The 142875-nt window shown below is 45.6% G+C and overlaps 3 protein-coding genes and 1 long non-coding RNA gene across 10 annotated transcripts; 3 read left to right on the forward strand and 1 right to left on the reverse strand.

The window, feature by feature from the left end:
- The first annotated feature begins 4618 nt into the window (after positions 1 to 4618).
- LOC128402564 (uncharacterized) lies at positions 4619 to 5943 on the forward strand. Its single transcript, XR_008327742.1, has 2 exons — positions 4619 to 5440; positions 5715 to 5943. It is a non-coding gene; the product is annotated as an uncharacterized LOC128402564 (long non-coding RNA).
- A 20898-nt stretch (positions 5944 to 26841) lies between these two features.
- On the forward strand, positions 26842 to 65716 carry DBNL (drebrin like). Of its 3 annotated transcripts, XM_053366767.1 has the most exons (14): positions 26846 to 27047; positions 32650 to 32705; positions 36566 to 36678; positions 38787 to 38861; positions 43024 to 43170; positions 47896 to 47973; positions 50973 to 51124; positions 54332 to 54386; positions 54827 to 54901; positions 57119 to 57224; positions 58786 to 58935; positions 60238 to 60359; positions 61751 to 61856; positions 63943 to 65716. In XM_053366767.1, the coding sequence occupies exons 1-14, from the start codon at positions 26965 to 26967 to the stop codon at positions 64080 to 64082; spliced, it is 1458 nt and encodes a 485-aa protein (XP_053222742.1). In that variant the 5' UTR covers positions 26846 to 26964; the 3' UTR covers positions 64083 to 65716. The 3 variants fall into 3 exon arrangements, with proteins under 3 accessions (XP_053222744.1, XP_053222742.1, XP_053222743.1); XM_053366769.1 differs by lacking the exon at positions 58786 to 58935 and having other exon boundaries at positions 26842 to 27047; XM_053366768.1 differs by lacking the exon at positions 54827 to 54901 and having other exon boundaries at positions 26847 to 27047.
- Positions 65717 to 77249: 11533 nt separating this feature from the next.
- LOC128402556 (matrix metalloproteinase-17-like) lies at positions 77250 to 103174 on the forward strand. Of its 3 annotated transcripts, XM_053366763.1 has the most exons (12): positions 77251 to 77514; positions 77907 to 78053; positions 79817 to 80271; positions 82590 to 82722; positions 85747 to 85924; positions 86905 to 87188; positions 88873 to 89049; positions 93179 to 93269; positions 95228 to 95310; positions 97887 to 98039; positions 99466 to 99723; positions 101296 to 103174. In XM_053366763.1, the coding sequence occupies exons 3-12, from the start codon at positions 80080 to 80082 to the stop codon at positions 101592 to 101594; spliced, it is 1848 nt and encodes a 615-aa protein (XP_053222738.1). In that variant the 5' UTR covers positions 77251 to 77514; positions 77907 to 78053; positions 79817 to 80079; the 3' UTR covers positions 101595 to 103174. The 3 variants fall into 3 exon arrangements, with proteins under 3 accessions (XP_053222739.1, XP_053222738.1, XP_053222737.1); XM_053366764.1 differs by lacking the exon at positions 77907 to 78053 and having other exon boundaries at positions 77250 to 77514; positions 95228 to 95289; XM_053366762.1 differs by lacking the exon at positions 77907 to 78053.
- A 1098-nt stretch (positions 103175 to 104272) lies between these two features.
- Positions 104273 to 120479, reverse strand: CAPG (capping actin protein, gelsolin like). Of its 3 annotated transcripts, none has more exons than XM_053366779.1 (10): positions 120283 to 120479; positions 116821 to 116854; positions 115201 to 115373; positions 113998 to 114152; positions 111859 to 112026; positions 109264 to 109413; positions 108339 to 108431; positions 106868 to 107000; positions 106483 to 106571; positions 104273 to 104444 (listed from the first exon to the last, which is right to left on the reverse strand). In XM_053366779.1, the coding sequence occupies exons 2-10, from the start codon at positions 116841 to 116843 to the stop codon at positions 104379 to 104381; spliced, it is 1050 nt and encodes a 349-aa protein (XP_053222754.1). In that variant the 5' UTR covers positions 116844 to 116854; positions 120283 to 120479; the 3' UTR covers positions 104273 to 104378. The 3 variants fall into 3 exon arrangements, with proteins under 3 accessions (XP_053222754.1, XP_053222752.1, XP_053222753.1); XM_053366777.1 differs by having other exon boundaries at positions 120104 to 120479; XM_053366778.1 differs by having other exon boundaries at positions 116821 to 116857; positions 120104 to 120479.
- Between the last annotated feature and the right edge of the window lie 22396 nt (positions 120480 to 142875).

Genomic DNA, 142875 nt, shown 5'->3' on the forward strand with positions numbered 1-142875 from the left:
TTTGCAAACTTTACATAGGCATCGGATCAGCCACTGTGAGAATAGGTTCCTAGACCACATGGTTGACTGATCCAGCAGGCCATAGCTGTCAACTTTCAGAATTGAAAATAAGGGATCAGCAGCCTCGAAAATAAGGGATCAGCAGCCTCACCTGTCCCGGGGACAGTCTACAGGATATCTAACAATCCGGGATAGCAGTGGGAAACGGCACTGGAATAAGGGAATTTCCCGCAAAAAAAGGTATCTTACTTTTTTGTTTGCTTATTTTTTGTGTGGTAGCTCAGTTGGTAGAGCATGAGTTGTGGGTTCGAGCCCCATGTTGGGCAAAAGGTTTCCTGCATTGCAGGGGGTTAGACTAAATGACCCTTCCAACTCTCAGTTCTTTGATTCTATGATCTGCCCCACACCTCTCGGTATCAAAGCTCTCTACAGAGCTTGCAGTTTAGAACAATAACATGTTGAGATTTGATTAAAAAAAATTGTGATGCTTTACCTTGTGAACTTTATCTGGAAAATGCCTTCTAAATATTTTTTACAAAATTAAAAAGTGGATGCGCAAATATTCTACAAATATTTTTAATAATTAAATTTATTCATTTAATTTGTGCACTTTGAATCTAGAAACGGTTTCAAGTTCAAACATAAAACTTTTGCATCAGTGGTATTTGTCCTTGACTGATAAACATGCATACACTCAAGCTGTTAGTTAGCTATAAGAGTTCAGTGATATTTACTCCTTAGTAATTTTACATGGAGCCAATTAAGATCAGACTTGTTTCACATTTGGTGGAGCTTTCTTGTTTTAAAAGTATTGATTAGTAATAATCCATACTGAATACAAAATGGCGGAGGATTATATCCAATTCTATGTCCAATCAGAGTAGACCCATTAAAGTGAATGGCCATGACTACCAAGTTCATTCATTTCAATGGGTCTATTCTGAGTAGAATTTAGTTGGATACAGTGCTATGTATACAGAGGAGTCGTATATATGTTTGTCTATGATTGCTGCTATAGATGAGAGTTCAGGAAGTGATTTTTTTAAATGTAGTTGCCGAGCGGTGGAATAGCCAGAGACAAAGCTTTGGCAATGTATCTATTTTACAGCTGCAATGATTTTCTGGGCCAGGCCCTGGACATAATCACTAGCTCTTAAAAAGCAGTAGAAGAGGATGCAGCAGTCTGGGAAACAACGGCAGTGGAAAAGCCAATCAACTCATAGGAAGGAAATGGATCAGTGGAGGAATTTTGGAAAAGTTTACGATGATTTATATCAGGTGTGGGGAACCTTTGGGCCTCCTGATGTTGCCAAATACAACTCCCATGAGCCTCAGCAAAGCATAGCCAATGACCAGGGGGATGGGAGTTGTAGTTCAGCCACATCGGCCAAAGTTTTCCCATCCCTGATACATATAATGCTGTTGCTATGTATAGTACTGTACAAAATACAAGAGGGCAAGGTCCCTGTCATGAGATAATAGCAATCTATCAATCAACACGGGAGAAACAGGAAAATGAGAAGAAATGGAAGCAGGGGTGAAGGTGTATGGTCCGGGTTAGGGAGTCTACAGCCCTCCATCCATTGTTGGACTACATCTCCCATCATCCTTGACCATTGACTCTGCTGGTTGGGGCTGATGGGAGCTGGAGTCCCAACAGTGGCTGGAGGGTCACAGCAGCAGCACCCCTTGCACACACCGAGGAAGAGCACAATAGCCTTAGGCTTCTTTACGGCAGGGTATGGGAACTTGGGGATTGTGCCAAAGGGTTCACAAAATAATGATCATGCTCATTATTATTTTTTATCACACTGGAAGGGCAGTGTTGTTCTTGGGCCGTATTATGTTTTGATGATTTATAGGCTTAGTAGTTGATGCTGTAGCTTTTCTGCATTAATAATAAAGTACAAAGAGTCAGACTTTTGTGGGGAATGCTCTTTGCCCCCCATTTTTTGCAGGAACAGAAATGTATTTGCTTTTCAACACTTTTGAAATATTATTTTCATTTTTCAATATATGCTGTCATGAATGCCGCAGCTGAGATTCCTGCATAGGAGGGAGTTGGACTAGATGACCCTCATGGGTCCCTTCCAACCCTACAATTCTATGGTTTCTTTTTTGCAAATATACATTTTCAGGCATCATAGGCTACATGCATTTTCAAACATGCACCACTACCCCCTGCTGGCCAAATTATCCTCTTCTGACAGGCCTTACACAAACACACACACACACACGCAAACACCCGCACACGCGCGCGCACACACACATGCAAAGTTCATAATGTATACATATTTTTAATATATCCCTTGCCTTTCTACTGTTTAGGTGTCCAGGGTGACTTCCAAACTTATTTGAAAATAACTGGTATCAATCTTAGTGGGGCAGGCAAGTGAACCTTCGTACTGCCCTAGAACAAAGGAACAAATTCCCTTAAGTCCATGCCAAACGGATCAGACCCACTGAGACTTTCTTCTGGTGCATAGTGCTTGTGCCACCTCAGTGTTAGTAGCAGGGCAAAGGCGTAAGACGTCCTTTCTGGAAGCACCCACCCTACGGACCAGCTTTGGAGCAGAGCACATGCAAACATCTGAGTTGGATTAGTTGGGCAGTGATTAGAGGCCCAGCTTGGCTGCTGCCACCCATGTCTTCCTTCAGACAACTGTCTCGATGTCAGGTATTGCACTTATATTCCACCTTTCTTCACAAGGAGCTTGAAATGGCATACATGTTTCTCCCGTCCTCATTTAATCCATACAGCAACCTTGTGAGGTAGGTTCGGTTGAGAGGCAGAGACTGACCCAAGGTCATGGCTGAGTCGGGATTTGAACCCTGGTCTCCCAGGTCCTGGTCCAGGGGTCGGCAAGGTTTACCGGCCATGGGCCAGATCCCTCCCATGGAGATCGTCTGTGGGCCTGACTGGCGCAGTGCGACGCTGGAGAGCCAGTGTGGTGTAGTGGTTAAGAGTGGTGAACCGGGTTTGATTCCCTGCTCCTCCACATGCAGCTGCTGGGTGACCTTGGGCTAGTCACACTTCTCTGAAGTGTCTTAGCCTAACTCACCTCACAGAGTGTTCGTTGTGGGGGAGGAAGCGAAAAGGAGATTGTTAGCTGCTTTGAGACCCCTTAGGGTAGTGATAAAGCAGGATATCAAATCCTTTAAAAATCGCATCTGTGCATGTCTGCAGCACCGGAAATTGCTTCTGCGCATGCCCAGATGCTGAAAATCGCTCCTGTGCAGAAGCAGTTTTTGGCGACTGGACATGCGCAGACGCGATTTCTGGTATCTGGACTCACCGAGTGGGCAGCTCGGTTCGGGGGTGGCTCGTGGGCCGGTAAAACGGTCTTCGTGGGCTGCATCTGGCCGATGGGCCACACATTGCCGACCTCTGTCCTAGTCTGACACTCCATCCATTACACTACACTGGCTACAATTGCCCTCTTCCTTCCCCAATGCTAGTGACAGCTCTATCTCTGTTCTGTTTGTGCATATTACCAGGAAGCTTGGTTTTGCTTCGTTTAACTCTTTCCATGGGCTTCATTTGGATCTTCTGGTACAGTGGTACCTCGGGTTACAGACGCTTCAGGTTACAGACTCCGCTAACCCAGAAATAGTACCTTGGGTTAAGAACTTTGCTTCAGGATGAGAACAGAAATCATGCAGCGGTGGCGTGGTGGCAGCGGGAGGCCCCATTAGCTAAAGTGGTACCTCAGGTTAAGAACAGTTTCAGGTTAAGAACGGACCTCCAGAACGAATTAAGTTCTTAACCAGAGGTACCACTGTACTCTGTTGCACCTGCTGTATTAAATCCCAGTACTGAAAAATCCCAGTTCTTGCTTAGATGCCTTCCCAGATCACAATTGCACCGCAGCAGCCTTTCCCCTACCAGTTTCTCCCGAGTTCACCCAGACGCTACTTAATCAACTTACAGATGTAAACTGGTTTAAAAACTGGATTCTCTTGGGGAATCCTGTGGATTTCATGAAGGAGGGAGCCTGAGGTTCTTAGGAATTTAATGGGACATAAGTTACTTGCTGCTAAGTTGTTCTTTTGATTTCAATGGAACCTAAAGAAAGAAAGAAGAAAGATTCACAGGAACTGTATTTTGTTAAGAGTGCTAGAAGCTGTGGCTTTGGGAGTGGTAAACTACAGTTCCCAGGTTTAGAATCATAGAATCATAGAGTTGGAAGAGACCACAAGGGCCATCGAGTCCAACCCCCTGCCAAGCAGGAAACACCATCAGAGCACTCCTGACATATGGTTGTCAAGCCTCTGCTTAAAGACCTCCAAAGAAGGAGACTCCACCACACTCCTTGGCAGCAAATTCCACTGTCGAACAGCTCTTACTGTCAGGAAGTTCTTCCTAATGTTTAGGTGGAATCTTCTTTCCTGCAGTTTGGATCCATTGCTCTGTGTCCGCTTCTCTGGAGCAGCAGAAAACAACCCTTCTCCCTCCTCTATGTGACATCCTTTTATATATTTGAACATGGCTATCATATCACCCCTTAACCTCCTCTTCTCCAGGCTAAACATGCCCAGCTCCCTTAGCCGTTCCTCATAAGGCATCATTTCCAGACCTTTGACCATTTTGGTTGCCCTCCTCTGGACAATTATTAGGAGGGTACTTTAAATGTATGATGTGTACACAGTCTATATCTCTGGATTTGGCCCTAAGATTATCTCAGCTTGAAGCGCAGCACAATTTTTAATCAGGAAAGGCTAGCCACACTCATTTTTGCAACAAAGTAAGTAATCCTTGTACATTGGCCTGTAGTTTTTGAAGCTTAAAAATAGGAAGTTCAAGGAGAAGTGAATTTGAATCAGCTTCAACAGCCTGGAGTAACCTTCCACCCCATTGTAACCATTTTGGTCACTGACCTTAGGTTTGAAATAACTACTTTCCCTGCCCTCCCTTCCTCCATCATTCTTCTTTTCCCCTTCTTCTTCTCTTTGTGCTTAACACTGTTTCCATAATGGACAGGTTCTGCAAATAGTGCCCCCTTCCTCTGCAGATGCAAATATAAGTTTTGGGCTGGGGGGGGATAACAAATGTAGCACTGACTGCGTCTTTAACTTGATAAGCACTCTGGGGAGGGGGTGGGGAGGGAGAATCAATTTCTGTTCCTAAGGTTATTTTGTGGTGGGTGGGTGTGAGAGGGGCGCTCTCACAGAGCAACTGAGCGACAGCTTGAAACCGCACTATTCCTTGATCTCAGGGAAAAGAACAAGACAGGAGTCCCAAATCCCAGCTGTGCAGAGCAAGGATCAGAGCGCTAATAATATGACTGTAATGATACATGAGGGAGTCTTTTCCTGGTCTCAGAGAGTTCAGCATTCCTTCAGAGAAAGCAGCTCCTGAATCCCAAACATCATGTACACCTCTGGCTGGCTGCAGCGCCTGCTTTGTTACATGGACTGTTTTCTTATTTGGGGTGCATGGGTGAGTATGGCGGGGGAGAGACGTGTTTTAGGCACTGTTTATCTGAACCCCTCCCATATCCAGAGGCTAGAGTCAGGTAGAAAAAGCATTTGGTGTTGGGGCGACTGTCAAGAGCGAATCTTGATTGACAAATTGGGGCCCCAACGGAGCTCATTAAACCCAACCTCAGTTCTCTCCTGGGAAGCCTGAATACTAGACCCTGTTTTTCTGCTATTAGAATATTTTGACTCCTCCGTTGATCAATTGAATGTGCCTTTTCTTTTTTTTCCTCCAGTATTAATTCAGTTTGGAGTCGCAGATGATTTTCCTGCTAATGAAGAAACACTGCATGCGGTCATCAGGAAAGGTGAGGCCGCCTTTGCTAGAGGACCTCAGGCAGAATACAGCGTGATTATTCATGAAGACCTCTGTGCCTGCAAATACCCTTCTTGCCTTCTCTCCAGCGGGCCTCTTTCACCCCATCTCTTGTCAATTGCATTTTATTTTTTAACATGAACAAAAACTTAGAAAAATAAATGAAGAAATGAAGAACAATGCAACCCGGTTTCATTTCAAAATAATTTTGGGTGACATTCATTCTTGCTGCTAGCAGCAAGCATAGCAGGGGGTTGGACTAGTTGACCCTATGATTCTGTGAAATGGGCTACCACCAGACAGCATTTAGTTCACACAAGAAAGCAAAGGCAACTTACACTAAACTAAAATCCACAGGACGATAATACCTTTATTAGTCTAATCAAGATGTTGTGAGATCAAGAGCCAGGAAGAAGCACATACCGTAGTTAATGCAGTGTATAGTTTGGAACTCACTGCCACATGAGGCACTGATGCTCACCAATTTAGATGGGTTTAGGATTAGGCAAGTTAATGGAGAATAAGGTTCTCAATGGCTACTAGCCACAGCTGGAGAAATCCCAGTTTCTGGAAACCATACAGTGGGGAGGGGACAGTGCTCTTGTGCTTGGGTTCCTGTTTGCGGGTTCCCCACAGGCATCTCTTTGGCCACCAAGAGGATGGGATCCTGCACTTGGTGGGCCATTGGCCTGATCCATCGGACTCTTGTGTTTTCATACAGCAAATGGCTATGGGGTCTTGCCCAAACACCAGTTCACAATACTTAGCAAAGCTTGAACACAAGGCCGTAGCTGAATGGTCTGGAGTAAGGGATTGTGGGAAAGGGTCCACATTAGCCCTTATGGAAGAGGAAAATCTCAATGCACACACTTTCTCTCTCTCTCTCTCTCTCTCTCTCTCTCTCTCTCTCTCTCTCTCACACACACACACACACACACACACACACAGACAGTTCAAGCCCAGGTCTCCAGTGACGATAGCTCAATGGCTTCCGGCTCCTTGTTTTCCTTATATTCCTCACATATTGCAAGCACAGTGAAGATCATTAAGTGTGCAGGAATATCTAGACTGACTAATCCTGTATGTGAGTGGGAAAGCAATTAATACAGTGGTATCTTGGGTTAAGAATTCATTCTGGAGGTCTGTTCTTAACCTGAAACTGTTCTTAACCTGAAGCACCACTTTAGCTAATGGGGCCTCCCGCTGCCGCCGCGCAATTTCTGTTCTCATCCTGATGCAAAGTTCTTAACCCGAGGTACTATTTCTGGGTTAGCGGAGTCTGTCACCTGAAGCGTCTGTAACCCGAGGTACCATTGTACTTACAGTATCTGGAACAATGGCAAAAAGAGAACTCGAAACAAAAGCCGGTTCACTATTTTGTGACCTTTTAGTTGGCCTAATAAAAAGCCCTGTCCTATTTATGTTTTGCAATCATTTGGTGTTAGCTTAAGCCTTAACATATAAGAGTGGCAAGGAAGTGGTTTTTTTAAAGGTTTTCTTTCTGTGGTCCTCAGGACACAACCGAAGGCTCTTTTAAAACATAAATCAATCTGTATAGGTATATCCGAGTCTCTGTAGGTACAGACAGATTGATTTATGTTTTAAAAGAGCCTTCGGTTGTGTCCTGAGGACTTGGATTCGGAGGTATCTAAAATTAACTCAACATGTACAGCTGTGTTTCTCAAACTTTAGGTCACCATGCCCTAATGGGGAGGTCAGTGGCAAATCACATACTTTCCATGTAGAAGGCCTCAAGGTCAATCCCCAGCATCTCCTGCTAAAAGATCCCAAGCAGCAGGCTGGGAATATCTGCCAGATAGTGTGTGAGGTTGTTTTTAGGCAACTTCTTAGGATAAATTAGCTGGGTGGGTGCCTAGGAGTCTTGATTCAAAACACACAAGGCCTTAATAAAAATAACTAATCCCCACACACCTTTTCTCTAAGCCTCCCCTTGATGCCAGTAATAATAAGCTTATATATTCTCCCTACAGAGGAAAGTATGCCTGGCACCATCATTAAACAGCTTCCGGCGAATGCCGAAGACTCACCTGTTTACTCTGATTTTTGACACTCGAGGTGTATGCTTTTAGGGCCCACCTTATTTTTGTGATCGTAATTTGATTTAAACTGTTTTTTAATATTGTGTTTTACTGTTGTAACCCAACCTGGGACCTTAGGGTGAAGGGTGGGTGAATAATAATAATAATAAATCTGAATTAGTATAAGGAAGCTCCTTATAGGCTTCTGTTGTAGTAAAACATTTTGTGCCCCATCTACACATTGTGGTTTGCACCTTCTCTCAATCTGCCTTGTACCACCCTATATTGCTTCACCTCCAGTCTAAGGGGCTCACGGCAGTCAGGGACTTGGCAGTCTCAGTCTGGCAGGAGGGAACTGGTTGCTTCTAAGACACAAAAGTGGCTTAAAAAGAAAGTTTTGCTCCCTGTGCCCCACACATACCTGTATTCTGTCTTGTGGTTGCTTTGAGTGCAGTGTGAAAAACCTGCTTACCCAAAAGCAACGCAGAAACCTGCTTACCCAATGCAAAAGTGGGATAAGTGCACTTACAGCAGGCATCAATCCCGCTTTTACACCACTTTCAACTCTCTAAAAGCAATTGCTGCCTTTGTTTCCAACGTCACACTAATACTGTGTACAGTGCTCTGGCTTTTTGAGGCCCACTAATGTAACCTCCAAGTGTGATCAGAAGTCCTGCAGCTGGTCCGTGGAGGCTGCTTCCCTTTGGGGCAGGAGGCAGGGAGGATGACAGTAGGTGGCGCCAGAGCCAACGACGGGGCTAGTTCTAGTTTTGTACCCATCACCCTGCTGAGCTCCACAAGGGCAAAACTGAGACCAAAGGGGAGGAAGAGGACAGGCGGTAAGCAAGAAGGCAGGCAGGTAAGGGGTGGCTGAGGGTGGAATGAGTTTGGTGGGGCAGTGCCCTCTACATCCAAATGGACCAGCCTCTACTGCAGCTTGCGCACTCACTGACACACACACACACACACACACACACACACACACATGGAAGCATCAAGGAGGGATGTCTGAGGTTGCATGGTGCTCACCAGCACCACATTTGGGGACCCCAGAAGTAGACAATACTAGGCTAGATGGACAAAGAGCCTGATCTGGTATAAGCTGTTGTTTCCAACAACGTGAGAGCACCCATTTTTAAACCCTTTTTCTGTTCTCACATTTGTCATCCACCACCAGCTTGCTTCAACTTTCAGACGCGACGTCCCAGGTGTCCTCTGACAATCCGTTGGGCAGAGAACTACCATGAACCTTGAGAGCTTGTGGACACTCCTTCATTTTTAAAAGCAGAGGTTGGATGGCCATCTGCCACACATTCCTGTATTGTTGGGGGGCTGGACTAGATGACCCTCAGGATCCCACTCTGCAATTCTACGATGCCTCAAGATATGCTGTGGTCCAGTGGTGGAGCATCTGCTTTGCAAGTAGGAGGTCGCAGGTTCAATCCCCTGCAATTCCAGGCAGGTCTGGGAGAAACTACGTCTGAAACCCCGGACAGCCACTGCCAGTCACTGTAGATAACACTGAGTTATAGCAACCAAAGGGATGCGGGTGGCGCTGTGGGTTAAACCACAGAGCCTAGGACTTGCCAATCAGAAGGTCGGTGGTTCGAATCCCCGCGATGGGGTGAGCTCCCGTTGCTCGGTCCCTGCTCCTGCCAACCTAGCAGTTCGAAAGCACATCAAAGTGCAAGTAGATAAATAGGCACCGCTCCGACGGGAAGGTAAACAGCGTTTCCGTGTGCTGCTCTGGTTCGCCAGAAGCGGCTTAGTCATGCTGGCCACATGACCCAGAAGCTGTACGCCGGCTCCCTCGGCCAATAAAGCGAGATGAGCGCTGCAACCCCAGAGTCGGTCACGACTGGACCTAATGGTCAGGGGTCCCTTTACCTATATCAACCAATGGTCTGACTTTAGTATAAGGCAGCTTCCTATGTCCTATAAGTCCTGGCTGGAGTGGTGATGTTAAGGGGGAGGTCTAGGGGGCCTGAGCCCTAGGTCTTTTGCCCTAGATCTCCTTCCCCATCTCTCTTTTAAAAAACCACAACATTATCGCATATATATATATTCGCTTACAGGAATCCACTTGTACAATAATGCATGAACATTTTATTCAAGTTTTATTTAAATTTGTGTCATGGGCCGATGCTCTGAGCCGGTTAAGTACCTACCTAGCAATGTCCCTGCCTGGGGGGGATTGTTGGAGCTGTATTTGACTAGAAGAACATGATAGGAATCAAATCCCAATTCTCTTTTAGGCAGTGCTTTTTTTCCCCTAGAAAAAGACATGTCAGTGCTCTCCATGAAGCGGTTACAGGAAGTGCCACACTTCTTAACAACGAAAAGGAAAGAGGTGCTGGTACTGTGTACCTTTGAGAATCCCCTGGGGGGGGGAGGCACTGTTTTTAGGCATTATTAACTCTAAGTCCCTCCAGATTTCCTTTTTATAGCATATCCATGAAGATTTGTGTTCATGGAACTGCAGAGGATTCCTGTAGGATCCCATTTCCAATGCTCCCCCCCCCTCCGCACAAGGCAGCCAGTGCCTAGTTTGCAACTTCCTGCCGAAATGCTGGAACTTTTCGGGCCACAAGCTTACTCCTGTCCTGCTTCTGTTGTGCTGTAGCCCCTCCAGACGACAACAACTTTGTAGTAATGGAGAAGCATTGCTGACTGAACCCACCACTAACGCACGGTTATTGTGTCGAGAACTGTGACGTTAACATATGAGAGTGCTGGAGGGGAAATAGTTAAACAGGTTACCCAATCAGGACCCAGGGGGTGGAGTCAGAGGGACTATAAAACCAGCTCTGGGAGGGGCAAAGGGAGGAGTTCTTTGGGAGTTGAGTGGTTGGTTGGAGTGGGAGTGAATTGGGATAGAGTTTGTGGGTAGGTTGAGTTAGTGTAGCAAAATAAACTGAGTCAGGAATAGTTAGGGGCTAGGAAGACAAGTGAATTCATCATGCAAAAGGCTGGGCTGGATGAATCCCTAGCTGGAATTAAGATTGCCAGTAGAAATATCAACAACCTCAGATATGCAGATGATACAACCTTGATGGCAGAAAGTGAGGAGGAATTAAAGAACCTTTTATTGAGGGTGAAAGAGGAGAGCGCAAAATATGGTTTCAAGCTCAACATCAAAAAAATGAAGATCATGGCCACTGGGCCCATCACCTCCTGGCAAATAGAAGGGGAAGAAATGGAGGCAGTGAGAGATTTTACCTTCTTGGGCTCCATGATCACTGCAGATGGTGACAGCAGCCACGAAATTAAAAGATTCCTGCTTCTTGGGAGAAAAGCAATGACAAACCTAGACAGCATCTTAAAAAGCAGAGACATCACCTTGCCGACAAAGGTCCGTATCGTTAAAGCCATGGTTTTCGCAGTAGTGATGTATGGAAGTGAGAGCTGGACCATAAAGAAGGCTGATCACCGAAGAATTGATCCTTTGAATTATGGTGCTGGGGGAGACTCTTGAGAGTCCCATGGATTCAGTCAAACCTATCCATTCTTAAGGAAATCAGCCCTGGGTGCTCACTGGAAGGACAGATCCTGAAGCTGAGGCTCCAATACTTTGGCCACCTCATGAGAAGAGAAGACTCCCTGGAAAAGACCCTGATGTTGGGAAAGATGGAGGGCACAAGGAGAAGGGGACGAAAGAGGACGAGATGGTTGGATAGTGTTCTCGAAGCTACCAGCATGAGTTTGACCAAACTGCGGGAGGCAGTGGAAGACAGGAGTGCCTGGCGTGCTCTGGTCCATGGGGTCACGAAGAGTCGGACACGACTAAATGACTAAACAACAACAAGGAAGACAAGTAAATATCTGAGAGGTGGTTTAGTGAGTGAGAGCAGGTAGCGGAAGTTATAGGTCTGGATAGGCACCCCATGATTGTAATTGACCGATACCGTTTATGAAACCACACGCTTGTTAAACTGCACTAAATAAACAAAAAGTTATGTTCCAATTTAACCCTGACTGGACTCAGTATTGTACCAGGTAGGGCCTGGGTGGTGGCAGCAAAAATTAAAGTGGTGGCACAGGGATCAATAGACGGTGAAACGTCCAGGGACCCTGTGTGATCGCCACAACAACATGCTGCAGAATACACATTCTGTCTCTGTGGACGGCATTAATTTTCGGATAACTTGTTATTTTAGGACATGGTGGTGTAAGATACAGTACTTTTCAAGAGTCGGCTTGCACATATAAAGCCTGGTGTAGGAGGGACTAAGAGAGAGCCATGAACCAGGAAGTCTGCCCTAGCTTGAATCTCTGTGAACACGCTGTACTTTAAGTAAGCCCTTAAGCAAGCTGTTCCTACTAAGCCTCAGGTCCCTGCACAGACACACACACACACAATTATAGAACCACTTGTTTACTAGATGACATGAAATATAGGTAGCACTTCACTCACCGATGGCATTACAAAAGTGCACTTGATTTAAACTTTCTAAATAGCGTCCAGGCGGAATTTGCAGAAACCATTAAAATGTCTGGGGAAACCAGGGCATATGGCAACCCATGTCGGAAGTGTTTATTTTTTTGCCAATCTCCTAAAAAATAGCTCCAAAACTTAAAAAAAATAAAATTGGCTCAACAGCTTTTGTGCACGGATGTTCACTTTTTGAAATACGGCAACCCTTGGTTGTAAAGAATGTCTGGGTTCGACTGCAGCAAAAAAACCAATGCGTACAAAATGCTTGTCCATGCATCAGAGTTCTGTTCTTTATGCATTTCTGTGCATAGCACCACCTTGTGGCCACCCAGTCACATCGCTTTGTGGTGTCACACCACTTTATGGTATGTGTGTGTGCTTGGGAGGGGATTTTGTGTCTCCCCCTGTCCTTTACTCAGATCCCCGGCTCTCTTTCCCTCCACGGTTTTGTAAACCTTGCAGATGGCCATCATCTCTTATTATTCAATCCTTGGAAAGCGCTGCTCAGGATGTTGGATTTCTTTTTGATAGGTATATACGCCCAGAGCTTTGCCTTCTCTGCAAAAGCAAACTCTGAGGGCTCTTAACCGTTCTTGTTTAGGAATAGTGTTTGAATAAATATCGCCACTTAGCAGCTGTTTGTGTCTGTGGTTCAACTGTCCCCCAGCTGTGTGAGAAGGCAAAGCATTAGGAATGTTAATCCTTTCAAAACATCTTGTCAGCAAGAAGAATGTGCCTTTTCATGTAAGCATTGCAGCAAATTTGTCTGGTATTTATGAGGGGCTAGAGACTTTCCCAAACAAAAACCTTGGCCTTTCAGAAACTTTAGGCCAGACGGGAACCTAATTCTCACACCTCCAGCATCACAAGCGAGTGGGCAGTGTGTAAATCAGCTCCTTCTGTGGCAACTATTCTTTCTGTATGGTTGCAGGACGGAACCTACGATTAGTTTTCTAAGAATTCTTGGGCGAAAAATATGAGCAGAAGTCTTTTTCTCAACGCTATACCATTTGAATGCAGCTTTTAAGATTCTGAGAAACTGTTTTAAAATTATTACCGGGTGGAATTCCTCTGCGGAGTTCTGAATTTGCCCTCTCCCTTGTGTGAAAAATGAAAAGAAAAGTGTGTGTGTGTGCAAAGCACCTGCTAAACTAGGGTAGGAATCTGAGATATCAGAGATTTGGGCTGGATCGTATGTACACTTAGGACATTTCAGTCACATCCTTGGAAATTTAGGTTGTGCAATTACAGTGGTACCTCGGGTTACAGACGCTTCGGGTTACAGATGCTTCAGGTTACAGACTCTGCTAACCCAGAAATAGTACCTCGGGTTAAGAACTTTGCTTCAGGATGAGAACAGAAATCGTGCAGCGGCAGCGGGAGGCCCCATTAGCTAAAGTGGTACTTCAGGTTAAGAACAGTTTCAGGTTAAGAATGGACCTCCAGAACAAATTAAGTTCTTAACCCGAGGTGCCACTGTATAGTTGTTTAGGTGCTGCTGTACAACAAACTGACCTCCCCTTCTTCGACAACAGGGAAATGTACTGGAAAGTGTGGGATAATGCTTCCTTTGATGCAACAGTCATGTCTCTTCCCCCTAAACAAATCAGAATGGATGCTCATTAAATAGCCAACATTGTCTAATCTTCCTGCAAACAAATAAGGATGAATGCTCAATAAGCAGGTCATTTGGAGACCCTTAGATCTCAGAATTACTGCCACGGGGTTCTGTGAGCGCACTGTACCCTTTACAGTACTAGGCTACAATTTCCACCACCTTTAACAAACTACAGCTCCCTTGATTCTTTGGAAGCCATCTGCTTTAAATGTTGGTGTGTACTCAGGCCTGGTCTTTGGCTGGTTACACACCTCCATTTACTGGTGTAAACACTGGTTTCGGGGTGGCCTGCATGCAATTAGCCACAGTCCATACCTATTGTGCATTTTTGTGTGTTCTCCCAACAAGGGAGGTACAGAAGGTGCTGACATGAGAAAGGACCTTTTAAGTGGTGGCTCCCCATTTATGGAATACTCTCCCTAGGCCTGATTTTATTTATCCAGGCCTTCGGCCATTAGTTTGGGAGGTGCTTAGGTATGTGTATGACCTCTATTTTGAGCTCATTCATTTATGCAGGGGTCACTAGCCCTCAAACCAAACATGGCACACTGAACCTCTGCATTGGGCATGCTAGGCTGCTTTCAGGTATGGGGCAGGTAAGGTTGGTATTTCAAAGGAACACTTGGGAGCTTAAAGCTCCTGGTTGTTCCTTGGATCCAGGAAGGCACGCTCCTTTCAGCCCATCAGCCAATGAAAGGATTGGACCACGTCTTCAATCCCGTCCCTGCTGAGCATCTCTTCAGACCACTGATATTTGAAGGGGAGATGCAGGGAGGCGTTGGGGGCTGAAATACCTTTGTAAGCAGTCCTGTGGGGGAATGTTTTCAAAGGGAAGCATAATCTGAAAAAGGTGGTAAGACAGGCCAGCTTTGGCTTACCAGGGTTGAGGGAGATAAATAAATCTCTAGCCCTCTGGACAGAAAAGGGTCCCTGATCTGGTTCTGTGGGTTGGGTGTGTCCTTTTTTCATATATATCCTTTCGGATCAGCGTTTCAGGCCCTTGTTTCATTGCTGCCCTTCCGCATGGCTTTAAATTTCCTTGTTCCTCCATTTCTGTCCCTGCCTTCTAAGTCGCTTTGAGACACTTCCTATATATATATATATATATATATATATATATATATATATATATATATATTGATTTTAACATATAAATTATAAAATGTACCACAAAACTTATCACTTATACAATCTTTTTAGACTTCCATCAGCACCTCTGATGATCGTTTGAACCACTTCTTATGCATTTCTTAACTTTATATTGCCTTTACATCTCTTAACAAATCATCCTTCCCCTTCTCCATTTTTGCAATACTTCCAATAATACTCCTCACAAAACTTCTTGCAAACCTACAAACGTCGTCTGATCTTCACAAATACTTTCCAAGTAGTCCGTAAATGTACTCCAGTCTTCCGTGAATTTCTGGTCCCGCCGGTTTCGAATCCTTCCTGTTAGTTTATCTAGTTCTGCATAGTCCATTAACTTCATTCTCCATTCCTCAATCGTCGGTAATTCTTCTTGCTTCCATTTTTGGGCCAGTAATATTCTTGCTGCTGTTATTGCATACAAGAAGAGCTTACATTCCTTTCTATTTATATCACTCCCCACAATGCCCAGTAAAAATGCTTCTGGTTTCTTTATGAATGTATATTTCAACATTTTTTTCATCTCATTATATATCATCTCCCAGAAGCAATTCACCTTTTTACATTCCCACCACATGGGATAAAATGTTCCCTCTTTTTCTTTATATTTCCAACATTTATTACTGACTTTATACATTTTCGCTAACTTGACAGGTGTTATATACAATCTATACATCATTTTCATCACGTTTTCTTTTAGGGCATTGCACGCTTTGAGACACTTCCGCGTGAAAAGCGGCAAATGAATATAAAATAACGATAAACATTCTCTGAGTGCACCCATTTGGGCTGATGGGAGGAGCAGCTTCCAAGCTCCTCTGCTAGATGCTTCCAGAGACAAGGCTCACACACAAAGCCCTCAGAGCTGCGGGACCTGAATCACTAGCAACTTCATTGATGTGGATATTGGGGTGGAGGGGAGAGGGAGAGAGAGAGAAAGATGTCCTTCAGGGCAAGGCAGAGGAGGTTGCTCTATTAGGGCGAACAAGACCCTCCCTACGAATCTCTTGTCTGCCCTCAGCCAGTTCCCACCTGCTTATGTACATCCAGTCCACTAGGGGGCACTGCCAGTCAGCTTCCCTCTCCTTAGTCTCCTTGCAGAACTCAGCAGGGAGCATAATGGCTCCAAGAGTAGAATTACTTGGCTTCCGCCTGCCACTGGCTCTGGCTCCACCTCCTTTTGGTCTTCCTACCTTCCGCCCCACCAGTCTCACTGGTTGCCTGCCATCACAGTGGGAAAGGGAGTTGCGATCGCTGGGTGACAAGTGTTCTGGCCCAGCCCTGTATGAGTGATGGAGCTGCAGATCGAAAAATCGAGGGTGCGCTGTGTCTTAGTTTTCACCTTACATTTTGAATCAGCATACACATTTCAGCCAACAGTGACATTTCCATGTATGGAAGTGAGAGCTGGACCATAAAGAAGGCTGACTGCCGAAGAATTGATGCTTTTCAATTATGGTGCTGGAGGAGACTCTTGAGAGTCCCATGGACTGCAAGAAGATCAAAGCTACCGTATCCATTCTGAAGGAAAATCAGCCCTGAGGGCTCACTGGAAGGACAGGTCGTGAAGCTGAGACTCCAATACTTTGGCCACCTCGTGAGAAGAGAAGACTCCCTGGAAAAGACCCTGATGTTGGGAAAGATGGAGGGCACAAGGAGAAGGGGATGACAGAGGACGAGATGGTTGGACAGTGTTCTCGAAGCTACCAGCATGAGTTTGACCAAGCTGCGGGAGGCTGTGGAAGACAGGAGTGCCTGGCGTGCTCTGGTTCATGGGGTCACGAAGAGTCGGTCACGACTAAACGACTAAACAACAACAACAATATCCACCACTGTATAACTTCCATTTGTTGGGTTTTAACTTCCAGAATTTTCCTCCCTCCCCCATTTTTTCCCCCCTTTTGCTCTCTTTCATTGGTGATTGTGTGCATCTGACTTGGCCTCTCCTTGGCCAGGCGAACAGTTCCAGGGCCAGTTAACTGCATTTCCAGATGGTATTAACTGCTGGGACTGGAAGCGTTCACACAGTTTTTCCCCGTAGTGGGGATATCCCTAAGAAAAAGAAAGAAAGAAATTCCTCCCTTTCTCCTGGGAAACTTCCTGCAGTCGGGCACACAGCCAGAGACTTGGGAAGCAGCTGTGTAGACAAGCCTGCAGAGCAGGGATGGCTAACCTATTCTGGTGGCTTGAGGGCCACAATTACCTTGGGTGTGGCCACCCCACATTTTCTCTCTCACACATGCAGGATACATGTGAACACACAGCACCCTTCCCACCCTAGATGATCCCTGCAGATCAACTGAGGGTGGATCCTACTGCCCCCTCCTTGCCTATCAAATCATTGATGACTGGGAAAAGGGATGTGAAATATAGTCGGAGTCGAGTGTGGATTTCATGCTCTTTATTCAGCTCATAGTAGTGAGGAATGAAAGTTTCCCCAAAATATCTGCTTTATATACATTATTTACACAATGGACCGCACGGCATTGGCTAATTCCGGGATTCTCCCGTGGGCCAATCAGGTTGCGGATTCACTTCCACCTGGAGCTGGATTGGGTGGCTCCTGTGGACCAATCATACTGCTGCATTGTTCTAGGACCAATCAGACTGATGCATTCTGAATTCTATTGTTCTAGGACCAATCAGACTGCTGCATTTTGGATCCTATTGTTCTAGGACCAATCAGACTGCTGCCTTTTGGATCCTATTCAACTCAGTACATAACAGGATGCTTTAGGGCATTGAGTGGAGAGGTTTAAATCTCTCTGCACAGAGCCTTGCGTCATGCCTACTTTAAATCCCCTCCTCCCTTTTCTTTTGCTATCACCACCACCAAAACCAGTGAGATCTTGTGGGGCCAAACACATTTGCTTGGTAGTTCAAGTCAGGCCCCTAATCCTACTCTCAAGAGAACGCTTTCATTTTCCTAGCGTGGTTGAGTCACTGCTAGAATCTGAAGGTTGGTAGCAAAGCTTTTCTCATGTAAATTTCCCAATTAAAAATGAAATGTCAGAATATATTGCAAAGGCTGTGGATATTTGGATAGGTATTAGGCTGCAATCCTATATCCATTTATCTGGCAGAAAGCTCCATTAAGCTCCATGGGACACTGAAGACATACTGGTTTAACCGTCATTCCTTTGCCCAGAGAATCATGGGAATTAAAAAGAGTAAAGGCAGTTGTGTTGGTCCATGGAGGATGGGTATAAAAAATCCTCAGGCAGGCAGCATCTTAGGACCAGCCAAACTAGCAAGCAAGCATTTCAGTTCTTATGAGTTCTCCATCAGGCTGTATGTTAAAATACATGTTAAAGTCTGGTCAGCTTCAAAACAAGCTAACATTAAACCACATGTTATGAAGCTATCTTGTTAAACAAGCCAGAGTTTGTTATAAATCCACAACCCCTGGTTGGCACGCAGCAAGCCAAGAGTCAATGACAATTAAAAGAAAAACTGCTGAAATTATCATCCCTACAGTGTGGAAGATTTACTGTGATATGAGAATATGGCAATTCTTTCCTCCTCCTCTAGTCCTGCTAAACCCTGGTTTAATGCGACATGAGAATGCAGCCACCCTCTCTCTGCCTCTTCGTATTTGATTTTTTTTTTTAAAGCAAGCAAATGTTCTGATACTACTTTTTCAACCAGGCTTCAGTAAAGCTGTGACTCGTTGGTAGGTTCAAGCCCACTGGCTGAAGAGCAACAATCTGTAAAATCTTCATTTGTTTTGTGTTGTGTTGGTTTCCCTAAAAGTGACCGGCTGTTAATGTAAGAATGAAAGCTTGTCTTCTGATAAAGGGATTTGTCTCACTCAGACGCATAGTGGTAATGAAGCTCTTTGGGTTCAGGCCAACATTTTGACATGGATGCAAAAGAGAAAAACTACTTTTGCCATTCCAGCAGGTTGCAATTTATTGTGCCAGTGTTCAGAGGCCTACGAATGTCGTGTTGAAAAGCATAGTAGTATTGACCCAGTACAAACCTAGACAGCATCTTAAAAAGCAGAGACATCACCTTGCCAACAAGGTCCGTATAGTTAAAGCTATGGTTTTCCCAGTAGTGATGTATGGAAGTGAGAGCTGGACCATAAAGAAGGCTGATCACCGAAGAATTGATCCTTTGAATTATGGTGCTGGAGGAGACTCTTGAGAGTCCCATGGATTCAATCAAACCTATCCATTCTTAAGGAAATCAGCCCTGAGTGCTCACTGGAAGGACAGATCCTGAAGCTGAGGCTCCAGTACTTTGGCCACCTCATGAGAAGACTCCCTGGAAAAAACCCTGATGTTGGGAAAGATGGAGGGCACAAGGAGAAGGGGACAACAGAGGAAGAGATGGTTGGACAGTGTTCTTGAAGCTACCAGCATGAGTTTGACCAAACTGCGGGAGGCAGTGGAAGACAGGAGTCCATGGGGTTACGAAGAGTCGGACACGACTAAACGACTAAACAATAACAAATTTACCCAGTACGGAAAGTACATAGGGCAGAAGGCAGAGGCTGGAAAAGCTCTTTCTTGCTTCCTCTTTCAAGGCTCAGATTAATTCTTCTGGATCGGACATTGACCCAGATCTTTTGGGACAGTGAAGGGTTCACACACTTCCTTCTTTTGTCTCTGTTTCAGGGAGGAGGTGGAGGTGGTGGTGGTGGGAATGGCCTGGGGAAGAGAGACAGAAGTGACCAGAAGGGGTGGTGCCAACAGCAGTCGGTCAGAAATCCAAACATGCCCATGTGCCTAAGAAAGTTGGTGACTCTGCCCCCCACCCCACGTTGCTTCCCATTTATAATTTGCTTACTGCAACAACAATATCTCTAAACTGAAGGCACCAGCTAACCTCAGTTCTGAGGGCATGTCACTTCAAGGTTCCCAGTTTTACTACCACAGTGACTAATGAGAATGTTGCAAAACTTAGACTGGTGCCAAACTTGCTGTTTTCGCTTGCTGGAAAATAAATAGCACAACACCGAAGGGCAATTCTGCCACCTAACGGACAGTCCAAAAATGGCTTTCAAAATAATGGAGGGGGGAGGAGGCGGGCTATGGGGTGCATGGCTAGATTTCCATTTGGTTTCCTTAGATTAACTCTCTTTAGGCTAATAGGCACGTTCAGTAATGATACAACCACCCTGCGAGAAGACAACCTTTTCTCTTAAGTTTTTATTCAGCTCCTAGCCAAAAGATGTTTCCTCAAAGGTGGCTAGAAAAGTTTGTTTCATCTGCTTTTGAGGACTATTGACTGCTTCACTAGGAGTTAGACTGAAACCACTGGGCCACTGGAATATAGTGGGGGGACTAGATGATTTGTAGTGGAACTGATGATGCTTTTAAGCAGCGATGGGGAACCTCAAATATGCCCCCCCGGCCTCTGCATGCCTCTTAAGAAAGATGTTCTGGGGTAGTTGAGGAGCTGTTGTCCAATTGGCTGGCCAGCAATGCACGGAACAATACATTTACCGTATTTTTCGTTCTATAGGGCGCACCGGCCCATAGGACGCACCTCGTTTTTTTGGGGGGGGGAAATGAATAAAAAAAAATTATTCCCCCCCCCAGCCGCGGCTGCCGCCCCAAGCCTTGCGCACACCTGCCCGAAGCACGGGGCGCCCTCCGGAGGGCTCCGCATGCTTCGGGGTGCAGGCTGCCACCCCAAGCCTCGCGCGCCCGTCGGGACCTCCCGCCGGGCGCGCAAGGCTTGCAGACACTCGCCTGAAGCACGGAGAGCCCTCCGGAGGCCTCCCCGTGCTTCGGGCGACAGGCTGCCGCCCCAAGCCTCGCGCGCCCGTCGGGACCTCCCGCCGGGCGCGCAAGGCTTGCAGCCTGTCGCCCCAAGCACGGAGAGCCCTCCGGGGGGCTCCCCGTGCTTCGGGTGACAGGCTGCCGCCCCAAGCCTCGCGCGCCCGTCGGGACCTCCCGCCGGGCGCGCAAGGCTTGCAGCCTGTCGCCCCAAGCACGGAGAGCCCTCCGGAGGCCTCCCCGTGCTTCGGGCGACAGGCTGCCGCCCTAAGCCTCGCGCGCCCGTCGGGACCTCCCGCCGGGCGCGCAAGGCTTGCAGCCTGTCGCCCCAAGCACGGAGAGCCCTCCGGAGGCCTCCCCGTGCTTCGGGCGACAGGCTGCCGCCCCAAGCCTCGCGCGCCCGTCGGGACCTCCCGCCGGCACGCAAGGCTTGCGGACACTTGCCGGGGCTGCAGGCTGCTGCCCGCAAGCCTTGTGAGCCCGCGGGAACTCCCGCCGGGCTTGCAAGGCTTGCGGATAGCTTCCTAAAGCCTGGAGAGCGAGAGGGGTCGGTGTGCACCGATGCCTCTCGCTCTCCAGGCTTCAGCGAAAGCCTGCATTCGCACCATAGGACGCACACACATTTCCCCTTCATTTTTGGAGGGGAAAAAGTGCGTCCTATGGTGCGAAAAATACGGTATTTAATGAGTAAAATGACTGTAAGAATCCTTTAGTTGCATAGGCAACTTGGCCCTCCAGATGTTTTTGGGACTACAAATCCCATGATCCCTAGCTAACAGGACCAGTGGTCAGGGATGATGGGAGTTGTAGTCCCAAAACATCTGGCGGGCCAAGTTTGCCCATGCCTGCTTTATGTTAACAGGGTATTGGACTTCTGGGTGGGGTGTGAAATTCCTTTTGTTGTTACTCCTACTCCTTGTATTATTTTCTGTGGCCGAGGTGTGTGTGTGTCAGAAAAAAGTTCCCTGCCCCTGCTTTAGAGACTAGCATGCTCTAGGTAAAGGTAAAGGGAGGCCTGACCATTAGGTCCAGTCGTGGCCGACTCTGGGGTTGCGCCGCTCATCTCGCTTGACTGGCCGAGGGAGCTGGCATACAGCTTCCGGGTCATGTGGCCAGCATGACTAAGCCGCTTCTGGCAAACCAGAGCAGCGCACGGAAACGCCGTTTACCTTCCCGCCGGAGCGGTACCTATTTATCTACCTGCACTTTGATGTGCTTTCGAACTGCTAGGTTGGCAGGAGAAGAAGAGGAAGAAGAGTTTGGATTTGATATCCCACTTTATCACTACCCGAAGGAGTCTCAAAGAGACTAACAGTCTCTTTTCCCTTCCTCCCCCACAACAAACACTCTGTGAGGTGAGTGGGGCTGAGAGACTTCAAAGAAGTGTGACTAGCCCAAGGTCACTCAGCAGCTGCATGTGGAGGAGCAGAGATGCGAACCTGGTTCACCAGATCACGAGTCTACTGCTCTTAACCACTACACGACACTGGCTCTCAGGAGCAGGGACCGAGCAATGGGAGCTCACCCCGTCGCGGGGATTCGAACCGTCGACTTTCTGATCAGCAAGTCCTAGGGTCTATGGTTTAACCTACAGCGCCACCCCCATGCACGCTCTAGGGGCACTCATATTTAACTTGTACATTAGTAAATAAACCCTGTAAAAGGGTGCCAACTTGAAAAGAATATTGTGGGGGCCCAAGAAAGCCCTGCCCTGCATAACTGATCACAGGATGCAGTGCACACACATCATTCGAATGGGAATGCTCATCAGCTTTGTGGGGGCCCGGCCCTCTCAAATATTTGGTTCTGGGGGCCAAAGCCCCCACGGCCCCTAGGAGTTGGCTCCTATGCTCTGTAATATTCCAGTGCCACCTTCTCACAATAAAATGGACCTTGTATTTAACACCCCTGAACTTCCTGCTACATTAGGGAAGTGGAGAGCTTGGAAATAAAATTATTGATAATAGTGTGCACTATGTACTGCCCCAAAGTTTAAAAGGTTCATATTTAAATTTTTACAGTGTGTCTCCTCAGAAGCTGGTCTTATTTTATTTAATGGGGCTAACTCCCATGTAAGTGGGACTAGAATCACAGCCTTTGCAGCATTTAAAAAGGCTCTTCTTTCCTGAATCCAGCAATTTATTAAAGACAGATCCAAGAAGGAGTGCAAGAAAATGGACCTTGAAGTTGAATGCCCTTGAAAATTACTACTTCTCAGGCAAGTAGAGAGCTGTGCGATAAAATCATCATCATAATCCTAACAATCACCATCATCATAGCAGCACAATCACTATAAGTTGCCCAGAAGTTAAAAGGTAAAAAGGTAAAGATAAAGGACCCGTGACAGTTAAGTCCAGTTGCAGACGACTTTGGGGTTGCGGAGCTCATCTCACTTTACAGGCCGAGGGAGCCAGCGTTTGTCCGCAGGCAGTCTTTCTGGGTCATGTGGCCAGCGTGACTAAGCAGCTTCTGGCGCAACGGAACACCGAAACCAGAGCAGCGAATGGAAACGCCGTTTACCTTCCCGCCGGAGCGGTACCTATTAATCTACTTGCACTTTTGGGCGTGCTTTTGAACTGCTAGGTTGGCAGGAGCAGGGACCGAGCTCATGTGAGCTCACCCCGTCGTGGGGATCCGAACCGCTGACCTTCTGATTGGCAAGCCCTAGGCTCAGTGGTTTAGACCACAGCGCCACCCGAGTCCCTCCCAAAAGTTTAAAAGGCCCCTTTTAATATTTACCCTGCAATCCTGCTCATGTCGGTTCCATTCAGTTCAATGGAGCTTGCTCCCAGGCAAGTGGGGCTAGGACTGTAGCCTTATTGCATATAATATTACAGTGGTACCTCGGGTTAAGAACTTAATTCATTCCGGAGGTCCGTTCTTAACCTGAAACTGTTCTTAACCTGAAGCACCACTTTAGCTAATGGGGCCTCCTGCTGCCGCCGCGCCACCGAAGCACAATTTCTGTTCTCATCCTGAAGCAAAGTTCTTAACCCGAAGTACTATTTCTGGGTTAGCGGAGTCTGTAACCTGAAGCATATGTAACCCGAGGTACCACTGTACTGCCTTTGAAAAGACTCTTATTTCTTGAATCCGGCAATTTATTAGAACTAGATGCAACAGAAAAAGCAGATGTGCAAATGATTCATGCACCTCCTTTTGTCAGTGATGTTGTTGTGGCCAAAGAAATAAGTCATGCGCCTCCCCAGGGAAGAGAAGATGCAGTAACATGTTGCATATCCCAACTTCCCTTTTCATTGTTGCACCAGAAGCACACAGGGCAAATGAACTGAACATTATGACTAAAAACTGAATGAAGGGGGTTGGGGAATTCAGGGGTGCTTTTTCATATATCAGCTAAATTTAGGGTGGGGGGAAACTGGCTGATCGCCAAAAAAAAAGCTCAACCACTATCTTTGGTCTCTTAAAAAAACAAAAAAAAAACCCCTCTGCCCCAGGCGCTGCCAGACCCTGGGGTTAAACTAACCCCCTTCCAGACCCGGGCACTCACGTGACACATCTGACACACTAATATGTTGCGACACACCGTTTGGAAAGCCCTGCCCTAGACCAAATGTATAATATTAATAAGCAGGATTCAGAGCACTGCGGGAGAGGATGTGTGGCATTTTTATCTTTGGTTGTTACTACCGTATGCCTGCCGCAAATTACTATACTGCAGTGTGGAGTGCTTCCGCCCTTTTCCAGGATACTCCATTTCATATCCGCATCCTGGTGTTTCATTACCCTAGGACTCACGTACCTACGGGACCGCCTCTCCTGGTACGCCCCATGGAGGACCTTAAGGTCCACAAATTACAACACCTTGGAGGTCCCAGGTCGCAAGGTGGTTAGATTGGTCTCAACTAGGGCCAGGGCCTTTTCAGTACTGGCCCCGATTTGGTGGAATGCTCTGTCACAAGAGACTAGGGCCCTGCGGAACTTGACATCTTTCCGCAGGGCCTGCAAGACAGAGCTATTTCACCAGGCCTTTGGTTTGGACTCAGTCTGACCCTTATGTTTCCCTCCCCCTATGGTTTTGATCTATGGGCTACTATTAAAATGAGGCTGCATTTTAAATTATATTTTAATCTGCATTTTAAATGGGTTTTTAATTATTATTTATTTATTATTGTAATTTTACTGGGGTTAGCTGCCCTGAGCCTGGCTCTGGCCGGGGAGGGCGGGGTACAAATTAAAATTTATTATTATTATTATTATTATTATTATTATTATTATTATTATTACCCTACCCCACCCTGTCAGTCAATTAGCAATCCATGCTACTGAAGATGCTTGGGCCCAGAGTGCTTTAAATGTATGTTGTGGGTCACCAGCTGTGTCTTGCACAAGTGGAACCTGTAACCATTCTGAGAGGGTGCTTAGACACATAGCAGTGCCAACTGAATAAACTATTCAAGAGCCCTGCCCTGCATAATCAATCACATGACGTGGCACATGCACACCATTTGAATGGCAATGCCCATCAGCTTTGTGTGTGTGTGTGTGCCCCCCTCAAATATTTTATTGGGGTGCAGGTGGGCGAAGGCACCTCGGCCTTTAGGAGTTGGCTCCTATGCAGACATAAAAGCTATACCAAAAAACGGTAAGAAATGTTATTTTATTATAGCTGCCCGATTTGACAAAGCATCAACGTGGCAGCGTAACCATGGATAAAACCTCCACCCCATATTAATTTCAGGATCGTGACACTCCCCCCCCCCCGGTGAAAGATCCCTTGCATTGCAGGGGATTTGGCTAGATGACCCGCGTGGTCCCTTCCAACTCTTAAAATTATTTGATTCCTTAACTACACGGAGGCCACCAAAAACAAAGCTCAGCCTTCAGTTACAAGGGTTTGCTTTGCTTTGCGGCTCGATTATAATTTGCCTCCTGAAAAAGAAAAGAAAAAACCAAACCCGTAAGGACACAGCTTCCGCTTGGCTTGAATTATGTCCAAATATTTATTTTTCTCGTAGGGGAAAAGGAAAACAAAAACACACATACACATACACTACAACCATGGAGTAAAAGCATTTTGGGAAACTGAAAGAAACACCCACCCTGGATCAAGCTCAAAATGGAATACTTACAACACTCCGATGCAATGAGGTTGAGGGTAAGTTTTTTCATAGGTGGTGGACCTGTAAAAGGGTAATAATTCATAATGAATTGGGGGGGGGGAAGTTTAAAACACTTTTCCAAAAACAAAACAAAACCCAGAATCCTTTTCGTTGGGGCTAATTCCCTTTTATAATAAAAAAAATTACATTTTGTTTGCATACATCCATATACATTTTCCATCCTTAATTCAGGCTAAGCCTAAGAATAAGCAAATACATAAGATTGGATTGGAAAATGCATTAAGATAAATTCAACAGCATAAATAAGTTTTGATGGATTCGATAATGGAATACTGAATGGTTTAGTTTATGTAAACTATGCAGGGATTTATGTTATGCAAAATGAAGCATGGAAAGAGAAGAAGGGAAGTCATTGATATCTTAAGGATGGGTTTTTTTTCCAGAGAGTGGGATGTATACAGAGTTTATGTAAAAGAACATTGTCAAAAGACCAACCCATTGGCAGGTTTTGATTGAGCTTCAGTGTGCAAATAGGATAATTGTATAAAACAAAATTTATAGTACGTCAAATAATATGGAGAAAGTAAAGTTTCGGTGCGTATTTATAAGGAATTTGCAAGGGGAAGATCAGAGGTCTTAACGCATTTAATCACAAATGGATGTACAAAGCAAGCATTAGCTAAAGAATGAATAACCGTTTATTTTTTATTTCTCATTTTGCCTACAATATCTATTGTGCACTTCTGTTACCAAGTTTTCAATCAATAAAGCACTCAAAAGCCAAAAAAGAATATATTTTAAGGATGTTTAAATAGGTATTCTAAATGGTAGAGCAGAAAATTCAATAAATTTTAATATATTAATATTTTTAAAAATTAAAAACCCCTCAAATTGGAATAATGTAGGTCTCCCCACCCGGGAGCTCCAGGCGGCGCGCTGAAGCCGGCAACGAGGCGGCGCCGACCCGCCCGCCTCCTGGGCCGTCCCCGCCCCACGGAGGCGGCGGCGGCGGCAGGTCTCCCTTTGCCGAGCGCCAGGCTAGGCGGAGCCGGAAGCCGGTCGAGGCTGGGCCAGCAGCGGCTGAGGAGAGCGAAGGGAGGCGGCGGCTCCTCTTTCCTCATGGCGCTGAACCTGAGCCGGAACGGGCCGGCGCTGCAGGAGGCCTACGGGCAGGTGGTGGCGTCGGCCAGCCCCACGGACTGGTGAGTCGCCCCTTCCCTTCGCCGGGGACCCTCGCCGGCTTGCACCCCGCCCGGCCCTGGGCTGGCGGCAGGGCTGGCTCGCTCCTTGGCGCCGGGCCTGCGAGGCGGCGTGGGGCTGGCAGGGAGGCTCCGGCGCGCAGGGGGATGGCGGCCCTGTGGGGGGGAGGCGGGAGGATGGGGCGCACGGGAAACGGTGTGTCTGGGGCAGAGAGAGGCAAGTGTGGGGTTCAGGTGGGCTGCCCAGGTTGCGGCTCCCTGGGGCGCTGCACCCACACAAGGGGCCGGGCACCCACACTTTTCGGCGCCAGGGCCCCATGCACGTGGGACTGACTAGGTTTGGGGCTCTGGGGGACCGGGCACCCACACATTCCGGCGCTGCACGGCACCCGACGCCCCCTGGCACCCACGATCGCAGTTCCAAGCTGTGGCACCCCTGGCACCCACGGTGTGGGGCTGGGTGACGTGAGCCTCGGCCTGTGGGTGCTCTGAGTGCCCGGGCACCCAGAAAAGGGGCTGGGCACCCACACATTCTGGTGCCACACGGCACCCGACGCCCCCTGGCACCCACGATCGCGGTTCCAAGCTGTGGCACCCCTGGCACCCACGGTGTGGGGCTGGGTGACGTGAGCCTCGGCCTGTGGGTGCTCTGAGTGCCCGGGCACCCAGAAAAGGGGCTGGGCACCCACACATTCTGGTGCCACACGTCACCTGACGCCCCCTGGCACCCACGATCGCGGTTCCAAGCTGTGGCACCCCTGGCACCCACGGCGTGGGGCCGGGCGACGCGAGCCTCGGGCTGTGGGTGCGGGCGGAGTTGGGTGCAACTCTGCACGCCAGGAAGGGCGTGGTGAGAGAAGGAGAGAGGAAGGTAAGATCGTGCAAGATCCTGGTGGTTGTTTTTTGGGTGTGTGTGCAATTATGCACAGAAGGGAGCTGACATATCTGTTACTTATTTTGTGAAAATTATACACCGCTCAATTGGGGAGGGGGACACACAACAACACCCCCCCAAAGAGAAGATGGAGCAATACTATAGTGTGGCATGGCATTGTGGGTGCTGCAGGGAGGTTGCAGATTAACTGTCAACTTTTCCCGTTTTTTGTGAGGAATCCTATTTGGAATAAGGGAATTTCCCTTAAAAAAAGGGGGGGGGAAACGTTGACAGCTATGGGTTGCAGGGTGTGGGGTGGGGCAAGAGAGACACATGAGCTGGTGCCTTTGGAGTGGGGAGTGGCAGTGGGGAAGGGTTTAGCCTTCACAGGGATTGGTTTGTAGATGGTTGTCCTTCCTAGAATGGGTGAGGAGCTGGCTAGGGTTTGACCTGTGTGAAAACTCCGGAGATGCTAAAGGTAAAGGACCCCTGGACAGTTATGTCTGGTTAAAGGCGACTATGGGGTTGTGACGCTCATCTCACTATCAGGCCGAGGAAGCCACAGAAAGCTTTCCAGGTCATGTGGCTAGCATGACTAAACCGCTTCTGGCGCAACAGAACACCGTGAATGAAACCAGAGTGCATGGAAACACCATTTACCTTCCTTCTGCAGCAGTACCTATTTATCAATTTGCACTGGTGTGCTTTCAAACTGCTAGGTTGGTAGGAGCTGGGACAGAGCAACGGGAACTTACCCCATCGCGGGGATTCGAATTGCCAGCCTTCTGAACGGCAAGCCCAAGAGATGCTGTAGCATGTGGTGATAGTTTAGAAGATGGGGTGGATGTAGCCTAAGGCTATGGGGAGATGCAGATTTGCACAGAAATAGGGGAGAGACAGAGTGAGGAGCATGTGGCTCGCATATCCGGAGGGTGCCTTGCATCTACAAAGTCCATAGCTGTCTGCACCTGTTTCTCCTTAATTATCCCTGCCTTTTTATCAGTCCTTTCCAGTTACGCAGGCAGCACAAGTCCATTTGCCTTACTCTACTCTTTGGAGTATTTAGAGGATTAGGCCTAGAGGGAGATGGCGAGCAAATTCCGAAGCAGTGGTGAGAGTGACAAAGGAGAGCGACATTCAAGTACATTATAGGTGCCCACTGATGCCCCACCCCTCAAAATCTGCAGTTTACCCTATTCTTAGGGTGCATTATGCAATTGCTGATCTTCTAACAAAGTAACTTGCCCCTCGGGTCAGCCTTTATACCTGAGGGCTGGAAAGTGGCCAGTGAAACTCGAGTTAATAACTACAAACTGGGGGACCCTGGAAATTACAGGCCAGTTAGCTTAACATCTGTCCTGGGGAAACTGGCAAAAAGTATTGCTCAAGATAAAATAAGCATATGGAAGAACAAGCTTTACTGAAGCAGAACCAGCATGGCTTTGGTAAGAGCAAGTCCTGTCTCTTCAACTTACTGGAGTTATTTGTGAATGTTACCAAGCATATAGAAAGAGTTGATAGGTTTGAGAATAGGACTTTCCAACAGCTTTCAACAACGTACTTCCCCAAAGGCTACTGAGTAAGCTTAGAAGTTATGGAATAAGAAGAGAGGTCTGTTTGTGGATCAAGAATTGGTTAAGTAGCCAGAACCAGAGAGTAAAAATAAATGGACACTTCTCTGAATGGAGAGATGTAGAAAGTGGGGTGAGCAGTGAGGTGGCCAAGTTTGTTGATGATACTAATTTGTTCAGGGCTGTTAAAGCAAAAAGAGACTGTGGAGATCTTCAAAAGGGTTTCTCCAAGCTGAGCAGTGTCCAAAATCGGCCACTTGTGACCACGTGAAGATGTGACCAAGTTAAAAATACAACTTTCGAGCCATCTGGCCCCCAAATAGCAACTAGACATTCTGTTTTGACAACTGAACCCCTGGTTTAAGGAGGTATTTGAGGCCTAGCTTATGTATCTGAGTTTCTAACACTGAGTTAGTGAACGGAAAAAGAAAATCTTAATTTCACATATATGTTTATGGGATCTCAGCTGGTGATGACTGACCAGGAATAAGACCTTGGGGATATTGTGGAGAGCTCTGTGAAAATGTTGCCCTAATGAAAAAAAGCAAATTCTATGCTAGGGATCACTAGGAAAGGAATTGGAAATAAAACTGCTGATACAGTGCAAATCTATGGTATGACTGCATTTGGAATACAATACAGTACTGTGTTCTGTTCTGATCGCCTCACCTCAGAGTGGATAGTTGGGAAAAGGTTCAGAAAAGGGCAACCCAGATGTTCAAGAGGGTGGAGCAACTCCCCTATGAGGAAAGGTTGCAGCATCTGGGACATTTTAGATCAGAAAAAAGGCTAGCAAGAACTGACATGATGGAAGTCTTCAAAATTAGGCATGGCACTGAGGAAGTGGATAGAGAAAAGTTTTTCTCTACTAGCATTAGAACTCATGGGCATGCAATGAAGCTGAATGTTGGAGGATTCAGGACAGCTTTTTCTTTTAAGTACTTTTTGATGCAGTGCATAGTTAAGCTACAGGAGGCAGTGATGACCTTCAACTTGGATGGCTTTCAAAGATGGTTGGGTAAATTCATGGAGGGTAAGGCTATCTGTGGCTACTGGTCATGAAGGCTAGCAGCATCTGTGGCCAGAGGCACTAATGCCAGTTGCTGGAAACCACAGAGAGGCAGAGCAATCTTGTGCTCAGGTCCTGTTTGCAGGTCTTCTAGCAGGATCTGATTGGCCACTGTGAGAGCAGAATGCCGGACTGGATGGACCATTTGCGTGAAACTAAGCGCTGTGGGTTAAACCACAGAGCCTAGGACTTGCCGATCAGAAGGTCGGTGGTTCGAATCCCTGCAACTGGGTGAGCTCCTGTTGCTCGGTCCTTGCTCCTGCCAACCTAGCAGTTCAAAAGCACATCAAAGTGCAAGTAGATAAATAGGTACCGCTCCAGCGGGAAGGTAAACGGCATTTCCGTGCGCTGCTCTGGTTCGCCAGAAGCGGCTTAGTCATGCTGGCCACATGACTCGGAAGCTGTACACCGGCTCCCTCGGCCAATAAAGCGAGATGAGCACCGCAACCCCAGAGTTGGTCACGACTGGACCTAATGGTCAGGGGTCCCTTTACCTTTACTAAGCGAAGTTATGAAGTAGGTGAAGACTTGGGTTGAGGCTGTGCCACAATGCGATGTGGCTGGACAAAAGGCAATTCTATTTTACTTGCGGTTGCAGAACAGTATGAGGTATGGAAGCAAACCCCTTGAGGCTGTTCCAAGTCAGCAATGCAGAGGATTTCTGCTGTTCAAGATTAGAATTCCATCTTTTTCTAGCCCTGCTCGAGGCTTCTGTCATGTGCAGTTGGGTTTCTAAAGAGACTTGCTCTGTGTTTTAAAATAAATTGCAACGCAGCACAGTTGCAGTTGAATTATGGCTGAGAATTGATAACGTCATGTGCATATAAGCTTACAGTCCGTTGCTGTCTGAGAATTATTTGCAAACAATATAAATCTAAGAGAAAAAAACCCACACACAAACAAAAACATGTGCTCTGCACATTTTTTAATGTTTGTTTGTGGTGGGGAGGGACCTGCTGACAAACCAAGTAACTTCTGAGGTAAATTGTCTGGTGTAATGTGTTCAGTAACACAGGATGCAGGACTGGGAAAGGTCAGATCGCTTGAGCCTCATCAGAAAGTAGCTGTTACTTCTCTTCCATTAGTGTATGAATGCCTTTAAGAGCTGCACAGCAGCAAGAAGTGAAGTGTGGCACTTTACCCTTTGGACTTTTGCCTGCAATGCAGTTATTGAGAGCACATGAATCCTGTCAGAAAATGTGCATGTCGTACATGGGAGCATCTTGTAGCTATAGAGTGGGATGTTTCCCTGATCATGTTGTCATCCATGTGTTGAGGTGCAGGAGTAAGCCTGCAAGTGAAAATTGGCAACAGGTTATACACTGGCCTTTAGATGTCCAAAGCTGCTGTGGCAGGCAGTTCAGAACCTCCCCCACCCCAGTAACTACATGGGATGGGTGGCATAAAAGTTTTGTTGGGAATTACACATGGTGAGGAGATGCAGTAATAATACAGTGGTACCTCAGGTTAAGTACTTAATTCGTTCCGGAGGTCCGTTCTTAACCTGAAACTGTTCTTAACCTGAAGCACCACTTTAGCTAATGGGGCCTCCTGCTGCCGCCGCACGACTTCTGTTCTCATCCTGAAGCAAAGTTCTTAATCCAAGGTACTATTTCTGGGTTAGCAGAGTCTGTAACCTGAAGTGTATGTAACCTGAAGCATATGTAACCCGAGGTACCACTGTACTGGACATGAAATTATTTATCATCTTCATCATGTATTTAATTTGCACTCCATCTTTCTACTAAATGGTGCTCAAGGTAACTCTGTGGCTGTGGCAGTGCTGGAGAAGTGGGTGTTTGTCAGGAGGAGGTGAGAAATTATGAGGCAGAGAGGTGATGGAGTAGTGGAAATGATGCGAGGAGTTGCAGATCCACAGCTGGAATAGGTCTGAAACCAGGGATCAACTTGAGATGGGGTGATAATGAGTATGTGATTGAATGCAGTGCTTTTCCAGAACCTTAAAGACAAAATAAATTTATTTATTTTCATGAGCTTTCATGGAGTGGAATCCTCTTCATCAGATGCATGAAATGTTCTCCTGAGTTAATCAGTTCCCTTTAATCTCATCCTTTGCCTTGTTGTTTTCAGGGCTCTGTTTACCTATGAGGGTAACAGCAATGACCTGAGAGTGGCTGGGACAGGAGGTGAGTGCATTTTGAGAAGTGTACTTTTTACTATATAAGTGGCCTGGGGGTTTTATTTTTGTGTTTGTCTGTGCTCCCGTGTTTATAGAGAAGATTGCATTCATTTCTAGAGGAGTGTCTGCTTGACAAGCTGCTTTCTGTTACTCAAATGCAACTTGCCCTGCAGTTAGTCTTATTTCTCTTGACATCGTTCTAAGAGCATCTCCCTTTTCTGCGTGCACCATGAAAAGACCAGTTTCTTGAGTGTTTTGCCTGTTTTTGCTCATTCAGAAACAAGCAGGATTCTGAGAAGTGTTCAGTAAAATGAAGCGTGGGAGGCAAAGTGAACGACACCTCCTCTCTGTCAAGGGAAAGGAAGCAAGACATTATATCTCGAGCCTGTTTTCAATGCAATGTGGAAGTGAAGCGGTGAGGTTAATAGTTTACATGGCCATTTTGAAAATAAATTAAACCTTTTGTGTGTGCTTCAGTGTCTGAAACAGAAACTCCAGAGGAAGAAAGTTAACTACTAGGCAGAATGCCCGACTTAAGATTAAATGCAGTATGTGAGGAATTCTGTATAAAATGGCAATTTCAAACAACTTAACTCCTTGGCAAGCTCACTCATTTTTCAGCAATGCCTTCAAAGAAACCCTAAAGTAAAAGTGAGTCAGGCTAGGATCTCATCATGATGGGATCTATTGTCAAAACGGTGTAGATGTCAAAAGGCAAAACATTTCTGTTACTGGTGAAATTTTCACTTTTCTTCCCAATACTTATGCCCCGTGGCATGAATTACATACAGTAGTGGAGGTTAAGGAAGCCTATCTGCTTTGCCATGATTTATGAATTGGTAATCGATGGTTTGTGATCAGCTAGCAAATCCAGTTGGTTCAGCCTGGGTTTGCAAGTTGTGGCATACTTACGAGCGTTCAGGCTCCCCCCCCCTATTTATTATTGTAGTTTATTTCATTTATTGTAAATATTATAGTCATGGGAGAGTTAATGCTATATACAACTGGTTAAAGTTAAAAGTTGGCTGCCTTTCAATTGGTTAAAATACAAGTTTAGAAGAGAGCAAGGCTGAAAACCTATCCGTACTTAGTAAGACCCATTGTATTTAGTGGGACTTACTTCTGAGTAGATGGGACGTGGGTGGCGCTGTGGGTTAAACCACAGAGCCTAGGGCTTGCCGATTGAAAGGTTGGTGGTTCGAATCCCCGCAACGGGGTGAGCTCCTGTTGCTCGGTCCCTGCTCCTGCCAACCTAGCAGTTCAAAAGCATGTCAAAGTGCAAGTAGATAAATAGGTACCGCTCCGGCAAGAAGGTAAACGGCGTTTCCGTGCGCTGCTCTGGTTCGCCAGAAGTGGCTTAGTCATGCTGGCCACATGACCCGGAAGCTGTACGCCAGCTCCCTCAGCCAGTAAAGCGAGATGAGCGCCGCAACCCCAGAGTCAGCCACGACTGGACCTAATGGTCAGGGGTCCTTTTACCTTTACCTTCCTTCTGAGTAGACAGGGAAACCAAAAACAAACACATTTCTAAATCACAATTTGCTCAGTGTTTTCAAGCCATGATGTGGATTCTAAACTATGGTTAGGGCTAAGCCATGTTTTGGTTATGTCTGAACCAAGTCAGAGTAATGCTTTCAAGTCAATAACTCTTGATGGTTCCAATAAAAAAAAGTTTAATTTGCCTGAGACCAATCTTTCTTGCGCTTTTAATAGGTGTGTGGGAATTAGAAGGATGGAAGGTGCAATTTCTTCATTAGTGACTGTTTTATTTATCATAAAGCTTCAAGGACAGAAGCAATTTTCCTTCTGTAGCTATGAAAGGCAGAGACCACAGTTCCTGGAAATCTTAATAGGAAGGCAGTAGAAAAGGAGAAGCTCCATGTTGAAGACAGCTCATCTAAAACCTCTTCTCCTTCAGCTGTAGAAAAAGGGAAGCAGCTTTTTTTTGGGGGGGGTAGGATTTGATGGGTGAGAAAGAATTAAAGTTTAGCTGTGGTCTGGGCCTGAGAAGTTAGCTTCTTCAAATTTGACCTGTGTTTTGAGATGACTGGTTGCTACCTAAGGGAATTAAAATATGTGACTGTCAAAAGAAAACAGCTTTAAGAGGAACCCGGTAATATAAAATTTAAAAGTTTCTCAAATAAAATATCTGATGATGAGGTCATAAGGAGTAGCACTTCGTGGAAAAGTCAACTTTGCCTTTGAAATTGTTGCAGCAGCAAAATTGCAGGCACAAATTATGAGTGGATAGCCTTGGATTCTGAAGTGTGGGGTATGTCAAGAGAACATGTTTTTGCTTTGTTCAGTGTAATTGCTGTTCAGGGCACAGAATGTGTGTTTCTGCCATATTTAAAAATGTCTGCCTTCACCCTGTGCTTCCCCAAGGGTTCAACTCCTGAGATCACTTAAACTGGCATTAAGTCCTATTGAATATGATGAGACTTGCTTCTGCCGAGCTCTGCCCAAAGTCCACACACTCCAGGTTCTGAGAAAAAGTGAATGCACAAATAATAGAAACCATCCAAATAGGTAGAAGGTGTGCTTTCTTGCTGTAAACTTTCTGTTAGTGGTGAGAACTGACAGGCTTAATGCTGAACAGGGTGGTGTTGGTAGCAAAAGGGTAAGATCCTGCACCTCCTGAAGCATGTCCTTAACTATGTTCTGGATTGTAGTGTTTTCCCAACCTCCAAAGTATCTATAACTGTTAGATTCTGCTTCTGAACTGAGTTCCCCAAGCATTCTCTGCAAGAATTCTGGGAAAACAGCAGGATCCTAAATGTCTTCATGCTTTCAGCTAATGTGCTTCCTGAATATTTTATGGTGGAGTAATATTTCTAGACGGATGTTCCGTCCTTCCTCGGTGGTTCAATTTACCAACAATGTTCCTTTGGTTAGCTTGGAATTTGTATTTGCTCTTCCGATAGCAGCTTTCATATTGGCTTATTATTCTGGTAGAAATCCATAGGAGACAGTGACTCTGTTATCTTTTGTTTTAATTGTATGCTGAAAAGAGCTAAAGAAACAACATAATTTACGATTCCTAATACCATTGTTCTATCAAATTTATGTGACGGTCTGGCCTGGCAGGGAGTCCATTGTGACCCATAGTGTGGTTTTTTGCTCAGCCATGCCCGCTTGTCAATATGGTGACATCACCTACACCCCCTGTCAATCATCTGTGGTCATTTGCATTGTTTCTGCGTTGCTGCAGCAATGTCCGGTGTTGATTGCCCTTTCTGCTGCAAAAGAATGAGCCTTACATTCTCAGCCGTGTGAGGTAGATTAGGCTGAGAGAGACTGGTTTATTTTTGGTATCTTCCAGTGAGGTTTGTAATTGAACAGGGATTTGGAGCAGAGTTTCCCATGTCCAAATCCCAGCATTTTGTCTGCTACATTACCTCTGCGTGTTGTAGAAGGCCAATTGTGTTAGTAGGTTTATATAAACAAAGGCTAGGCTCCAAATAACCATGGAACTAGTTCTGTGTATCCAGTGGGCTTTAGACTTGGGCTTTCTTGAATAGAAGGTGCTCTAAATGATGCATATCAAGCGTTTTGAAACTGAATGGAGTGTCGAAAGCTTCAGTGAGGGCGGTTTTGTGAGCTGCATGGGGACCAGCTTTTCACAGCAAAGAAAGAAAGAAGCCACACATTTCACTGCACTAATGCAAGTACTGTTATGAACAGTCTTAATGCGTGACATCGTATTTCAGCCCCTACCTTTATAAACACTTTGAGCTAATGGATGTTACCTCTTGTGCAGTGTGGTTTAATCTTTGTCCTGTCCTTGCAAACTGGATTTAGTTGACAAAGTTAATCGGTTGCTTTGACTTCTACCTGTTATTCTTCTCATCAAACAATACTATACAGATGGTGGCCTGGAGGAGATGGTGGAAGAGCTCAATAGTGGGAAAGTGATGTATGCTTTCTGCAGAGTGAAAGATCCGAACTCCGGCTTGCCTAAATATGTGCTCATCAATTGGGTATGTAGAATATGGTTCTGTTTGGCTGTGGAAGTTAGGGGATGTATCCTTCGTTATGAAAAAGATGAAGCTCTTTCACAGTAAAGCGCCAGTGTTGGAAAATCCAACACCTAGATTCCAGCTGTATCACACGTACCAATGCGGCTGTTCAGGTGCGACCCTAATCCAGGGTCTTTCCTCTTTTTCCTCATGCACAGAGATCAGTACCAATCCTAGTTTGTGACAGTTGTTTGCAGATTGTCCAAACAGACCCTCTTTTTTTGTGCCTGCCTGCAAATGAATGTTTGGTCCTCCTTTGCAGGCAAGTGTGCTTGCTTGTGTGAAACATTGTTCTATGGCTTGCCACAAATAGGGAACTGGAAATGGCTAATCTCCGTGTGCAAGGGGAAGAGAGAGCCCCCAGCATTTGCCTCGATGATGAAAAGGCCACCAATCCTGTGCAATCCTGTGCAAAGTTACCTGTGATGTTAGTCCTATTTTAACTTAACTTCCTTAACAAAGATGTATAAAATCAAATGTTTTAATCACAGTCACTATATATATATAGAGAGAGAGAGAGAGAATTTAAAATATAAGCATTCATTTTATATTGCCAAGTGGGGCCTTGCAAAGCTGCTGCAAATTCTCTGCACAAATGTTAAGGAAACTTCAGTGAAAGAGCAAACAGCTGACTAGAAGGAAAACAAGATAGCAGAAAGTGGGGCAAAAGTTGGAGGAAGTATGATCAGCCTTATGGAAACCGCCAGCCACTACCACTAAGACTTCTCTGGAAAAAACACATTAATATGAAATGGGGAGCTGATGTCATAAACTAGGTTTTGCTTTTTTCAGTTTACTTATATTGATAATTGGGGTGTTTAGGTTAACAATTTAGATTGGCAGAAATTATTAACTAAAACTGTTCCATTAACGTTTTAATCTGAGAATTTAGTGATATTTAGAATTCAGGCTTTGCAAACTTTCCACCTTTTTTGCCTCCTAGTTCAGACTGCTGTGCATCCTTTTCACCCCATTCTTCCTGGTCTACAGTCGAGGAGCTGGATCTTGTAATGATAAATGGCTCTCTTAGAATAGTTAACATAAACAGTTTGTAGAGAAGTGCCATTGGAGTCCAGTCCCTTCAGTAATTCTATTTTGGTCAAACTTCAATGTCTATACCAGGACAACGGCTTTATTAGGCCAGCCAAAAGGTCACAAAAGAGTTTTCAAACTTCCTAGTTCACGGTTTCCCAAGCTTCTCAATTCATGGACCCCTTGATCAGTTTATAAAGTTATCATCAATGCCAAACCAAATTCTTATGAGCATAGATGAAATGATGCCAAGAAATATCAATCTATAATCAACATTTATTAACCATAAATCACCATTGCTAAGAGTCATAACTTGAAAAAAATAAAGTACAGCTAAAATAAAAAAGTAAAAGTGCACCTATATACATTTTTTTCAGTAAAGCAGCATGCTCTGAGAAAACTGTTGTATTACAGAATCATTAAGTAGAGGTTCCTCATTGGCAGGAGGGGAGCTCTTTGTACAGGAGCATATTCTTTATTTCTGAGGCTCGCGTTTCTCATTAATTTTTTTGCACTGTATCTTGCAAACTTCCTTTCTACTCCAGGCTCTTTTTGACCCTATGGTCTTTATTCGCAGTCCCATAGACTCCAGGGTGTCAATCTCAACTGCAGTACTTGGGGAAACAAAGTGCTAGATGATAAACCAAGCAGGATGGAGGTGAAAAAAACCATGCCTGCTGTTGAAGTCATGGCATTTGCATCCGGTCATGGACTTGAGATGGAATGCCACAAGAGGCACAAGAGTCATGGAAAGGAGGCTCTGTTAGTTGATATACTGGTTTCGGTTTACACCAAGACCTGCGGAGAAGAAGGAACATAAAATGATTTATCAGCAACTCCCCCCATCCAAAAAAGCTCTCTGGAAATATAAAATCCAGCTGTTACCCAGGTCTGTCTCCATGTGTGTTCAAAGTGTTTCTTTCCTCCTCCCATCTTCAGTTGCCAGTTGGCAACTCTGTTGGAGTAAAGTAAATAACCCTTGATATGTGGTGTGTCCCCCACTCCCCACTTAAGCTCCTCATGTTTTCTTTTCATAGTTTGGTGAAGGCGTTAATGATGTGAGAAAGGGAGCCTGCGCCAACCATGTCAGCTCTGTAGCAAACTTCCTAAAGGTATTTAATCTTCTGTTTTATTTCCATCGTCGTCTTTCCTTTCAGCTGAATGCCCTCCCACATAAATGGCTCTGTGCTCAAGTTGTATCAGGAGTTTGGGGTGTGTGGACCTCTGTGCTCCCCGAGTGGTAGGAGGTTTTGTGGGGTCACCTCCTATGAGTCATGTTTGGGGTGGGGGAAGAGCACTGGAGACTTAACAGTGCTCTGTAATTCCCGATTAGAAATCAAGCAGTAGCGAATAGGCAGCTCCCAGGCAGGCAGTACTAGTCTTGAAACCTAATTGGACCGCAGCTGCAAAACCACATGGAACTTTAATCTGACCTGGCAGCACTGCTCTTGCAACTTGGAATAGCCACTAACCATTCAGAAGCCATTCAGTAAGCAGGGAGCAATATCAAGCCATACCAAAGTGAACATCCTTCCTGCAGGACAGCAGTCCTCCTTATATTTCCCCGTTATCACATCCACGCAGTTTGGGCTCCTGGAACCTTTCTTGTATTCATCTGTTTTTATTTCCCGACCCACATACAAAGCACTTGGGGTAGGGCAGGATTTATCCTTACGGATTTTTCTCCTCGCAGCAGGAGTGGATTAGACTAAGGGTTTTAGTAATTTATATGTCTGAGCCCAGTTGCGCCCCTAACTCCTGTTGTCTTATGCTCTGGTAACCTCTAGGTTAGATTACTGCGGTTTGTTATACATGGGGCTGGCTCCAAAGATTGTTCAGAAACTTCAGCCGGTGCAGAATTTGGTGGCCAGGTGGGGCAAGATGGTTTGAGCATTTGACCCCAATCCTGGCCCGTCTGCACTGGTTTCCAATTAGTTTCCAGACCCAATTTGATGTGCTGGTTTTGACCTATAAAGCCTTAAACAGCTCAGGACCACAATACCTCCAAATACGTATGTGCACAAGATTGACATTTGTAGGAAATAGGTTCAAATGTAGTGAGGTTCTCAGACCATTACATACAGGCAACTCGCAATTTGCACTGGCTGGCTTCGCGGTTTTTCCTGCATCGTGATTTTTGCCAGTTCCTGCTCTTGTGATTCACTTACCCCTGCAGGAGGAAGGGGTTTGCTGAGCTGGTAGAGTTAACAGGGGTTACATGAGTCGAGAGAAGCATTGGCTGGCTTTGTGTTTTTTCAAACATTTTGATTTTTGCACAGCACACGCATAAATTGCCATGTCAAAAATTATGAAACAGTTATCACGATACGGACTTCAAACGGTTTTGGACGATATGGTAATATATCACCCAGCCCTACTTTCATCACCCAGCAGCTCACCTAAAGCACAACTGGGACCTTCTGATTTCTCATCCCCAATCTCTGCACAGTGCAGTCCTAGGGGATATGGGTGGCGGAGACTATGAAATTTGCAGCTGATTTACTGCTTATTGCCAGAAGTCAGGAATGCAAGATGAGATTAAAGTAGCGGAAAAGCTACAAAAACTTGGAGCTTATGGGGAAGGAAATACCACTTCAGAGCATTTCATTCATTTCATTTTATTACGGCCATAGGCCCATACAGGTAAAAACAACACATAAGTGACAGCTTAAGCCGTAGGGGGGGAAAAACAAAAACAAAAAACAGTCGCTAAAACACCACTATAACAATAAAATACTATAAGATGGAAAGGCATACTACGCCTTAATTAGCTTGTAGTGCTCCTTGTCGTCGCTTTTGGGAAAGGACAGCGACCAGGAATCTAGCCACCTTCAGGGTCGTGTGGGTATCCTTGTCCTGCAAGATTTGGGCAAGGTGGAATTTTGGTGGGGTACCCTCTAGTTTCTGAATGATTGGTCCCAGCAAATTTGCCCGTGGCACATTGAACAAGGGGCAAAAGAACATAATGTGCTGGAGCGACTCCGGCGTCACCTTATCACATTCACACACGGCGGGGGCTTGGCCCTTTGAGAATCTATGTCTCAGGACATTTGAGGGGAAAACGTTAAACCTCGCTTTGGTGAAGGCCAGTCTATGGGCAACAGTCGAAAGGGAGGAGAGGTATGATGGGACGCAGTAAGTTAAAGTGATACCAATGTTCTGGGGCGAGCAAACACCTCCCCCCAGCATATAATTTCGCTGTAAGTCGATGTCATCCAGTCTTTGGCGGATCAATCTTTGAGCAGTGATTTGGTCTAGTTTTAGGGAATCTGAGGGAGAGATTCCATAGCTCAGGAGTTTGGCATGAATTCTACTAGTCCAAAGGCTAGAGAATTCATCTCGCCATAAGCATTGGACAAGGTAATGGTTTGGTAATCTATGCCACAGTGATAACCAGTAATTGAAGACTTGCTTCCACAGACAAGTTTCTAAGGATGCGATCTTCAATTCTAGTCGCATGGCTGCGTTGCTTACGCACAGGGGGAGCATTAGGAGCCGACGTAGGAATTGGTTTTGCAGAGTCTCGAGGGGAGCAAGATCTGACATCACGGCCCAGAGCGGGGCAGCATAAGCAAGCACGGCAACCACTTTTGCCTTGAACACCTTTAGGGCCGAGGGAACATGCAAAGCTCCATCTGAAAAGAAGAATCGGAGGAGCGCATATGACAAGGTTTTGGCCTTGTTAAGTAGGTGTTGAATTTGAGCTTTCCACCCCAAATTGTATTGAAAAATAACTCCTAGGTATTGAAATTTTAGGACTTGCTCTATTTTTGCTCCACCAAGCTTCCATTTGTATAATCTCCGGCTTCTGGAGAAAATCAGAATCTTGGACTTAGCATGGTTGATGGTTAATTGATTGAGTTGACAATACGTGGCAAAGATCTTCAGAGCTCTGGTTAGTCCAACACGTGTATAAGATAGAATTACCGCGTCGTCCGCATATAAGAGGAGTGGACAGCGGTAATCCGCTAGTCTAGGCGCGTGTATACTTGGAGATGAGTTAACTAGGGGTGCTCGCATGTCACTGATGAATAGGTTGAATAGGCAGGGAGCCAATATGCATCCTTGGCGCACTCCCTTGTTTATTGGTATCAAATTTGTGAGGTCGCCCGCAGGAGTGAGTCTCACTCTGGCAAGGGTACCTTCGTGGAGCTGGCTTATGAGCCATAAGAGTCTTCTATCAATGCCCTGTTTCGCAAGTTTCTCCCAAAGAATATTTCTAGGAACGCTATCAAAGGCTGCCTTTAGATCTAAGAAGGCGGCACAGAGGTAGCCCCGGGGAGGGGAGGAGTACTTCCGTGCCAGGTGATAAAGAACTATCGCATGATCGATTGTAGAGCGTTTAGTTCTGAACCCTGCTTGTTCGTGACCAATCTGGTTAGTCTCGTCTACCCATCGCAATAATTTAGTCAGCAAAAAGCTGGCATAGATTTTCCCTATGATCGAAAGGAGGCTGATGTTACGGTAGTTTTCCAGCTCCGTTGGAGAACCTTTTTTATGAATTGGTACTATTATGGCCTCCTTCCATATTTTGGGGATGAGACCGGAAGCATTGATTGCATCGAAGGTTTTGGCCAAGATGCCGGCCCACCATTTTGGGTGTAGTTTGATGGCTTCAGCAGGGATCAGGTCGGGCCCAGGGGCCTTGCCCGGTTTCAGCTGAGCTATTAACTTGGCTATTTCGTCAGGATCGGTGGGAGGCCAAATAGGTAGGTGGGTAAACAGGTGCATCAGATGGTCGGAGGGAGCATCTGCCTGTGAGAAGCATCTCTTCAGGAACAGTTCCCATGTCGGTGCAGAGATGACTGCCCTTGGGGAATTCCTCCCCCTTCTGTTAATCAAAGACCAGAATTCCCTGGATCTGTGTGGTTTTGAAGCAGTGATCAAAGCCTGCCAACGATTATGTTGCCATTCACGCTTGGCAATTTTCTGCGTGCATTTGTAAACTTGCTTGGCATGTGCATAGCTAGCTGGCAGAGTAGATGCATTGGAGGTCTTGTATACATTATATATAGCACGGAGGCGCTGTCTTGCTTGTTTGCACTGAGAATTATACCAGGGGGCACCTGGAGGGGGAGGGAGCATGGAAACGACCCTAGTGGAATTGTTTTTATGCAAGCCACCTTGGGGGGAGTCCTTTTGTGTTGAATGTTCTGGCAGAAAAGAGAGAGAGAGAGATTCCAGATTGCCCTTCACTAGAGCAGGATTTAGTCTTGCACTGACTGATGATGCTCTCCTGCCCTCTAGCTCTCCCTTCTCTGCATCTCATTTCAGGGTGCTCATGTGACAATAAATGCTCGGGCCGACGAGGATGTGGAGCCAGATGCCATCACAGAGAAAGTGGCCAAGGCTTCGGGAGCAAACTACAACTTTCATAAAGAAGGGAGCAAGTTCCAGGAGGCAGGTCCTCAGACTCCAGTGGTGAGTTGCTCTGAGCTCTTGGTAGCCTTGGTTGTGGCATACAGGAGGAGGGACATTGTGGTGAATGTTTGGGCTGCTGAGAACATTTTGTTGGCACTTGAGCTAAAATAAATACCCTACACCAAAGGCTAATAGTTTGTCTGGCATGTGTTGCTTCACAGAAGCAACTTGTCTTGGAGCTTTAACTTAGGAGCTCGTGTTGTGAAGAGACAAGGGATTAGATTTCGTCTGTTTAAAAAATAATAATTGGGGAATCTGGGGCTTCACAATGCTTCTGGAAGGCCCACCTCTTCCGTTCCAAGCTCCAAGGAAGGTGTTCCAGGGAAGAGTTCTTTGCAAGGATGGAGTCTTCAAAAACAATGCTTTAATTTTTTTAAAAAAAATTGGTTTCAGTAACCATGCAAAAACGACAAACTGAAAGTGAAGAATAGCCATTCCACCATAAAGCCAGTACAGTGGTGCCTCGCAAGACGAAAATAATCCGTTCCGCAAGTCTCTTCGTCTAGTGGTTTTTTCGTCTTGCGAAGCAACCCTATTAGCGGATTAGCGGCTATTAAAGGCTTAGCGGCTTAGAAAAAGGGGGGGGGGAGCGAAAAAAATCGCAAGACTCGCAAGATGTTTTCGTCTTGCGAAGCAAGCCCATAGGGAAATTCGTCTTGCGAAGCAGCTCAAAAACGGAAAACCCTTTCGTCTAGCGGGTTTTTCGTCTTGCGAGGCATTCGTCTTGTGGGGCACCACTGTACATAAAGAAATCCCTAAGGTAGCATTTGTTGCAGGAGGTTTAAATGAGGCAACTGATTTATTAACACAAGTGACAAAAAAAGAACCATATAGTATCAAATCGTGCCTTTTTAAAGCGAGACCCCTCAGCTATTTCCCAGCCTCTTGATAACCAATTACTCAATGTAAAGCCAGCTCCTGTTTTCCACTTAGCTGCTGCATGGTTGGAAATCTCAACTGATAAAAAAAAGCCACCAGGATTCATGCTTTCAAAAGGTATCTGTGCTAGAGGAGGGAAAGCAGTCCTCGCCCTGCTGGATCGAGAGGGCAGAGTGGTTTGAAAGATTGGATTTAGTTTGGTGTGTATGAATCGTGTGTGTGTATGTTTGTGAGGCTAGGTTGAATGAGGGGTCTGGATGGGGTATACATGAACAACTTGAAGGAATACCTCCTCCCACATCAACCTACCTAGGTGTTAAGATCAACGGGAAGGCCCTGTTGTTAGTGCCATTGCCCTCTGTGGTTTGAGGGGCAGTGGTACACAGGAGGACTTTTTGTGTAGAATGCCTTTGCCTCTGATGCGTGCCCTCCGCCATTGTTTGGGTTTTCGCCATTGGTCAGGGTGCACTTCTTTACCCAGGCCTTTTGGTGAATGTGTCCCCTCCTCCTGTGATGCTGCTGCTGTTTTGTCATTGGTCGGTTTTGTGTTTTCACAGGTGGGTTTGCATTTCATTTAAAAACATTTCTTTTTAACCAGGCCTTTGGTTGATTTGATTGACATCCTAGGCCCTTTTAAGATGTGGTTTTTTGCGGGGTGGGGTGGGGGTATTGGGTTGTTTTTTATTATTATGTATTTTGTAGTTTTATATTCTGTGAACCATCCTGAGACTTGTGGGTATAAGGCATAGCTGTCAACTTTTCCCTTTTCTTGCGAGGAATCCTATTCTGAATAAGGGAATTTCCCTTAAAAAAAGGGAAACGTTGACGGCTATGGATAAGGCGGTATAGAAATTCAGTTGTTAATAATAATAATAATAATAATAATAATAATAATAATAATTCTTCAAACTGAATTTGTTTTAACTGTGACATTTTTGCAACCCACTCTTTGGTCAGAGCAGGCAATACATACAAGTAATAAAAAATATAATAAATGTGTGTGAGGGGGGTTGTTTTAAGTAAAGTATCACCTTAATTTAAGAACACCCTCTATGCTCTCTCATTTTCTTAAGAATTTTTTAAGAATCTTAAAAAGAGAAATTGTGCAAGATAGAATGTGTGTTTGTAGGATGGTGCTAGTCTCACTTCCTACCCACATGCAACCGCTGACAACCACAAAGGAGACGCTGCCTTCAGTGGGGGGTGGGGACTCGCCATTCCTGGTTTTAAGGGAAACAGGTAGTTTTCAGAGCTCCTGAGAAATACAGACTGACATGACAAACTCTACAAGAATACGTTGGGATCTGATGGGTAGCATAACCTTATTTACTGTATAGAATTGGTTGTGAAAATCACCTGTCAGAGATTATGTTTTCATAAAAATCCAAGGCTGTTACTTCAGACAGGTGGAATAAGGGCTCCTGTCCTCTTCTGAAGGTGCAGGTGAATGTGCTATTGAGAATAGGTGTAGAAAGATGCAGAAGAACACAGGATGCCTCTGGACCAGTATCTTCAGTTCAGATACTCCTGTTATCTCAAAGCTACCACTTGTGCAACCTACCCGTTTGCTGCAGCACAATCTGACTTTTCTCACTGAATTATCAAACTGAATACAGTTGTACCTCGGGTTAAGTACTTAATTCATTCCAGAGGTCCATTCTTAACCTGAAACTGTTCTTAACCTGAAGCACCACTTTAGCTAATGGGGCCTCCTGCTGCTGCCGTGCCGCCAGAGCCCAATTTCTGTTCTCATCCTGAAGCAAAGTTCTTAACCCGAGGTAATATTTCTGGGTTAGTGGAGTCTGTAATCTGAAGCGTATTTAACCTGAAGTGTATGTAACCCGAGGTACCACTGTAAATAATAGTGCAAATAGTTAATATTGCAGTAACACATTAGTTCATTATTGGTATATTTTTGTTACAAAACTGTAAGAAGTGGACTTAGAAAAGACACAAAAGAGGGCACATGGGAAGCCCCTGGAATTCAGTGTAACAAATTAAATACTTAACCCGAGGTACCACTGCATTGGACGCGGGTGGCGCTGTGGGTAAAAGCCTCAGCGCCTAGGGCTTGCCGATCGAAAGGTCGGCGGTTCGAATCCCCGCGGCAGGGTGCGCTCCCGCTGCTCGGTCCCAGCGCCTGCCAACCTAGCAGTTCGAAAGCACCCCGGGTGCAAGTAGATAAATAGGGACCGCTTACTAGCGGGAAGGTAAAAGGCGTTCCGTGTGCGGCTCTGGCTCGCCAGAGCAGCGATGTTACGCTGGCCACATGACCCGGAAGTGTCTGCGGACAGCGCTGGCTCCCGGCCTATAGAGTGAGATGAGCGCACAACCCCAGAGTCTGTCAAGACTGGCCCGTACGGGCAGGGGTACCTTTACCTTTACTTACCACTGCATTAGTATTCTTAAACTGGAAATCTGCCTCTCTCTCCCACTGACATGCTTCTAGTTAGCTGCTGGCAAGTCTTAATTGATTAGTCATAAAATCCTCTCTGCGGGAAACAGTGTGCCACCTAAAGATCTTTCCTTCCACCTTTTTTTGGGGGGGGGAGGCAGGCGTAAGTGCCCCATAATTCTTGCATTCCGGTCCTTTGTTGGAAAAATTCATGAGGAAGCTTTAAAATGTCAAATGCAATATATTCCTGAAAGGTCCTTGCATTTCGTTGACCAGGATTACCCTATGTATCAACATCACTCACTAGATGTTGGGAGCATTTAGCTATGCAAAAATTAAGACATCAGGTTTAGGAAGTGCTTGGTCAATAGTAAATTGCCTTTTCTTCTCTGTTCGGTTTCTATTTGTAATATTTTTTGGAAGATTTTAGGTTTTAAAATTAATTGCCTGTTTTAATCAACTTCTCACATGCTCTCAGATTAATTTATTCAATAGCTGGACGAGTTGTTTTTGAGATTGTGTTTATAGGAGTTAAATTTGGCTTTCCAACAAACTGTTTTGGAAGATGAAAGTGATTATAGGCGGAATAATGTAGAAATTAAGTAGAAATTTGCAAAAAGGAAATGGACGTTTACAAATTTCAGTACCTGCATCCTAGAGAGAGAGGGAGTTTATCCTTTTGCTTTGTGACTTCTGAATGGATCTGGATAATTCTGCTGATCCTGTTTGGAGTTCACAACTGCCACTGCCCCACATGTGTGCAGCTGATATGACTGATTGCATTTTTAAAAACCTTATTTGTACTGGAAGATTTGCAGAAAGCAAAGAAACTTTCTTGATCATTGATCAGTGAGGCATTCCCCGCTGCAGATATTTCCTTCCTCCTTTTCTTGCTCTTTTGAAGTTCTGTTGTCTCTTCCCCTTGAAAAATCTTATCTCTGATCTTTTCCTCTTTAGCAGCCACATTTTCACATCCTAGTAAGCCACTAATCATCGTTTACTGTGTATGAGCATTGTGCTAATGCATACTCTTGAATTGTACATGTTTGCAATCTCTAACCAGTCAGATGGGTGGCATATAAATAATATTATTATTGCTACTATTACTATTACTTTTCCTATGTAGATGGGTAGACTGGCTAGTAAAATTACTTGGCCCTGTAATGCTTGGACTTTCCTGCGTAGCTGAGCTCACAGATGTGAGTTAAAATGTGGCTTAATGCATTCTTATTACCTCCTTCCCCAAGACCGTTGCAGCCAGGGAATAGTCTCAGTTTGAATGTCCTCTGTAATGGTTTGAGTAGAATATACGAGGTATTTTGTTAACACTTCCCAAATTCAGTATAATGTGGCTCTAAGAAGTGTAGACTTAGCAGCTTCCATGCATTTTATTTAACAACTAATAGCAACTAAGGATGTTTTTTAAACTCTGTAATCCTCTTACACAACAGGGTTCGGTCTACCAGAAAACAAATGCCATGTCCGAGATCAAAAGAGTCAGCAAAGATAGCTTCTGGGCCAAAGCAGAGGTATGTACTTAATTCGAACAACTTCCGTGTGCCTGTTTTTGCTGGGGTGGTCTTGCAGTTCCCTCATGTTTTCATTGCATGCTTTATCTCATTCCTTGCAAAGCAAAAGCAATTAGTTTCAAACCAGTGGAGCAGAGTCTGTGTTTGTAACTAATCTGTATCAGAGAGGCTGTAAAGCGTTTTGGTTACATTTTCATTTATATTGGTGCTTCCTGCCCAAAGTATTTCCTGGCATCCGCCGAAAGGGTGTTGTGCCAGCAGTCCCTTTGCACTGGCTTTCTGTTCACTTTCAGGCACAATTCAAGTAGCTGGGTATGACCCGTGGAGCCCTGAATGACTTAACTCCATTAAAATCTCTGAGATCCACTCAAGTCACCCCTCTTAATGACAACAGCTCTTTGTCTGGTTCAGATCGAAAAGGTGAGAACAGCAGTCAGCTGTTCACTACTGACAGAACTCCCTTCTCAGTGCAAATTCTCCAAAGTCCAAGCCCTGGACAATTTTCGGAACACCAATTTTCAGAGCAGTCTAGTCTACTGAGCCCAGTAGACGGACTAGTTTTGGGAGCTAAGTTTTAACTTGGGCATGGAGAGAGAAATCAAAATGTTGTGCAGATAAATTGTTTGAGTGGTGGGTGAGCATTGTTCTGTTTATATGTCCTGAACCTTCAGGATGTGATGGGCTATTTAAAAAATATAAATTATTTGTCCTACTGTGAAAGAGGCACGTTGAAGCACCATCCAGGGGAGGGCCCTGGAAATAAAGAAATTACCATTCATGGTGAAGTTCTGTATTGGGAGTCATTTTGGACTCACAGCTGTCCATGGAGGCGCAGGTTAACTCTGTGTCCAGGGCAGCTGTCTACCAGCTCCACCTGGTACGCAGGCTAAGACCCTACCTGCCCGCGAACTGTCTCGCCAGAGTGGTGCATGCTCTAGTTATCTCACGCTTGGACTACTGCAACGCGCTCTACGTGGGGCTACCTTTGAAGGTGACCCGGAAACTGCAATTAATCCAGAATGCGGCAGCTAGACTGGTGACTGGGAGTGGCCGCCGGGACCACATAACACCGGTTCTGAGAGATCTGCATTGGCTCCCAGTACGTTTCCGAGCACGATTCAAAGTGTTGGTGCTGACCTTTAAAGCCCTAAACGGCCTCGGTCCTGTATACCTGAAGGAGCGTCTCCACCCCCATCGTTCAGCCCGGACACTGAGATCCAGCGCCGTGGGCCTTCTGGCGGTTCCCTCATTGCGAGAAGTGAGGCTACAGGGAACAGACAGAGGGCCTTCTCGGTAGTGGCGCCCGCCCTGTGGAATGCCCTCCCATCAGATGTCAAAGAGATAAATAATTACCTGACATTCAGAAGACATCTTAAGGCAGCCCTGTTCAGGGAAGTTTTTAATATGTAACGCTGTACTGTTTTTAACACTGATTGGGAGCCGCCCAGAGTGGCTGGGGAAACTCAGCCAGATGGGCGGGGTATAAATAATAAATTATTATATTATTATTATTATTATTATTGCGCTGACCCCATAGAGCTGCGCATGAGTTATTTGTAAAGTGTGTTAGAATAAGAAGTAGAAGGTGATAAGTCGACTTGTCGGCATTAAAAATGGAAAAGAACTAAGCTGCAACCATTGAATACAACATAATTTTGAACCTCTAACTCGGCCACCATAGGCAAATTAGATGTTTTGCTCAGGCAAGTGGCCAGGCTGCCAGAAGAGGTATGGAAAAGCCTTGCATTTTCTTCGGCAATCCACTGCATTTCTGTGCTGGGTAGTGAAGAAGGAAGGATTCCTCATTTTCATCTACAGGCTAACAGTGGAGACAGAAATCACCCCATCCTTTCTCCAGCAAGACAGAGTGGGTGAAGCTCTCTCCTCCAAATCAAGCATCAAAACCAAGAAGGCTGCCATCAGCCTGCTCTGTTACTACGCTAGGCACCCAGCAGGCGAACCTCTTACACATCATAAATAGAAACCTACTGGGCTTGTGCCAAAGAGAACAGTCTGTTCCTTTACCACTAGCCCACTACTGCTAGTTAGTGTAGGCCAGGCTTTCCCAAACTTGGGTCTTGCGTCAGTTTTTGGACTACAACTCCCATCAACCCTAGCTAGCAGGACCAGTGGTCAGGAATGATGGGAATTGTAGTCCAACACCCACCCACCCCACCCCCATGGAGACCCCAGTTTGGGAAACCCTGGTGTAGACAATACTGAGCTGGATGGACCAATGGTCTGACTTGGTATAAGGCAAATTTCCATGTTCCTGTACTGGACAAGCAGGATGCGACTTCACCTCATGCGCAGCTGCCATAGAAACAGGGCAGGCTAGTGGAGGAGGGATAGGTAAAGGGTAAAGGGACCCCTGACCATTAAGTCCAGTCGTGGCCGACTTTGGGGTTGCGGTGCTCATCTCGCTTTATTGGCCGAGGGAGCCGGTGTACAGCTTCCGGGTCATGTGGCCAGCATGACTAAGCCGCTTTTGGCTAACCAGAGTAGCGCACAGAAACGCCGTTTACCTTCCCGCCGGAGTGGTACCTATTTATCTACTTGCACTTTGATGTGCTTTCGAACTGCTAGGTTGGCAGGAGCAGGGACCGAGCAACAGGAGCTCACCCCGTCGTGGGGCTTCGAACCACCGACCTTCTGATCAGCAAGTCCTAGGCTCTGTGGTTTAACCCACAGCGCCACCCGCGTCCCTTTTCTTTGTTCCCATGCTGGATGCACAAAAAGGTGAAGCCCACTCCCACATAAACAGCACAGAAACTCAGTGGGCCGGTGGCAGAGGCCCAGATCCCTTCCTCCATTCCTCTTCCATTGTGCTTCTACATTAGACATGACAGAGGCAAAGCTAGTAATTTTGAGGGGCTGGGTGAATGTTTTAACATAGAGTGTGAGTAGACTAAGATTCACGTCTGGTGGAAGGGGAGGAAGTAACCTGTTCTTCAAAGGTGGCTGCTTTTAATTCGGACTTGTTGCTCTCACCCTTTCAGAAAGATGAGGAGAACCGCCGACTAGAAGAGAAGAGGAAAGCAGAGGAGGAGCGTCAGCGTCTGGAGAAAGAGCGCCGAGAGCGGGAATTGCAGGAAGCAACTTTGCGCGAGCGAAGATATAAGGAGCGAGCCAGTGAGATAGATGCTCAGAAGTGAGTGTTTAATTTTAAGAAAAGCCACATTAATTGCTACCTCAGTTGAGCAAAGATATATTGGCACTCTAATTTCTGCGAAGAGAAAATTGCTGGGGAGAAGTACCACTTACGCCTCTGTGAATCCAGCCTGAGAATTTACGGCTTCAGTTTAATGATTTTTGTCTTGCAAGATTGGAGTCGAACTCTATTTGGGATATACGTGGCTTATCTTCTCTGGGGTGCTGACCTTGCTCATTCATATCATTGCTCCTTTTCCCTCAACCCACCCAAAACCACACAGGAAGCCCCAAATAATGAGGCAAGCAATGCAGTTTGTGAACCCAAGCAAACACATTGAGTTTTTTCATTTACTTGCCTAAGCGTGTTTCCTGTGAGTTATGTTGTTACAGATCCGGAGGAAGTCGTCAATGCAATGGCCTATGCCAGTCTTTCTGATGCACTGCTTTCCTGTGACCGTAAAAGTCCTCCCAGTGTTGTCCTGGGAGCTCAGAGCAGTGCTTTAGCATCTCAACAATGATGAGACTAGTTGGGCTGAGAGTGTGGCCTTCCAAGGGCCACACAGTAAATTTCATAGTTGGGGAGGTGATTTGAACCTTCACAACACTCTGCAGAAATATTTCTTTTCTCTTTGGAATAGGAGTGAGTGTTAAATATTTAAAAGATATACAGTATAGCCCTGGTTTTGTTTTGTTTTTAAATCAAATTATCTCCAGTACCGATAAATTAAGATACAGTGGTACCTCGGGTTACAGACGCTTCAGGTTACAGACGCCCCTAACCCAGAAATAGTACCTTGGGTTAAGAACTTTGGTTCAGGATGAGAACAGAAATTGCGTGGCGGCAGCGGGGGGGCCCATTAGCTAAAGTGGTACCTCAGGTTAAGAACGGACCTCCAGAACAAATTAAGTTCTTAGCGCGAGGTACCATTATACAGTGGTACCTCAGTTTTCGAGTGTCTTGGAAGCTTTTCGGTTTTCGAACGCCAAAAACCCAAAAGTAAATGCTTCTGTTTTTGAACGCGCCTCAGAAGTTGATTAATTTTTTTAAAAAAATTCTCCACTGAAATTGCAGGCCGCCCTTTGTGCCTCGGTTTTCAGACGTTTTGGAAACCGAATAGTCTTCCGGAACAGATTACGTTTGAAAACCGAGGTACCACTGCACTTTAAAGAGGAGGCAGAATAGCATCTGCTATAACAGTAAGCAGCAAAAAAGAGAGAATCTTACACTCTTCAGAAACTGGAACACTTGCAGCACTTTCAAAAGAGTAGCCCCCTTGAGGACACCCTGTGACAATCCCAGATGAAATAATGTCCCCCTCTCCTGAAGTGCCTTGCCGACACCAGAAGTAATTGTCTCTTGAGAGCAGGGCTTATGTCAGATGGTATGTTGTTCCTGGCTTATGTCTCAGTGATGTGGCAGCAAAGAGATTTGGGTGGGGGATATGATGTTAAAAGTCCTGTGGTGTTCCTGTCACCAGACTTCAGTGAGTCCAGGGGAAATACCCCTGAAGTGCGCAGCCTAAATTATCCTGGCTCTGTAGAGCAGATCTTTAGGGGGACTTTCTTGTAGTTCTTTTCAAAAGTATTTCTGCTCCGAAGGTTGAGGAAACTGTTCTTCAGCGTAATGCGCTAAAAATTGAATTTGAGCTTGCTGATGGTTTTTCTGTTTCACTCTTTTAAGCTTAGTTTTGAGAAAGCAAAAAGTGTAAAATAAAAACAACATAGACCACTAAATACATGTGCACTACATAAAAATAGCAGAATACATAAAAACTGAAGTATCTGGAAAAGGCAGAGTATAACTTGGTATAATAGTCCATATAACCATAAAAATGTATTTTTGGGTTATAATCATAGGTTAGCATTGGAGTTAAGTGCAGAATGGGATATGGGATTATTACTGTGTGTGTTAACTTCAGCTAAATGTGCACAGCTGCAAGTGTAGGGTAATGTTTTATGGATGACATGGATCTATTAGGAAAGAAAGAAGGAAAAAATTGCCATGACATTTGCAGTGTGTTGGATTTTATTCATAAACCATTTTAAATACTAGTTTTCAGGATAGCATTCTCTTTTTACTGATATATATATATATATATATATATATATATATATATATATATCTCTTGTGTGTATATATGTGGTTTGTCTTCTTGGAATTTGTATATTATGAAAATAAAAAGTCTGAAGCATCTTGGTTAAAAAAAGCAGCACTAGCAATTAAAAGCCTTCTTAAAGATCCAGTTCTGGGTGGGAGGCTGGTTTTCCTTGGGAAGGAATTCTATAACCATGGTACTCTCTAACTGAAAAGTCTTTTGTGCCCACTCACTTCATTTCTGAATCAGAGTTGGAAGGGACCCCAAGGGTAATCTAGTCCAATACTCTGCTAATGCGGGAAATCTGGAATGTAGGAAGTGAGTCATATTTTTGGCCTGTCTAGTCCAGGATTGTCTTTCTACCCCAGCAGCACCAGGAGGTGCTAACAGATTAAACCTGGGTCTTTCTACATGCAAAGCATATTATATATATACATTGCCTTTATTATATTCCTCCTTTTTTCCAAGGAGCTCACAGTAGTGTTCTTTCTGCACTCCTCCATTTTACACTCACGGCAACTTATGAGGGGTAGGTTAGGCTCCAGGGCCACCCAGTGAATTTCATGGCTGAGTTAGAATTGAGTTGAATCCTCATCTCCCAAGTCCTAGTCTGACGCTCTAAAAATCACACTCTCTACAGTCTTCGCTGCGCTCAGCTGCAGTCTGTCCTCATCTACTGTTACGGCACCTGTTATGGCTGGTCATCCAGCCTCTGTTTTAGAGTCCTCTGTTGAAGGAGAATCTACCACCTTCAGACAACGCACACCATCAGGAAGTTTCTCCTGATGTTCCTTTGTAATCCCCTTGTAAGAGGGGAGCAATGAGTTGTGCACCAGTGTATACATATGCAGAGATGAGGTAGTCCTCCAGTTATCTTGGCCCCAGATCATTTAAGTCTTTAAAGCTTGACACTAGCTTCTGAAATGGGGCCTGGGGACAAAATTGGTTATGTTGGGTAATAGGAATGGGTGCAAACTCTTGGGTTTCTATCCCAGTTGAACGCCAGGTTGAGTCTGAATACAGAGGAGCACTTTTATGTTGAATATTTGAACCGTATTGACATAACTTCGTTTAACTGTGGAGGTTTTTGTTTTTGTTTTAATTTGCAGGAAATTCCAGCAACAGCAGGAAACGGAGTCAGTCAATAAAGAAAAACAACAGTGGGTAAGGTCTGAAATTGTCACTTTTCCTGTTGTTCCAAGTGTTCTTTTAAAAAGATTTATGAATACAGAGGGAGCTGTGCTGCCTGCAAAGATCACACAGAACAGCACCAAGTCCTGTCTTGATACTTGCAGGCAAGCACTGGCCTCTAACTGTGAATCTCTAAATGCTTCTTATGCTGTTCATCATTCTTAAAGGTCCATTTCATTTTTAAGTGTGGTACGGAGAGCTGGATTCGGTGGTGTCTGTTGGTCATCATTTTCTTAGGCAGGCTGCATGACTGGGCAAAGCAGTTCAGAGCAAAGGCTGATCTTCATGTTCATCATATACCTAAGTCTCATTTCTCTTGAGTTGGTTCCATCTTCCAGAGTGCAGACGTATAGACTGAGAACTGCCTCTGCTTGACCTTACCATGGGTGTAAGGGAGTCATCTTATATTACAGAAGGAGCAGGAAGAAGACCTCAGCAAGATGCAGAAGGGTTTCCGAAGGAGGAGTGAGTCTGTGGAGAAAGCTCAGGTACATAGGAGAAAGATCCTTGACAGTCCTACTTCGTTCTTACACAGGCTTTGTAACTCCTTAGCATTCAGAGTGATCTGCATCTCCAAATTTGTTCTTTTTACATTGCTTCTCAATACTGGGTCAAAGCAGCAATACCAACTGCTTTGTTGAAAGGACTATAATCTATCTGTCCCAGTACACTCACTGTTTTCTACACTGCATGCTTCTGTCAAAATAAATAAATAAAATGCTTTATATATGGATCAGAAAGAACCTGCGTACCTTTGCGAAACCTCTTATTGGTTTGGAAGGCCTGATCATTCATAGAGAATCTTCCATTCTTTCTTATTTCTTGGTCTTCAGCACATCTTGAGGCAATGAGTTCCACAATCTGCCTATACTCAGGTGGTGGTGGTGGTGGGATTTCTATGGAGGTGATAGCTTCCAGTGTATTTTCCTGACCACTTATGATTGTATATGCTTTGTATACAACCAATCACTACTTTTTCTTGATTCACTTCTGTGGCCTCAGCTCAGTTTTGCAATTGCTCTCCTGGAGAAGCAGGGTACTAGTAGTCTTTGAGTGCTCAAATCATGACACACACGTGCAATTTCCACCATACACTTCTTGGCTTTTGTGCCTTCCAAAAAAACTTGCATTTGAATTTTCGGCTGGTGTTGCAGAGAGCTGTTGGCCAGACCTTCACCAAGATTATGAAACCTTGGTTCTGTTCTTAAAAGTGACGACAACTATTGAGCACAACTATTTCTCACCTCATGCATTACTTGTAGATAAACTTACCAAAGTTACCAGCTTCCAGAATTCTTGCCAGCCTGCTTTTACCCACAAGAGGGTCTGGCTAGCAGAGCTCTCAGTCCCTTCTCTGCAAGCCCACCTTGAACATTTGCAAGGTTAGTTTCCGCACTGAGTGTGCAGGAGGAAGAGAGCGCTTTGCTTTCTTCACGTCCAGTAAGAAATGTACCACCTCATCTTACAACTCACTGGTGGCCAGGCAAGTAGTGAAATACAAAACTGTATATAACTGCTGGAATGGCTGCATAATATTTTATAAACCATAACCTCAAGTTTGGGGATATTCCACAAGAAGTTATAATGCAGTAGCTATGCACACACACACACACACACACACACACATGTGCTTTTGCACATACGTGCTTTTGGATGCTCGTTCGCATGAAGATCCAGAATCTATTATTAAAGCCGTCCTCCAGTCAAATGGCTCTTGCAAACTTGTCAGCTGAACTCCCCTTAAGCATTACTGCCTGCTCTGCTGTTCCGTTAGAATGACATAGGCTGGGTCTTCTCCACTGGTGGCGGTCTTGGATGATATCTCTTAGCTGGATCCTCTCTTGGTCTCTTGGATCTCTTCTTCACCTTTTTGAAACTCTGACTTGGACTCTCTTAAGACTTGCCCAGTTGCATGTGGGGCTCCTGATAACTTCCTGTTTCCTCTTTCCCTTTCAGAGGAGCATGGACTGTTTCTTGAGAAATCTCTTTTTAATGCAAGATGGCTGGTTTTCTCATGGGCACCTGTACTCCCTTTGAGCTTCTTGAACTGCACAAGTTATGCCTTCTTGCTAACACTCAGCAAATTTGTGAGGGTCCTTCTCTTTTTTTTTTGACAAGGTTGCTTCTGAATCTTCCTCATAGTGGAACTAATTCAAAATCCAGCTTGCTGCATTAAACAACTCCAGGTCAATCCTCAATAATGAACATAGTCAAAGGATATACACATGGTGGTTGTGTTTTGCACAAGAATCTCGCATTTCTGAGCAGCCTTACTATCTGACCTTGAAATAATGAAATATCTTTGCAGGGCCAGGATAAGTGTGTACCACTGTAAAAACAAAGCTAGAACTGTGATGCATAGAAGTTTGCTTTTCATCAGGGTAACCAATTTAACCTGATAAAAATGTCCAGGGAATTTTAGCAAATCAACCTGTGGAAGTGTTTCCTCATTTTTTCCTGTGACATGCAGAGTCTTCTAGCCCTAAAAGAAACCATGAAGACTTTTCTAACGCATTCCTGTATCCCTGGATTTTGCCAGTGAATTGGTTAGTGATGATGAATGAGCGGTAATATATTGGCAGCCAACAACAGCAGTTCCCTTTGCATGTTGAAGTCAGGTGGAAGCATTGATGCTATTTCTAAATCCGCCCCCGCCCCCATTGCAATGTTTCCTTGGGATTCAGTAAATCTTTCTCTCTGCGCAGGAAGCAGCATCAATAATAGGACAAAGATCAGTGAATCCTCGTGACATCTTCAAACAAAAGGAGAGGTCCATGTCCACGGATGGTGCAGTCGTCAGTTCCCAGCCAGGTATCTGACAGAGCAATTCTATACTGGTATTATACTTTGGACTGGAGATTCATTGCAGATATACCAGCGGAATGGCCTTTGTAGCTGAAACATGCTTAGTCCCTTCAGCACATTGTGCAATACTTGTCTCCCCCACTCTCACAGACAGTGAGCAGGAGCCCCTACATGAGTCAACAAGCCCCTTTTGCTCTCCCCTCTCACTGTTGCCTCTCAGGACCAGTTCAGTCCCCTGCTGCTTTGCATAGAAAGTCTTCCTCCTTCCTTTGTGGAATGCTCTATCCTGCCGCCATCCTACCTGCTAGAGTGGGGCTGAGCACTGGGTGATTGGGTCTGCAGTCCCAAGGCAAGGTACATGTTGAGGTGAAGACGTGGGTGGCGCTGTGATCTAAACCACTGAGCCTCTTGGGCTTGCCAGTCAGAAGATTGGTGGTTTGAATCCCTGCCACGGAGTGAGCTCTTGTTGCTCTGTCCAAGCTCCTGCCAACCTAGCAGTTTGAAAGCACACCAGTGCAAGTAGATAAATAGGTACCACTGTGGCGGGAAGGTAAACGGTGTTTCCGTGCACTGTGGTTTCTGTCACTGTGTCCCATTGCACCATCACTGGGTGATGTGGATGTGGCAGTCCCTTCTGCTGGGGCAGCTGCCTTTTTCTCATCCTTCCATTGAAGTCGATGGGAGAGACTTTCTAGGCACTAGGGAACTGGGCTGATGCAAAGTCACAACATTTAGGAAGGGGTGACACTGTATTGAAGGGGTATACAATTTGACATATGTGTCCTTCACCCCTGTAACATCCAAGCCTTACCTACGACCGTCCCATTTCAGCTGTTCTCTTTGCAAGTGGAGTGTTTTCCCGGTAGACTGTTATACTAGCATGGTATAACAGGGGTTTACTTCAAATCCTTTCTCCAAATCCTGTAGTTCCTCAGTATAGGATTGCACCCTTAAACAGAATCAGAAGAACGTGGAGGCGGTTATTTTCCAGGACAGATGCTTTCCAATATGCCATGCTACATACAATTATACTCTGATCATTCTGTATAAAAGCTAAGGAAATTTAACTATGGTTTGGCACAGATGTTATTGGGCTGCAGCTCCCATCATTTCCCATTGGGCATGCTGGCTGGGGCTGATAGGAGGTGGTGTGCAACAAAATTCAGAGCATTGTATGTTCCTTATCCCTGAATGGTTAAACAAGTATTTAAAGACAATGGGGTTTTTTTTAGACACAGTGTCTGAACTGGCAAGCCATAATTATGGGACCAGAATGCAGATAGTAATGAAAAGAGCAGCATTCTAAACCATTCTATTTTCCGCCTGTCTGTTCATTATAAAAATGTGCCTTATGTCTATCTCTGTAATAGCTGACCGAGACAACTAACAGCTATAAAATGATAACATCACAATAAAAAAGTAGTACTGCATATACTAAAATGGTTATCATGAAGGCAATAATGAACTAAATCACATGGGTTGTCTAAGGGCTGCTTAGTGAATGGCCGCGGAAAGATGTGTCTATCTCACCATTTTGTGTGTTGTATTGATGTGCCCCCTTTCCCAGGCAAGTTGCGGAGCCCCTTTCTCCAGCAGAACAGTCAAGCAGAGGCTCCCGTATCCCCTGTCCACCCTGCCGTGCAAGATGTTCACCCTCCTCCTGTTGTCCGTTCGTCTGTACACGATACACCTCCAGTCTCTCCCGTTCCTGAACTTGGTAAAGCTAATATAAGAGAGCTTATGGGTTCAGTTCCTTGATTATGGCAGGTTTTTAATAGCTGAAGTTGTTCAGGTAGTCACCTATGATCTGTTTGTCCCAAGCATAGTGAAGGAGGAATGTATAACAAACACAACTTGAAATCTAGTTTCGTGGGGAGGTGTATACTTAAAACGCTTTTTGCTTCCATTCCATTAAAACAAAATATTTCCCCCCTAAATATTCCTTGGGCTACCTAGCTACATTTTAAAAAACTAAGTGGGTTTCCAAATCGTGTGTGTGTGTGTGTGTGTGTGTGTGTCTGCTGCTTGTATAAAATGTCCCTATACCACTATATGTAGATTTTTATATTTTGCTCTAGGAAAGACAGTAGCTTTTGTAACGGGCAAGCTTAAAAAAAGAGCTGATTATTTTTCAGTTGATTCAGGGAATTCCCGACATTTGTAAGAGTTTTAGTGGGTGGCTAAAGAAGAGAGAATGGGAAAGCAAGTAAAAAGTTACTAACCTGCCCAGGAAGGGAGGGATATAACTGCTTAGGCTGTTCTATTAAATCATCTGAGAAAGCTCATATGCTCAAAGACTATGAGGGAGGCACTGCAAGTTAAAACGGAAACCTGGTGGTTCCCATTGAATCATTGAACTCATAATTGAGGCTGAACATTGTCTACAATTGTCTTACATTTCGCTATAAACATCTGTAAGCTTAAGAATTAGATTCACCATATAGTATCAGATTTTTTTTTTTTAAAGTTGAAGGATACTCTCATCATAAAAGAATTTTTTTTTTTTTTGCAAAGGGTAATTCTTCATAAAGTACTAAATGAAGAGTTGCTATACAGTACATTTTGAAAAAGACAGTTCCTTGGTGGCAGGCTTGCAATTTAAATACTTAGTCAAATATAGGACAGGTGACAGTCAAAGGTCACAGCATGACTTTAGTTGATAGGAAGAAGTGAGGTGTGGCAGAGGTGAATCCATATACCTATAGGGTGATCAGAACTGCAAAGAGATCCAGCAAAAATCCTTTTAAAAAAACCATGTCTGGACTGCTGCTCTAAGCATGGGAAGACTTTTACATTCATATCTAATATCTAATAACGTTAGGGTGCCATCATCAAGCCATTCATTAATGGATCCTAATCATTCCATTTGAGTAGCAAACTTTCTCCTGCATTCCTCTTGCCTGCTGCCTTTGAGATTGTGTGCAGTATTTGTGGCTTCTCTGATTGAAGACCCGTTCAGAAAAGATGAAACTGATAGCAAACCTAATGGCTGAAACAGAAGAGTGTGTTGTTCTTCCAGGTGATTCTGTCAGGCAGAACAACTACAGATCAGGCGCTCCGACCTACGAACCGGAAGAGAAACACGAAGCTGTGTACGAAGAACCCCCTAGTGAACGAGTTATCTATGATGAACCCCCTGAGGTTAGTCTCCATGCACATGAGATCATTTCCTGCCTTATTTATGCCGATCTGCCTCTTACATTCTGCTTGCAAGTGCTGTTGATTATGTACCCAGAGTGGTGCTACTCATGCGCAAGGGGAAGGGATCGGTAGGTGTGTTGTTGTGCTCAGTTCATGTTACTGTACATGCGCATAACAAAAAACCGAGAGAGGGAAGGGAAGATTGTGGAAGACGGCATGGGTAATTTGCTGGAACTGCCAGCATTGTCAGTGGTCAGGGATGATGAGAGTGGAAGTCTATAGCAGCCAGAAGGCACCCCATTGGTTACCCTCAAGATAGTGCTTCAGCTCATATGCTTGGAAGAACAGACTGAATTCTTTTATTTAGTATGTCAGTGATGGTGTCTCTAAAGACCCACCCATCACACATTCATCAGTCCTGGGATGAGTTATTGGGATACCTTTACACCACTTGCCTTTTGTATCCTATACTCAATTTTTCTGTTTCTGTTTTGAGTAGACCATATTTTGCCTGTATCTTGATGGAAGGGTGTCATTGCTGCTTAGGTTTTTAAAATTTGTTTTCCTTTAAAACATCAATAAATTTAAATGTGATACACTTAGTATGCCATAGCCTTTAGTCAACCTCCTCCGAGATAATGATGGTTGACCCTCATAGTTTGAGGAAGCTCTAATAAACTCAATAATAGGGAAAAATAGCCACTAATCTGTTTTGCTCCAGCATAACATTGTTGTGCAAGGGAGCGTAGAAGCAGACTGCGGATTTTGTATTTGTGCAATAGTTTGCTCAATCTGTTGCATGACAGGTTTCTTCTAGTGCAGCTGTTGCTCTTGATTACCTGTCTGCTAGCACAAGAGCCCTTGCAGTAGCAGAGGGAGAATGTTTGCTCCAGACCCATATAAATGAATAAAGCTTGTATTCACATTACATCTGAACCCAGGGTTGTGGTTTGTTTCGCCCTAACAAGCCAGGATCTCTGGCCACCCTTAAACCACCCTAACACCTTGGGTTCAGAGGTTTAAGTGTGACTTCCTGGTTCATTTCTCCACTCACACAAAGGGAGAGATGCAGCAGGAGCTGTCTGGAGTTCAGGCTAGTGCACTGCCCATGCCTAAGAAACCATGATAAGCCGAAACCCATCATTTACTGTGGCACATGAATGTAGCCACTGCTGTTCTATCTGCTTCTTTCACCCTTCCATCTTCTTGCTCTGAATTCACGCCCCCCCCCCCAGCAAGCATCTTTAACATGTATAAACTGGCTTATATTTGACGCATGGGTTTGTTTGTTGGAGTTTAGCTGGAAGGTTTTTTTTAATACTAATGACCCTTGGTAGCTGTCAGTACCATTTGAAATATCCTGCTTCATTCCGTTAACTCTTCCTTTGCAGGAACAGCCCGAAGATACTAAATATGACTATGTTGATAACTACCAACAAAATCTTAACTTGGAGGGAAAAGGCTTATGTGCTCGAGCTCTCTATGATTATCAAGCTGGTATGTTCTGTGTTGTTTGTTTTCTTCCATTAACCAAAATGCTTGCCTCTGGGCATAGTCTGTTCCCACTCAGGTTAGCTAGAAGTTACAGGATGTATTTTTCTCACATTGTTCCCCATATAGAGTAGATTAGGTCCTGTCCCAATTTAGTAGTTAAAGGATGGACAGGACAATAGATGGCTGGTGCGATGGCTGGGGAAGAAGGAACCAAAAATGGTGAAGCATAACTATCCTTTATTCTGGCTATCAGAAGCCCTACTTGAAACACACTCTTTCCTATAGTTGTTAGCATCTGTTGTCTAATCTCCCTTTTTTTAAAAGAAAAACGTTGGGGAGATTCTTAGGAATTCTGATATGTGCATTTATTCTACAACAGGAAGATCCTGCACAGTGGCAGCCACAGAGATGGTAACTGGGGGCAATAGGTTTTAGTCACAGCACAAAGCATGTGTTGTAGGAAAGGGTCAAAGAGCACTTCTCTATGAACACTTGCTGTCTCTACTTGATTCATGGCTGGTATTTGCAGCTGATCTCAAAGTGCATGGCAGCGTATGGGTGGGGGGGGGGGAATACAACCTCATTCATATGTTGGGATGAAACCTTTTTCAAAAGAGGGTTCCATAAGTAAAACCAGCCCTGAGAGGTAGCACAGACACCGGTGCACTGAAGTAATGTTTCATGCTATCCCCCGGGAGTCATGACCGCTGTGCAGTATGACATCTAGAAATCTTTGATGGTTGTCAACGGCAGTCCCTTACGCAACGTATTTGTCAGATGGCTGTTGCGGTTGCTTGAGAGTAACCAGGCAGGACTCCAACCTGTGTTTTACAGGCTTTATTTTGGTGCAAACTATTTACAGTGAAGAGCCCCAAAGCTCATGTCGGGCTCAATCACTAGCAGAATCCGGGAGTGGTCTTTTTTTGGACCTCCCCCAACATAAGAGTTTCGTTACCCCCAACCTTCTCCTTCCCTCTTTGCGCAGGATGGGCGATGGCAAGGGCGTGTTTCCCTCCTGTCTGGCTTGCCCAGGAGTGGTGTTAAGGCTCCCACCAGCATCCTCTGGTCCTTGCACCTTTTCCCCACTGGAGGTGGGGCTTTCCTCCTCCCTGGAAGAGGAACTGCTTCGCAAGATTTTTGGAGGATCCCTGTAACACAACTGCCCTTCTGTTTCTCGCCTCTGAGCCGATGGCAGTTCCCTGACAGTATTACAGTAAACTGAACCAGTTTAGCTTCAGCATCATAAATTTTCTAACTGCAGGGATACTTCACAAATGAAGCCTCAGCCCGCACCTGCTTTGGTATCAAAGGTTCTAGCAGAACCTGGTACCAAGACATCAGCCACCTTTCTAAAGGATGATGGACATTCCTAGTTCAGGATGTAGATAGGCCAAAGGAACATACCTCTGTGGTAGAGCTCTGCAGGCGGAAGTTCCCAGGTTAAGTCTCTGGCATCTCCAGTTAAAAATTGGATCCGGTTGCAGGTGATATGAAAGATCTTCACAGGAGACCCTGGAGAATTGCTGGTCATTGACGCAGTCACTACTAGGCTTAGATGGACAAGTCGTCTGTCATGGTATATAAGGCCTTTTCCTGTTTGGGTGGGTTAAGTTCCATTCTATGTCATCTCCCTCCCCCCACTAGAATCCCCGCAAAGACAGATACGCATTAATGTTGCCAAGCAAAGTGACATACCCAGGATCTCTTAGCAGTTAAAGCAGGGGTCAGCAACCTTTTTCAGCCGTGGGCTGGTCCACTGTCCCTCAGACCATGTGGTAGGCAGGACTATATTTTGAAAAAATATATGAATGAATTCCTATGCCCCACAAATAACCCAGAGATGCATTTTAAATAAAAGGACACATTCTACTCATGTAAAAACACGCTGATTCCAGGACTGTCCACAGGCTGGATTGAGAAGGCGATTGGGCCGCATCTGGCCCCCGGGCCTTATGTTGCCTACCCTGAGTTAAGGCATAACTAAACCATGTCAGAGTGGTCCTGAGTATGCACTCTTGCTGGGCTATATGCTCTCCTTAAACAAGTAGTTGTATTTTTTCCTGAAATCTTGTCTGTTCCCACTTTTCAGCTGATGACACGGAGATCTCTTTTGACCCTGAGAACATTATCACGAGCATTGAGATGATCGATGAGGGCTGGTGGCGTGGTTATGGTCCCGATGGTCACTTTGGGATGTTCCCTGCCAACTATGTAGAACTCATTGAATAATTGGCCTTTGCTGGAGGAAGAATGCAAGCAATACCTGAAAGAACAATTCCTATCAAATCCAATTCTTCAAGGTGGAATTGTGTGGCTTTTTAAGAGTGAAGTGCTCATTGCTCTGTGCCCTTGTTGCTGGAGCAGTATCTGTCCCTGCCCAGTGAAGCAGACCTCTTCCTTTCCCTCCTTTTAATTTTCCTTAATGGGTACTTTTCAAGTGAAGGTAGGGAATCAGTCTTGACATTGCATAACGCTTTCCTTCACTTTTTTTAATGGAAAAATTGCCCTTTAGCACACCCTCTTCAAACACACAGAGAGACGCTCTGAACACCAGTGTGGAGTATTTAGAAGATAGTGCTTAGCAGAAATAGATTCCTAACCTTCCCTTCTCCCCAATGCAAACTGATTTTTTCATTCCGTGTGTTGCAACCTTCTAAGATAGCATAAGGAGGTGTCTTAAGAAACATCTACTGCGTTTATTTAATAGCCTGTGTAACTTGTCTGTGTGATTTGGGCCTGCAGTCCACAGTTATTCCAGAGCACTGCTTTGGAGAAAATGGATTGCGAGTTGCAGGCTTCTCCGCTCCCTTTTCTTTGAGATGCCAATCCACTAGGAGCTGCTTCAGGGCAAGCCCTGTTGAAATGAATGGTTTTGTGCGATCACTCCCCAGTGTTCTTGTGCAACTTGCCTTCCATTCCAGTGGAGTCATTCCTGAATGGGAGATTGTGCCCTCAAACTACTCTAACCTTTGTGCAAGGACCAAGTTGCCTGGCTTTTAGGTTGTCAAGTTTATGTGGAAAATTCCCCCCTTGCTTTTAAAGTAAAAGCTTGCCATGTTTCTTGAGACATGGCTTCAGAGACAAAACACCATTAAAGCAGGTAATAGACAAATGCCCTGCAAGCAATGCTAGCTTTCAGCTGTGGTGCACATTGCTTTAAATACAATGCTCTGTCTGTACATGTTTGTGTGGTTTGGTTCAGATGTGAGGGACTTGATTTCTGCATTATCTTTTCTGGGGTTTTTTTTAAAAAGCCTTATGTTGCATATACATATTTGGATTAATTCCTCCCCTCCCCTTGAATATTCAAATAAAACAGAACCTAAAAGAAACCTCAGACACAACTTAGCCCTCAGGAGTGTCCCAGATTTGTGCTGTGTAATTGCGTGACACTGTGCATCACTCTGACTGACACCAGCTAATAGTACTAAACTAGTAAGGGTGTTTGTGACTCATGCCTGGTTCAGGTGCTGAATTTTAAGTGGCTTTCATCCAGCTCCCACTGAGCATCACCTCTTTATGACGTACTAGCTACAGGTGTATGTTGTTGTTTTTTTAAAAAAACAATTAGCCATTTTTTACATTCCTATTATTTGTCTTGCTCAAGGCAGCCTGGATAGGATTCTCAAGGAACTTCAAACATGCATCCTGTGCAGGTATCTGAGGTAGAGAATGAGTATTATAAAGGTTAATCTGTTTGCTTAGGGTGTAAAAGAAATGGCCTTGCAAGGTTCAAGTCCTGTCTCCCCTGCTTTTATGCATGATGTGGTGGTGATTATGGAACTAAGAGATTCTAAGGCAGTTCTCTGCTGATCTCCCAACTAAGTTGTAATCAGTGGCATTTTAGAAAGTGACAGGCTTTTGGTTTTTTTTAAAAAAAAGATAGGGATCAGTTTCCAGAAAGTGGCTGTTTAATTTCCACATGCTTCTTCACTCTGGATCTGCAGAAGCTAAAGCTAAACTATCCATTCCATTTTAATCCAGCATTTCTCCAGGTAATCAAAATGGTGTTTTCCAGATGCTGTTGGACTGCAACTCCCATCAGCCCCTGCCAGCATGGCCAATGGCCAGAGTTGATGGGAGTTGTGGTCTAGCAGCTCCTCGAGGGCACCATATTGGCTCGAGATGTAGTGGAAATCTTTTCAGAAGCGCTCCCCATGGTAACTCTCCATTACAAATGAATATGGGGCCTCTTTTGCCCTGACAGCTTTGGAGAATATTTTGAATGGACCATACTTTAATCCCCCCCCCTTAATTCCATCTTTCCCATTCAGGAACAATTAAGACATGTTCCCTTTGGGATGTTTGCAGCAGGCGAGCCATGGCTTCACAGGGAATTCTTTAGAGTTGATTCTTATTAGAATTGCTAATCATCATGCTGGAGGATCATTGCTATTTCGGTTGCTGCTGTTCACTGCATCTCTTGTTCATATCCTCCTTTTTGCCAGCCTTCTGCCGTGCATGAAGATTTGGGAGTGGGGAAAAGCTTGTGACTTGTATCAGGATGATCTGAATAATAATAATAATAAAATGAAGTGATTTAAATTACTCCAGTGAATGGTGTGTGTTTGTTTCATGTGTGGTTTGCTCCCTGCCCTTTCCAAGGTCAAAGAAGGACTTTGGTCTTGAGTTATCCATGTCCTCAACTGAGTATCTAATAATAATACCTTTATTGTCAATGTACAAACTGTGTACAATGAAATTAACCGAGCCTCCCTCCCCCCCCACAAACACTCAGTCTCATTGCACTCTGTGTGCTTGTTGCACAACACACCAACCCCGAAAGTCAGTTGCACTATATTATTAAAGAGGTGCTGGCCAGGGTGTGAATCGTCCCTGAGAATTTTTCTCGCTCTCCTAAGGCATCGATCCCTTGCAATGTGATCTAGCTGGCTCAGGGGACAGCCTGTGATATCATGTGCTGTGTTCACCACCCTCTGTAAAGACTTCTCTCCATGGCTGTCAAGCCAACGTACCACACTGTGATACAATATGAGAGGACACTTTCTGTTGTGGACTGGTAGAAGGAGGTCATCAATTGCTGTTTAACATTGTTCTTTTGCAAGACCCTGAGGAAATGGAGTCTCTGTTGGGCCTTCCTAACCACCTGAGTTATATTGTTTTTCCAAGTGAGGTCTTCACTAAGGTAAACTCCCAGGAATTTAAAGGAAAAGACTCTCTCCACACACACCCCCCCAATATACAACAGGGCTAGTTCCCCTCTCTTCCTCCAAAAGTCCAACACCATCTCCAACACCATCACCAACACCAACTCTGTATCATAAGTGGCGCTGTGGGTTAAACCACAGAGCCTAGGACTTGCTGTTCAGAAGGTCGGCAGTTCGAATCCCCGCGACGGGGTGAGCTCCTGTTGCTCGGTCCCTGCTCCTGCCAACCTAGCAGTTCAAAAGCACGTCAAAGTGCAAGTAGATAAATAGGTACCGCTCTGGTGGGAAGGTAAGCGGCGTTTCCATGCGCTGCTCTGGTTCGCCAGAAGCGGCTTGGTCATGCTGGCCACATGACCCGGAAGCTGTACGCCGGCTCCCTCGGCCAATAAAGCGAGATGAGCGCCGCAACCCCAGAGTCATCTGTGACTGGACCTAATGGTCAGGGGTCCCCTTACCTTTACCTTTTATTCTCTAGGCACCATGTAAATACTTTTTGAACCTGCCCCTGTACGCTGATTCATCTCCACCTGTAATTAGACCCATTATGGTAGTATCATGTTAATACTGTAATGCATTGGGGTGCAGTGTGTCCGCCATTAATTATCTTTGGCTTTCTGGAGTCTAGTCTTGGTTTCTATCAATTAGAGGAATCGTCCCACTGTAATTGCTTTCATCCCGCTTAAGTACTTCTCTGAACAGGCTCTTCACATTGTTCTGCTACAAGATCAAGCCACCGTATAACAAACAGTGGGGTTACTTTGTGTAAGGACAGGCAAATCAAACCATTGATTCTCCCCATTTTTACATACCCTAAACATAGCATTGTGTGTAAGCATTCTCCTTGTAATAGAATTCCCAAAGGAACTCATCTTGTGAATGGGTCTGCCATGCATTGGATTCCTAACCCACCGGTGCAAATGGTACTTGTCACAAAGTAACTTTGCTTGCATTTAGATCTTTTTCTCCCCCCTCCCCAATAAACAAATGAAATTAAGTTCGCTTATTGTAAGGTGGTCTGGAATAAATATGCAAATTGGATATATTTTCAATACTAACAGCCATGTTGGCTGGAAAAATCACTTCACTAGGCAATAGTTCAAAGCATCCTTCCGCAACCTGCTGTCTTTCAGATATTTGGACTACAGCTTCCATCACTGCTGACCATTAGCTATGGCATGATGGGGCTCACAGAAGTTGCAGTCCAGAACATTTGGAGAGTACAGTGGTACCTTGGGTTAAGAACTTAATTTGTTCCGGAGGTCCGTTCTTAACCTGAAACAGTTCTTAACCTGAGGTACCACTTTAGCTAATGGGGCCTCCCACTGCTGCTGCACAATTTCTGTTCTCATCCTGAAGTAAAGTTCTTAATCCGAGGTACTACTTCTGGATTAGCAGAGTCTGTAACCTGAAGCGTCTGTAACCCGAGGTACCACTGTCCCAAGTTGCCTAAAGCAAATCCTCTGTGAGTGTTGTCTGCTTATGTGTTCCTCTTATTCTTTGCCCCCAAAGACTGCCTAGACTTCCCTCAACCTCATAAGAGAGATCTGGGGAAGCTGTTTGCCTTCTGGCATGTTGATCATACACGAGACCTCTTGCTGATAGCCAGAATGCAATATTTTTTCCTTCAGAGAGTGGACCAGTTGGTTACAAAGAAAAAAGGTTGTGCATGGGGATGGTAGCAGCTGTGATGCAGGATCGAGTTAACCGGGTCAGGCAGTCACAGTGGGAACAGTGGCAGAGACACGAGATGGATAATCGGATTGCAGTCTGGACCTCAAATTCATTTCCACTCTACCCCATTCCTTTAGCTTGTCTCCCCTGGGACCCTCTGCCACCAGCTGAGGGATCATTTGTCTTAAAATATAGCTGGCTTGGCATGTGCATCTCCACACAAGCTTTTCCCCCTTGCTTCTGAAGCACATTTAATGCTATTTGGAAAGATTTAGTAATGTTTCCCCGAGGGGGAGCAGTAATCTCTTACTTGTTCCAGGTCCCCTAGAGTGGAGGCAGCTCAGGGGCAAATAGGCATTACACTGCATGGACCAATCCTGACAGCTGCCCATTGTTTTCCTTACACTCTAGTATCTAGCCTGCATTTACAGTGGACGTCTTCTGATGGGCTTATTTTGAGGGCTGTTGAGCGATGAAGGACTTGACTACAGTGCAATTCTAACCATGTCTCTTCAGTAGTAACTCCTGCTGTGAGTACATTGGGGCTCACTACCAGAATAGGATTGCAAACTTAATTTAGTCCATCATTGCATACTGTAGGAGTAAAAATCATTTATGAACCTGAAAAGCATACTTTCTTTTTAGGTGCCTCTCTTTTATTTATTTTTGCATTTCCGTTTGTTTATTTATTTATCCCACCTTTCCTTCAAAAATTCAAGGTGATTTACATGGTCCCCATCTCGTTTTGTCCTCACGCAACCCTGAAAAGTGGTGACTAGTCCATGGTCACGTGGTGAGTTCTGTGGATGAGTGGAGCTTTGACCCTGAATCTCCCTAGTCCTCCTCCTACATTAACAACCATGTTATACTTCTACTGACTCGGCAAGCCCATTGCACCCAGCATTCATCTGTATAAAAGGTAAAGGACCCCTGGATGGTTAAGTCCAGTCAAAGACGACTATGGAGTTGCAGCACTCATCTTGCTTTCAGGCCAAGGGAGCCGGCATTTGTCCACAGACAACTTTCCAGATCATGTGGCCAGATCATGACTAAACCACTTCTGGCACAACGGAATACCGTGACGGAAGCCAGAGCGCACGGAAACACTGTTAACCTCACCACAGTGGTACCTATTTATCTACTTGCACTGGTGTGCTTACAAAAGCTGGGACAGAGCAACGGAAGCTCACTCCTTCGTGGGGTTTTGAACCGCGGGTGGTGCTGTGGTCTAAACTACTGAGCCTCTTGGGCTTGCTAGTCAAAAGGTCATCTGTATGAGTGTCTGTTGAACCCACCTTGTAGGTATCTTAAATGGCATAAGAAGAACCTACTGGATCACCTGGCCAAGCATCCTACTCTCACAGAGGTCATCCATATGCCTATGGGAAATCTTCAAGGCAGGACCTGAGCACAGCAGCCCTCTTCCCTGCTTGTGATATCCAGAAACGGGCATGCTGCAGAGGTGGAACATAGCCACTGTGCCTAGCTTTCTGGTAACTTAATGGCACACTTTAATCATCATCATCATCGTTGTTGTTGTTTTGTTTATGTATTTATTCATACCCCGCCCATCTGGCTGGGTTTCCCCCAGCCACTGGGCGGCTCCCAACAGAATATGAAAAACATGATAGAACATCAAACATTAAAAATTTCCCTAAACAGGGATGCCTTCAGATGTCTTCTAAAAGTCAAATGGTTTATTTCCTTGACATCTGATGGGAGGGCGTTCCACAGGGCAGGTGCCACTTCTGAGAAGGCCCTCTGCCTGGTTCCTTGTAACCTCATTTTTCTCAGTGAGGGAACTGCCAGAAGGCCCTTGGCAGTGGACCTCAGTGTCCGGGCTGAACGATGGGGGTGGATACTGGAATCTTCTGCTTTAAGATTATTGTTTTCGTCTGCTCCTGACTTGTAGCCATCCTGAAATTTGCATTGAGGATGGATTTATAAACAACATAATAAATCACTTGCGACAACCTGTTCCTTTGTAGCTGGAGCTCTTGCAGAACGAACCTGGAAACCTTCTCTTGCAAAATACGTGCTCTGGGCTATGCTGTCTCTCCCCATCCCACTCCCAGTTTAAAGATGCATTGGTCAATGAGTGACACGTCCCCTCGGGAGGCTTCTGCCCTCCCGCTCAGCTGGGGCCAGGGCCTAATGAGCCTTTGCAGAAGGCGGGCCGTGAAATCATGTATGTTGCGAGGCTTCCTGACACCGGCTCTGCAGCAATCCTCTTAAAGGGATGAAATGGCATAATCCGGCGGGGGCGGAGAGGGAGGGCGGTGCTCCTCAATTGTGGGGGCTCAAACATCTGGGATGAAATTGTAGTTGTGAGTCACACAGTCCGGGCTATTTTTATTAGTGGGGGCAGAAGGGGGCACCTTTTTGCATTAAGTCTTTCTCAGCTGTCCGTCGAGAGAAGCCTCAGTCTCCGTCAGGCCCTCTGCAAGAAGATGGTATGTCTCAAAGCTGCTACCATTGCTTCATTAATTGCGTTACTTACCTTTTGGGCTGGTTTGAGTGGAAATCCAGAATGCCATCTACATCAGATACACCAGTTTTCACATCCCTCCTGTGGCCTTTCCTGTTTTCAGTCTATCCTTCCCTCTCTCATTTATTCTTTGCTCTCCCCCTCAACCACAAACAAGTGATTTGGATACCCAAATCTCCTGTCCCGGGATGAGCTCTGGGCTTGAATCTAGGCTGCCTTATTTCCCTTTTCTCTGTGAGATAACCTGCCCCCCACCCCGGAAATTATATATATTTAGTGAACCACCTTTTGATATTCTGAATGGTCACAACCTTGTCTATCTGAGGTCAGTGTTCAGATAAACTCTTCTTCTCTGGGTGCAAATGGGCTCCTAATTTTCCCTTCTGTGACTCTTGCCACCATCCCATCTCTGACTTCTATGCTGGCAACTGTGACCACACAATCCTTCTCCAGCTGCCTCTTTCTTGAACTGTACATACTATATATTTAAAGCACATGGCTTCCTCTGAAGAATCCTGGGAACTGTAGTTTACCCCTCACCAAGCTGCAATTCCCAGCATCCTTAACAAAATCTACTTCCCAGAATTCCTTGGGGGGGGGCGAGTCACGTGCCTTCAATGTCCGGTGTTTATGCACCATTGATTTCTTTTTTTAGGTATAAAGGTAAAGGGACCCCTGACCATTAGGTCCAGTCGTGGCTGACTCTGGGGTTGCGGCGCTCATCTTGCTTTATTGGCTGAGGGTGCCAGCGTACAGCTTCTGGGTCATGTAGCCAGCATGACTAAGCCGCTTCTGGTGAACCAGAGCAGCACACGGAAACGCCGTTTACCTTCCCACTGGAAGGATACCTATTTATCTACTTGCACTTTGTGCTTTCAAACTGCTAGGTTGGCAGGAGCAGGGACCAAGCAACAGGAGCTCACCCCGTTGCGGGGATTCGAACCACCAACCTTCTGATCAGCAAGTTCTAGGCTCTGTGGTTTAACCCAAAGCACCACCCGCGTCCCTTTTTTTTTTTTAGCCGTCATATAAAAATGCAATATAATTCAAAACAAAACTGATTGATTTAAACAGCAACAGTAGAAATGTTTAAAGAGAGAGGCTACCTGTTAGTTAGGACGGAGACTTCCATAACGTGTTGGTTTTCTTTTTTGTTGTTTTATTAATATGAAAGCGAGGTCACGCCATTGTGGTTAGTGTCAGACTGGGACCTTGGAGACCAAGATTCAAATCATGAAGATCACTGGGGAATCCTTGGGCCAGTCACCATCTCTTAGCATGTCCTACCTCATAGGGTTGTGAGGATGAAATGAGGAAGAGGAGAACCATGTACATCACCCTGAAATCCTTGGAAGATAAAGGTAGTATATAAACGTAATAACTAAGTAAAAATAAATTAAGAGTTGAGGTCCATCTACCCTTCTGTGGAGCAGGTGTTCCATTCTCTGGGGGCCACCACATAAAAGGTCCAGTCTCTATTGCCTGCCAACTGAATCAACCTTATAGGCAGGCACTGAATTGACCTTCTGGCCTTCATTTTTCCACAGATGCTCTCTCTTTCTCCCTCCATCACTTCTTCAACTTTTGTGCTTGCTTGCTGTAGGGCAAGAGCAAATGTATTTCCTTACTCAGCGCAAGAAGCAACTGCAAAACACTGTTCTTTTGGGATAGCCATGGCCCCATCCACAGTATCAAAATTCTGAGTGAGCAGTGTCATAAATGCACACACATAAACACACATCCTGCTTTGGTGGTTTGTGCCTCCTCTTCCCAAAACATCAAAGGACGTTCCTTAGGTTGTGCTACAGCTATAGTAGTTTATTTGAAAGCAGTGCCAACTGGTGCTCCATCAGTACAATGAGATTCGAGAAATTTGGAGGCATTTCCAAGCACAGGCCAGATGTATATTTTCCACTACATCCTCGCTCCCCTCCCCATGAGCTTGGCTTCTGCCTTTGTTAATAGCACTCTGCTAACATTGGCATGCTATGCTGTAGCAAAATATGGGTGCGATGGAAGTGACTCATATGCCGCTTATGTCCTGGGCATTTTGCCACTTCCTTGTCCATTCAGTTATCTCTCCTGCAGCTCCTTGAGCAATGCACAAGGCATAATAAGGAGATGGAAAAGAATTTGCTGTAAATCTAGTCAAGTGCTCTGTTTTCCTACAGCAACTACCTTCAGAGCGCTTGCACAAGATGAAAGGTGGTCTGTTGGTCATCTCAAGGAATTGTGCGCTCCTCGATATGGCATGCTAAAAATGTCATAATATTGGCGATTTACTGATCATATACTCTTCGTCTTTGACTTCTTACCCAAAACAGGAGCAATATGGCATCACTCAGGGCTCTGTGTTCCTGCATAAAGTGTTCAAGGTTGTCAAAGTATGAGGCATTTAGCTTGGCATTTCACGATCCAGTGAGATGAGATGCTGGGAGATATATTTTCTTTTAATGAGAATGATTAAGAATAAATTTTAAAATCCAGAAACAGAAAAGTCCAGGAAGGGGCCCAAGACCCCTAACCCATGGCTATACAGTGGTACCTCGGGTTAAGAACTTAATTCGTTCTGGAAGTCCATTCTTAACCTGAAACTGTTCTTAACCTGAGGTACCACTTTAGCTAATGGGGCCTCCTGCTGCCGCCGCACGATTTCTGTTCTCATCCTGAAGCAAAGTTCTTAACCCGAGGTACTATTTCTGGGTTAGCAGAGTCTGTAACCTGAAGCAGCTGTAACCCGAGGTACCACTGTATCCCTGCCTACTGTGCTGCTTCAGTCAGTCTCCCTCAAAAGGCCACCCAGTTTATCACAATCTGGTACCACCCAGTCTGATGGTACCCAGAGGCAAAAAGCAAGCCCCCATTTCATCGCTTCCTCAACAATCTGCTTTAAGAATTATTTGGGGGTGGGTTTTGTGTCTGCCCCTTCCCCGCGCTGTCGAGAGCCCAGTGAGAAATAAGAGCCCCATAGTCTCGGTAACCATGGCCACGACCCCCAGTCTAGCTGGGCAGAGCAAGCCATCGAGCAGATTAATGGCTGCTTTGTCAGTCAGCATTGTTCTGCGGCCGAGCTTAGCGAGGCCCCGGCTGACCCTGTCACCCAAAATAGCAGCACCGGCCCCATCACTTCCTAAATAATCTCGCACACCCCAGCAGAGTCACACTACCAGGGCACCCGAAAGGCGTCTGCTCAGTTGCCATGGCATCCTTGGGGATTAATGTGTGCAGCCAGTAATGGAAGGGAAGGAGACAGGACAAGATGATGGAATTTATGGAGCTGGCTGATCTCACCGGGAGAATCCGCAACCAGAAAGAAGAGGACTACCAAGAAGACTGGAAGAAATTTAAAGACTATTTGAACAAATACTCTTAATATTAAAGATATGTAACCACTTGAAAGAACCAATCAGGCCTAGGATTAAATTAGATTTAAATATATAAATAAGAAAATGTACTATAAGAAAGGTAAAGAAACTGGAATACGACTGTAATATTGTTTTATGAAATAATGATATTGGAAACGGCGACATTCAAATTAAGAGGAAATTCAGATGGAGGAGATTAGAGGAAGTCAACTAAAATGTTTATGAAAATGGATTTTAATTAATTGAGTTTCTTTTTTTCCTGTTTAGGTATTTTAAGTTTGTTATTCTTTTCTCTTCTTTTTTACTTCTTTATTGTGTTGTTGCATATTTCCCTTTTTGTTATGTCATGGGAAATTAATAAATATTATTGTCAAAACAAACAAAAAAGGGAGACAGGACAAAAGGGACACCAAAGTGCTCTTCCTGTAACACCTGATTCTGAGGTTGCATGTTCAGAATGACAACTCCAAGCACTGAGGAAACTGCCTGGACACCCAGCCAGTGGCTTAATTTTCAGACGGGGCAGAGGAGGAGAAAAGGAACAAGAAATGATATACGTGGATTGGAAATCAATACAGTTTTTTATTTTTAGGTGGTGGTGATGATGGTGGGGGAACTCAGATCATTTTAGAACAAAGATTGCCGATTTAGGAAGCTAATATAATTCATCACAATCATCTCTCTTTGTGAGCCTATAATCAGCATGGAGATTTAAAGGAATTTGACATGCACATGTTCTGTCACTGAAAGAGCATGAACGAAGCATTTTCTCTTTCCTCTCTTCCTTCAAATAGGCAGATTCCTAGAACAGGGATTCCCAAGCTGTGGCCTTACAGATGAGCTTCATCCAGGTGGAGTGTATGTTAGGAACACTTACAATTTGAGCACTATGGAGTTCACAGTGTAATACAAAATACAATATAAGAAATAAAAGAAGCAGTTAAAAATAACACAGCATCTTACACACTGTGTTACAATGGTTACAACAGGCAGAAAAAGATCGTTATGTGGCCCGCCAAAACTGTTTGCAATTCTCAAAGGGTCCATGCAGGGGGAGTTTAAGAACCACCATAAGACCCTAAGGGCAGTATATAAATAATAATAATAATAATAATAATAATAATAATAATAATAATAATAATAATATGCACTGTCCTAGAAGACAGCAACATCTAGGTATGAGGATGTTGATATCTAGGTAATACATTCAAAGCATCCATCCTAATGCCTAGGGTGTGTCTAATATCTTAATCCAGGAACGACCAACTGCCCCCCTTTCCGATTCTGTACAGCTTGTGTCCCAAATTCACCCAGGAAATGATGTCACCGCAGGCTGCATCTGACTTAGCCAGTGCAACTCCTCATATGATATAAGAGCACATCTTAGATTGGAATCAGCGCACCCGTTCTCTTGTATGGTCAATATCTCATATGCACGTACATTATTTCCTCTCTTTCCAATGTTCAGAGGTGATTGCGGTTTCCTGTGTAGACAAAACAGTACCATTCGTGCACAAGGAGGAAGTATAAGCAGATTTGGGGAAAATCCAAAGTATACAGAATATTTAGAAAATATTTAGAAGAGGAAGAACCCAATGAAGACATGCTCCGTGGCCATGCAATATTGACTGACTGTGTGGCTATATACCTGGAGAAGGGCACGTCTGACTGACTGAAGTGCTGACCTGAGCACTCTGCTGCAACATTTTGTTACAGGCCCACTGCTTTTTTTTCTTGGGGTACTCAAGAGTACGCAGTACTGGCACCACCGTGTTTTTTTAAATTAAAACAGAAAGGTTAAAAGTGTGGCATTTACTGTAACAACTTCATGGTGAGTACCAGCACCCTTTTCTCTCTTTTTCTTTTTAAAATAAAATCTCTGTCTTTTTTTTTATATAGAAAGAGCACTGGAGAGGCCCCACTTATTCTAGTGTAAAGTCCAAGTTCAGTCCTCAGTATCTCCAGGTGAAGGGATGAGAAGGCCTCTCTGTTCAACCACCTCTGCAATCATGGTCAAGTTAAATGTTTATTGTGACCCTGCATAATATTTCATACAATTCAGTTAGTTTCTAATGCTTAGCCTAGGGATGGGAAACTGGTTAGCCTTCTCAATGATGCTGGACACCCAGCTCCCATCAGTGCAAGCCAGCATGCCCAGTGGTTAGGCCAGATGGGGGTTGTAGTCACACAAACCCATCAGCCCTAACCATTGGATTACACTGTGATTTCTCACCTGAGTTTCCAAATAATCTGATGTACAGTGGGGTGTATTTTGGGAGGGAGGCTTCCTATTTCTCGAGGTTTGAGGATCGGCAAATGTGGGAGGGAGTAGCTTTCTGAACAAAAATCTCAACAAGATCACAGAGGATTTTTTATTTCCTTTTCCTTTTAATGATTAACTGCATCCTTTCAGGATGCAGAGCTGGTGCTTTCTGATGCTTTCAGAATACTCACCTCTCTCTCTGTGTGCATTCATTTCCATTCACAAAATACTTGACCGTTTAAATAACCACAAGGAACAGAACATGAAAATAGCCCCTGACAATATTAATCTGAAATACACTTCCTCTGAAATCTTCCAGCATCCCATCTCTAGGCTATTAAGGAAGCATAAAAAAAAACCCCCGAAAGAGGGAGAGGGAGGGAGTCAGCAGCCAGAGGCAATAATAGTTAAGTGCAAAGGCAGGAGATGCTTGCAGCTGTTTATTAAGTTGTGCAAAGCAGATTACAGCCGCCGCCAGAGTCTCTGCAGAGCTAGCTGGGCTTGGCTTGGATGGAGTGGGATTGGATGGGGAGGGGTCTCAGCTGCTGAGATTTAGCCCCACACTAGGAATGGGTGGTTTGAGCAGCCCTGTTCCAGAGAGCATCAGCCGGCAGATTCCCTCCACTGAAGGCAGAGCGGAATTGGAGCAAAGTTCTTCTTGGGGGACCAGTCAGAAGGAGGGGAGCGTGTTGGCACTTCTGAACACGTGAGTAAGAGCTCCCGTTTTAGGATCTTAAGATGGTAACTCCTGCAAATCCCCAAGCGCTTCCAGTTGGAAGAGGCGAATTGGAAGCCGGAGAAGACAGAAAGAGAGGAAAGCGAATTCTGTGGGAATGAGGGAAGGGGGTTGATGAGCCTGAATGGCTGTTTTACTTCTTGGGAAATGATAGTCACACACCCAATAGCAGGAGTGATATTTCTGGTCAAGGTGGAGGGGAAACATCCCTCTCTAATAGACAGTTCCTTAAGAGTATCGCCTCTAATGAATGAGGCGAGCCCCTGTGTATATTAAAAACAACTACTACTATATATGTAAAAGTCTCAATAGGCTTGCCTTTGCAACAAGCCTGTGAAATCAGCCATGTTGCTGTTTTTCAGATAGGAAACAGAGGCAGGCAGATAGCGAAAGCGACTCCTCCTTAGATCTCCTAGATGCATGGTCCATGAATCTGTGCTGGAATTTCTGGCCTTTATGAACAGGGATGATTGTTTCAGAATGGCGATGACCCGCTGAAAGAACACCAGGTACCTGTAATCCCAGAGAGAGAAAAACTGACTGGAAAAGGCCCCACCAGGGGTAGCTGGAGGAGTGCTGTTCAGATGTTGTTGCCCTACTCTAGTTCCCATTAGTCCCACTGCACAGACATCTTGAGGACTCCATGCTGGCTGCCCCAGTGTTCAGTCTCTGAAATCAGGGGTCCTTTGCCCACCCATTGCTAAAAGCTACAGGGCCAAACTAGGTGTCTTTGTGTGGCCTCTAGTTCTGTTTTCTCGTAGTTGGGGAGCAGAAATGGCAAGGGTTGGTAGGCGGTAAAACAGTTCTTTTGCAGTTTCTGCCAAGGATCAACTCATCTGTTTTTTGGGACTGGCACAGACTGTGCAGAGTTGGCCCTAACAATTCATTCACTCATAATCTTTAAGTGTTTGTGTAGTTGTGTGTGTACGACTCTGCGGACACAGTGTGGGCACTTTCAGACTTTCGCTTATTTGCTGTGGGATTCAATTACATCCTAGCAAATTCAAACTGCTCGGTTTTTTGATTGTGCAACAAATGTGCTTCGCATAAGACGGGACTTTTTAACACTTAAGAAAGGTGTTGGGGAAATGCGCAGGACCGTGTTGGAAACCACTTCCTTTGACGCAATCTCATCTAACCTCCCCACAAACAAATCAGAGCAATTGCTCCCTGACTATTTAATGCCATCTAATCTCCCTGCAAACAAATCAGGATGAATGCTCAGTAAACAGGTTGCCTGGGAGCATGTGGGCACGCAGATAGGAAGGGGTCGCAGCTTCCCTGCCCACCACACCCTGAATCTCATGGCTCCAGGCTCAGTCTCTTTGCCTTGTCTCCGGTTTTCTCTTTGTCCATCTTTGCTGGTGCGACGGCAGCAACAGGCAGAACAGGACAAAAGCAAATCGCTCTCTCTTCATACGGTCCTTGTTGACTGTGGACCTTCCCCAAACTCTAAAAACAAAACAAAATAAAACCAAAAGTGGAGGTTTATTGGCAGTTCTTTTTTGCAACCTTAAAAAAATTTTTTTTTAAGGCGCACATTGTTGCTTTGTAAAATAAGCTAGTTCTAACAACATTTAGTAGACATAAGAGAGTGTGAAAAGCACAAAGGATTTTGTTGTAACCGAGTCCTGATATTTTATCATGTGTTGTTACTGGATGCTGTGAAAAGTCCCTGTGCTGCTGGATAATATGCTAAGAGCTGTGCTGGCACCTCTGACTAAAATTTCCTTGTAGTTCAGCAGCTTTCTCTCTTGTAGTTTTCTTCCCTTATAAATCTCCCCTTTCTCTACACGCTACCCAGTCCAAGCCAAACTAAGCACTCTGCTCTCAAAATGCACAAGGCCTTTCATGAAGATCATTTTGATTTAAGGTTCATCCACACTGGTCCTGTACCTAAAAATCATAGGTCTGAGTGGTTTTCTGTTTGCCTCTTTGCTTCCCCTGGGAAAACCCACTCTGTAGCTACTGCTGAACCAGAACAAACATCAATTTGCTTGGATTCAGAGGTAAGGAGCAGGTTTTTCCGGGGGGAAATGGTGGAAAAAATGGGAGTGTGGACAGGCCTTTTTTTTTACTTTGTATTCCACACTTCCTCATGCCACTAGATGTGAAGATAAAGGTGAGAATCATGTATTTGCTGCCCTGGGCTCCTTTGAGAAAGGATGGGGATGCAGGGATGAGTTTGGAAATGTTGATGTTAACTGGTAGCCTAGTCTGGTTTACTTGTTGAGCGATTCCATAGGAAGACTCTGACCTCTCTCTGTTTCAGCCTTTTCCACCACTGAGGCTCTGGCGTGGGAGGTGACGTTTGCAGCTGGAGAAATGCATTTGTGCCCACGTCCCAACCTCAGGAACGAAACAGCAGCTTTCCTAGATCCCCAGCCTGGAATCGGAGCTCACGGCAAGACCTTTCAAACAAAATCAGCAAGATTGGCTGGATTGTGAAGGCTGCTTTTGGAGCCGTTCATTTTAGACTTGGGAGAATTGGTGAGCCGGGGGGGCCTACTCAAAGCAGCGTGTTTTGCTAACTGGATGGAGACTGGGAAAGGGCATTTGCCCAAGAAACTTCCCATGAAGCAACGCTGCCAGCTGGAGTCCAGGCAGGAGACAAAGCTGTTACCTTTCCCTGGGTTCTTGGTTCTGCTCCTGCTGCTCCTGCTTCTGGCTTTGCCATCCTTTGCCCATCCCGGACCCACTCCCACCGATGAGAGCGGAGAGATTGTGGTAAGTCGTTCCTGGAGCATGGTACCCCAGATCCAATGTTCTCTGATAGCTAGCGTGAATTTTAAGGTTGTGCAGCAACCGAAGAATCCAATGCAACATTTGCTGGAACGGAAATTTGTGCAACAGACCGAAAGCCGATTGATTACTGATTCTTTTTAAAACATGCACTCCCTGTTTTTCCAAGTAAACCTTCTCAAGGTAGGTGTTAGGTTGTGGGTGAACATATCAGACGACACAGCGATTCTTCAAACAGCTCTTGTTTATTCACAGGCCCAGAACAGAACTGAACTGAAGGGTTCAGCCAACCTGCTTATATAGAGCTCCACTACAGTAACAACTTTCTGTAACTATCCAATCACTGAACGTCACTTTCAATTCCTTATTTGCATATGTGGACCTGAGTGAAAACTATCTACAGTATCCCCCTGCTGGCCCAGGGTGAGAACTTCAGTACATAACAGTAGGGTTCCAATATTCCGGAGCCCCCAAACCCGGACAAGTTTGGGGCACCCCCCTGCCCCCCTGCAGCTCCCTTGCTTGCCCCCTCCCTGCCAATGACCCCTCCCTCCCTCTCGCCCACCTGCTCACCACCTCCTCCCCTCCCCTCTCTTTGGTCTCCTGCCCTCTGAAAGATGAGAGGTTGAGTGGGCCTGGGAAGACTGTGCCAGGAAAGCCCTCTGGAGACTCCACTGGGCCTAGCATTGCCTAGGAAAATCCTACTGGCCACCCCCCTCTCCACTCAAAAATTTCAAAAATAAAAATAATTACAAAATACAAAAATCCATTGGGAGGGGCATGCTGGCCACCCAAAAGAGGACATGTCCGGGAAAACCTGGATGTATGGCAGCCCTATCTCAAGGTGACTTACATAGTAGTTTATGAATCAAAATACAACAGTGTTTATATGCATACCGTATATATGACGAGATTATATTATGATTTTGTATACCACCTTATATGCGGAGGTCTCAGGGCAGTTAACAGAAAAGATCAACATAAAAACCACAATATATATAATCAAAATACAAACAACAACCCAATAACACCTGCTCCCCCCCAAAAAAAGAACCACATTTTAAAAGAGCTTAGGATGTCAATCAAATCAACCAAAGGCCTGGTTAAAAAAAGGAACATTTCTACCGGGCGCCTAAAGGTGTATAATGAAGGCGCCAGGAGAACATCCCTGGGGAGAGCATTCCACAGACGGGGAGCCACTGCAGAGAAGGCCCCGTTCTCATGTTGCCTCCTTCCAGATCGCTCAAGAAGGATGACTTCTACAAAAAAAACCCCTGCGGGGCGGAGGAAGGTAAGGGCGGTGGGGGCATACCGCCCCAGGTGTCTTCGCTGAGGGGGGAGACATTTGGTGTGCTGCCCACCTGCAACTCTCAAGCCGACCCAGAGTTTTCGGGGGAAGGGGGGAGCTGCAACACTTCGATGGCAGCATTCTCCCCTTCCCCCTTTGTTTTGAAGGCTTGGGAGTCGCAAGCGGGCAGCGCGCCGAATGTCCGCCATTGGTGGCTTGCTCCTTCCCCATGGGCGGCTTGCTCTGCCCCTGGCTGAAGGGCACATGCACCACTCCATGCACCCAAGCGGCTATCCCGCGCCTGGGAGGGCACCTTCTGCGCCGCTCCCCCTTGGGAGTGTGCCCGCCCTGGGCAGCGTGGGCATATGCTCTGCTGCTGTAACCCAGGAGTAATAAAATACACATTCAGCAGATACTATGAAATTTATTTTCCACAAATCCAACTCTTATCAAAGGGCATCATAGCAAAATAGGTATCAATGGGCAGAACCACTTGAAACCGAGAAGTCTTCAAAGCCTTCCTAAAAGACTGGAATGTGGTACTTTCTGGGCTTCCCATACGCATCTAGGTGGCCACTTTGAGAACAGGATGCTCGATTTGACAGGCCTTTTTTTTTTTGCCTGGTGTATTCTAGCCTTTTCTGACTCGGTCCCCTCCAGATATTTGGGACTACAACTCCCATCAGCCTCGGCCTCCATGGCCAATGGGCAGGGATGACATGACTATTGATTTCAGCTCCCGGCAAATGAATCGGTGAAACAGACAAATAACACAAAGGGACAGGACTTTGGCACGCTGTGGTTCTTAACCTGTGCGTCCCTAGATGTTGTTGGACTACAACTCCCATCATCCCTGAGCTCTGGCCTTGCAAGCTAGGGGTGATGGGAGTTGTAGTTCAACAACATCTGGGGACCCACAGGTTGAGAAAGGCTGGATAGAGGATTTGAGATCTTGGAAAGAAAGGTGAGAAAGCTACATTGACCAGAGTTCTTTACCTATTGTGTTTTCCCCTAGGAGTGGCTGACCCAGTATGGATACCTTCCTCCAGCGGATCCCGTAACAGGCCAGTTGCAGACTTGGGAGGCAGTGACCAGTGCAATCCGTGTAATGCAACGTTTTGCAGGCATTGCGGAGACTGGGATTCCAGGTACAGTTATATTTTTAAAAAGCAACTCTTAAGAATTCTAGTTCCTGCTATTTCTCACCGGCTATGTTCACGCCAGACTTGTATTGAAGCACTAACCTTGTAGCTTGTAACGGCATTCTGGCCAGTATGTGAAGTTTCAGTAGAGCATGAGACTCTTGGTTGTGAATTCGAACCCCACATTGGGTAAAAGATTCCTGCATTGCACAGACTTGGACTGGCTCCTCCTTTGGCACCTACTTTATGGTCTTTTGGGTGGGAGATTAAGACCTCCCTCCCAGCCCAGCCATTTAAATTCCTAATTTTAAAATCGAAAATCAGTTTTCATTGTTTCCTGCTGTTGTTGTGAGATTTTGTTACCCTGATTTTATACTCTGCTTTATAGTTTTTTATTTATAGTCATCTATCTATCATCTGTCTATCTATATCTATCTATCTATCTATCTATCTATCTATCTATCTATCTATCATCTATCTATCATCTATCTATCTATCTATCTATCTATCTATCTATCTATCTATCTATCTATATCTATCATCTCCCAACTGGGATAACTCAGTCAGTGGAGCATGAGACTTTTAATTTCAGGGTTGCTTGTTCAAGCCCCACATTGGACAAAAGATTTGAGCATTGCAGGGCATTGGACTTGATGACCCTCGTGGTCCCTTCCAACTCTATACAGTGGAACCTCGGGTTAAGTACTTAACTCATTCCGGAGATCCATACTTAATCTGAAACTGTTCTTAACCTGAAGCACCACTTTCGCTAATGGGGCCTCCCGCTGCTGCCGCGCCTCCGGAGCACGATTTCTGTTCTCATCCTGAAGCAAAGTTCTTAACCTGAAGCAATATTTATGTGTTAGCAGAGTCTGTAACCTGAAGCGTATGTAACCTGAAGCGTATGTAACCCGAGGTACCACTGTAATTCTGTTCAATCATTCTATTCTATTATATAGATATAAATAGTTGCCCAGAAAACTTTGATATTGTTAGTAAACAAACAGATAGATAATGAACAGCTCTAAAGCCGGATTCCAAAAAACTCCAGTTGTATCCCATATAAGTGAGCTCTGCAGATGTAATCCCTTGAGTCTGGAATTGATCCAAGTACAAATAAGACCAGGATTTATGCTCAGAAAGGCTAGACTAAAGTAGAATTCCAGGGGGTGGGGTGGGGGGTTTCAGAATATGCACCCCCCAAAAAACAAAACCTCTAATCTTCTAAGGCAGGCGTAAATGTGATTCCTGGCCCACCAACTTTTGGGACTACAGCTTCCATCATCCCTGAGCATTGGCCTTCTGTCTGGGGATGGTGGGAATTGTAGTCCCAAACCATGCTGCCTAACCCTGTTTGAATAAAACTACACATAGTTTTCCACTGTTACTCCAAGTCTGCAAGATACTCTTGAGGCCAAGTTGAACTGATGAGTTTCAGAGGGCTTTCAGAGATGACCAGAATCTTAAATATCATGGCATCCAAATCTAGACTTGTGGTCTGTTCCCCTCCAAACAAACCATGGCTGGAACGCAAGTTTTGTTCTTGGCTTATTGCTTGCGGCTTGTTTGGAGGAAACAAGCCCAGATTTGGATTCCAGAACACACCAGACTCTGGGAGCAAAATGAGCTGTGTTTGAGCACACTATATGAGCACACCTGTAATTTGCCTTAAACCACAGTTTACGTTTTAATTATGGTTCAACGTCTGCATGCAAGCCAACTCTGTGCCCGGGTTGTGCCACTTCAGATTTTACGTGGGCATGCACACAACAAATACTCATCGGTCCCAAAATGTAACTGTGAGCATTCGCTTGCACTCTGATGTGGTACCGTAAATTTCAGGCACTGATTCCCTACCTTGGTAAAAACTAGGCTCAGGTAGGCAACATGGAGACCTCCTGATGAGTGCATTCCCAATGGCCCCAGCCGTATGTACATATGCATGATGGGAGCTGTAGTCTATTAACATCTGGATGGCACCATATTGGTGACCTCTAAACTTGAGGGATGCAAGATTCTGGACTAGGAACATAGGAAGCTTCTACTGAGTCAGTGTGCTGGGCCCGGGGGTAACCCGTGAGACGCGGTCCAGGACTGGAACAGAATCCGAAGGTTCCGCTAGGAGTCAGTCCAACAGAGCCAAGGCAGGACACGAGGCCGGAAACCAGGCAAGGACAGGTACAGGATCTCAGGCAGGATCTGGCATACATATAGCAATGTTGCTCCCGCAACCTGGGGCGGGGTCTGACAGCCTTTTATCTTTGTTGGGGTAGCGGCCGGTCCTGATCCCCCGGCGACTCACCTCCCTGTTTCGCCCGAAGGCGAGCACTCCTCCTGTAAGTACTCAGGTCTCTCCTTCTCTCAGACCTTAGTCTCTGCAGCTCGGGAGATGTTGGTGGGTTACTAGACCCAGGGGCCGCCTCAGCCTCCCCTGACCCAACCGGTAGTGGAGCAGCTGTAAGTGATGGCCCAGCTGAAGGCAACGAGGTAATACCTGCATCTGGAGCCAGGGCAGGCTCAGGCCCCTGACTCGGCTCAGCTGGTGTTTGTTGCAGGAGAACCTGTGCAGACTGGGACTCTTCAGGACCAGGCCCCAGACTTGGTTCAGATGATGCCTGAGGCAAAGGATCTGGTGCATACTGAGTCTCCTCTGGTTCCGTGTCTGAACCTGAGTCCTAGGCCACCACAGTCAGACTATTGGTCCATCTAACTTGTCTATACTGACTGACAGCAACTATCCAGGATTCCAGACAGAAGTCTCTCCTAGCCCTGCCTGGAGATTGACCCTTGGACCTTCTGCATGCACTGCAGATGTCCTACACTCTGAGCTACATTTCTATCAGCGCCGGATTTAGGGTGGTCCCCCCCACAGGGCACCAAGCCCAGGGGGCACAAAACAACAACAACCATCTATTGGTACCTACTCAAAGTTTGTGTGTGTGTGTGTGTGTGTGTGTGTGTGTGTTGTCCTTGTTCATGGCACCATATTACGGTGTCCTTCCTCCTTCTATTTCCCTTGAACTCAAACAGATGATGCCACGTTGGCTCTGATCCGAACGCCCCGCTGTTCGCTTCCCGACGTTATCAGCACCTTCCCAGAAAAGCTTCCTCTGCAGAGGAGCAGGAGCAGGAAAAGGCGGAAGAGAAGGAAGAGTCGGAGCAAGCGGAGCGCAGGCTCGGTTTGGACGAAGCGGAACATTTCCTGGAGGTAGGTATCAGCATTGTTATTGCCAATGTATTTATTTACTCCATTTCCCACTAGTAATTGTTGTTGCACTGTGTCTCCCATTAGCCCTGGCAGAGACTGATAGAAACCCAGCAATATCTGGCAGACTTCAAGGTTCCCATCCTTGTTTTGGTATGCCTGAAAGATGAAGCAAGCTGGTGGTGCATGACAAATGTGAAAACAAAGAAAGGGTGCTAGATAGTCTACCTGTCAGGGCTGAACTGAAGAGGAATGGTGGGGGCCGCCTCCCCCTTCCCCTGAACCTTCCTGAGAACAGGAGGACCCTATAGATTTAGAACAGTGGTTTGCAGAAGGGCATACTGTAGTTCAGAAGCTGGGAAATGTTGGAAGAGGAACAGCAGGAAGAAGAAGCACCAGGGGAGAGACAGCTGACAGACTCAGTGTCTTTGGAAAGTATTCCTGACCCCTCTTCTCCCAAGACCAGGTGGGCATTGAGGGTAGTGGGAGGGATCTGACTCCCCAAAGCCTGACACTATCAGTTCACTACATGGGCCTTCACTTGTAACTTGTAACTATCCTTTATTAGCAGAAGTTAAAACAGTAAAATCATACAAAGTCATCCAAATTAATTAATAATCCAAACACATACAATATATCAAAGACTAAATAGCAGCCATTGAATAAATCAGACAACTTTAGCTTTAGCTTTAAAAATCTCAGCTAAGTACTCCGAAACAATCTTGGTAGTTTTGGAAGTATCATCCCTCAACAAATATTGGATTACAGACTCCTTGCAAATCAGTTTTTTTGAGTTGTGAGGGGGTCACGAGGAGATCTCTGCGATGGGCCTTCACCAATGGGCCCTCACCAATGGGCCTTCCCTTAGACGAGTTCTTGATTTAATCCAAGAAGGGTCTCCTCACCTTCCATTCTGTGTCTGGTCCAGGCCAAAGAGGCAAGGGATCTGGTTGCTTCCCATCTGTACATTGTCTCCAACGTAGAGTGAAGACCTACCCACGGGAAGCCCGCCTCAGCCGAGAGACCATGCGCGTATTGATGTATTACGCCTTGAAGGTATGGAGTGAAGCTACACCCTTGAACTTTCACGAGGTGGGCAGCCACACGGCTGACATATTTGTGGAGTTCCTCCGCCTGGACCACCGCGATGGCTACCCTTTCGACGGGCCAGGTGGAATGGTCGCTCATGCCTTCTTTCCTGGAGACCCTCAGAGGGCTGGCAACGTCCACTTTGATGGCGACGAGGAATGGACGTTCCGTTCACCAGGTGACTTGGCTTTCTTTGCTTGGTGGGTTGGGGATGGAAGAGTCAAGGTGCATTTCACCATCAAGAGAAGGGAAACACTGACAGCGGAGGCAGGGCTGCTGCCACAACTAGAAGAAGGATTTGTCTTCCTAATTTCCTTTTGGGATATTTAGTCACTATCTACTTGATGGTTGAGGCTTACAAAGCTCTTTGCCCTGGGCTTTGCAAGCACTGACCATCAGTGGACATCATCGTAACGTCATGAGATGGGCCTTCTCTGCAGTGGCTCCCCGTCTGTGGAATGCTCTCCCCAGGGAAGTTCGCCTGGTGCCTTCATTATACACCTTTAGGCACCAGGCAAAAACGTTCCTCTTTAACCAGGCCTTTGGTTGATCTTATTGACATCCAACACCCTTTTAGAATGTGGCCCTAGAGCTGGCGAAATAGTCATCCACTTAGAATCACTTAAACTGCCTGGGTATTTAATTCGGTGCTGAAGTGATAGCAGAGTTTGGTGTCTGTTGCATTGGGAAGGTTGATGAAGTCTTCCCTTGCACCATTTGCTCTGTAGACACCTTTTCAGCAGTTCATCTGCTCTTGATTGTTTTGCACCTGTCTGGGACCCTTCAGGTCTTCCACTGGTGCTTGTGAGGACTCTGAGCCCCTTCCCCACCACTCTCTTAGTGGTGACGGTTACCTTTTATTTCCTCGAAATCACAGAGAGCTTCCTCTTTCAGCCCTATGTGCTTTTCAAGGCTCAGATTCCTTCTAGCACAGGGGAAGTTAGTCTCTATGGGCATGCTTTCTCTCCTCCTGTTTTTCAGGGGTAGGGGGCTGCTCTGGGGTTAGGGAGCGGAGAGGTAACCACATGGGGTGGTGCATATGACACTCATTCAAAAATCTAAATGTGCCCACGGATCTGAAAAGGTTGGTGACCCCAGCCATGGTTGGATTGATACTGAATGGACATGTATGCCTTGTGCAAGCCATTGGGCTAAATGGACTTCCTTTGTTCCTTCCTTCCTTCCTTCCTTCCTTCCTTCCTTCCTTCCTTCCTTCCTTCCTCCCTTCCTCCCTTTCTTTCTTTCTTTCTTTCTTTCTTTCTTGTTTCCATTTTTTTATTTATGCTTTTCAAGTTTATACATTTCACTAATTTTATACATTTCACTAATTTTACAATCATTCTGACATTTCAAAACTTGACTTCTTTCCCCCTCTTTCTGCAGTTCCTCAATTTATTAATATCTTCTGCATATCCAAATTAACTTAATTTACTCATTTATTCATCTTCTTTAAATATATACTCTTAGAAACCTGCAGGGTAATACAATAATCCTGCCAATGTCCTTATCTGTTTACAGTTAGTTTGTAAATATTCAATAAACCATTTCCATTCTTTTATAAAAAGTTTGTTATCTTGATTTCTTATTCTTCCAGTAAGTTTTGCCATTTCTGTATATTCCATAAGTTTTTGTATCCATTCTTCCTTTGCTGGGACTCCTGCTTCTTTCCATATTAGGGCAAGTAACATTCTTGCCGCTGTAGTTACATACATGAATAAGTTTCTATACATTTTAGGTAGTTCTGTCCATATAATTCCCAAAATAATGGGTTTTGGTTTTTTTTACAAAGGTTATTCTGTGGTTGGTTTGCCCTGGCAATGTGTTTGTGATTCTCCCGATAAGTCACGCTCTTCTTTTGGCAGATGACTTTGGCACCGACCTTTTTGCTGTGGCAGTTCACGAGTTTGGCCATAGCCTTGGACTGGCACATTCACCCTCCAAGCATTCGATCATGCGCCCCTACTACCAGGGACCAGTGGGAGACCCACTGCAATACCAGCTGCAAACGGATGACCGGACTGAGATACAGAAGCTTTATGGTATGTGCAATGGGTGGATTGCTGAGCAGCATGGACCTACTCTAGGTCCTCTTCATCTAAGTCTCTCTAGATCATTGGGACCTACTGAGAGGTCTCTGGGTGATTTGTAGTAGATCGGCAAGGATTCCTGACTCCCGGTTGCTTAGCATTTTGCAACAAAGGCCACATTTGCACCACACATTTAAAACGCTACGATATTGCTTTAACAGCCGTAGCTTCTCCCAAGGAATCCTGGGAACTGTAGTTTGTTAAGGGTGTTGAGAGTTGTTAGGAGACCCCTGTTTCCCTTGCAGAGCTGCACTTCCCAAAGTGGTTTAACAATCAGTCTCTGGGAATTGAGGAGGTTGGGTCTCCTAACACCTCTGTAATAATAACTAGAAGTATACAAAGGTACAGTTTATTTTCACGATTTTTACATTTAACTAGATAACAAGCTTACCCAAATTGATCAAAACAGATGTCTTCATCTGCCTGTCCTGGATAGGGTTGCCATATTTTTTAAAAAGTAAAAACAACTAGGACACCCTGAAAGTTTTTTTACTTTGGTTTTTTTTTTAAACTCAAAGGTTGTTCAGCTTTTTTTAGACAAATCCCAAGGTTGCTTACAAAAACACCCCAAAACTGTGATTTTTCAGTTTACTCGCCAAAGATCCAAGACAAACCATTGCCCTCGTCCTGGAGAATGATGCTAGATCTAGACACATCAAAGAAGCATTTCCTTTAAACACGTTGTAAACTTTGTAGGAGAAATCGAGTTAGCAAAAACGGACCTCCACAGCGCCATCTGGTGTCACAGTGTTAGAATGCATAAACAGAGCATATAAAGTGTTTTTTCTTTGCCATTGTAGCTGAGTCCTGACTACTTCTTCTTCATCCTTTACTGCCAGCACTGGAGCAAATCATCCCACTGCTGCTTGCAGAGGCAGACAGAGGCAGAAGCTGCAGATCCATTCCAGCCTTTTTATTCTGCCTGCGTATAGCTGTCAAGCGTCCCTTATTTGGCGGGACAGTCCCTTATCCCAGCTCCATGCCCCGTTGCTGTCCCTTATTGATGATGATGATGTCCCTTAAATTTCACGGGTTTCAAAGGAAGCAGCTCCTCTCCCTCCCTCCCTGCCGGCCAGGGAGGAGGGAGGCTCCAACTGTGTTGCTTGGCTGTGTTGCTCACCCAATAAGGAGTCTAAGAACAACTGGGAGGTGGAGCTTGCATGCCTTGTGCCGATCAAATCGGACGCGTTGCCTGGGGACTCGCCTTTGCTCAGCGCTTCCCAGCTGAGAGGTGACGGTGGTTTTCCTTGCTGCATCCCCTTTGCCGGGTTGCTGTGCTAAAATCCCTTATTTTGTCTAAAAATCCCTTATTTTGGATGCTGATCCCTTATTTTTGAGGCTGCTGGTCCCTTATTTTCAAATCTGTAAGTTGACAGCTATGTGCCTACGTCTCTCTCATGTCTGCTTCCTTCCTCCTCCCTTCATCTCTCCCCAACTGCTGCTTCCCTGCAGGTCACGACCACTGATGGGGGTGGGTTGCCCTTTGACACTATCTCCTCCTTGCCATGACCCCTGGCTTTTTTTGAAGCATTATGGTGTGTCTGGGCACTCCCAGCGCTCACCAGTGCATGTCTATGTCTAGAGACTTTAGTAATTAAGCAGTATATAAATACCTAAAATAAATACAGTTATACCTCAGGATACAGACGCTTCAGGTTGCGTTTTTTTGGGTTACAGACCTGTTGAAATCCGGAAGTACCAGAATGGGTTACTTCCGGGTTTCAGCGATCACGCATGCACAGAAGTGCTAAATCGCGCTTTGTGCATGCGCAGAAGCGCCAAATCGCAAACCGTGCGTGCGCAGACGCGACACTGCGGGTTGCGAACGCTGCAGGTTGCGAATGTGCCTCCCGCACGGATCATGTTCGCAACCCAAGCGTCCACTGTACATCTTGGGGTTCTGGGAAGAAACAAAACAGATCTCACTGGACTGAAGCCTGTCCTCCCCTTCTCTAGATAACATATTGTAGCGGGTCAAATAGGCCTCTTACAGAGGATTAGGGCCAAAGAGTGTTAATCTTGCACATCTCTGATCCTTCAAACTGTATGCCCGTATTTGCTCCAGCTGGGCAAATTCCTAACAGAGCTGCACTTAGATTAATAGACTTACCGTTTTTTCCGAAGATCCATGGAAAGGCCTGTTAGGAAAGGCCTGTTAGTCTGTCCTTCTATAGTCAGAGAATCCTGACAGCTCCTTCGGTGAGTTGCAGAAAAACACATGCAGGCTGGGAAAAACTAGTCCCGAATCTGGTTTGCAAAATGAAATCATTGGGCTTTTGCAAAGACGTCTTTAGGGATGTGAAAAAGCAGAGCCATGCTTGTATTCCAGAGTCAACTTCTTGCACTCTGGCAGATGAAATGGGATATTTTTCCTTTGGCTATATCTTCTTCTTCTTTGGCGATCACTCGTAGCCGAGTAAGATTCTCTTCCATAAACACGGCCTTAACAGTGAGTCCGTAAGTGATTGTGGAGGCTAATTCTGGATCCACACGTCCTTCCACAGAGGGGACATAGGTTTCCAGGTGGGAGTTTATCACAGTGAGAGTTTGCCAAGCGTGCCTTCCTCTTAGCATGTTTCTCCCTTTCGTCCTGAGTTTGAGCGTCTTCAAAGCCCATGACACCTTTGGTAAAGGCTGTTCTCTAATTGGAGCACTAGCAGGCCAGTGTTTCCCAGTTGTCAGTGTTTATACTACATTTTTTTAAAAAAATTAATTTTGTTGTCCACCAGCATTACACTTTCCATTTTTTATTTATTTAATAAATAATTTTTTATTAGTTTTTACACATATTTTCCAGCATAACATCCTTTTAAACATCATTTCGAATTTTTGGGCTATTACAGAATGGGGCTGTGTACCAGCAGATAATACGTGCTTTGGGTGTGCCTGGTAAAAGCACCTCTGAAACCACCCTGTGATAAATTCGTAACTGCTAACGCTGCAACCAGCCTTATATTCCCAAACAAAACAAAGCGATCCCTCACATTTTGAGATGCAGACTAAAAGCAGTCTGAGTTTGGACAATAAATATGCAAATCACGAGCCATAACCGATGATGGGCAGTGCTAGAGCAGGTGACATTTAAAGCTCTGCAGGACTGCAGAATTTAACCTTCGCCAACCCCTCTAAAGCAGGCTTCCTCACACTTGGCCCTCCAGATGTTTTTGGCCTACAACTCCCATGATCCCTAGCTAGCAGGACCAGTGTCAGGAATGATGGGAATTGTAGTCGCAAAACATCTGGAGGGCCGAGGTTGAGGAAGCCTGCTCTAAAGGTTTCTGCATGTTTTCCAGTGCTGTGCTGGCTGATGGGACTTGTTGTCCAAAACATCTGGAGGGTGCCAGATCACATGATATTAGGCCAAGGGCCTGCATGCAGCTCAGGATGTGGGCTACCCACTCCAGATACCCCTCACTCCAGTTTGGTGTAGTGGTAAGCTTGGCTATGAAGCTCGCTGGGTGCTCTCGGGCCAGCCGCCAACACTCAGCCCAAGTTATCTCACAGGGTTGTTATGAAGATCATATGGAGCTGGGTGTGTGTGCATGGCACTCTGACCCCCTTCGAGTAAAGGTGGGATAGAAGATGCCATAATAAATAAAATAAAATAAAATAATTTATTATTTATACCCCGCCCATCTGGCTGGGCTTCCCCAGCCACTCTGGGCAGCTTCCAACAAAATATTAAAATAGAGTAATGCATCAAACATTAAAAGCTTCCCTAAACAGGGCTGCCTTCAGATATCTTCTAAAAGTCTGGTAGTTGTTGTTCTCTTTGACATCTGGTGGGAGGGCATCCACAGGGCGGGTGCCACTACCGAGAAGGCCCTCTGCCTGGTTCCCTGTAACTTGGCCTCTCACAGCCAGGGAACCGCCAGAAGGCCCTTGGCACTGGACCTCAGTGTCCAGGCAGAACGATGGCGGTGGAGACGCTCCTTCAGATATACTGGACTGAGGCCGCTTAGGGCTTTAAAGGTCAGCACCAACACTTTGAATTGTGCTGGGAAATAAATAAGCAAGCAAGCAAATTGTGTATTTACGTTTGCACATCCATGTTATCTTTCTCTTTCTTTCTCTCTTTCAGGAAGTCGAGTTCTTCATTCTACAGAGAAGCCAGAGGTAACCTCGCTGCTCCCAGATCTTCTCTCCTTGCCGCATGACTTCCCTGCCCTCAGGTTAGAAAGGGCCCTTTCTACCACATACCTTGGGGAAAGGGCTAGACAAAGGTTCTTTACTGCATATGCATGCACTGGACCCCACTCGACGCCAGAGTTGTTGTTCCCAGCAGCTATACATCTGCAGTATCGAGTATGATGCTGCAAATGATGGCACAGAGCAGGTGTGGGGAGCCTTTGCCCCCCCCAGATGTGGCTGAGTTGCAGTGTCCATCATTCTTGGCCATTGGCCATGCTTGCAGGGACTGAGTTGTATTTCAGCAACATGTACTACATATAAAACATGTATGGCTAACTTGCAACCCAAGTATAGCTCCCTAATTGATTTCTGGCCCTCATTCACACACAATAATTCAGCAGCTGTGCTGGCCACACACACACACACACACACACACACACCTCATGCTGTAAACCCAAAAGTAAATGCTTCCATTTTCGATGGCGCCTCGGAAATTGAACTTCCGAGGCGGCTTCCGTATTGAGCTTTTCATGTTCATTTATCTGTTTTGAGGCTTCCATATTGAGTTTTTGGTTTTCGAACGTTTCGGAACTCAAATGGTCTTCCGGAACGGATTACGTTTGAAAACCGAGGTTCCACTGTACACGCTCTCGTGTGCACGCACCCCCCCCCCCACAATCCTCTGTAGAAAAATTAAACTCACATTTGTTGCTCTGCCCTCTTTTGGTAGTGGCCCTGTCTGCCATTGGTATGTGGCCCACCGAAGGCTGCTCAGGAGGGAATTTTGGCCCCCAGGCTAAAAGAAGTTTAGATAGTTGAGGGTTAGGAGTCATGCATGCTTCTCCTATCTCAGCAGGAGAAGTTCTATGGACCTTCTAGTTCATGCATGCCCCTGTACTGAAGTGAGCCTCTAGGTTTGCTGTGTAAAATGTCGGACTGCTGTCTGTTGAGCACATGGCATATAAAAATAAAAATAGGCATTGCAATGTTTTTCATTGGGTAAGCATCTTCCCGTTTCTTGTGTTAACAGAGAATTCTGCATCATAAATCTTCCTCATGTCTGAGGGCTTTATGCAGCTCAAAATCATACCCATTAACAAAAGCGGACCCAGGCTTTTTACTTTTTTTGTTTTTGTTTTTTTGTTTCAAAAATCACCTTAATAGTCTGTAGCTTTCCCCAGTGGAATAATTCTTGTTTCCTACAGTATGGTGCTGTGTACGGGCAACTTCCTAGGCTCCTCTCAGTAGACCGGGAGTCTGGGAAGATGATCAAATGGGCACCTTTCAAATTCTGGATTTGTCCATATGTGCCATTGCAGCTTTATGCCTTTTGCACATGCCCCTGTGTTGGTCCCATGGTCACTGCTAACCTTGGTGTAAACAGGCATGGCAGAGTCATCAGTACATCTGGACTGTGGGAGGCTGCAAATAATAATAATAATAATAATAATAATAATAATAATAATAATAATTTATTATTTGTACCCTGCCCATCTGGCTGGGTTTTCCCAGCCACTCTGGGCAGCTTCCATAGAAACCAAAAAACACTAAAATATCATACATTAAAAACTTCCCTGAACAGGGCTGCCTTAAGATGTCCTCTTCCCTTCAAAACTGCTGTATTGATTCACTGACCGACTTGCTTGGGTAGATCAGCATTCCTTTCATAGCTCTGCGGTTTGGAAGATCAAGATGTTGCTGCATCCCTTTTTATTGCCCCAAATTCTTTCCTGGCCTGGATTTTTTAAATGTTTTTTTAAGTGTGCGGGGTGAAATAGCTTCCTCCATGTGGGGATCACTTTCTGTCAGCCTAATCTCCCTCGTAGGGTTATTGTGAGGATAAAACGGGGAAGAACAATGTATACCCCTTGAGGTCCTATTGCCCACTGGAGGGATGTGAACATGAATGCAGAAGGAGAGGCCAACTTTTCCTCCTTGAAGATAAATTTAAAAACACCGCACTGAGAAGTCACATCACTGACCCACTTCTTCATTTCAGGTCTGGGAAGGAATTCCCCGATCGCTGCGCTGCCAACATTGACGCTGTCACTCAGATCAGAGGTGAAACGTTCTTTTTCAAAGGTCTGTGGGATTTTCTGTGACCTTGTTCTGTGAAGTCATTTCTTCCAGCAGTACCTGAGTGGTATCAGAACATGCGGAAGAAGAAGAAGAAAACCCCATAACCTGGCAACGTTAGGGCCGGCAGGAAAGAATCCTGTCTGAAATCCTCGAGAGCCAACCACAGTCAGCAAACTCTGGAGCAGCCAATGTGATGTTGCTGGATTCTGGTTCCCAACAGCCCCAATGAGTATGGCCTATATAAAGGTAAAGGGACCCCTGACCATTAGGTCCAGTCTTGACCGACTCTAGGGTTGCGGCGCTCATCTTGCTTTACTGGCCGAAGGAGCCGGCATACAGCTTCCGGGTCATGTGGCCAGCATGACCAAGCCGCTTCTGGCGAACCAGAGCAGTGCACGGGAACGCTGTTTACCTTCCCGCCGTAGTGGTACCTATTTATTTACTCGCACTTTGAGGTGCTTTCGAACTGCTAGGTTGGCAGGAGCAGGGACCAAGGAACGAGAGCTCACCCCATTGCGAGGATTCGAACCGCCCACCTTCTGATCGGCAAGTCCTAGGCTCTATGGTATAACCCACAGTGCCACCCGCGTCCCTACAGCCTATATAGTCAGGGATAATTGGAGCTGCAGCCCAGCCACAGGGGTCCAATCCATTGTCCTGTAACCAGATTCCAAAATAGTGTCTAGTCCAAAGCGATGCATGTTGGGGCATTTTTTTTTTAATCCAGCAGGACCTGCAGCCAAACTAAGCTCATTGTAGCTCATATGCTCCACCTTGCCCCCGTGATTGAGCCCCCCCACATGGCGTATTGATGTCACTTGTGCACATCACAAGGGAAGTGGGTGGTGCTGTGGTCTAAACCATTTAGCCTCTTGGGCTTGCCGATCAGAAGGTTGGCGGTTCAAATCCCCGCGACAGAGTGAGCTCCCGTTGCTCTGTCCCAGCTCCTGCCAACCTAGCAGTTTGAAAGCACACCAGTGCAAGTAGATAAATAGGTACTGCTGTGGCGGGAAGGTAAATGGCGTTTCTGTGCGCTCTGGCTTCCGTCATGGTGTCTCGTTGCGTCAGAAGCGGTTTAGTCATGCTGGCCACATGACCCGGAAAACTGTCTGCGGACAAATGCCGGCTCCCTCAGCCTGAAAGCGAGATGAGCGCCACAACCCCATAGTCGCCTTTGACTAGACTTAACTGCCCAGGGGTCCTTTACATTTACCTTACCTACTTGTGCACACTATGGGGCAGGCATGCTTCTGTGTTGCACGGGTGCTCCATAGCTTGCGTGCATGACGTGAGCATGCCCTGTGCCATGTGTGTATGGCTGCCGTGGAACTTTGAGGGGGACTGGCCCCCTTCAATGAATTTTATTTTTGGGGGGGTCTGCCCCATCTCTTACTTGGCATGCCTGTTGCAACTTCTGGGAGCGTGTGACCAATAGCTCAACAACAGGCCTTGCAAATGGGCCCTTCTAGCTCTACGATTCTATGATATGGAAGGCATCTTTTATGGCTACACCAGAGATAGGCGGAACTAAGCTAAATGGACCAATGTATGCAAGGTGCATTCTGATGCTCCTGCTCTTTATGAAAAGCATGGATGGGTCGTGCCTTTCCTTGCCCTGGGCACATCGAATCATCAAGTTGGAACAAGAGACTCTTCTCCCAGTAAGGATGTTTACTGTATGTCATGTAATTCTACTCAATATAATCCAGAGCAGAACTCCAACATATAGTTAGCAGAGTAAAAACCTAAACACGTTGCATGACCAGAGGCAGTTGTATTTCATCCAGCAGAGCTTTACTGCTACTGAAGGCAAATGAACATAATGGTCACAAATCCAATACATTCAGGATTGGCACTGTCCGTAAGAAGTCCAGTTGCAGCAGACTTAACTTAAACGTAAATAACTTATAATAAGACTAAAACTTAACACTAAGCATACTATATGCAGAACACCACACCAGAAAGGAAAAGAGGTAGAAAGAGAAAAGTGAAAACCAGGCTTCTTCTGGCCTTACTATTATAGTCAGCATGACTTAGACCAGCCTTTCTCAACCTGTGGGTCCCCAGATGTTGTTGAACTACAACTCCCATCACCCCTAGCTAGCAAGGCCAGAGCTCAGGGGTGATGGGAGTTGTAGTCCAACAATACCTGGGGGCCCACAGGTTGAGACCGCTGACAGACAGAAGAGATAACAGAACCAGTTTAAGCCAGCGGTACTCAGCTTCTCAGAAGGAATAACCCAAACATCATGAACCTTCTGCTTGTTTCTGCCACACACAGAAGCTTCCAGAACCCTCTTGAATTAATTAGAATAGGAAAGATCTCTACACATCAGATCAATAATTTCTGCACTAAGAAATGCAAACTGACAGTGTGTTATGTCAGAGGAAATCATACCTGCTCTCTCGCAATCTGTAGCAGTGAGAATGGTGTGTGTTTATGACAGAGTGCTTGGAATAGTGGTAGGTCAGCTCGCAACATTCTGTCATGTTGCAGAGTGACCAAGAGATATCAAGCTGCTTCTCCTAGCTGGGATGTGACGTTGTATTTTTCCTACCCCCCCCCCACCATATGGCAGGTCAGTACTTCTGGCGCCTGACTCAAGGTCGTCACCTCACTTCTCTGCGCCCAGCCTTGATCAGCGGCTTCTGGCGAGGCCTCCCTTCCACGCTGCGCAAAGTAGACGCCGTTTATGAGAGACACATAGATCATCGCATCCTCTTCTTCAGCGGTAAGGGGTGGGTGTTCCTGTGTGCGAGGCAACTGGGCTGGCTTGCATAAGAAAGTCCAAACTAGGTCCATCTCCTAGAGCAGGGACATCCATCTCCCAATAGACTGCGATCTACTCACAATGTAACAAAACTGGCAGTTATCTACTCATTGTCGTAAAAAAAACTGGCAGTGATTTTAGGAAGCCAAAGTTGTGGAGATTTGGGTTTTTTTCCTTTTCTGCTTTTCTGTAATGAAATTGCTGAGGGGCCGGAGCTCAACCAGGATCTACCAGGAACACCCCGCGATCTACCGGTAGATCGCGATCTACCTGTTGGACATGCCTGTCCTAGAGCAAGTAATTCTTTGAAGGAGAACTACCTGAACATGATTGACAGATGGTATTTGACTCCGAGTAGGCTTGCTAAGATTTACAAGACAGAATCAGATAAGTGCTGGAAGTGTAGAGAGGTGGAGGGAACATTCCTTCATATGTGGTGGATGTGTAAAAGGGTAAAAGAGTATTGGGAAATGATTTATAATGAATTGAGAAAAATGTTTAAAAGTATTTTCCCAAAACAACCCAGAGTCCTTTCTGCTGGGGATAACTCAGACTGAAATTCCCAGGTGTCAGATAAGATTATTTATGTATGCAACAACTGCGGCTCATGTTTTGTTATCCCCAAAATGGAAAATGAGGAAGTCCCAACCAAAGAAGATTGGCAAGTTAAGTTGACAGAATATGCACAACTTGCAAACTTAATATATAGAGTAAGAGACCAAGAAGAACATGCATTTAGAGAAGATTGGAAAAGGTTTATGGCATATGTGGGGAAAAATTGTGTACAGCTGAAAACGCTGGCATCGTTAAGATAATTCAACAGTATAAATAAGTTTTGATGGATGCAACAATGGAAAACCAATTGGTATAGTTTTTTGTAAAATATTCAGGGATATGAGATATGTAAAATGATCAATGGAAAGAGGAGAAGGGAAGTCATTGATATCTTAAGATGTAAAATATTTATCTGTAATTGTAAAACAGAAAATTTAATAGAAAACCATTAAAAAAACCTAGGTCCATCTCACATCCTGTTTCCAACTGATGAGAGCTGCATTTGCTGTAACAAAATTGTTAGGTTTTGAGACACTACAACTTGTTGTGTTTGCTGGGACATTCAAAAATTTTTTATTTATGTATTCCCTTTACATCCCATGCTTTCGTCAAGCAGCTCAAGGTGCTGCATGTGGTTCTCCTCTCTCCACCCTCACACCAACCCTGTGAGGTAGGTTAGGTTGAAAGAGATGGACTGGCCCAAACTCACTCCATGAGCTACATGGGTAGGTGGGGATTTGAGCCCTTGTTCCCTAGGTCCCGGGCCAACACACTAGCCACTACACAACACTGCCTTGCTATTGATGTCCTCTCTTTCTCTCCCCTGCTCAAGGACCTCTGTACTGGGTCTTTAAGGACAACGGTGTGGAAGAGGGCTACCCCCGCCCTGTCACAGACTTTGGGCTGCCCCAGGGGGGCATCGATGGTGCTTTCTCGTGGCCTGTTGACAGGAAAACCTATTTCTTCAAGGGAGATCTGCACTGGTGCTATGATGAAGCCACAGCGCACATGGAAGAAGAATTCCCCGTCCACAGAGAACCCTGGGAACACTTCCCCGCCTCTGTAGATGCTGTGCTGAGTGAGAACGATGGTGAGCTTGTACTTAATTTATATATATACTCTACTTTTCCGTGTATAAGATTAGGTTTTTTTCTTTTAAAATTATGCTAAAAAGTGGGGAGGCCGTCTTATACATAGTGTGAGTGTTTGATTTCTTGCTGCCATGGCTGTCAGCGGCTATTGGGCGTGTTATTGGTTGCTGCGTCAATGGCTGGTGTTGCTTGGCTGATGCTACAGCAATTGGGCGGGTGATTGGCAGCTTTTGCTGGCGATGGGACAGATGAGAGGCGGATTTTGCAACGCATGCGGGGGAGCGATTTTCAGCAATCCTCCCCAAAAGAAGCTCAACAACTCTGTGCCATCTCTCCCCCCCCTTTTCTTAAATTTGAGTCTCCCAAAATAAGGGGTGTCTTATACATGGGGGAGTCTTATACACGGGAAAATACGGTAATTTTTATTAAATTTTCTGTTTTACAATTTAGAATACTCATTTACACTTCCTTAAAATATAAATGACTTCCCTTCTTCTCTTTCCATGGTTCATTCTGCATAATCACAAATCCCTGCATATTTTACATAAACTGAACCATTCAGTATTCCATTATTTCATCCACCAAAGCTTATTTACACTGTTGAATTTATCTTAATTCCCAATGTTTCCAAGTGTGCACAAATTCCTCCCATATATTCAATAAACATTTTCCAATCTTCTCTAAACGTATGTTCTTCTTGTTCTCTTTTTCTATATTCTGTGCATATTCCATCAGCTTAAGTTGCCATTCTTCTTTAGTCAGGACCTTGCCTGTTTTCCATTTTGGGGCTAACAAAACACGGGCCACAGCAGTGGCATACATAAATAACCTTTTTTGACACCTGCGAATTTCAGTCTGTATTATCCACATCAGAAAAGACTCTGGGATTGTTTTTTGGAAAGTACTAGCTTGTATTTAATTTTTCTCTGCATTTGACTGGAGTTGCCTGCAGTCCTGTCTAGTGGCTCCCAAATGGTGGAAACACGTTCCGATAATAATGCAATAGTATTGCCAAAGCAGCGCAGAACAACTAAGGAAGTGGAATGATCAATCCGCTGCTAATGCATTATTATCGCGTCAATGACATGTTGCAGAATAAAAGGTAAAGGTAAAGGGACCCCTGACCATTAGGTCCAGTTGTGACCGACTCTGGGGTTGCAGCGCTCATCTCGCTTTATTGGCTGAGGGAGCTGGTGTATAGCTTCCGGGTCATGTGGCCAGCATGACTAAGCCGCTTCTGGCAAACCAGAGCAGCGCACGGAAACGCCATTTACCTTCCCGCCGGAGCGGTACCTATTTATCTACTTGCACTTTGACGTGCTTTCGAACTGCTAGGTTGGCAGGAGCAGGGACCGAGCAACGGGAGCTCACCCCGTCGTGGGGATTCGAACTGCCAACCTTCTGATTGGCAAGCCCTAGGCTCTGTGGTTTAACCCACAGTGCCACCCGTATCCCTATGTTGCAGAATACAACCCACAAAAAACAGAAACCCTGTCTGGCAGGACCCTTTGTCCTGTCCTCTTAAATATCCCGCTTATTTGTTGCTGATGCCCCTTTTTGTCTTGTTGCAGGAACACTGTATGCCTTTAAGGGCAGGGAGTACTGGAAGTTTGAGCCACACAACCTCAAGCCCCAGACTGGCTACCCTCGATCCATAGCTAAGGACTGGCTGGATTGCACAGGAGAACTGTACCCTCCCCGGAGCCTGCCTACCAGCCCTGCATCAGGAGCCGAACACCGGCCGGATTTGCGGGGTCCACAGCTCGAGGTGGAACGATGTGTGTGCTTTTGCTCTGCCTTTCGTGTGATGTCGTGGGGCTTGCTCAGCTGCCTGGCGGTGGCTCTCCTGGCACTGCAAGGATTTGCCTAGGAAGGACACAGAACCTTGCCTGGCCATCACTTTGCTCCACACGGATCCTCGGCAGCACCAACCCCAATTGCCACATTGCACGTCCGTGGGAGGGAAGGAAAAGAATAGGAAGAAAGAGGGAAAAGGGAGAGACATCCCCAGCAAAGCACTATGCGGGGAAGCAACTTGGATGCAAGGATGAGATTGCAGTCCTTCAGTGATAGGGGCAGTGGCTCTGCCTATGGTTAAAGGAAATTCTTCAAACAGGAATCCTTTGGTGCAAATGCAACAGGAAAGGGGACACAGTGCAAAAGGTTTTTCAGGATCCAGGAGTGTCCTATGTGGAACGCCTCCAGTGTTGACATCTGTCTGTCTCAAGAGACAGCGGAGTGAGCTTCCAGGGTGAAGTCAAACCTCTATGTTAGCAGCACCAAAGTGACCTCCCTAGGGCACAAGTCAGGGCAGTATGTATGGAGGTCCTGGGCTGTCCCAGACGAGAAGGCCCCACCCCAGCCTAGCTGATGTGGTCCAAAGGAAAGCAGAGCAATATGTTGGGCACCAGTTTGGCTGCAGGAGTTGCCGAAAGGAGGCATGTGAGACGCCATGCAGCTGTCTTTGGGACTTCACTCTGTATTTGTGTAGGGTTTACTCTTGAGCCTTTTTTTCCCTCCCAAAGGTGTCCCCCAAGGCAGTGGAGTTTTAGGACCAGAGTTCTCCTAGATGGGCTACCTTCCCAGGTTGACAAGCCCCAGGTTGACCCCTATAGACTGTCAATATTTTGCTGGGGGCGGGGATTCAAGAGCCTAACTGGGAAATTTAAGTTTGCTCAATTAAACTGGATTAAACTGTTCTGTTGCCTGTCTGCAACATATCCGCTTTAAAACAACACATCAAAACAGACTTTTTGCCGTTTGGAAAGCGGTTGGGAAAGCAGGGTGAAAATATGATTAATGGGAAGACTTTTAAACACCCCGTGAGCAAAATGGGGTGAATACAGGGCGAATGCTTATTGACATATTAAAGCCCCATAAACAAATAAGAATGAATACTCAATAAAGATTGGCTATAGAAGCTTTGTGAAAGCAAACCAGGTTGTGTGGAGGAGCCCTCAGAGCTAGAAGATGACCACCCCTAGCTAGTCTTTCGTAGAATGTTTTTGTACGTCAAAAGGCAAAAAGGTGGCCTCCTTCTGTGATGATGCCTTCACCCCCCAAGCGCTTCACTGTGAGCCACTGGCACCAGGGACAGAATTTGTTGTTTTGGAAAGGAAACCATGAGTCACTTTTCACTCCAAGGAGCAGCTCGTTGGCAGCCTCTTCCTGTGGTTGGGCCATTAGCACAGCTGTGGAATGATTCAGAACCACTTGCTGGGCGTCTGCCGGGCTGACTGACAAAGCGTCATTGTAGGCTGAAAACCACAGGGACTCTGTTGAAAAGAATAGGGCTGCCTAAGGCGAGGAGGGGTGAGGGGAGTGTGTGTGCAGGATCTGCTGTTTTTGAAACAGGAATCCCGAAGGGAGGGAAGGCCATTCAGCACCCGAGTCACCAGGCATTCCAGACTCTGTTGTAAATTGAGACTTTTAAGAGCCACTTTTAAGAGGATATAGTCCAATCGCCTCCACCTGAAGCACACAGAGACCTGCTCTCTGTAGATACCCCAGCTTGTCCATTGCTCACCTTTCTTGAACAGTGGTACCTCAGGTTACATACGCTTCAGGTTACAGACTCCGCTAACCCAGAAATAGTACCTCGGGTTAAGAACTTTGCTTCAGGATGAGAACAGAAATCGTGATCCGGCAGTGCAGTGGCAGCGGGAGGCCCCATTAGCTAAAGTGGTACCTCAGGTTAAAAACAGTTTCAGGTTAAGAACGGACCTCCAGAACGAATTAAGTTCTTAGCCCGAGGTACCGCTGTATTGGATGGGCAATAGGGACACCTAACCCAGGTTCCGCCTTGCCAGAGGCACAAAATGGGCACAAAGAGCCTTGGACATTTATCAGCAGTAATTAAAATTAATATCAAATCATGCTGTTGTGGGGTTTGTTTGGTTTTTTGGTTATTGTTCATTTCAGTTCTGGAACAATCTAAGCCTGTTTTCATGGTATTTTATGGAAAAAACATTTGACACTTCTAGAAAGCAGCAGGGGGTGAGGTGGGGGGAAACAACCTCAGGACATTAGTGTGAATTTCTGCTATTTTTGTATGCCTTTTTACCTAATATGCACAGTTTAGCAAAGCGATTTCCCCCAACGCCATTCATTTTGTATGCTGTCCACGTACACTTCCCCGACTATATAGACATTCTTGTACACATTATTTGTCTGGACAGCTGCGTTGCAAAATTCAGAGAAGGGCCACTTTTGAAGGCTTGCCATGTTTCAGTTCCTACATTGCTTCAGGAAGTGTGGGTTAGATAGGTTCATCCTCAAATGCAAAGTGAAATAAAATTTTTCCCCATCCCTAGCAGAGTCAGACCTTTGCCCTGTCTTGCCCAATATTATTTACTCTGACCAGCAGATGCTCTCCAGGGTCTTGGGCAAGTGGAGGTCTTTCACTTCTCCTTCAGAAGAGATGCCAGGCACTGAACATGGGACGTTCTGCATGCAGAGCATGTGTCCGGCCACCAAGCAACAGCCCCTCCCCCTTTTCTGTGCCTGGAATGCTGTGAATGAGCGAAAACATAACTTCAGTCCAAAGAAGAAGGTTAGGCCACAGTGGCTCCGTTTTAATAAGGCATAATGGTCGATAACAGGATATGTAAGGCACATGCACCAAATATTTCCAGCTCATGATGTCGACTCGGTTTCACTTCCAGTTTACGAAAAATTGTTTGAAGAGAGGGCTTTCGCGGCCTTGGGGCAAGATTTCCACCTGGAAACAGGATAAAGGTGCGTGAGAAAAGGACACCCATGGCAGGCACCCCTCTATTATGGGTCTCCCACTCCTTCATCCCTGAACACTGGCTATACTGGCTGGGGCCGATGGGAGCTGGAGTTCGAAACATCTGGAGGGTACCAAGTTGGATAGCCCTGGTGTAATGGTACACATAGGGATGCGGTTGGCTCTGTGGCTTAAACCACAGAGCCTAGGACTTGCCGATCAGAAGGTCGGCGGTTCGAATCCCCACGACGGGGTGAGCTCCCGTTGCTCGGTCCCTGCTCCTGCCAACCTAGCAGTTTGAAAGCACGTCAAAGTGCAAGTAGATAAATAGGTACCGCTCCGGCGGGAAGGTAAACGGCGTTTCCGTGCGCTGCTCTGGTTCGCCAGAAGTGGCTTAGTCATGCTGGCCACATGACCCGGAAGTTGTATGCCAGCTCCCTCGGCCAATAAAGCGAGATGAGCGCCGCAACCCCAGAGTCGGTCATGACTGGACCTAATGGTCAGGGGTCCCTTTACCTTTAATGGTACACAAGCATTAGCTTTATTCCAACCTCTCCCCTCTTTTCCCCAGCAATGCCAAAGAAATGGGCCAAGCTGCTTCTAGGTTTGAGAGGGCCAGGGCAAGTTGCCCTCTGCTGGGCTCCCTCCTCTGGCCCTGGCAGTCTTACCTTGTTGCAGTGGACAGCTGCAATACTCTAAGCAGTGCCAACTTGTGGCATCTTGCCACTATTTATATTTCCCACAATGGCTCTTCTGTAGCCTCTAATATTATGAGAAAAAACTCTTACTATACCCATTCTCTCTACATTACAGATGATTTTGCTCAGCCTTAGGTGGGTGCGGGCGCTGTGGTCCACCCCGGGTGTCTTCCTTGAGGGTGTGTGTGACAAAATGGCACACCATGGGGGGTGGCACTTACCGTGGGGCCTGGCCTGCAGCGCGCCTGAGCCACGCGTCTCTCCTGGGAGTTACACTGTGGCTCAGAGCCCTGCGCTGCCTGAAACAGCAGCGTGGGGCCTGGGCAGATCACTGGGGGCCACAATGCCCCGGTGGGCAGCTCGCCCCCCGCCACTCCAGCTGCCGGAGCAGCTAGCTACGCCCCTGTGGCTGGGCACTGTGCGAACCAGGCTCCCTTGCTAGATGGGCATTTGGTCTGTTCCATCAGGGCTGCTCTTAAGTTTTTAACAGCTTCACCAGTGATCAAGCACATTGCAACATTCCCAGGTCTCATTCGGTCATCCTAAGGGCTTGAAGTGCAGCTAATTTCTTTTACCCCACTGCATTTCAAGTTGTATTTGCACACTGCTGTGCACACCAGGGGGGCGGGAAGGGGGGTCTTAAGCACATTGCATATTTTGTTTCCCCACACCTGCAACCCCCCCAGCTCCTGTTCACAAAGATGTCGCCTGCACATGTGCAAAAGCTGTCTCAAATGTGCACACCTCAAGCTTAACGATGGCTTTCATTTTCAAATCAGATAGAAGGTGGTTTGAGGGAAAATGCATCCAGCAGCAGCATTCCTCAATAAACTACAGGGCAGGTGTGGGTTGTGGCTAACGTCATGTGTGCATGGCCTCAAATGCCCATGGTGGAAGCGCACTGGAATCAGAGTACCACAGAGCCTAGGACTTGCTGATCAGAAGGTCGGTGGTTCGAATCCCCGCGATGGGGTGAGCTCCCGTTGCTCAGTCCCTGCTCCTGCCTACCTAGCAGTTCGAAAGCACATCAAAGTGCAAGTAGATAAATAGGTACCGCTCCGGCGGGAAGGTAAACAGCATTTCCGTGTGCTGCTCTGGTTCGCCAGAAGCGGCTTAGTCATGCTGGCCACATGCCCCAGAAGCTGTCTGCGGACAAACGCCGGCTCCCTCGGCCAATAAAGCGAGATGAGCGCCACAACCCCAGAGTCGGTCACGACTGGACCTAATAGTCAGGGGTCCCTTTACCTTTTACCTAAGTTTGGGGATATTTCCTTCATTTAGTAGAGCCTCCTGGAAACTCTGATAAGGCTGCACAGCCTCTGCTTGCTTACCTGTGTGTTCAGGGGATACTTCATCTGAGTGATGAAGTCCTCAGCTACCTTCAGGGCTGCCTGTTGTTCCTGCTCATTTGCTCGGAGGCCTTTTCGAGGAAAGATGGAAAAGGACAGGTCAGAAGAGCTGAGAGAGAGCAAGCAGAGAAGAGCTGGTGTTTACTGGGGAGGATGGGGGGGACGGACTAATATTCTTAGGAAGAAAGAAAACCTTCTCCTAAATCTGAACCATCTGTCATTAAACCATCATGACTTCCTCCAAAGACTTCTAGGAACTGTGGTTTGTTAAGGGTGTTGAGAATTGTTAGGAGACCCCTTTCTGACTCACAGAGTCCCAACACCAAGTGTTGAGGCTGTTCTCATAGCAGAGCGTTGCGTGTCTCACCTTTCCAAACGTAGATTTTCCCACATAGCCCGTTGTCCAGGATGAAACAATCATCTGTGATGAGCTGGTCCTGATGGAATGGACTGGACTCCGAGACCTTAGTCAGGCTCATTTTCCCCGTCATGTCCGATACCTGGGAGATGAGAAGAAAAGAAGAGGAAGTGCCTTCGTTGACATGAGACCATCCATGTGCGGCAAGACTTCGAGATGGTTGGACCTACTTTGTTTATTACTGGAACCCTAGGATCCACCAAACAGAGCCAAGTGCCCAATGGCAGCTGGAATGGTGGTGGAGCTAGATACAAAATGGCAGCTGGGAAGTAATGGGATAGCCAGAGCACCAGCGGACTGACACGTTGTCATTAGAAAGCATTCCAGACCCTCCGTCTCCCAGAACCCGGCGAGCCTTAAAAGTAGGAGAGCAAAGAGCTGAAAGACAGAAGGCAGGTAGCAGCACACATAGAGGAGATGATGAGGATGACGAATGAGGAAGTGGGAGAGACGGGAAGGTAGAGATTCACTTGGGACAACACCATTATCCAAGAGGCTGGGTTCTATAGCCTCTCTCTGTAAAGATTGAAATAAAAAAGGACGGTAAGAAACTTTCTCTTAGAATCATAGAATCATAGATTCATAGAGTTGGAAGAGACCACAAGGGCCATCGAGTCCAACCCCCTGCCAAGCAGGAAACACCATCAGAGCACTCCTGACATATGGTTGTCAAGCCTCTGCTTAAAGACCTCCAAAGAAGGAGACTCCACCACACTCCTTGGCAGCAAATTCCACTGTCAAACAGCTCTTACTGTCAGGAAGTTCTTCCTAATGTTTAGGTGGAATCTTCTTTCTTGTAGTTTGGATCCATTGCTCCGTGTCCGCTTCTCTGGAGCAGCAGAAAACAACCTTTCTCCCTCCTCTATGTGACATCCTTTTATATATTTGAACATGGCTATCATATCACCCCTTAGCCTCCTCTTCTCCAGGCTAAACATGCCCAGCTCCCTTAGCCGTTCCTCATAAGGCATCGTTTCCAGGCCTTTGACCATTTTGGTTGCCCTCCTCTGGACACGTTCCAGTTTGTCAGTGTCCTTCTTGAACTGTGGTGCCCAGAACTGGACACAGTACTCCAGGTGAGGTCTGACCAGAGCAGAATACAGTGGCACTATTACTTCCCTTGATCTAGATGCTATACTCCTATTGATGCAGCCCAGAATTGCATTGGCTTTTTTAGCTGCCGCATCACACTGTTGGCTCATGTCAAGTTTGTGGTCAACCAAGACTCCTAGATCCTTTTCACATGTACTGCTCTCAAGCAGGTGTCCCCCATCTTGTATTTGTGCCTCTCATTTTTTTTGCCCAAGTGCAATACTTTACATTTCTCCCTGTTAAAGTTCATCTTGTTTGTTTGTCTTGTCTTTATACTTTTCTGGGCAACTAGCCAGGAGCTGCTGACAGCTGCCTAACAGGTTGTTACCTTGTAAAGCACAGCGGCAATTGCATTTTTCCGATCAGCCATGACATCTTCCTCTGGACTGCCCTCTTTCAGAGCTGGTTTAGGACCCAGGACCTAGAAAAAGACAGAGGCAGGTAATACTGATACCCAGCTTCCAGACGTTTCATTTCTGGGCTCAGAACCTCACCTCTGTGCCTTGCTTGACAATTACGAAAGGATGAGTCGCAGTGGCAGAGAGGTGGTCTTCCCTTCAATCCCTAGCAGGAGAGAAGGAGGGGTGGGATCCTGGAGACAGGACTAAACTAGATGGACCAATGGGCTGATCTAGCATAAGGCAACTTCCTAAAATTGGGGAGAACATTGTTTGCACACAGTAGGTTCGGGTCCAATCCAGTGCATCTCTAGTGTTGTTGTTTGTAAAGGATCCAACTCCCATCAGCCCCAACAAAGCATTGCCAATGAGGAGGAATGATGAGAGTTGTAAATCAAACATATCTGGAGGGCCACCAACTCTCCACCACTGAAATAGCAGATAATAAGAAAGGCCCTGCTCTGCTTCAGATGTTGGAAAGATGCTACCAGCCGGAGTAGACAATATTTAGCTGGGTGGACAGACAAAGCAGCTTCTTATCTCCTATGTCCACACATGAAAGTCATTGTCAGATGTTGCAGTAATGAGGTGTTCAATAGACTCTTAGAGTACCTCAATACCTGTTTTGTGTGCCCTATTGGGAGATCACTTCCTTGATCCTTTCAGTATGAAATTAAGAAGCTAAAACACGGCTCATATCTCAGACCCTCCTCTGGCAGGGGCTTTTATATCCCACCAAACCAAAACAGGTCCCAGCTCCAGCTTGATGCCGAGAACTTAGTCAATGCCCACCTGCTTCCTAGACACCAACCCACAGCTTCCCCAAAACGTTTTCCTCTCTTGCAAGGAACTTACCGCTATCATCTCAGCCGGCTCTTCACCATCTGCAATTATCTCCACTTTGGCTTTCCCCTTCCTCTCGCTATCCCGAATTGCCGTTGCTAAATCCCGGGCTTTGTTGCGCTCTAGGATGTTGGATTTGCTGCCACACCAAGTGAAGATGTTCTGAAAGGAGAGGCCAAGAGGAGAAACTTTCTCAATCCATTTGCGGCCAGAACACCTTGCCCCACGTCCACCCCACATAAATAAATAAATAAATAAATAAATAAATAAATAAATAAATAAATAAATTTTTATTTATATCCCGCCCTCCCCAGCCGAAGCCGAGCTCAGAGTGGCTAACAACAGTAAAATAATACAGCATTCTAAAATCAATTCATTATAAAATCAGTTCAAATCAAATTGATGGCAACCATTGGGCTAGAGTTCTGTGAAGAATTACCAAAGGACGGAGTCAGGCTGCGCCCTGGCCAAAGGCCTGGTGGAACAGCTCTGTCTTGCAGGCCCTGCAGAAAGATGTCAAGTCCCGCAGGGCCCTAGTCTCTTGTGACAGAGCGTTCCACCAGATCGGGGCCACAGCCGAAAAAGCCCTGGCTCTGGTTGAGGCCAGCCTAACCTCTCTGTGGCCTGGGACCTCCAAGATGTTTTTGTTTGAAGACCATAAGGTGCGACATACCAGGAGAGGTGGTCCCGTAGGTACGAGGGTCCTAGGCTTAAAACCAGCACCTTAAACCTGATCCTGTACTCCACCAGGAGCCAGTGCAGCTGGTATAGCACAGGGTGAATAAGATCCTGCGACGAGGATCCCGTAAAGAGTCTCGTCGTGGCATTCTGCACCTGCTGGAGTTTCTGGGTCAGTCTCAAGGGCAGCCCCACGCAGAGCGAGTTACAATAATCCAGTCTGGAGGTGACCGTTGCATGGATCACAGTGGCTAGGTCAGGGCGAGAGAGGTAAGGAGCCAACTGCTTAGCTTGGCGGAGGTGAAAAAATGCCGCCTTTGTTATGGCTGCAATCTGTGCCTCCATGGAAAGGGAGGTGTCGAAGATTACATCCAGACTCTTAATGGTCATCCAGAACACCCACCCTGATCCTACACAAAGGAGCACATTTCTTTCCGCCCAATGTACGTAGTTGTGCACTCTCCTAACTAGGGATGTTTGAGAATTCTGTCGGAAATGGAAACAGGAAGCAAGACTTGCTGCAATTCTCATTTTTGTCAGGGGTCAGTAATGAAAATGACCCAAGCGAGTAGGAGCATATGCTGTTCTTTTCTTAGTTTGTAAACATCATATAAATAAATACATTGTTTTCTGCATCGTCTTTGATGCTTCCCTTCTACTCAAATTGATTATGCAATTAATTGCATCAGTTTCAGATACAGTGATACCTCGGGTTAACAACTTAATTCGTTCTGGAGGTCCGTTCTTAACCTGAAACTGTTCTTAACCTGAGGTGCCACTTTAGCTAATGAGACCTCCTGCCACCGCCGTGCGATTAATGTTCTCATCCTGAAGCAAAGTTCTTAACCCGAGGTACTATTTCTGGGTTAGCGGAGTCTGTAACCTGAAGTGTCTGTAACCCGAGGTACCACTGAATAGCAAATAGCAAGACAGACTATGCAGGAATTAGGGGAAGCTGAATTGCAGTGGAAAGAGGGCGGACGTTGATGAACACAGAACTGGGATGCAAAGAGCTGCCTCCTTCCATCCCTATTCACAGGGCATTAGCAGAACATGCTAGCCCATATTCCAAACTTGTATGTTCCCCCTCTCTTCCCCACAGCACCAGCAACATTGTCCATGATGGAGGCAATAATGTTTCTGATAACCAGTTGCTGGAAACTGCAGGAGGAGAGATTGTGTTTACATTCTGGTCCACCTTGTGGGTTTGCCAAGGGCATCTGGGTGGCCACTGAGAGAACAGGATGCTGGACTAAATGGGCCCTTGGCCTGATCCAGCAGGCTCCTCTTATGCTCTTAACATTATTTATGTGCCACTGAAATGCCAAAATAGCGGTTTATGTGCGAAAAGCAAATGGAGCAAACATTAAAAGATAAGCAACCATATTTAACACCCACCCACACACTCACACCCCATAAAAATGTTAAAACATAAATGTTTGTAATTAAAATACAGTGGTACCTCGGGTTATGAACTGTCCTACTTACGAACGCTTTGATTACGAACTGGGCAAGTAATAATAATAATACCATTTTATTTATATCCTGCCCTCCCCAGCCGAAGCCAGGCTCAGAGCGGCTAACAACAATAAAAGTAACACAATTTACATAAAATCATAATCAATTAATTGAAATGCATTCTAAAATCAACTCATTCTAAAATCAATTCATAGTAGGTGCTCAGGGTTGCGAACTTTGCCCCAGGATACGAACGTAATCTGCTTCCGGGGCCGCGGGAGGCCTATGTAGGGAATGCGTGTTGCGGGTTAAGAACCCTTCAGGTTAAGAACAACTTCCGGAACGAATTAACCCGAGGTACCACTGTATGCAAAAAACCTCACCAAAACCACACATTAAAAACAACACAGCAATTATAAATAGAAGACACAGGTCGAGAGAGGCTTCCCCTCCTCCTCTTTTCAGGCTCACCTCTCCTAGATCCAGGATGAAGCAGTCGCCGGTGTTAAAACTAGCCCAGCTCAGTTCTTTTTCAGTGGCCCGGATATTCTTTTTCCCCTTCACCTGGTAGAGTTTGCGAATAGGACTGGGTTGCTGGCTGGCCTGGGTTCTGTTAAAGGCAGATTCCACACCTCCTTCCTGTGGAGCACAGACAAAAGAGGTTTGAGGTCTACAAGGAAGCAGGAGGATGCTGGAGTTTGGGGTGGTGAAGGGGATAAGTTCCTTGAGATAAGCTGTTTATTTGTTTATCGCAAGAGGCAGTGACTGGCCTGAGGTCACCCAGGGAGCAAGCAGGGATCCAAACCCTGGTCTACAAGGTCCAACACTCTAACCACTACACCACACTATTTTATATCTTTTAAATTCCAAATTATCTAATGACACATTCTAGCCTTTTTAAAGAGGCAATTTCTGAGTCGTTTACAGTGGCACTGCTGTTACACTATTCCATCTGCCCTGAATTTGGCAGGTTTGGCTAGAATAAGGGTATTGCTTTCCATAGTTTTGTACGTTGTGTTTTTTGTGATATTACTAGACCACAGAAGAAGACCAGCTCCTGGTCAAAATGCATCGGTTGTTTGTCATTTCTTCTAGAGAAGTGTTTCCCAATGTTGGGTCTTCAGCTGTTTTTGGACTACAACTCCCATCATCCCTAGCTAGCAAGACCGGTAGTCAGGGACGATGGGAATTGTAGTCTGAAAACAGCTGGAGACCCAAGGTTGGGAAACACTGCTCAAGAGCAACCTTTGCCCCCCTGGACCCATCCAGGTGTTTGGACTACAATTCCCATCAGCCCCAGCCAGTGTAGGGAGTTGTAGCCCAAAACATCTGGATGGTGCCAGGGTGGCAAAAGGCTGCTGTAGAGACACAAGAAGCTGCTTGCTTTTAAGGTTTGCGATTGTAAGCTTTGTCATATGAGTTTGTGCGGTGTTTGTGAAATTCGTTATTTACTTATTTTGATTTCGCACACCCAGTGCTCCCCCCCGGGGGCACCCAAGGCTATGCAGTACTGGCACATCCCCCCCCCGGAAGAAAAGCACTGTGCACAACCCAACTTTTCTGTTTCTCTTGAGCATCTTTATGGCCTTCCTGCCCTCCAAAGATGTCAAGGTGGCAGATGTGGGTTTCTTGCCCTCCTCATTTCATCCTCACAACATCCCTAGGAGGTAGGTTAGACTGAATTACTGCTTCTCATATGCCTGGCTTTCAATCTGAACTTAGCCTGATCTTTTATTCCCCTTCCTTCGCTCCCCCTCCCCTTTTTATGAAGATTACCCTCTCTGAGATCCCACAGCTAATTCTCCCCTGGTCTCCTCACTGGCCCAAATAGGACTAATTTAGATAGCTAGTCCTGGTGATCATCTAATGTTTATTGGATGGATTTCCCCCCTAAATTGATTTTAAAATTCTGAATTTATTGTTATTCACGTTTTATACTGTATTTTATAGGGACGCGGGTGGCGCTGTGGGTTAAACCACAGAGCCTAGGACTTGCCGATCAGATGATCGGTGGTTCAAATCCCCGCGACGGGGTGAGCTCCCGTTGCTCGGTCCCTGCTCCTGCCAACCTAGCAGTTCGAAAGCATGTCAAAGTGCAAGTAGATAAATAGGTACCACTCCGGCGGGTAGGTAAACGGCGTTTCTGCCGTTGCTCTGGTTCACCAGAAGCGGCTTAGTCATGCTGGCCACATGACCCGGAAGCTGTACGCCGGCTCCCTCAGCCAATAAAGCGAGATGAGTGCCGCAACCCCAGTGTCGGCCACGACTGGACCTAATGGTCAGGGACCCCTTTACCTTTACCTTGCTGTATTTTATGCTTTTTTTTGTTGCATCAATTAAGTGTTTTAAATTTGTTGTTAGCCGCCCTGAGCCCGGTTTTCTGAACCGGGAAGGGTGGGAAATAAATAAAAAAATATTATTATTATTATTATTATTATTATTATTATTATTATTATTATCTGGCCTGGGCAGATAAATGTGGAACAAATGAACACATGATTTGTTGCCTAAGCCTTCTTTCATAAGGTGACTGTGCTCACAATTGGCAACGGTGCTCCCAGGTGATCAAAGCAGAAACCTGAAAAACTGGTTAGGTTGGGCCTGTCTTACCTGGTATTTGATGCCGTGGGGGAAGTACTCCATGAAAATGTCGGACTCATTGCCCTGCACCTCCCGGTACTGGATAGGCTTTTCTTTCAGGAAGAAGTTGAGGTTGGTGGAGAGCAGAGCACATGCTCCCTGCTCATCTCGGGAGGAGTTCTGGCCTGGGTGACAGGGAGAGAGCAGTTATTTGATAGGAATCGTTCCAGCTCCACTTCTGATGGATATTCCCAGGATAATTCTCGTGCATAAAGGTAAAGGTACCCCTGCCCGTACGGGCCAGTCTTGACAGACTCTAGGGTTGTGAGCTCATCTCACTCTATAGGCCGGGAGCCAGCGTTGTCCACAGATACTTCCGGGTCATGTGGCCAGCGTGACGAAGCTGCTCTGGCGAACTGGCACCAGAGCAGCACACGGAAACGCCGTTTACCTTCCCGCTATAAAGCGGTTCCTATTTATCTACTTGCACTTAAGGGTGCTTTCGAACTGCTAGGTGGGCAGGAGCTGGGACCAAACGACGGGAGCTCACCCCGCCACGGGGATTCGAACCGCCAACCATGCGATCGGCAAGTCCTAGGCGCTGAGGTTTTACCCACAGCGCCACCCCGCATTCTCGTGTATACCACTCCCTCAAATAGCAAACTTGGGTGTTGAGCACTGACAGAAATGAGACCAAAATAGGGCCACTGGAAAACAAGAGGGTAGCATGAGCATGCTCAGATAAACCTTCAGGACTGCAGAAGTTCAAAGGGAGCATTTGAAAAACCCTAAGGGGAGGCAACAGCTCATTGAGAACTAGGAAGGAGTTGGAGTGCACACAGCGAGAGGAGGAAAAAGTCCTGTTACACAAGCATAAATCCTTGTGCCGACAGGACATGTTGGTTGGACATTGCCCAATAATAATACTAATAACGTGGAAGAGAGATTTCCCTAAACTCCAATAGGTACAACCTGTGTCACACATGTCATGGTGTCTTAAGATGTAGTGTTGCCAAAAAAGGGGGGGAGCTCAGCAAGTTTTTGGGTGATCTTGAAATATGGCAACCCTATAAGATCACTTTTTTTCATATCCTGATGTGTGTCACTTCCTCATGTTTTAATATTTGGCTCAAGAGAAAGTGCGGATGGAGGCTGCTTTCCTACTGAATCAGCCCACAGATGGATTCTGCATATGGATAATTCATCTCATCTCTGCCAAGCCTTGCTGCTTACCAATCCAGATGTGCACACTGGACTGCTCATCAGGTCCATTGTGAAGAACCAGGTAAGAATCCCCAGAGTAGAAGATGCCTTTCATCTCTTCTGGTACCGACACAGGCTTCATCTTCTCCACTCGCCAGATGTGGAGGCCTGGCTCCTTTACCGAAGCATCGAAGGGAGAGCCACTGCCATGCAAAAAAGGAAGAAAGCAATGGATTGCAAGACAGAAGGGACAGGATAGGATGAGACCAAAGGAACAGGCAGTAAGATGCAAGTAGAGAAGGAGAAGCGAAAAGGAAGAGAGACTTCAAAGAGGACAAGATGAAAAGGGATGGATCAGCGTTGGGGAACCTGTGCTCCTCCAGATGTTGTTGGACTACAACTACCCATCATTCTTAATCATTGACCATGATAGCTGCGACAGATGATGTTGGAAGTACAACAGCAAGGATTATTCAGTTTGTTGCTTAAGGGTTAATTCTGTTGACAATCAGCTGACCGGGTGTGTGTGTGTGGAGGAAATGTTGCCTTGCAACCAGTCAGAATGGCATGATCCTTGCTGAGGTAATTTGTGCTCTGTCTGTGTAGTTCTGAGGGAGTATGTGCTGAGGAATGTCTAGCCCTACTCTGAACAAGGCCTGTAAATAAGGCAAGAAATCTCTGTTTATTTCTTCCCATCTTATTTACTGCTTTTTTGTTGTTTACCCAATAAAGTATTATCAGTTTCTTTTCTCTCTGGACTCCGTCTGCATTGTTCAAGTAACTCTGATACCAGATGAGAGCTGGAGTCAAACTATGGCTGGATCAAGACACATAAAAAAAACCCCTAAAAACGTTCCAGGAAAACCTCCTAATGGGAAATCATGTTGGAGAAAGACAGACCTTCACAGCGCCATCATGTATCCCAGTGTTAGAAAGCATTTAAAACACTTTTTCTTTACTAATGTAGCTGAATCACAGGTCTGGAGAAGCACCATTTCTCTGCCCTTGAGATACAAGGTGAATCCAGGTGAGGAGAGAGGATGAGGGAGGAAAGAGGGAAAACAGACTGTTTACACGATGCATGTTGGGATCCACTTCGTTGTTTGTTTAATTAGCACCTCAAGGTCCATGAGCTGGAGTCAGATGCAAAATGGTAGCACAGTGGTAGAGCCAATTACCTTCTGAACCTCAAACTGGGGAACGTTCCACTGAGGAACAAACTACCTGTATGGGTGCTTCCTGACGACCTGTTTATTGAACATTCACCCCAATTTGTCTGCAGGGAGATTTGATTAGTATTTCTTCTGATTTGTTTGCAGGAACGTTAGATGACATTGTGTCAAAACAAGAGTTATTCCACACTTTCCAGGGCATTTCCACATCATTTTTCTTATTGCAAAAAGTCCAATATTTCAGGGAAGTGGGTTTGTTGCACAAGACCTCCCAACCAATTAAATTTACCCAGTTTGTGATTCCATCCCAACCGAAAACAGCAACAGCCTGGGACTGCCCATAGTACGGTAAATAAGCTTTTTAAAAAATAAAATAATAAAGGTGTTTAAACTAGCCAATTTTACATTAAATAAAACACAGTTCTAGGGAGCCTGTCTGGAACATGCTGTTGGATGGGCAGTGAAAAAGGTTCATTACCTTTTGGGGATTGCTGTATACATGGTTCCGGGATCTGCAGAGAAAGAAACATTTCAGGGTTATCACGCTTGGAACAGAGTAGTCCACCCACAGATTGCTATCACCCTGAATGAGACAGAGGGGACATAGCTCAGTGAGAAGTGTATGCTTGGCAAGGAGAATATTTAAGGTTAACTGTTGAATCAGTGGTGCGGTTAAGCAATTTTTGATTTTGGACCACGTCTCTTTGGGTGCACTTGAGATGACAATGTGTATCAAATATTTTTTTGGGGAGGAGAACCCCACACCCTTCCCTACATTCCCTCTTGCATGTTAAGATCAGCATAGTTCATTTGCCCTTGAAAGCTCAGGGATGGCCGACCTGGGACAGGGCCTTCCTTGTGGCAGCCCCTTAGCTGTGGAATTCCCTACCTACAGAGTTGTGTCTCGTACCTTCACTATACAGCCTTTGTCAATTTCTGGAGATACAGCTCTCTCACTGGCCTTTGACACCTAACAGATACAGTATGTGTGAGTGTAAACTGGTTGCAAATTGTTTCAACTGATATTATAGGTAAAGGTAAAGGGACCCCTGACCATTAGGTCCAGTCACGGACAACTCAGGGGTTGCTGCACTCATCTCGTTTTATTGGCCGAGGGAGCCGGCGTACAGCTTCCGGGTCATGTGGCCAGCATGACTAAGCCGCTTCTGGCAAACCAGAACAGCACATGGAAACACTGTTTACCTTCCTGCCGTAGTGGTACCTATTTATCTACTTGCACTTTGACGTGCTTTTGAACTGCTAGGCTGGCAGGAGCAGGGACCAAGCAACGGGAGCTCACCCCATCACCGGGATTTGAATCGCTGACCTTCTGATCGGCAAGCCCTAGGGCTTTGTGGTTTAGACCACAGCACCACCCACATCCCTAACTGATATTTTATATATATATATATATATATATATAATTTCTGTTTGTTACAATATTGTAGCTTTATATTATTGTAATTGGGACCTAATAGTGAAGACCTGGTAATAAATCCAATTGATGCTGATGATACAGCTGGAACATCCCAGGTCCCCATCCTTGGTCGAGTCTCTTTCTTGATCTTCCTTCCTCCGTTATGTAAAATATTCTGTGCAGCATGTAATACCCGGCCACTAGTATAGAGACATTGCTGGCAAATAAACTTATGGAAAGAAGTGAGGGCCACTGGCTCAAAGGGCTTTCTGATGGGGATTAGACAACTTCCAGGAGTATTGGTTTACTTCAATTAATTAATTCATCATTCATTCATGAATCGCTTCCCATGAAACATCCCAAAGCGATTCAACAATAAAAAAATCCATCAACAATAAAAACATATATATAAATACAGTTCCTAGCCCGATGAAGAAAAAAACTGGGATAATAAATCTCCACTGGTTGGAAAAGGTAGGTCCAAAAGGCACCAAAAAGACAAATATGGCCCTGTCTGAGATATAATGAGAGGGAGTTCTGAAGGGTGGGTTTCACCACACTAAAAGGTCCCATAACTATATCATACAGAACAGGCTTCCTGATATGATGGTATCTGAGGTGGCCTTCTCTCCTGCAGAGCACAGCGATCAGTTGGGTACACAGGGGATGGCATTTTAGGAATCCTGCTTCTGAGCTGTATGAGGCTTTGGGTACCAGCATTACCACCTTGAACTTAGCCCAGCAAGAAATTGGCCGCCAGCGTGCTTTCAGCAGTGCTGCAATATTCTGCCCCAATGAGCAGTCAGAACACGCAATTTTGCACTAGGTGCAGCTTCTGGGTTAACCTAAGGGGCAGCCCCACATAGGGTGCACTGCAGTAGTCTAGCCTGGAGGTTACTAGCACATGGATGACAGTGGCCAGGTTTGTTTGTGATCATTGGCTACAATGGCTAAATGTCAAGGTCAAGGGGAGCATTTTTGCACTCCATTGCAGGGGATGATCTTCATGCTACCCTTAGAATTTCCTTGAAGCATTTGACTGGTTGCCGTGGGAGGCAAGACTCCAGGCCAAAAAGACCTTGGTCTAATTCAGCAGGGCTCATCTTCCTAAGTCCTTGTTTAAGTACTGCCTTTCAGCCTGCTGAAGCAATTTATTTGCACAGTGAGCAACCAGCTACGGCTGATCATGTCCCAGGGGCATGGAAATGACTCAAGCAGCCAGCCTTGGGTTTTGTAATGCGCTTTAAGCTCGGGAAAAGTATGCTTTAGTCACATGCCACCCATTGCCACATTGATAGTTTCTGATGGGTGTGTGTGTGTGTGTGTGTGTGTGTGTGTGTAATGCCAATCTGTTGCAATGGGGAAGGGCAGTTGGGCCAGTTGATGCTAACTTCCCCATTTACTTACTTACTTACTTATTTTAAAGCAAGAGAGCTCTCAGCTGGAACAGACACCTAGATCAGGGGCAGATCTCATGCTCTGTGCATTGTATTCAGGCAAAAGCCCTCTTTGCACCTAATAGGGGAAGGATTTCTGGAGGCTGGCACATTAGGGCAAAACTCTCTTCATCTCCTACCTGATCCTTTTAATGCAGCTGGGAAAGGCCTCAAGGAATAGGAGCGAAGAAAACTGGTCCCACTGGATCCCATCTGCAATGGGCTAAGAGGCTCCTCTTGCTCCAAGCTACTGCTTGGAACTGGGGATATACTGCAAATTGTTGCAGGTCCCCACTTGTTTCGATCTTTTCTGAAAACGGGGAAGCTGTGATGAATCAGCCAGCCACAAAAATCGAAATACAGGTGGAGGTTATGCTAGTACTTGAATTACCAGAGGCAGAGAAATGACGGGGTGGGCAGCCCCCTTTTTTGTGATGGTCCCATTAGCTACTGTTTTTAGAAAGCTTAAAGGAGGGAGGAATGATTGACTACAACTGGAAGGAGTTGCAGGGTGGCTTGCGAATTCAATTGCCCCACCCTAGACACACACACACCTTTGCCCTCAGAATATTGACTGGGGGTTTGCTGAAGGAGGGAGGCGTTGGACGCACCAAACATTTAAAGTGCACCCCCTGCAATGAATCCTGGGAACTGTAGTTCACTCCCCCCAGAGGTACAATTCCAAGAATGCTTGACAAGCGACTGTTCTCAGGATTCTTGGGGAGGGATGTGCGAGGTGTTGAGAGACAGAACAAAACGGCTGCGCCAATTCAGCCGGGCTGTTTGCAAATATCTTTGCCTGCAAGCCTAATCTTCTCCACAGCCACCCCGGCACAAGCAGCCTTCCAGCCCTAGCTTAAGTTTTAAACATCTGCACGGCGCAGGAGACGAGGTTTGCATCCACTCACCAAGACGGGTCCACTCCCCGGCAGCCTCTGCTAAAGCAAAACTTTTCAGAAGAGGGGATGTAATATTAGATTTCCTGGGCGGGGACTTTCCTGTCTATTGAAGCTTTTCATTGCCTCACTTCTTTCGTGGCTGCAGGGGAAAGGGGAAAAAAATGCGGTCGAGGAGAAGAGTGACTCACTTCACTTCTGATCTGCCATCATTCTGCTCTTCCTGTCCTGCGTCCTCGGGCTTCACTTGCTTTGCTGATGTCCTTTGACCCTGCCAGCATCACTTTGCCATAGGGCAGCCGCGGACAGTGGTCAAGGGCACCTCGAATGATGTCCAGCCGCAAAGCCTTGTTGTTTGCTCGAGCAGAGACTGGGGCTCGCCTCTTTATGCAGGCCACCAAAGTGGAACAGTTACAAACATCCTGCAATTTTTATGCCGGGAAATGAGACACTTCTTCCTCGCAAAGCCAAGAGCGGAAACCCAATCGGCTCGCGTTTCAGGTCTCCTCTTTAAGCGTCATCACATTCCAGGGTTGTTGGTTTTTGGCACACCTATATTCTGAGCCGAGCCCCACCGTAGATAACATGAAAATATTTACAGAGAGCCTGTGGGCATAACCAAGGGGGGGCATATTTTATTGAAAATATTATTGAAAAAAATGAAAGTACTCAATAATCTGAGGAGCTGTGTCCCATCCCCAGCAGAAACCTGCTCCCGACAATGTCCTATTTATTTTTACCTGTGAAAAGCTCAACAACTTTGGCTGCCCCTCCAATCCCGTCCACGTCCATGAGAGAACCTGGCCAAAGACATCACCAGGACTCATTCATCGCCTCAGGAAAGTTGACTTATGTTTCAGTAGTTCCTGCTCACACAATAAACTAGAGGTCTAGTAACAAGAACTGAGCCCACAGAAGGTATTGACTTACGTGTTTTGTTGTGTCTCTTATTTTCTGGGCTCAACACCACACCAGCATTTGCTGCCCAGGGCTGGTTCAAACTATTTTGCTGCCCAAAGCTGAAATAATGGGTTGTATCCAACCCATTTCATACTCTGGGTAGACCTACTAAAATTGATGGACACTACTAACTTAGGCATATTAGTTTCAGTGGATTTGCTCTGAGTAGGTGTTAGTTGGATAAAGGTAAAGGTAAAGGGACCCCTGACCATTAGGTCCAGTCGTGGCCGACTCTGGGGTTGCGGCGCTCACACAGTTTTAACTGTAAATGTTTATCTGATATAATGTTATCTAAGTTTTTGTTTTTACAATTTATTTCTGCATTGCAGGCACCCCTGACTTGTTTCTGCTCCCAAGGTAAGGGTGAGGACTAGTACCAGAGTGCCTTTTGCATTGTGAATAATATGGCACATCAAAGACTCTGTGACAACGTTGTTCCACGCCAGCTCTTCCAGTCCTTTCAACTGAGGGTGGGTACCAGTAGTGTAATGGCAAATTCAGAAATGTAGATAATGGCAGCCATGATTCCATTATTATTATTATTATTATTATTATTATTATTATTATTATTATTAAAATTTATATACAGCCCTATACCTGGGTGTCTCAGGGCAGTTCCCAGAATGAAATCAAGACATAAAACCACAAAATACATAATAAAAGTAAAAACAACAACCCAATTAGCCCCCCCCAGGTTATACAACCTACAATGATCTTATAATTATACAATAATACTTATTGTTTGGGATGTATTGCAATGATCAGTGCAGATTGCCATGCATCGCTCTTTGACTAGATATACTATTTTCTCTGCACATAAATGCACAAATGCTTTGGAGTGCTCCTGTACCATCTTCTTCTTTTGAGTAAATTAAGTTGCATTTCCACTGATGTTCCATTGTACATAACAGAACTTGCGCACCATCCACTAGGAACTGAAACATCTCGTTTTCAGTGTTCCTAAATGCTGACCTTTGGAGCATACACAACAACAGCTCCTTGGTGTTCTTCCTGCGCTCCTTCTCCAGAATGACCCCAGGAGCCAATTCTCAGTGGCTGACTCACTTCCTTTCACTCTGGTTCAATCAGCACAAAGGGTGCAAAGACTCCCTCTTCGTGGCTTCAAAGCTCTCCATTTGTGCTGACCAGGTGGCTCTTGGGTGCTGGAGCCAGGGACCATTCTGGAACCCTTCTGCAGAAATGGTAGTGGGTCTTTGAAAGGGAGAGAAACTAAAATCAACAGATTTGTCCTTCCCTATGTTAAACAAAGAGGGGAAAGTTTGTAAGGCAGAAAACAGGTCCCTGGACTTGCATGTGGATTGGAACGCACTTAACAATTAAACTGTGTCCTGCTCTGAATTTTGCAATGCACATTCAGTTCAAAAATACAAAAATATGTGTTGAAGTGCATAGAAATGTACCGTATTTTTCGCTCTATAAGACACACCAGACCACAAGACGCACCTAGTTTTTGGAGGAGGAAAGCAAGAAAAAAAATATTCTGAATCCCAGAAGCCAGAACAGCTGGCTTTCGCTGTGCAGCGATCCCTCTTGCTGTTCTGGCTTCTGGGATAGCTGCGCAGCCTGCATTTGCTCCATAAGACGCACACACATTTCCCCTTACTTTTTAGGAGGGAAAAAGTGAGTCTTATAGAGCAAAAAATACAGTATATTTTAGGAGAAAGTGGGTACAAAAATGTGTACAACTGAAGTGTGGGTTTTTCCCCTTTCCATTTTTTTTTTTAAAGCTGAAATTGCTACAGGGCAGACTTTTGATTGATTGCAGCCAAAGCTTGCATGGAACAGAAACATGCTGTTCTAGCCATCCCTGGCCTTGTCTTTAACCTGAAGCCTCTAAATCTTGAGAGGGCGATGGAAGAAACACTTGCAGTCTTAGTAGGACAAGACCTGAGCCTAAGCCTGCTTCAACCACAGAATAGTAGTAATAGTAGTCGTTGTCATCGTCTAACAACATCTGGAATGCTGCAGGTTCTTCACTTCTTGCGTGGGCACAGACTTCGGAAAAAGCAGCCCAGAAGGGAACAGTATTCAAGAGGTTCAGCCCCCCAGCACCCCCAGGTTGGGGGGGGGGAATGACACCCCTTCCAAAGCCCTGGAGAGCTGCTGCCAGTCAGTGCTGACAGTACAGAACTAGGAAGCTTCCTAAGGCTTCTCCCATACATCCCATCCTACAGCTGCCTGCAGTTCATCACATCACATTTACACACATACGGTCATAAGCATTTCTGAGAAGGAGGTTAGTAAAAGTAAAGGGACCCCTGACCATTAGGTCCAGTCGTGGCTGACTCTGGGGTTGCGGCGCTCATCTCGCTTTATTGGCCGAGGGAGCCGGCGTACAGCTTCCGGGTCATGTGGCCAGCATGACTAAGCCGCTTCTGAAGAACCAGAGCAGCGCACGGAAACGCTGTTTACCTTCCCACCGGAGCGGTACCTATTTATCTACTTGCACTTTGTTGTGGTTTTGAACTGCTAGGTTGGCAGGAGCAGGGACTGAGCAACGGGAGCTCACCCCGTCACGGGGTTCGTACCGCTGACCTTCTGATCGGCAAGTCCTAGGCTCTGTGGTTTAACCCACAGCGTCACCCACATCCCTGTACATTGACATGCTTTCGAATTACTAGGTTGGCAGGAGCGGGAGGGTAAAACCACATAATTATTTCCTCCCCTTTAAGTGTAGTGAAAAGCTGAGCGACCACATCATGACGGAGTGTATCAGAACAACAAAACATACTGGTGGCCGATCTCAGCTGCGGGTATGAACTTGTACAAAAATCAGGCACAAAATTCAGTCCTCTCCCCAGACATCTTTAAAAGGGCTGTTCACATTGTGGCTCTGCTACTATCCTTAAAAAAAAATATTTATACTTTTCAGATTTATACATTTCACTGATTTTACAATCGTTTTGACATTTCAAAATTCAACTTCCTTCCCGCTCTTTCTTTAGTTCTTTAAATCTATTTTCAATATCTTCTGCATATCCAAATTAACTTAATTTGTTCATTTTTTTCATCTTTAAAGATGAAACTGCAGGTTGTTACAAGAATCCTGCCAATGTTCTTATATGCTTACAGTTTATTTGTAAATATTCAATGAACCATTTCCATTCTTTTATAAAAAGTTTGCTGTGCTACTATCCTGTGACCACAAGGTGTCGCCCTCCCCCCAAAGAGAAGAGCTAGACCAGTGAAATCGATATTGCCTGATAATGTCAGGACTGTCTGTGTGATGGATGCGATAGAAGAAGACTCTGTCTCTTTTGCGTTTGAGGACTGTTCCTTATATTACCTCAAATCCACGGTGTCTCTCCTCTCTTCTCCATGACCCAAATGCAGCATCTAGTGTGGCTCGCTATTTGAAACCTCTGAACGCAGATCTGGGTGAGCTTAGTCAGATGATTCCCAGCTTTCTTGCATGCAAGGCCACCTGAACTGTCTCATGTCTACATGTGCACTGGATCACCTCAAACCTTTGAAATTTGGGCATCCTTCTAAACATAAAGGTAAAGGGACCCCTGACCATTAGGTCCAGTTGCAGACGACTCTGGGGTTGCGGCGCTCATCTCGCTTTATTGGCCGAGGGAGCGGGCGTACAGCTTCCGGGTCATGTGGCCAGCATGACGAAGCCGCTTCTGGAGAACCAGAGCAGCACACGGAAACATCGTTTACCTTCCCGCAGGAGCGGTACCTATTTATCTACTTGCACTTTGATGTGCTTTCGAACTGCTAGGTTGGCAGGAGCAGGGACCGAGCAACGGGAGCTCACCCCGTCGCGGGGATTCGAATTGCCGACCTTCTGATCGGCAAGCCCTAGCCTCTGTGGTTTAACCCACAGCGCCACCTGCGTCCCATCTTCTAAACATAGTCTGTCTTTAATTCCTCTTCCATGCAGAAGTGTGCATAAGCACTTCACCGCAACATTATTATGGTTAAAAAAAAGGAAAGGCCCCTGGACGGTCAAAGACAACTATGGGGTGTGGTGCTCATCTCGCTTTCAGGCTGAGGGAGCTGGCGTTTGTCCACAGACAGCTTTCTGGGTCATGTGGCCAGCAGGACTAAACCACTTCTGTGACGGAAACCAGAGCGCACAGAAACGCCGTTTACCTTACCACCACAGTGCTACCTATTTAGCTACATAATTTTTTTTAATAGCCTTTAATAGCATTTTTACAGATCGGTGTAGATCTAGCCCAAAACATCTGGCAGGATAATAGGAACCAGATGGGAGCAGAGCAGCAGCGGCAGTGAGAGGGGTCTGGGTTCTCACAGGTCCAGCTGCAGATTTGGGATTAAGAGCAGCTGGCATGGAGGGGGATGCCATGTGGACAAGAATGGCAGGAAATTAGATGGCAAGTGGTCTGGCTGGTCAGAGGAGGTCATCTGAGTGCCCCATTATATCTGGAGCCCATCTCAGGAGGAGGACGTTCATGCAAGACAATCCACCCAGGGCTTGAACGTGAGTTCTGCTGGGAGATCTGGTTCTCTCTCTAGCAGGGAGAGGGGGAAGGGAGGGCAAGCAGCAAGATGATTCTCTTCCCACATCACATGCAGAGCGGCATCCTGGTAAGGAGGGATGTGGGCATGCAAATGTTTCATGTGGCTCAAGCCGAGATGCCAGCAGCCTTCATTGAAAGCAGGAGCAAACAATGAGTGTTAAACCCCAAAGCAGCTTCAGGGCTGAGATGGAACCAGCCTCCTCAAAACAGAAACGTAAGTGGGTCCACTTATACCTGTGGCAAACATCTGAAGCACATTTCCTCCCCTCAAGGAATTCTGGGCGTTACCCGTCACAGAGTTATAACTCCCAGCAGTCCTTAACAAATGGCAGTACAGTGGTACCTCGGGTTAAGTACTTACCGTATTTTTTGCTCTATAAGACTGACTTTTTCTCTCATAAAAAGTAAGGGGAAATGTGTGTGCGTCTTATGGAGCGAATGCAGGCTGCGCAGCTATCCCAGAAGCCAGAACAACAGAGGGATTGCTGCTTTTGCTGCGCAGCGATCCCTCTTGCTGTTCTGGCATCTGAGATTGAGAATATATTTTTTTTCTTGTTTTCCTCCTCCAAAAACTAGGTGCGTCTTGTGGTCTGGTGCGTCTTATACAGTGAAAAATACGGTAATTCGTTCTGGAGGTCCGTTCTTAACCTGAAACTGTTCTTAACCTGAAGCACCACTTTAGCTAATGGGGCCTCCTGCTGCTGCTGCACCGCCGGAGCACAATTTCTGTTCTCATCCTGAAGCAAAGTTCTTAACCCGAGGTACTATTTCTGGGTTAGCGGAGTCTGTAACCTGAAATGTATGTAACCCGAGGTACCACTGTACCCAGAATTCTTTTGAGGCTGGGAGGTAGTGCCTTGAATGTTCTTTAAAGGCACGGTGCTTTAAAGGCAGCCTTGCCCAGTGAGTGCACCTAGCTCCATATTGTCTGCACGGATTGGCAGGAGACGGTCCAGGGTTATAGACAGGGTGTGTGAATGAATTGCTGAGGTTTGGCTACTTGTGATACTGAAAGTAAAAAAAAAAGTAAAGTAAAGGACCCCTGGACAGTTGTATCCAGTCAAAGGCGACTATGGGGTTGCAGAGCTCATCTCGCATTCAGGCCAAAGGAGCCAGCTTTTGTCCACAGACAGCTTTCCGGGTTGTGTGGCCAGCAGGACTAAACCACTTCTGGCACAAGGGAACCATGGCAGAAACCAGAGCGCACGGAAACACTGTTTACCTTCCCGCCACAGCGGTACCTATTTATCTACTTGCACTGGTGTGCTTTCGAACTGCTAGGTTGGCAGGACTGGGACAGAGCAACAGGAGCTCACCCCGTCGCGGGGATTCAAACCGCCGGCCTTCCTATCAGCAAGTCCAAGAGGCTCAGTCGTTTAGACCACAGCTCCACCCGCTGGTGATACTGAACCACCACCTTGATCCCCTGCCCAGGTTCTGTCTGGCCTGCCTGTGGAACCAGGAATGTCTGACCTCCCTATCTTTTTTTAAAAAAAGATATTTATTGAGTTTTTCCACCTTTATACATTAAAAAATCAAAAAAAAAAAAAGTTAAAAACACATAAAGTTTACAATCCTTATTTTCAATAACATATTTCCCTGACTTCCCCACACCTCCCCTTCTTATATTCCAATTCAAATTGTTAATTCAACAAGTTCTTGTCCCCAATTTTTGACCTTTTTATATTTAATTCATTTTTAAAAAAACAATTTTAACTTATAAACATCAGTATTTAAACATCAGTGCTCATTCTTAAAACTTTTTTCTAAAGTGGACCCAAATTCCCTTCCACGAATTCCCCAATTTTCATACTAATAACAAAACAAAATTAAAAAAACAGATTATAATTCTGCACCCTTTGGATTCCCAAACCCCACCCCCCCTTTCCCGGTTTCAATCCCCAACAAATGTCCATCAGTCTTAGTCTACTATCAGCCTGGAGACCTCACGTCCGAGGCTCTTAATTCTCTCTCAATTCCTCTCTGCCGGTTTTTTTGGTAGTCCTTAATATTAAACACCAGATCTCAGAGAAGCTCTGTCCCGGTAGGGTCCATATTTCTTCCAGCCAGACCTCCATACTTAAAAGTGGAGCCTGAATCTTGTTTCGCGGATCACTCCCGGGTCCGGGGGGGGGTGTGGCACTTCAGCTCTCAAAATTAGCTCTTATCCTCCAGTGAAATTACTTATACTGCCAAATCGTGAAATTAATGTCTTTTACCCAATAAAGAAGAAGAAATTCTCTCGACCTTAGTTAGCTAGTCCTTGCTTTAGATTATTTATAAGACGGGGAGACGGACTTCCTGTTTGCGCCTTCCCCGATCGTGCCTAATTCAAAAAAAAATTTTTCTTTACAAATCCAATTTCCGTATTACTCACGGGTTGTTGCTTTTAGAGTCCAATTGTTCACAAGAAGAAGTCAGCGCTCTCCGACCATGGCATGCGGCTTCACTCCACAGGAGAAGCAGTCGACTCTCAGCACCGCGCCGCTCACCCCGTCCCCCGTTCTGAAGCCTTTAAAAAGGCTCCTTCGTGGGTCGGGGGGCGCAAATGGTGCCCGCCGAGTCACCAAGTTCACAGGCTTCAGTGCCTGTGATTTCTGAGGGTCCCCGCGTCGCCGCAGCGGCAAGACCCGGTTCCTGCGGAGCCGATTCCCTCCGGAGCTTGGAGGGAATCCGCCATTAGCCGATGGCGCTAACCCGGAAGTCTGTCTGACCTCCCTATCACCTCTCCTGGATAGTTGGCATCCCTAGGACTCTTGTGGACTTAAAGGGACGTCTTTTTCATTGTTATCCTCAGCCCTTTAATGCAGAGTAGCCTGGGTCCAACGCAGACTGGGGAGCACCCTTGCAAAGTCTGACTGGGAGGTGACCTGTCATGAGTGGCACGCCTTTGCTTCTAAAACAGGGGTCAGTAAGGTTTACCTTGCCTGGGCCGGTTCACTCCAGCAAAGAACCTTCCATGGGCTGGATCGTGCATGCGCATGAGTGCACGCCTGCAATTTCCAGCACAGACATGATTTCCAGCGGAAGCAAGTCCTGGTTTAGCGCAGCACATGGGGACTTGCCGAGCGAGTAGCTCGGTTCGGGGGTGGCTCAGGGCCAGTTAAACAACCCTGTGGTCTGCTTGTGGCCCATGGGGCTTAGGTTGCAGACCCCTGTTCTAAAACCTCCCATTCCCTAGTAAAAAGAACCATATCTGCATATTTCTTCTGCCTGCAAGGACTAGCTGGCTTTGACTCCAGAGGGATCAGGGGGCACTGTGAGCTTTCTGGGAGAATGAGCCAGAGCCATGTTGGCCAGCTGTTATGAAAACAAACATAAGAATGCAGAGAGCGGCAGGAGGTGGCATCGCCGTTTCCTTTGACCAGCTCTGCAACAGAGCAGCCAGCCAGGATGCCTGTTCCAAGCAGCTATTGACATTTCTCTTTCAGACCTTTCGGCTTATTCATAACCACCCAGAGGACACTTGCTGTGATGCATCTCAGAGCCAACTCAAATGTTACTCTTCTTTAGCAGAGCAGTTCCCGCCCCCTTGCTTCTAATTCCCATGACTGCATACATGGAAAAATGTTCTGCATGAATTCGTGAGACACGCGACTGAGTCATTCACAGATCCTCGTGATTTCTCAGCCCGTTTGGAGATGCAGATTTCTGCAAATGTGTCCCATGTGAGTCTGGCCTAGGATTGTTCTCTTTATTCAAAGATACCCAGTAATGCTGCCAGGGTAGGGCTTTGGGTTCAGGGCTCCACTCAGCAAAATGAGCTGGAGGCCCCTGCAAATGGAGAAGGGCTGGTTTACCGCAATTTGAAGTGAGTAGAGTACTGGTACATTGCTATCTAAAGAGGGAGACACTGATGGAATCTAGACACACATAAAAATGCTGTGAGAATGCATTAAAAAAAATATCTTGAAAAAGATATTGAATTTGCCATACTGTATTTGAACTCACTACTGCCATCTAGTTTCACATTTGAATAATGCACTTAACACACACTTAAAATGTTATATTTGCAGCTGTAGAGCTGAGTCCCCCATTGGGAAGGGGACTTTGGAAGTCTGAAGCCCCAAGGAGGTTAGATTGGCCTCAAGCAGGGCCAGGGCCTTTTCACCTCTGGCCCCGGCCTGGTGAAACATCCTACCGCAGGAGATCACGGCCCTCTGGGATTTGACACCTTTCCGCAGGGCTTGCAAGACGGAGCTGTTCCGCCTGGCCTTTGGGCTCGACTCAGTCTAAACCCCCCCCTCATTATTATTATTATTTTGATGGAACCCCTTGTATGGGATTTGTATATAAATTTTCCCTTGGCTCTTTTTGCTGGCCCATGTAGGACCAGCATGGATAGTTGCCCCTGGTGAATATTTGATGTTTTCTCCCCCTATGGCTTTGATCTATAGGCTACCACTAAGACGAGGCTGCATTTTAAGCTGCATTTTAAACTGTATTCTAACTTATATTTTAATCAACTGTTTTTAAAAAAAATATTTTTACTGTATTTATATTCAGTGTTAGCCGCCCTGAGCCCGGTCTTGGCTGGGGAGGGTGGGGTATAAATAAATAAATTATTATTATTATTATTATTATTATTATTATTATTATTATTATTATTTATTGAGATCATCTGAAACAATCGAAGCCTTACACCGAGTGCAGGAGACCTCAGGACTGGGGACTAAATGTGACCCTCCAGAGCAGGGCCAGATTTAGGTTTGATGAGGCCCTAAGCTACTGAAGGTAATGGGGCTCTTTATATAGCAGGTGGGGCCCATTACTTACATCATAGGAGCCTACACAACACAAAACACTGTTGCTGTATGTAGATTTTATTTTATTTGTTTTTTATCTTATAGTTTGGAAATGTACATCCTGTTGTTTTTTTTCCTTTAATTTTTTTGGGGGCCCCCAAGAGAGTGGGCCCCTAAGCTATATCTTGTTTAGCTTATACAGTGGTACCTCGGGTTAAGTACTTAATTCGTTCCAGAGGTCCGTTCTTAACCTGAAACTGTTCTTAACCTGAAGCACCACTTTAGCTAATGGGGCCTCCCGCTGCCGCCGTGCCGCCAAAGCACGATTTCTGTTCTCATCCTGAAGCAAAGTTCTTAACCTGAAGCACTATTTCTGGGTTAGCGGAGTCTGTAACCTGAAGCGTATGTAACCTGAAGCGTATGTAACCTGAGGTACTGAGGCATCTGATCATAGCCTGCATTTTTAATCAAGGCTTATATTTTGATCAGATTCCTGTATTCCAAAAATGAGCTTAAATTCACAAATGTTTCTTTCGAGACAGGACACCAGCAGGCAAGGTCTTTGTCAGAGGCCCCTTTGGTTTATTGCGGTCATAAAACAGGCTGGGAACAAAAGGTCACACTGACCATACAAATGATAGAAGACAATCAAGGTTGCAAAAACAAATAGTGCCTCCCATTAAACTTGAGCCACATCTTCCTAAGGTTAAAAGGGCAAGAGCTAATATAAACAGCAGCTGGCCAAGGGAAGAGGCCTCTCTCTCTCTCTCTGAAACTGCTTTGAAGCTTCAGAGAATTTAGAAAACTTATAGAACTTAGCTTTTACTAAGTTCCTTTTTACTTAAACAAGATCTTTGCTTCTAAAAATCTATATATGTTATATGTATGAAATATTGGCTTAAATGTAATTATGCAAAGGATTTAGAAAGTAAGAAATCATAGAATCATAGAATCATAGAAGAAGTTGGAATAGACCATGAGGGCCATTGAGTCCGGACCCCTGCCAGACAGAGAGACGCCATCGGAGCACTCCTGATATATGGTTGTCAAGCCTCTGCTTAATGACCTCCAAAGATAAAATTAGCCACCATCTGTTTTGGAGTGAATAGGGCAATAGGGCAAAAGATGAAATGTTAGTTAAGGCGCCTAGTCTAGGGCAAAAGGTTATTTGGTAATTAAGGTGCCTTGTAGAGGTTAATGGCTGTTTGCCAATTATAAATAGAAGGAAATATAGCTCTTTGTCTCCCATAAAAGGTAATAGGAAATGGGTGTATCTTTTATGATTGGTTCTAGCAAACAGCCAATAGGAATTTTAACCAGGCTGATTGGACAGAGGCAGCCAAAGGAGGAGCAAGGGGGCTGAGCTGAGGGAATATAAGTGCTGGCCATAAGGGCAGGAAGGCAGGCCAGAGCTTGGTAACCATATACCACTGTGCCTCTCATTTATTTGTCTGACAAATAAATTATTATTTTAATTTCTCTATTGCTGCGTTGAATATTTCATTCCAGCTAAGCGTTAACCACAAGCAGGGTGCTACATTTTATGGTGCCTCTGTGACTCGGATAAGTGGTCTGCTGGAACGCAGCCCCTTCGCCTTACTGGGCAGGGTACAAGAGGGAGGACCACTAACTGCTTACCCAGCGCGCACTGGAACATTTTTTCCAGGGGAACGCAGAAGTCTCGTCTGTCTGATACCCTGCTCACCGACGGCGACGGACCGGGGGGAACCAGAGAAATAAAGAGGGATCCGCTAAGGGTAAGTGCACAAAGGGGTTTTGGCCCTCCAATTAATTGGGAGGAAGAGAAGTCTTGATCAAACTTCTGCGTCTCAATAAGGGGGAAACTGAGTACGCTACATGGCTGGGTACATCAGATGGTGATCTGGTGTAGGGAAAAGGGAAAGGTTGGGAGGTAGAGTGTGGTGAAGTATCCAGCGCATTGTATGTGTGAGAAAGTACAACCTGAGTGTGGAGTGGGTAGTACTTCGGTTCCCAGTAAGGCGACTTCACTGGGCAAGGAACCCCACGAAGCGAGTGTGTAAGTGACTGAGTGGATACTTCACAGGGCCATACAATGGGAGTTGGAGGTTCAAAGGGGGAAAATACACCTCTTGAATGTATGTTAAATAATTTTAAGAAAGCCTTCTCAGGGGCATATGGAGTCAAAATGACGCCAGAGCGCTTGAGAACGTTATGTGAATTAGAGTGGCCGAAACAAAATACTGAATGGCCATCTCAGGGAACCTTTGATATAAATTTAGTAAGCAAACTTTGGACTAATATCGCCAAAGAAACGGGAGGGTGCCCAGAACAATTTTCATATATAGATTCTTGGCTGAGCACATTAAATAAAAATCCTCCATGGATAAGGGAATGCAAAGTCCAACGATGCAAATTATTGGCTGTAAAAGCCGAAGCTAGGAAAGGAATCTTGCCAAATAAACTCAAACCCATTTTTGAGGGACCAGAGGAAGAGGTGCTTCCACCTCCACCCTATGCTCCACATCGAAGGGAGCCTAATCCAAATACTCCACCAGTTGTAACCCCAAGGCAAGAAAGTGGAACGAATAATGGGGGTGGAGTCACAGAACTTGATTCCTTGATAGATTATGATAAATATCTTCAGGAGGCCTTGGAGTCCTATAATAAAGCCCAAGCAGAAGTGGTTATTCCACCTGTGAGTCCCAGTAGAACTCCATCTACAGTCTCCTTTAGTGGAACAACCAATTGCCCACCCCAAACCCCTGTACATCCAAATCCTAGAGAACTATTACAGGAGTTACAGGGAGACCTTGATCGGTCAGCAAGCAATACAGCAAGGCGTATAAAGCTGCTAAAAGAACGCCTTGGGACAGATACCATCCCCTATGATTTGAGGCCCCTAGAGCAAAGCGAAGAGAAAGGTCACGTAGTAGCCCCTCTTAGAAGAGTATTTGATGCACTTGAGGAGCCTGTGCTGGTTAACGGGCAACCCGGACCACGGCCACCTCGAACTTCGACCCTCCAGTACATTCCATTCACAACTACAGATCTGATGAATTGGAAAACACACACCCCATCTTTCGCAGAAAAACCTCAGGCTATGATGGACTTGGTGACTTCAATAGTAAATACTCATAGTCCTACTTGGACAGATTGCCGCCAACTCCTGAATACTCTGTTCACCACTGAGGAAAGAAGAGACATAATTGAAAAGGCACAGATATATTTGCGTGAGCAGGCCAGAGTGGGAAATATTTTTAATATTGACCGTCATCTCCAGGATAACTTTCCTTTGGAAGATCCTAATTGGGATCCAAACAATGCAATTCACCTGGCCAGGCTTACCACCTACCGCCAGACGCTTGTGCAAGGTATCCGCAGGGCATGCCAGAAGCCCACTAATATGTCTAAAGTCTCAGAAGTAGAACAGAAACCAAATGAGAGTCCGGGAGACTTTTTAGAGAGGCTGCAGGAAGCCTATCGTATATGGACTCCTTTTGACCCTGAAGCCCCTGAAAACAGCAGAATGATTACTGCTACATTTGTGGCCCAGTGTGCTTCTGATATTCGTAAGAAAATTCAGAAATCAGAAGGATGGGAAGGGATGCTGATGAGCCAAATTATGGCCATTGCACGCCGAGTTTATCGGAATAGGGATGAGGCTGAGAAACAAGAGAAGAAGAAGTGGCAGAAGGAAAAGATGGTGATGCTAGCCACAGCAGTGAAGCAAGACTACCGCCCCTTAAATGGAGGGAGAGGGCGGGGAAGGAATCCACCACTGGGAAGGAATCAATGTGTGAATTGCAAGAAGGAGGGTCATTGGAAGCGGGAGTGTCCTGAACCCCTGAGGTTGGAAGAAGTACGCCCAGGCCCAGGCCCAGGCTCCGGCCCAAGAAACCAGGGACGGGGACGGGGAATGATCCGAAACGGAAGATATCAGAGACCTGGACAAGGACAGAGTAGAGACAATTTCATTGGACTGGCAGAGGAGGATTTTACCCAAGACTAGGAACGACCGGACTCCATAAAGTTAGGCTTCCAGGAGCCCACGGTCACGATTCAATTAGGGAGCCATTTAATAGACTTTATGATTGATACTGGGGCTGAATACTCAGTACTCCCAGAACTATTGCAGAAAAAGGCATCCAAAAGTGTAGTCATTAAAAGTGCCACTGGTCAGTCAGCTAAGAGGTCTTTCCTCCAACCTTTGGAATGCCAGATTGGGGGACATCGTTTAACCCATCAGTTTTTGTATATACCTGAGTGTCCAATACCTCTCTTAGGTAGAGATATGCTGTCCAAATTGCAGGCCCAAATCACCTTCACTCCTCAAGGTCCAGAAATGAAACTGCCATCAAAGGCAGCAGGAATAATTACCCTCTCAGTACCTAAGGAACAATCATGGCGCCTAATGTCAGCCCTGCAAGTCCAACCCACATTGGATACAGAATTAAACAAGCTCCTCCAAACCCTACAGGTGCCACCAGGAGTATGGGCCGAAAATAGCCCACCAGGAATGGCTAAGAATATAGCTCCAATTGTAGTAACCCTAAAACCTATGGCTACCCCTGTATCTGTAAAGCAATATCCTTTACCCCGGCGAGCAGCAGAGGGCATCCAGAAACATTTGGACCGCCTATTAAAATATGGTCTGCTTAAGCCCTGCCAATCAGAATGGAACACACCCCTTTTGCCTGTTCGGAAACCTGGGACAGATGAATACAGGCCAGTACAGGACTTGAGGCTCGTAAACCAGGCTATCGAGACCTTGCACCCAAATGTACCAAACCCATATACCCTGCTGAGTTTGATCCCACCAGAAGCAACATTTTTTACTGTATTGGATTTGAAAGATGCATTCTTCTGTTGCCGGCTGGCACCACAGAGCCAACCTATATTTGCCTTCCAGTGGGAAGACCCTTTGACAGGAACAAAAGGCCAGCTAACCTGGACAAGATTGCCCCAGGGATTCAAAAATTCCCCAACTTTATTTGGTACTGCCTTGGCGAAAGATTTAACAAGTTACCCCTCAATACCTGGAGAAAAGGTGGTTCTGCAATATGTAGATGACCTTATACTAGCGGCAAAGGATTTTGATACCTGTAAAGAAGGGACAGAGGAACTGCTCCACTTGCTCTGGGAAGCTGGCTACCGAGTTTCCCAGAAAAAGGCACAGTTATGTTTAGAAAAGGTCAAATATTTGGGCTTTGATATCTCACACCAACAACGAGCATTGAGACCAGAGAGGAAAGAAGCTATTTGCCTTATTAAGGAACCTACCACAAGGAAACAACTCAGAGGATTCCTGGGAACAGCAGGGTTTTGTAGACTATGGATACCTGATTTCAGCAGTCTGGCCAAGCCCTTACATGAAAGCACTCGAGGTGCAGAAAAGGACCCATTCGTATGGGGACCTGAGCAGCAACAAGCCTTTTTAGCTATCAAACAACGACTTATGGAGGCCCCAGCCCTTGGACTGCCTAATTCGGAAAAACCCTTTCAGCTGTATGTACATGAACAGAATGGGATTGCAGCGGCAGTCCTGACCCAGAGATTAGGAAGTTGGAACCGTCCAGTAGCTTATTTGTCAAAACAATTGGACTCAGTAGCAAAAGGATGGCCTCCATGCCTAAGGGCAGTAGCGGCCACTGCAAGCCTTGTCAAAGAAGCTGATAAATTTACCTTTGGCCAGACGATGTATGTGAATGTACCTCATGCTGTTCTGACACTTATGGAATATAAGGGTAGTTATTGGCTAACAAACCCAAGGATGGCTAGATACCAAGGCCTATTGTGTGAAAATCCCAGGATTCATCTACGAGTAGTGAATATGCTCAATCCAGCAACTTTGCTGCCCCTACCAGAGGTAGATGATGAAGAATCACATGATTGTCTCCAAATAATGGATGAAGTTTATTCCAGTAGACCCGATCTGAAAGATGAACCATTGAAAAATCCAGATGTTGTATATTATACTGATGGTAGCAGTTACCTGCATGAGGGTGCCAGACGAGCAGGATATGCTGTGGTCACCAATGAGGAAGTTGTGGAAGCTGAAGCTTTGCCTGCTGGCACCTCAGCACAAAAGGCTGAACTTATAGGTTTAACTAGAGCTCTGCAATTGGCAGCCGGATGTAAGGCAAACATCTATACTGATTCTAAATATGCCTTCTTAACCCTGCATGCACATGGAGCTCTATGGAAAGAAAGAGGTCTAATAGGAGCCCACGGGAAGGCCTTGAAATATGGACCTGAAGTAGAAATCCTGTTGGAAGCAGTATGGGCTCCAGAACAGATTGCTGTAATGCACTGCAAAGGTCATGGACGTGGAAGGGATCCAATAACCAGAGGAAATCATGCTGCTGACAAAGCAGCCCGAGAGGCAGCCCAAAAGCCTGTGGGAGGATTTATAGCAGCCCTCATACCAGAGGTAGTTCCAGAAGAAGTTAAACCTCACTATACCCCAGAAGAGAGGAAGTGGGCTGAACAGGAAGGGGCGATTGTGAAGGACGGTTGGATGATCCTGCCAGACAATAGGATTTATGTACCTCATCACCTAGCAGGTACAATTGTAAGAAATTATCATGAATCTACTCACCTTGGCGGTACTGCAACCAGAGAGAGTCTCAGTCGGAAGTTGTATATTATTAACCTATCACAATTAGCAACTTGCATTTCCCAGAAATGTGTTCTTTGTGCTAAAAACAATCCCAGGCAGGGACCGGTACAACCTCCTGGAATCCAACATGTGGGATACGTCCCCATGGAAAGCCTAATTGTGGACTTCACAGAACTGGTCCCTTCTAAGGGATTCAAGTATCTCCTTGTGTTTGTAGATACTCTTACCGGATGGGTTGAAGCTTTTCCCACCAGAACTGAAAAGGCACGAGAGGTAACTAAGAGACTCCTCACTGAATTGATCCCAAGGTTTGGATTACCTAGATGCATTGGAAGTGATAATGGGCCAGCGTTCATTGATCAAGTAGTACAAGAAGTATGTCGAGTCCTACAAGTGAAGTGGAGACTGCATGCAGCATATAGGCCTCAGAGTTCAGGGAAAACTGAAAGAATGAATCGGACTCTGAAAACCCAATTGGCAAAATTAACCCAGGAAACAGGATTGGGATGGGTAGATGTGTTACCCATAACACTGTTTCGTGTTCGGTGCGCACCCACAAAAAGACTTAAGTTGTCACCTTTTGAGCTCCTGTATGGGAGGCCGCCCTCCTTTGTTCAGGATATTCCAGCTGACCTCAAACAAATAGGAGACTATGTGACACAGGGACAAGTGCAATCTCTCTCCCGTGTTTTTGTTTCTCTTAACAGGTGGGCCCTCGAGCGCACGCCGTGCTGCATTGCCGAGCCGATTCATCAGTTCCAGGCTGGCGATAGCGTATGGGTGAAAGAGTGGAAACGCGATCCACTTGCACCTAAGTGGCGTGGACCTTACACCATCTTGCTCTCTACTCCAACAGCGGTGAAGGTAGCTGAGGTGACCCCCTGGATTCATCACTCCCGTTTGAAGAAGTCCGAAGGCAGTTGGACGTGCAAAGGTGACCCCTCTAATCCTTTAAAACTGACTCTCTCCAAAAACCCCTGTATCTAGCCCTACGGGGAACGGGCTAGGTCACGGGCAACATTAGACGACCGGCCTGCTGCAGCCACAACCTGGAAGCTGGCTGACCTGCGCACGCCTGAAGCTTGAGGAGCGTCTGAACCAGCGATTGTGAACGGGAAGATTCTCTTATACAATTGATTGACTGCCCCCCCCCTGTGGAACAATTATCAAAGATATTACTCATTGGGGATCCTTGGGACATATGTTTTGGTCTTGGTGGTTCCCCATTTCTGTCACTGGGGGAATTATATTGGGACTAATATTTTTTTGTTATCACAATAAGGTAATCTTTTGTGGAAGGAATGCATATACTAGACATCAACATGATTTTATTATTAATCCTGATCCCTTGGGAAGGGGAAGGGTCCTTGAATTTGAGCAAATTTGCTAAATATGGATTCCGCCATGACCACAATATGTGGGTAGGCTTAGCTGAGATGGTAGCCAATGTTACAAATAGGACCAATTGCCTTGTTTGCTCTCTTGGGCCAGATGATTCAGAGGGAGGTATGCCCTTATTACCAATACCATTAAATGCCATTGGTATGGTAAGCGAAATGCCACACCAAACAGAAGTACAGAATTTCCCCGGATGGAACTCAACTAAACCAATACGAGTTATACCTGTACAAGGGGAATTCTGTGTACATAAATCATCAGAGGCAGCTGATTCTACCATGATAGGCTCTTCTCATTGCCACTATACTTGGGATTATATTAAGAATAGTCAAACCTGGGCAAACGGTACTACCTATCGAACTCGGAATACCTTGCCCTGTGCACCTCCTTTTATTCATGCATGGAAAATGGTGTGGAACATAACTGTGACAGAAAAAGGCAATCTAACTTACTGCACTGTGAACTCTGTACCCCTTTTGATATTTCGCCTTATGCACTCCACGTACCAAAAACCTCAGACCCGATGGTTGTGGTGGATATGTGGAGAATGGGCATACAAGAAACTCCCTTCCAAATGGAGTGGGACTTGTTTCCTGGGATGGGTATTACCACCAATGTGGATTATGCCCACTAGTTCAGCCAAGCGTACACGAAGAAACGCTGATATTTCTCATATAGCAGGAGGAAGTACCCAAAGTTGGAGCGATACTGATGATTGGCCACCAGAGCGCATTATAGCCTATTATGAACCTGCCTCCTGGAATCCTGATGAGCTCATACAAGGGGCTCGAGATCCTATTTATAATCTAAACAGAATAATTCGATTGCAAGCAGTAGTGGAACTTGTAACCAATGCAACGGCCCAGAGTTTGAGACTTATTGCACAACAGTTGGATGAAAGTAGAGCCGCCATTTTGCAGCTGAAAATGGGAATGGATTATGTACTTGCCAGGCAGGGAGGCCTATGTGGAGTCTTGAACTTGACAGGGAATGCCTGTTGCTTTAACATTTCTGATAATGGTGAGGCAATCCGTGTGTTGGCCACAAAGATGGAGAATATAGCACATGTCCCAGTACAAACATGGGAAGGATGGGATATGGGATGGCTCACCAACTGGTTACCAAATGTCGCAGGACTCAAAGGGATACTATTGTCTTGCTTGTTTTTCTTGACGGTAGTAGTAATGGTTTTGTGTATGGTGCCATGTATCATTTCATGTTTTAGAAGTACAATTAGCAAGATGATTTCAAATGAAACTTTACCTCATATCATGGCCCTATACAGAGCTTTACCTCAGGAATATGATGAAGGTCAAGCTATCAAGGACACTTGGGAAGGTCCTTGAGCTTGAAAGGGGGGAATGAGGCATCTGATCATAGCCTGCATTTTTAATCAAGGCTTATATTTTGATCAGATTCCTGTATTCCAAAAATGAGCTTAAATTCACAAATGTTTCTTTCGAGACAGGACACCAGCAGGCAAGGTCTTTGTCAGAGGCCCCTTTGGTTTATTGCGGTCATAAAACAGGCTGGGAACAAAAGGTCACACTGACCATACAAATGATAGAAGACAATCAAGGTTGCAAAAACAAATAGTGCCTCCCATTAAACTTGAGCCACATCTTCCTAAGGTTAAAAGGGCAAGAGCTAATATAAACAGCAGCTGGCCAAGGGAAGAGGCCTCTCTCTCTCTCTCTGAAACTGCTTTGAAGCTTCAGAGAATTTAGAAAACTTATAGAACTTAGCTTTTACTAAGTTCCTTTTTACTTAAACAAGATCTTTGCTTCTAAAAATCTATATATGTTATATGTATGAAATATTGGCTTAAATGTAATTATGCAAAGGATTTAGAAAGTAAGAAATCATAGAATCATAGAATCATAGAAGAAGTTGGAATAGACCATGAGGGCCATTGAGTCCGGACCCCTGCCAGACAGAGAGACGCCATCGGAGCACTCCTGATATATGGTTGTCAAGCCTCTGCTTAATGACCTCCAAAGATAAAATTAGCCACCATCTGTTTTGGAGTGAATAGGGCAATAGGGCAAAAGATGAAATGTTAGTTAAGGCGCCTAGTCTAGGGCAAAAGGTTATTTGGTAATTAAGGTGCCTTGCAGAGGTTAATGGCTGTTTGCCAATTATAAATAGAAGGAAATATAGCTCTTTGTCTCCCATAAAAGGTAATAGGAAATGGGTGTATCTTTTATGATTGGTTCTAGCAAACAGCCAATAGGAATTTTAACCAGGCTGATTGGACAGAGGCAGCCAAAGGAGGAGCAAGGGGGCTGAGCTGAGGGAATATAAGTGCTGGCCATAAGGGCAGGAAGGCAGGCCAGAGCTTGGTAACCATATACCACTGTGCCTCTCATTTATTTGTCTGACAAATAAATTATTATTTTAATTTCTCTATTGCTGCGTTGAATATTTCATTCCAGCTAAGCGTTAACCACAAGCAGGGTGCTACAGTACTACTGTATGTAAATCTGGCCCTGCTCCAGAGCACTCTGCCCCTTGGCATTCTCCCTAGGCCACACCCCCTTCTGCAGGCCACACCCTCATTGAGTTCTTTGGCCTGGCTGGAATATAGGACGTTGCCTTACACCTCGTCAGGCCATTGGTCCATCTAACTCAGTACAGTGGACCCTCCGGATATGAATTAAATTCATTCCAGGGGGTCTGCATGCAACCTGAAAAGTCCGTAGTCAGAGGCGCCACTTCTGTGTGCACACGTGGCACGATTGAGCGCTTCTGTGCGCGCACATGGCATGCAAATTGCTTCTGTGCATGCGTGCGGGGCGAAACCCGGAGGTATACACTTCCAGGTTTGCCGCGTTCGTAACCCGAAAGTTACGTATCCAGATTGAAACTATTATTATTATTAGTAGTAGTAGTATTTTATTTATGATTTTCAATTTTATACATTTCAATAATTTTACAATCATTTTAACATTTCAAAACTTGACTTCCTTCCCCCTCTTTCTGCGGTTCCTTAAATTTATTTTAAATATTTTCTGCATAACCAAATTAACTTAATTTGCTCATTTATTCATCTACTTTAAATACATACTCTTATAAAACTGCAGATGATTACAATAATTCTGCCGATGTTCTGATCTGTTTACAGTTTATTTGTAAATATTCAATAAACCATTTCTATTCTTTCATAAAAAGTTTGTTATCTTGATTTCTTATTTTTCGCCATTTCTGCATATTCCATAAGTTCTTATATCCATTCTTCTTTTGCTGGGACTTCTTCTTTCCATTTTTGGGCAAGTAGCATTCTTGCCGCTGTAGTCGCATACATGAATAATTTCTATACAGTTTGGGTAGTTCTGTCCCTATAATTCCCAAAAGGAAAGCTTCTGGGTTGTTGTTGTTTACAAACGTTATTTTAAACATCTTTTTCAGTTCATTATATATCATTTCCCAGTAAGCTTTAACCTTATTACAATGCCAAGGATTGAAACTGAAACCTTCTGCATTCAAAACAGGTGCTCTAACATTGAGCTAGGACCCTTCCCAATTAATGTCTTTCGTTGTCATTGGAATTCTCTGACATCCCTTCCAAGAGCTGCTAAAAAGATAGAAGAATAGTATAATTCTGTCTTGACCCTTTTAATCATATACTTTATCCCACCCCTCTTCCACCCCTCTTATCCCTTGAGCCTGGCCATTCTGTCTTGTTCTTCCATTGGACAAAGGAACATTAGCACAGATGTTCAGTTAGGCAAGCAAACAGCTCATGGTGTCAATGAACTGTTTATAGACAAGCAACGTTGCTGGGTTTTTGTTTTCTGGGTGGCGGTGGATTCCCTTGACATTCCATCCCTCCCAAAGAGCAACGTGAAATGTTATGTTTTTTTAAAAAAATGATGCTTCCTGCTGTGAACAAAGCACATCTTTATATTTTTAGGTACTGCAAAACATCTGTCAATTCCAAGCATGAGTTTTCTTGGGAAATGTGAGCCTGGACTAAGAGAAGAATATGGCTGGTGAATCAAGCGACTCTGTGGAGGCTCCTTTAATAATAATAATAATAATAATAATAATAATAATAATATATTTATACCCTGCCCATCTGGTTTCCCCAACCACTCTGGGCGGCTTACAGCACATAAAAAATTGCAAACCTTTACACATTAAAAATGTCCCGATACAGCGTTGCCTTCAGATGTCTTCTAAAAGTCAGATAGTTGTTTATTTCCTTGACATCTGCTGGGAGGGCGTTCCACAGGGCAGGCGCCACTACCAAGAAGGCCCTCTGCCTGGTTCCCTGTAACCTCACTTCTCGCAGTGAAGGAACCGCCAGAAGGCCTTTGGAGCTGGACGTCAGTTTCCGGGCTGAACGATGGGGGAAATCTTGGCTTTCTTGGATTAGCTTATAAAGTTCTGGCTTCAAAGCTCCCTCATTAGCCTGGAAAAGTTATTCCTATATACATGTTCTGTGCGTGGTGGGAGAATCTTTGGCCCTGCAGATGTTGGTGAACTACAACTCCCACCAGCCACAGAAAGGAATACCAGTGACCAGGGATGATGGGAGTTGTAGTTCAACAGCATCCTCAGGAC

Source organism: Podarcis raffonei, chromosome 15 (assembly GCF_027172205.1).
Source record: "Podarcis raffonei isolate rPodRaf1 chromosome 15, rPodRaf1.pri, whole genome shotgun sequence".
Classification (NCBI taxonomy): Eukaryota; Metazoa; Chordata; class Lepidosauria; order Squamata; family Lacertidae; genus Podarcis; species Podarcis raffonei.

What these genes read in the sequence shown, in the direction of transcription:
- LOC128402556 (XM_053366763.1), top strand. Translation starts at nt 80,080, where the DNA reads ATGGAGACTGGGAAAGGGCATTTGCCCAAGAAACTTCCCATGAAGCAA. An exon ending in ATGAGAGCGGAGAGATTGTG is followed by an intron (nt 80,272 to 82,589) that starts GTAAGTCGTTCC and finishes GTTTTCCCCTAG; the next exon opens with GAGTGGCTGACCCAGTATGG. An exon ending in TGCGGAGACTGGGATTCCAG is followed by an intron (nt 82,723 to 85,746) that starts GTACAGTTATAT and finishes GAACTCAAACAG; the next exon opens with ATGATGCCACGTTGGCTCTG.
- CAPG (XM_053366779.1), bottom strand. Translation starts at nt 116,843, where the DNA reads ATGTATACAGCAATCCCCAAAAG. An exon ending in TTGCCGCTGTGCTTTACAAG is followed by an intron (nt 107,001 to 108,338) that starts GTAACAACCTGT and finishes CTCATCTCCCAG; the next exon opens with GTATCGGACATGACGGGGAA. An exon ending in GAAAATCTACGTTTGGAAAG is followed by an intron (nt 106,572 to 106,867) that starts GTGAGACACGCA and finishes TTCCTCGAAAAG; the next exon opens with GCCTCCGAGCAAATGAGCAG.
- DBNL (XM_053366767.1), top strand. Translation starts at nt 26,965, where the DNA reads ATGGCGCTGAACCTGAGCCGGAACGGGCCGGCGCTGCAGGAGGCCTAC. An exon ending in TCGGCCAGCCCCACGGACTG is followed by an intron (nt 27,048 to 32,649) that starts GTGAGTCGCCCC and finishes TGTTGTTTTCAG; the next exon opens with GGCTCTGTTTACCTATGAGG. An exon ending in AGTCGTCAGTTCCCAGCCAG is followed by an intron (nt 57,225 to 58,785) that starts GTATCTGACAGA and finishes CCCCTTTCCCAG; the next exon opens with GCAAGTTGCGGAGCCCCTTT.